Source organism: Dama dama, chromosome 14 (assembly GCF_033118175.1).
Source record: "Dama dama isolate Ldn47 chromosome 14, ASM3311817v1, whole genome shotgun sequence".
In the NCBI taxonomy this organism is placed as follows: Eukaryota; Metazoa; Chordata; class Mammalia; order Artiodactyla; family Cervidae; genus Dama; species Dama dama.
The window spans coordinates 552,617-696,795 of record NC_083694.1 but is presented as its reverse complement, the minus strand read 5'-3'; the positions used below and the strand labels follow the sequence as shown (position 1 = coordinate 696,795).

Genomic DNA, 144,179 nt, shown 5'->3' with positions numbered 1-144,179 from the left:
AGGGATGGGATGGAGAGGGAGGTGGGAGGGGGGATCGGGATGGGGAACACATGTAAATCCATGGCTGATTCATGTCAATGTATGGCAAAAACCACTACAATATTGTAAAGTAATTAGCCTCCATCTAATAAAAATAAATGGAAAAAAAAATAATTAAAGTTAAGTAGTTAACTGGAAAAAAAAAAAATTCTCCAAGCCAGTCTTCAGCAATACGTGAACCGAGAACTTCCAGATGTTCAAGCTGGTTTTAGAAAAGGCAGAGGAACCAGAGATCAAATTGCCAATATCCGCTGGATCATCAAAAAAGCAAGAGAGTTCCAGAAAAACATCTATTTCTGCTTTATTGACTACACCAAAGCCTTCGACTGTGTGGATCACAATAAACTGTGGATAATTCTGAAGGAGATGGGAATACCAGACCACCTGACCTGCCTCTTGAGAAACCTGTATGCAGGTCAGGAAGCAACAGTTAGAACTGGACATGGAACAGCAGACTGGTTCCAAATAGGAAAAGGAATACGTCAAGGCTGTATATTGTCACCCTGCTTATTTAACTTATATGCAGAGTACATCATGAGAAACCCTGGGCTGGATGAAGCACAAGCTGAAATCAAGATTGCTGGGAGAAATATCAATAACCTCAGATATGCAGATGACACCACCTTTATGGCAGAAAGTGAAGAAGAACTAAGGGCCTCTTGAGGAAAGTGAAAGAGGAGAGTGAAAAAGTTGGCTTAAAGCTCAACATTCAGAAAACTAAGATCATGGCATTTGGTCTCATCACTTCATGGCAAATAGATGGGGAAACAGTGGCTCACTTTATTTTTCTGGGCTCCAAAATCACTGCAGATGGTGATTGCAGCCATGAAATTAAAAGATGCTTACTCCTTGGAAGGAAAATTATGACCAACCTAGATAGCATATTAAAAAGCAGAGACATTACTTTGCCAACAAAGGTACATCTAGTTAAGGCTATGGTTTTTCCAGTAGTCATGTATGGATGTGAGAGTTGGACTATAAAGAAAGCTGAGCGCCAAAGAATTGATGCTTTTGAACTGTGGTGTTGGAGAAGACTCTTGATAGTCTCTTGGACTTCAAGGAGATCCAACCGGTCCATCCTAGAGGAGATCAGTCCTGGGTGTTCATTGGAAGAACTGATGTTGAAGCTGAAACTCCAATACTTTGGCCACCTCATGCGAAGAGTTGACTCATTGGAAAAGACCCTGATGCTGGGAGGGATTGGGGCAGGAGGAGAAGGGGACGACACAGGATGAGATGGCTGGATGGCATCACTGACTCGATGGACATGAGTATGAGTAAACTCCGGGAGTTTGTGATGGACAGGGAGGCCTGGCGTGCTGCAGTTCATGGGGTCGCAATGAGTCAGACATGACTGAGGGACTGAATTGAACTGAACTGAGCTGCTGCTCTGCCCCCACCCTCATGTTCCTGGCCTTCTTCTTCCTTTTTTCCTGGACCCCTGGACAAGAAGGCTATCCTTATGTAACCTAGACCTGCCCACTGTCCCTCCTCCACGTTTAATCAAAGTCTCTCAGGCTTGGGTCTCTGAAGTCCTACTCCGACTCCTAAGTGTTGTAACAAATAAATTCTTTGTTCAGATGGTCCACACCCCTTCCTGATTGCTAACAAGATGCAAATACATTCAAATCCCCTCCCCAGGTATGTTGCCCTAGGTAACAAAGTATACAGTTAATCCAGCCTTGAGGGGCGGGAGCAATAGGACAAGAATACCCAGTGCCTAAACCTGAAATAGGCAACAATCAGCCTCGCAAAGTTTAGAGTCCTTGCTATTTGTTGGAAGCACCCAAAGGGATTGATAAAAATTACAAATTCCTGAGCCAATTAGAATATCCTGAAATAGACTCTCTGTGGTGGCACCAATAGCTCTTTGGTGATCCAGATACACACAGAAGTTTGGGGGCTACTGGTTTAGGGGTATCAGTTCTATGGAAGCTGGAGTGAGAGATACTCCAAAGAGCCTCTGAGATACATAATTTAGAATCCTGTAACAATATTATTAGAGGTGGGAGTAGTAATGATTGCTAGCATTTACAACTGCTCTTCACATGCCAGGTGCTATTTCTAAGTGCTTTATATGTTATTTCCTTCCCACAGAAACCCTCTGTAAGTTAGCACTGTTATTGTCTCCATTTTATAGATTAGGAAACTGATGTCTAGAGAGGGCTTTCCTAAGGTTACATAGCTAGTAAGTAGCAAAGCTTAAATTTGATCTCAGGAAGCCTTACTCTAAAATTCTCCTCTGAGCATTTATGCCGTACGATCGCCCCATCCTAACTGTCCCTCTCTCCTTTTTCAGTGGGTGTGGGGTTGAAAGGGGAGAGGGAGTCTAGAGACTAACTGAGAGGAAAGTGGAGAGCCCACTGGGCCCCCTCCCCACCTGTCACCAGCCCCACCACGTTAACAAGGGGAGGACTATGAGGGGGTCCGGGGGTCCGAGAGGGTGAGGAGAAAGGCCTCCCCATCCAGCCTGAGCACTCTGCTAGTGACTTCCTGCTAGCCCGTCCATGTGTCTGAGGAGTGGCCAAGTCTGCTCCCTCTGTCTGCCTTGTCTTTCTCTGCATCGGCATCTGACAAGATCCTCCTGATCCTTCAAGGCTCTCTGGAAAAGCCTTCAGGAACCCTCCACCCTGACCAGGCTTATGATGACAGTCATTTCTGAGATGATAAACGTTCACCTCTTTCTCTAGGTGTGTATTCCTTAAAAGCAGGGACTCCACAGTCCTCTTCCTCACTGTAGTTCCCATCCTTGGCGCTTACGGACACAATAATGTTGAGCAGAAATGAATGAGGGACCTACGAAGTGCATACACCACTAAATCCCATGGATCTAGGAGGACTTTGCATCGTCCCTGATTGCAGGGAACGTGTGACCCCGGCAAGAGGAGCAGCTGGGCTCCTAAATGCTGCTGGCCAGCTACATCACTGTGAGTCACCACTGCCCGGGAGAAAGTCTTTCCTGGTAGAAAAAGATTTATAAAACCTCTGGAGATGTTTTCTGCAGTTCTGTTACCTCTTGTTTCCACGAAGAAGAGACATCTCGAATAGAAAGACCTGTGTGCCTGTGGTTTGCAGGTGGGAGGGAGCCCGAGAAGGGGATCGGGGGCGGCAGCACCAGGAGGGGAGGGCAGCAGGTGGCCCTGTGTGGAGGAGAGGGGAGCTGACGGCCCTGGGAAGAGAGGGGGCAGCCTCAGGGGCAGCCTGGGTGGAGGCCATGCCCCTAGGTACGGCCGGTCTGGGTGCCGGTCAGAGGCGGCTCTGCACAGTCTGGGTCTTGCAGCGGGGTGGAAGGAGCTTGCTTCCTATTGCCCCCTCTCCTCAGCCAGCCCGACTCAGAGTCCGGAAACCCTCAGGCCACACTGGCTCCCCCAGGCCTCACACAACTTTAGTTTGGGCCTTGCATACTAACTGGGTTCCAGGGCTTAATTGTGAGCCCGTCACGACCCCTTCTGTCCTCAGATAGGAATGTGCACAGACTGTCAGCAGAAACTGGGGCCGCACCAGTACAGAAGGCTGGAGCGGGGCTGGCGGGGATCTTGAGTGCTAAGCTTTGCCCTAATGGATGCGTGGCCATCCCCTAAAGGGTGAGAGGAAACAAGATCAGGAGACCCAGCCAGCACCACAGAGGTCAGGAAGGAGGCAGTGGCCTCCCGTGAATTTCCCTAGTGGAAAACCCAGGGTCAGAACCCAGGGTGGAGAGTTAATGCATCTCCCAGATATGGGCTACTTTCTCTCTCTTCTGATCGTAGATGTTTCCCAGATGACTTGTCCAGGCCTGGCCGGCAAAGCCTGGCCTCAGCAGAACCTGGATGGATGAAGTTAGGGCAGAGAGGTCAGCACTGCCAACAGTATTCAGTAGCCCCAAATCAGTCTTCTTTCCAGAGTGAGTCAGTCCAGGCTGCCTAGCAGACTACTTCCCCTGGTCCCCACTGCAGGGGCCCAGCACCGTCTGGGGTTCCAGGCCTGGACCTGGGCAAGAAGGACTAAAGGTGTCGAAGCCCTGAATTTGCGCATCAAGCCCCTGCCGGTTCATCTAACTTCAGACCTTAGTTCTGACAACAAGCTTTCTCCCTCATTTTTGAGGCCCAGTTCCTCACACCCTGAAGATCTTGGCCTCTCCGCCAGTCTTTTAGTAAAGACCTAGTCTGGTAAACCCCTGCCTCTGGGGACTGCCAGCTACCAAATCCTCCTGTTCTTGTCCAGGCACAGCAAATCTTCTCTAGGCACCCACGGTAGCCACTGTTATTCAACCGCATTACTCTCTCCTACTTTTTCTGCTGAGGTCAGACTTAAATCCCCCCTTGACTCAGAACGCCAGATGGGCACTACCAATTCATCAGATCTGGTATGGGAATTCCCATTCCCTCCTAATCTCAGAGAGATACTGACATTATTCTACCTAGTTTAGGAAGAGGAGAATTTGGGAAAGAAAGAGGATACAAGAATCTTCTCTGGTTCTTAATCCAAAGTGGGAAATATGCTCTAATGAGACTGAGCAAAAGTTCCAGAATGTCACAGGGACCACTAGCTTTATCCAATGTTCCCCTCATTAAAAAAGCAAAGTGCATGATCTCCATTTACCTCAGGGGAAGTCTTACCTTTCATTCAGCAATAAACTCTCATCTCACACCTCTTTTATGCTGTTTGTTGTCAAGTACATACAGAGATGTCTATGCATATGACACTGTCCTTGCCCAACTGGACTCAAAGTCCACTTCCTCAGTATTCCCTGAGTGTGTCTTTGGGAATCTTAAGCTCTGACTTGCAACGTAGATCTAAGGCATTGTTTTCCTAAACCTTGTGCTTCAGAATCACTTGCAAGTTTGTTAAAAATACAGATGCCTGAGCTCTACCTTATTCACACTAAGAATCTCCTGGATTAGGGCTGGAGATTCTGGTCCTACACCAGTATTTTAAAGGGTAGCCCACAGAGCACTGGCATTATGAGAACTTCTGATAAATACAAATTCTCCCTCTCTATCACAGACTCTGGAGATGGGGCCCAGCAATCTGTGTTTAACAGCCCTTCAGGTGATTCTGGTGAATACAAAAGTCTAAGAATCACTGCATTAGGTGGTTCTGAGATAGATTCAAGTTTGAGCACCATTGATCCAAGGGGACTTCCAGAATTCTGACTCAAGCTGCTATTCCTTTGGGCATATCTGGTGCAGCCCAATGGATAGGGAGGAAACACCGGAGGACCTTTTGTCTTTTCTAGGGACTGGCATGTTGCAAGGGAGAGGCTGGAGGAGACAACTTCTCCAGGCTATTGCTGTACCTGGCATTAGTTTCTACTAGCTGTTAGACCACTAGCCAGCCAAAGGCCCTTCTGAAAGGTTCTATTCAGAGTTGTTAAATGAGTAAACACCATCACTTTTTTCCTTTTCCCTGCACCTGGAGCTGTGACCAGAAGTGTTGGCAACTATACCTGTGGCCCCAGAAAAGGGTCAGAGCAAAAGAAGATGAATCCTTTCCTGTGGGGGAGCTGGGTTGCTGGGAAGGAGCTAGCCAGCGGGTTAGGAAGAGAGCATGTCTGCTGGAAAATTGGGGCAATTCCTTGGAGTGGGAAAACCAACCCTTAACTATATAGAACTTATAGGAATATTCCCAGCACAGTGCGTACATTTGAGAGGTGCCTGAATGCTGGGCTGTGCTACATGCTTAACAGACGGTCTCTAGGGGTCTCTCAACCTGAGGGGGACACACAGACAGGCCAACCCCCACAGACAATCCAACAGCAGCGTTAAAACCAAGGCTGGAACCTGCGCCGCAGCACAGTCAGAGGTCAGGGCACTGGGACGGAAGCTGCGGACCCTTCTAGCTGCAGACAGCGCAGAGGTTTAAATCCGTCCTGTCCTCCCCGGCCTGCATCACAGGGCCAACTCGGGGCTCTGTGAGGAGCCGGCCGCTGAATGGAGGGAATTACGCAGCCATGCATCCTCTCTCAGGGGTCCACACTCATAATCATTTCCACAGTGCAGTGTAAGTCCATAGTTCTGAGGTCAACTACAGTTAATTTTTTAACTTCCCATCCTTTGATTCACTCAGGGACCAGGAACAAATCCTCTGGTATTCTATAAAATGATACAGCTTTGACTTGTTGAATCTGAGCCCCAGAAGGGGTCAAATGCCCTTCCTCTCCACTCCCGAAATCTCTTCTTACTAGCAGTGGCATCAGGAAACTTCCATGCCCTTTCCCAGCCTCAATCTTTTTATCAGCAAAATAGGGACGACATTGTCAACCTCACAGTGCCCTTATATCATGCTACAGGCAATGAACAAATTCTAATTTCCTACTCACTTTCTTTGGGCTGAAGAAGCTGATACCCAAGCCCCAAAGTGGTAGAAGTGAGGCCTGAGTTTGGTTTCTCCATCTCTCCATCCAGGATTCCATTGCAATGAGTTGCACATACCCTCAAAAGGAATGTTGTAGTCCTAATCCCTGGTACGTGAGTGCGTGCATGCTCAGTCACTCAGTTGTGTCTGACTCTTTGCAATCCCATGAACTGTAGCCCACCAGGCTCCTCTGTCCATGGAATACTGGACAAGAATACCGGAGTGGATTGCCATTTCCTCCTCCAGGGACCTTCCCTACCCAAGGATCAAAACCACATCTCCTGCAGTTCCTGCATTGGCAGGTGGATTCTTTACCACTGAGCCTCAAGGAAGCTGAGAATACGACCTCAGGGTCTTTGCAGATGTAATCAAGTTAAGATGAAGTCATATTGGACTAGAGTTGGCCCTAAGTTCAATAATTTATATCTTTATAAAAGAAAGGAGACTGAAACTTGGATTCAGAGACACACACAAAAAAAGATAGTGTAAAAATGAAGGCAGAGATGGGAATGATGTAGCTATGAGCTAAGAAATGCCAAGAATGACTGGGAGCCACAGGAAGGTAGGATGAGGCAAGGAGAGACTCTTCCCTGGGGTCTTCACAGGGACTGCAGCCCTGCCAATACCTTGATCTCAGACATCTAGACCAGAAAACTGTGGAAGAATAAATTTCTACTGTTTTAAGCCAGCTAGTTTGTGGCAGTTTGTTCTGGCAACTTTAGGAAACTAATACCTGCGTCCTTCCCTCAGACCCAAAGCATGGCTGCTGACCTTCCCTTGGCTGGCCCAGTTCCTGTCAGCAGTCTCTGCTCTCCTGCTCATCTCCACCCTTATCTGATTTTCCATAGGAATCTTGCTGCATAGTTTACAGGGCATCAACAACATACAACTTTTCACTCAACTCTCATAGTCACCCTGAGAGATTTAAGGTTGTTGACTTAAGATATAGTCAAACCTAACAGTTGAGAGTTATGTGTTATTCAGTGGGAATTTTTAGAATCTCAAGCCTGGGAGACAGCCTTTCAAGTAACCCTGAGAGAACCTCTCTGAGGCAGTAGGAGTGGGGGAGGAGTCAGGTTATACGAAGTTTGCAACAAAGGGCAGGTACTCTGAACATCAGAAGATTATTGTTAATTATGGAAAACCAGATATCTCAAGTTAAGGAATTTAGAACTTTTCTATCCTGGGATGATGCAAGAGTCTGGCTCACTGAAATCATTCCTTCCATATACATTTCAGCTCTCTGGGGCCAGTATCCTGCTATTATTTTTCACATCCTTAGTTCCTTGCTCCCTATAGGGAGTGGGGGCAGCCTCGTGGCTGCCAGATAACAGGCATTGATCTTCCTGGGTGCCCTTGGGGCTCAGAAAATCACATATGGATGGCTAGAATTGCTGATGACTATGATATCCTTGTTTATGGCAGGAAATACTACATTTCTCAAGGTTTGGTGAATCCATTTTATAGATGTGGAAACTGAAGACTAGAGAGATTAAAAATGATTATATTATGATCTCTTGACAAATAAGTGGAAAAGCCAAGGATGAACCTCTATATTCTGATTCTTAAGCCAGGACTCTTTATTTGTTGTGAAATTTAACAATATACATAAAGATGCACAAAACACAAGTGTATAGCTCAAGGTCAGCAATATCCACATAACCATTAAGTAGGTCAAGGAATTGCCAGGTCCCAGAAATCCTCTGCCAATCACTCCTCCTTCCTTCCACCCAAGGTAGTCACTGCCCCTCTCCAGGCCAGTGCTCTCTGTTCCATTCTGACTTTTGCATCATTAAGAATCAACAGAAAACACAGGAAAAGACAGAAACCTGCCTAAGTCCTCTCAGCTTTTGCCCCAAGGCCCAGGAGTTCCCTGACACCAGGACAGTCTAAGGCTCTTCCCCATCCTAGTCTTTAGGAGAAAAGCAAAAACAAAACTCCCAACTGGCCTTGACATTTCAGAACCACAAAATCTGGGAGTGGTGGCCACTTTTTGAAAGCAGTCAAACCACAGACTTAACAGAGAGAGGGAGGGGGGAAGGCAGAGGACAGGCTCAAGAGCTGTGATCAAAGACAAGTTAAAGAAACAAAACATAATTAGCCTCCAATTAAAATAAATTAAGTAATTTTTTAAAAAAAGAAACAAAATAAAAATTACAAAGTCCCCCAGAACCCTCTAACTGGCACTGCTCTCTCCCCATCCCATCAGAGATGCCTCTGCTATACTTGCAGAGGTTAGCTAGATCCACTGGATTTCAACCTAATCTTATTTGGAGTCAGGGGTGAATCACATGGATTCTTGAACCTTTCCTGCCTGAGTTCATGACACCTCTCTTCTCCAGAAGTCTGTGCTCTGCTTCTTGGTATCATCGGGCAGGGCAGGATATGGGGAGAGTAAGAGAATTGGGGCTGATCAGAAAGCTCCAGCCAAGAATTTGTACTGTCCTTCCCTTTCCTGACTTCTGGAAATTCACTTTACGTTTCTGGGCTGCAGATCCAGTCTTCTGATGTGAGAGCACCGGTCAAGTCCCTTTGGGGAGTTAATGTTGATGCAGACATGAAATGCTCAAGCAGGTTCCCAAATGAGGAGGGACAAGCGGAGGGATTCTCTGTGTGGGGTGAGCCTCTGGGTCACCCGCACACCCCTTCCCCGAGCTGTGGAGGTCCATTGTAACTATTTCTGCAGAGGGACTGAAGGCAGGAACACCAGGGGCTCTGGAGGGACCCAGGGGCTCAGGGGAAGCCGCAGCGCAGACGGCTGTCAGCGACACTCAGTGCAGCCCCCTCCCTGCCATCAGGCTGCTGCTGCAGAGCTGAGGCCCTGGCGGAGGCAGGACAGCGTGAAGGGCTGGGAGCGCAGGGTGGCGGCTCCCTGCTCAGGGCTCCTGTCTCTTTCCTTGGCCCAGGGCAGGGCAGGCCCCTGAGCCCAAGCGGAAATTCACACTATTAGAGATTTTTTCCCCCCTAGGGAAAAGCCATGGCTTGAGTTCCTGAAATCTGTTTGAAAAAGACTGGCTCTGTGGTCTAAAATCGGAAGCCCTGGGTTTACTTAAAATCCTGTGATATATAGGGAGCTTGAGCCAGTCGCTTGAACTCTCTGAGCCTCAGTTTCTGCATCTCATAATGATAATATTTTAAATTTATTGAGCACTTAGTATGTGCTAGGTAATGACCTAAATGCTTAATATGCAGTCTCTCTGATATCTGCTCTGTCCACCTCACAGGGGAGGATCAAATAAAAAATATACTTCCTCAAAAAGTTAGACATAGAATTGTGTTTACCATATTGTTGCAGGAAGGGGGGCCCCCTTCCAGGGCCCGGAACTGGGCTCTTGTCTAACACTCGGAAATGAATTGTCCGAGGAGACACATGTGCTGACAAAGCAAGAGACTTTATTGGGAAAGGCACCCGGGTGGAGAGCAGGAGGGCAAGGGAACCCAGGAGGACTGCTCTGCCAGTGGCTCGCAGTCTCGGGATTTATGGTGATGGGATTAGTTTCCGGGTTGTCCTTAGCCAGTCATTCTGACTCAGAGTCCTTCCTGGTGGTATGCATCTTGTTCAGCCAAGATGGATGCCAGAGAGAAGGATTCTGGGAGAGAAGGATTCTGGGACAGGTGGTGTCTCCTTTGGACCTTTCCCGAACTCTTCTGGTTGGCGGTGGCTTATTAGTTCCATGTTCCTTACCAGGACCTCCTGTCATAAAACAACTCATGCAAATGGTTACTATGGTGCCTGGCCAGGGTGGGCAGTTTCAGTGTGCTTCCCTAACAACTCCCCCCTGAGAGACTTCATACTCAAGATACTTCTTGGGAATTGGGGTTGAGGTCTCTTTCTTCTGCAACTTCTTCCTGCTGTGCATGGGCATAGGCCTGCCTAGCAGAGCAGAAGTCTCTCTCTACCTAGTCTAAGTCAAGGTATTTTTTGCCTTGACTGAAACCAGCATTCACCCTTGTAATAGTAGAACTTTAGTTTGAAACTGTTGACTCCTCTCAGAGAGGAAATAGACAGGGGCCAAACAGGAGACCTAACAGGATGGTCATCACTGGTCCCCAGAAACAGGAGGCAACATTTGGGGTGATGGCTGCAGGGTCTGTGACTTTTTTTTTTTTTTTTTTTTTTTGATTGGTTGGTGGTGAAGCAAGAGAGCTGTGCTCCAGGAATCTTGTGTTTAGTCTGAAGTTACCATCTTCCACCTGGGTGGGCACTCCAGTTCTGTAGAAGAACTCAAAGACATTGTTATACATATTTCTTTGAGTAGGAACCAGGACCCTGTCTGGAGGCTGTACCACCATTTAATTGTTTCTCCTCTGTTTCTGTATCCTCTCCCTTCCCTGATTAGCAATTGTTTGAATCCACCATTTGGAACTCAGGAAAGGTCAAGGAGCTGAATGAAGCCCATATCCTACAGACAAGAAATGGAGAACACAGAACAGATCTGTACTCCAGAGCCCCACAGAGTCCTGCTCAGTTTTAATTTAGGGGATTGGGCAACTATGACTGTGATAACTTCCTGTGAAAATGGGGCATAGGACTGCCTCAGATTGGAGAATAGACACTGAATTGGAAGTGTTCCTGAGTTCCAAGACCTAGATCTGAGCCTTGTATGATTAGAATCTCAATCCCTTGGTCTGCCATTTTGTTGTAACAGACCCAATTAGAAGTAGCTGGAGGAGGGATAACTAGAATTTTAATAGACAAAATAAAACTCATTTCTTTTTAGAAGAATAGGCCTGAAACCCAGTCTGGACCTGGCACTTTGGGGAGACTTGTAGCCAGGTAGCCAGTTGCCTAGTTTTATAAAAAGTTAGGTTGCAGTTACTAGCTTCCAGCAGACACTCTTTTGAGAATGGTGGCATCTAAGCCTGCCATGACCCAGAAAACTCAAGTGTTTAGCAATACAATGTCTAATCTGAAATTACACCCATAGTATCACCTAGTTATTTCCCAGGATGTCTGAACCATAGCTACTCTATTTTGACTTTTAATTGTAAAATTTTCCTTAATAACCAAAGCAGATGTCACCATTAATGACATCAGTGTTTCTTTAGGTATGAGAAGATGCAAGAATTGGAACTCATAAAATCTTCTCCTGAAAAGATCTAACTATCTGAAGCCCTGTTCTGCCAGTTTTTCCCAGAGTACAGAGTGCCTCATTCCTGATTTTCACCCTGAACTCCTTTCAGGGGCATTGAAACTCAGCAGTTGCAGTGGCCATGATTTAATCTTTGTAGACGGAGATGGCAAGTGTCAGTTTTCAGTTGGCAGAGCCCCTTTTGGCTCATAAACTTGACCATGATTTTGAGGGGGGCATTTCATGACCATTTTATCCCCTGGTGCTGAGAGTGTCCATTCTGAGATTTGGCAAAGATTTTGCTGATAAGGCACTCAATGTGCTGTGATTGGACTAGGCCATAAAACAGTATCCAAAATTCTCTGGACCACCTGTCTTACTAGCCTCTTGGTCCAGGAAAAAATTCCCTCTTGTTGCTTCTTCCCATATGTAGAGTTACACTGTTACCATCATCAATCTCATATGGAACCATATATTATTCTATCAGAGGCCTCAACGCACATTTGGCAGTGTTCAGTTGAGTTCAGTTCAGTCTCTCAGTCGTGTCTGACCCATTGCGACCCCATGAATCACATCACGCCAGGCCTCCCTGTCAGTCACCAACTCCCGGAGTTTACTCATACTCATGTCCATCGAGTCGGTGATGCCATCCAGCCATCTCATCCTGTGTCGTCCCCTTCTCCTCCTGCCCCCAATCCCTCCAAGCACCAGGGCCTTTTCCAATGAATCAACTCTTCTCATGAGGTGGCCAAAGTATTGGAGTTTCAGCTTCAGCATCAGTTCTCCCAGTGAACACCCAGGACTGATCTCCTTCAGGATGGACCGGTTGGATCTCCTTGCAGTCCAAGGGACTATCAAGAGTCTTCTCCAACACCACAATTCAAAAGCATCAATGCTTCAGCGCTCAGCTTTCTTTATAGTCCAACTCTCACATCCATACATGACTACTGGAAAAACCATAGCCTTGACTAGATGGACCTTTGTTGGCAAAGTAATGTCTCTGCTTTTTATTATGCTGTCTAGGTTGGTCATAATTTTCCTTCCAAGGAGTAAGTGTCTTTTAATTTCATGGCTGCAATCACCATCTGCAGTGATTTTGGAGCCCAGAAAAATAAAGTGAGCCACTGTTTCCCCATCTATTTGCCATGAAGTGATGAGACCAAATGCCATGATCTTAGTTTTCTGAATGTTGAGCTTTAAGCCAACTTTTTCACTCTCCTCTTTCACTTTCATCAAGAGGCCCTTAGTTCTTCTTCACTTTCTGCCATAAGGGTGGGGTCATCTGCGTATCTGAGGTTATTGATATTTCTCCCAGCAATCTTGATTTCAGCTTGTGCTTCATCCAGCCCGGCGTTTCTCATGATGTACTCTGCATATAAGTTAAATAAGCAGGGTGACAATATACAGCCTTGACGTATTCCTTTTCCTATTTGGAACCAGTCTGTTGTTCCATGTCCAGTTCTAACTGTTGCTTCCTGACCTGCATACAGGTTTCTCAAGAGGCAGGTCAGGTGGTCTGGTGTTCCCATCTCTTTCAGAATTGTCCACAGTTTATTGTGATCCACACAGTCGAAGGCTTTGGCATAGTCAATAAAGCAGAAATAGATGTTTTTCTGGAACTCTCTTGCTTTTTCAATGATCCAGGGGTTGTTGGCAATTTGATCTCTGGTTCTTCTGCCTTTTCTAAAACCAGCTTGAACATCTGGAAGTTCATGGTTCACGTATTGCTAATGCCTGGGTTGGAGAATTTTAAGCATTATTTTACTAGCGTGTGCGGTAGTTTGAGCATTCTTTGGCATTTCCTTTCTTTGGGATTGGAATGAAAACTGACCTTTTCCATTCCTGCAGCCACTGCTGAGTTTTCCAAATTTGCTGGCATATTGAGTGCAGCACTTTCACAGCATCATCTTTCAGGAGTTGAAATAGCTCTACCGGAATTCCATCATCTCCACTAGCTTTATTCATAGTGATGTTTCCTAAAGCCCACTTGACTTCACATTCTAGGATGTCTGGCTCTAGGTGAGTGATCACACCATCGGGATTATCTGGGTTTTGAAGATCTTTTTTGTTCAGTTCTTCTGGGCATTCTTGCCACCTATTCTTAATATCTTCTGCTTCTGTTAGGTCCATACCATTTCTGTCCTTTATTGAGCCATCTTTGCATGAAATGTTCCCTTGGTATCTCTAATTACTTGAAGAGATCTCTTTCCCATTCTATTGTTTTCCTCTATTTCTTTGCATTGATGGCTGAGGAAGGCTTTCTTATCTCTCCTTGCTATTCTTTGGAACTCTGCATTCAAATGGGTATATCTTTCCTTTTCTCCTTTGCTTTTCGCTTCCCTTCTTTTCACAGCTGTTTGTAAGGCCTCCTCAGACAGCCATTTTGCTTTTTTGCATTTCTTTTTCTTGGGGATGGTCTTGATTCCTGTCTCCTGTAAAATGTCATGAACCTCTGTCCATATTTCACCAGGCACTCTGTCTATCAGATCTAGTCCCTTAAATCTATTTCTCACTTCCACTGTATAGTCATAAGGGATTTGATTTAGGTCATACCTGAATGGTGTAGTGGTTTTCTCCACTTTCTTCAATTTCAGTCTGAATTTGGCAATAAGGAGTTCATGATCTGAACCACAGTCAGCTCCCAGTCTTGTTTTTGCTGACTGTATAGAGCTTCTCCATCTTTGGCTGCAATGAATATAATCAATTTGATTTCAGTGTCGATCATCTGGTGATGTCCACGTGGTCGACCAACTGGTGATGTCCAGGTTGGAGACAGTCCCTTAAATTATGTCTTTTTCCAGTCCTGGTTGCACGTCCTGAGGCATCTGATTTTCATCCAAAGATACATTATTGAGATAAGCTTCAGAAACAAACTTAGGGTGTTCTTTAAGAATACAATTAAATTTTACATTAATATCACATAACAGCAAAGAACTATCCAAGAAATTAGTCTTACTAGATGCAGACCTCCATTAACAAACTGGGATTTAACACTTATTGAAACATCTTTTTCTCCCTAAAATTACCCTCATTTTCATCAAATATAACCAAATTAAGGCTAGCTTGTTTGCAAAATAGGTCTGTTCTCACTAATTTTGTTCTGATGATTTATATAACCATAATTGATCTCAGTCTTTTTATTTTGCATTTATAGAGTCTCAGACTGAACTTTTAAAATAAAACAGGGCTGGGAAACTCACACCTAAGGCTTATCACAGATTTTGTCTAACAAATCTAGGTGAATTCTTCCTTTTTTAAGGTCTGAAAAATTCCTTGAGATTTTTGTACCTGTTAGTGAGATAACCTTCCTAACTCATTTGATAAACTTACTGGAAACCTAAGAGTTTCAAATTTCTGGAGGAGTCAGATAGAGAGAAAATATAATTGCTTTGTTTATAACATGTAGTTTTACCAAACTATTGTCATAATTAGTTTGAGAGGAAGTTTTTCCCTACTCCCAGAAAACACAAGTTTCAAATCTGTACTTTTTCAGATAGAAACCATAAAAGTTATAAGCATATTATCTGGCTCATTCAATCCTTTGTTAACTTTTGTGAAGTCATCAGGTTTTTCATTAGAATATCAGGATATATCAGAATGTTAAGAGCTCCATATAATTTCTAAGATGTCTATATTAGTAATATTTACATTATAACATGAGAGGATTTATTACTCATTTGATAATATTTTTCATGTAATTTAACCAATCAAATAATACAGTTTAATATCTCTCTTTGGGATATTTCAGGGGCCCTTTGAAGCACCCCAAAGTTGGTTAGAGGTCAAAGGAACTTCAAAAGAATTCAATTTAGAAAGTTTTGTCAAAAAATCAATTAAAAGGATTTAGAACATTTGGTCAGATTTAGTCAATGTTGATGGGTGTATCATTTAGCTTGTTGATATGTCACGATGCACGATGTGCATATATGCTGAGGTCAAGGTCTAGTGAAAGTTGACTCTGCCATCTTGGACGTAACCAGTTTTGGCTCTAACCAGTTTTCCTATGGCTGTGTCATTCCTAACAAAATCCATTTATCTAACTAATTGTAATCCAGTTTTTAAAAAATCCTGATCATGCATAACTCTTTTTAGTATTTTTTCATAATTTCTTTTAGCGAAAGCACACTTCCTACTTTCCTTTAGCAACCAAGAACTAACTTAGCATTTTATAGATTGGTGAGCATAAACACCAGTGATAATTTCTTTTCTTTTTTTTTTTTTAACCAGTGATAATTTCTAAAACCCTTGTTTTCTTAAAATATTTTAGGATGGCACCAAACATTATTCATTTATAGTCCCAAATCTGCTTAGTTTTTCTGTAAAAGAAAATCAGTGTTTAGTAGTAAATGTTTCAAAATCTTATTTTATTTGGAAATGACCTAATTATTCAATAGATTTCCAATACTTAATTTAGCACAACCCTTAGAAATTCATGTTACCTCAATCTGGAGAGACTATTTTAGACAGATATTCCTAAAGCATAATTATTCATAATAGAGCTTATCTAAAAGCTCATATCTCATTTACATTTTTTTAGACGTTTCTTCACTCGAGGTAATGTCCTTGTTGATAAACTTGTAACAGATATGATAATAATTAACTTATATTAAACCTAGGTATAATGAAAATATTCTACTTAATGTTAATTACTCTAGGACATGTCTATATTAGATAGGTCAACAAACAAACATTAATATCAGGTATTTAATACTGAATATTTACCAGTTCACATGAACCTGGAATTTATTGTTTAATTTAGAATTATTTGATTTGTAAGTGCTTACCTTACTTCAAGCCGATTAAATAGAGCTCATTTACAAATTAACCTCAAAAATATTATCCAGAGACAAAGACATACCAAGACATATTTAGACAGACACAGTGCAAGGTCTAGCTTCATTTTCTAAGTTTAGTCATGAATTAGATATTATAATATAAAATTTACTAGTTTATAAAAACAAGTTGGAATAAATAAAAATTTTAAAGGCTTTTTTCCATTTTCCCTCAGTCTCAGGAGTTAGAGATGGTCTAGATAAGTGTTCCTGAGAGCCCTGGTCTCAAGGCACAGGGAAAGAAAATCAAGTTCTAAAAAAATGACGGCACGTCTGAAACAAATGGTGGCCAGACAAAGCAAAATGGCCGTCACGAATCACAACACAGAACACAGAGTTAAAACACACACCTACATACCTGGCAGTCCTCATCAGACACTCCTTTACATACAAGGTTACAGTCTCTCAGAAAACCTCCTATAGAGACACAGAACTTCAGATCCAAGTACTAACAGACTAAAGGAAAATATCTCAGATCTTCAAAGATTTCAAAGGGAGGAAAGGAAGCCAGGTGAAAGAAGAAGGGGGAGGAGGTGGGAGAGGGGGGCAAAAGGGGTGGCCTTACAGATGTCTCCTGTCACCTGCAGATTCCCAGGCATTACAGGACTTTACCCTGGGCCTCCAGAGAAGGGAGGACTGGAACTTGGCCCTACCAGAAACCAGACCAGAACAGAATCAGAATTCAAACTAGAAACTAGACCAGAACAGAACCAGAATTCAAGTTCTCTTCCAAGAGGAGATGATCAGTCTCCAGTCTTCAGCTCAGGCTGAGGCCCTTCAACCAGAGTCCTGCGTCCAGGACCAGGGGACTAGAAAAACAGGGAAGGATAGGAAGGGCTAAGGAGAGGAAAGAGAGAGGGAAGAAGAGAAGTCAATAAAGTCTCTTGTTCCTTACCGGTAGGGACACTCTGGCCAGTTGTTCATTTCAGGAGGAGATCAGGGACAAAAGGGTCCCAGTTGCAGCCACTGGGTCTGGTCCATTGGCAGGCAAGCTGGCCCTTGAGTACCCCAAGTGGTCATGATGTCAGTCTCAGCAAAGAAGAGTCCTGCCAGAGTCGCCATTTGTTGCAGAAAGGGGGCCCCCTTCCAGGGCCCGAAACTGGGCTCTTGTCTAACACCCAGAAATGAGTTGTCCGAGGAGACACATGTGCTGACAAAGCAAGAGACTTTGGGAAAGGCACCCAGGTGGAGCGCAGTAGGTAAGGGAACCCAGGAGGACTGCTCTGCCACGTGGCTCGCAGTCTCGGGGTTTATGGTGATGGGATTAGTTTCTGGGTTGTCTTTAGCCAATCATTCTGACTCAGAGTCCTTCCTGGTGGTACACGTCTTGTTCAGCCAAGATGGATGCCAGAGAGAAGGATCCTGGGAGGTGGGCAGACAGGTGGTGTCTCCTTTGGACCTTTCCCAAACTCTTCTGGTTGGCGGTGGCTTATTAGTTCCATGTTCCTTACCAGGACCTCCTGTCATAAAACAACTCATGGAAATGGTTATCTGGCCAGGGTGGGCAGTTTCAATCAGTGTGCTTCCCCTAAACAATATGATCCAGCTATCCACTGCTAGGTATATTCCCCAAAGAACTGAAAACAGGTACTCAAACAAATAATTGTTCACAAACATTCATAGCAACACTATCCACAATAGCCAAAAGGTTGTTACAACCCAAATGTTTATCAGTGGATGAATGGATAAACAAATTGTAGTATATACATACAAGGGATTATTATTCAGACATAAAAAGCAGTGGAGTCCTGATAGATGCTACAACTTTGGATGAAACTTGAAGACATTGTACTAAGTGAAAGAGGGCAAAGAATCACACATTGTATGATTTTTTTTATGTGAAAAATTTAGAATAGGCAAATCCATAGAGATAGAAACCAGATTTTTGGTTGCCAGGGACTGAGGGGGAAGAAAGAATAGGGAGTGATTGCTTAATGTGTGAAGGGTATTCTTCAGGAGTGACAAAAACCTTTTGAAATCAGAAAAATCTTTTGAAATTAGCTTCATAACGTTGCAAATGCACTAGATGACACTGCATTGCACATGTAAATGACTAATTGTATTTTTATTTCAATAAAATATGTACATATTTATGGAAGTCTGGCAGTGTGTGAAGCCTTTGGTGTTTATGACCACTGACTTACTTTCTCCTCTAAAATGAGAAGAGATGAGGGCAGCTTGCCTTAACTCTCCTCTAAAGCATATTGCAACCACACTCCACTACATATGGTTCAGTTCAGCCTCGCAGGTCAGTGTTGCTGCCAGACTGTGTGGGCATATGTCATCATGCATGCACTGATGTGCCCACAGGTGGTGGGGCTCTGCGGAAAACACAGTTCCTGCCTGGAGCACCCATCCCTCCTCAGTAAGCAAATATGTCCTAATTTATCCCTCTCAGGTGGAGAATTGTAAGCGAATCCAATGAGTTCCTATTTTCATTGAGCTCTTCACACATAGCAGTGCCCAATAAAGGCAAGAGAGACTCCAGAGGCAATAGCCAGAGGGAGACTGTGGGCAGCTGAAGGCAATGTGCAGGCGGGGTTTGCTTTTCGCTGATGAATAACACACCACACTCCTCTGAGGCCATCCCCAAACACGTAAACGGTGCTGCTTTCCTTCGGGAGGGCCCCTGTAGAGGCAGGGGCCAGCAGGGACCCTGAGCCTGTAGGGTTGGATGTGCACCGTGTTGAAGGCGTATGGCCAGATTGCTGCTGCTCCAGGAACTCTGGGTTGGTACCCAAGCCTTGTGTGCTGTTAGGGCTGGCCCTTAGGCCTGGGTTTATTACTCTGTGTGAAGATCCCAGGAGGGCTGGGTGGGTAGGACAGTATGTGTGAGGTGGCGAGAGAACACTCTTGGGTGCTGGGTGCTCAGCAGGAAGGCTGCTTTCTTAGCCTCCCAAACAGGAGGGCCTCCAGCTCTCCTCATCCATCCATGCCCGGGGATGCAGAGGTCCAGCGGGAGCCTGATCACCAACCTCTAGAGGAGCCGCCTGTCTGCCCTTGAGGCCATATCCCTAATGACCTCAGGTGAATGGAGCCAGGTGACCTCCCTGAATCCCAGAGCTTAAAGTGGAAGTGAGTTCATGCTGCTGGGCTCCTTTGCATTGGTTGGCGGGTTGGAAGGGCAGTTACTACATTAGCTGCCAGAGGTCCTGCCAGGAGCACTCAAGGCTCTCTCTACCTGGTGGCCTGTCTCACCTAACCGCTGGAAGCCAGAAGTCTTAGGTAACGGTTCCTGGCTGTTTCCTTGCATTTCCCCAGTCCTGAGATGTACTGGGCTTTAGGAGAAGCTGCTGGCAGCCCAGGACACAGACAGCAGTCTGCAGGAGGTTTTGCGGGAAGTCAGAGGGAGCCTGGACAGCCAGGCAAGCCATGTGCAGCGATCGCTCTCCCAGGGCACATGGACCTGCTCATACATAGGCATTCATGGGCATAAGAAGCAAGAGAGTGAATAATGCAGAAGGGAGGAGGTTTGTCATAAGTTGATCCTCTGTAGCTGGAGAGGCATCCAGCCAGCAAAGAAAGAAAGAATGGCAAAATCTGACTTTCCTTTACCTACAACCAGCTGGTGCTCTCTTCCTATCCCCCTGCTACATTAAATTAGGAGAGGGCCTCATGCAGCGGAGGATAGGACACTAATTAAAGCATCACTTTGTGCCTGAACCCCAGTCACTTTTTCCACTCACTTAAAATGCCTCCTGATGATATCCCTACACAGTTCAGAGCCTCCATGGGGCTCCCAGCCCTGGGTTGCAGACATAGGTCTCTAAGAACAACAGTACGACTAAGCAAGAACACGTCTTAGCTGCTAACCTTTCAAACCTTCCTTCCCTTCCAAGTAGCAGCACTTGTTCACATCATATCCCACCAGCTGCTGACACTAGCTCCTCTGCTCCAGCGAACCCACAGCAGCCAACTGCAGACCGAAGCCTGACTGACTCTGGGCCCCCTCCTGCTCCTTTCCCAACCTCTGCCTCCTCTCCTCTCTTCCTTGTCCTGTCTGGCTCTCCCCCCTCCTGCCGAGAGAAGATGTTACATCTGGCCCCTGGCAGCTCAGTGCACTTTCTCAAACCCTGACTGAACGAATACGCACGATGCCCTAGGCCCAAATGCAGAGTCAGAGGAGCTGTTCCTTCAGCAATGTCAGTACATACAAGGCCCCGAGTCAAAGAAAACTAGGCCAGAACACAGAAAAAGAAAGAAAAAGAGTCGAAGAGCCCCTTGACTTCTGCCCCCTTCAGGCGTAGTCCTCATGGAAGCCTGAAGAAGAAAGAGACGGGGAAGGAAGAAAAAGAGACGAAGAAGCTGGGTGTCCTGCAGCAGGTCAGGGGGCTTCCCACAGCTCTGGACCCTGTGCTAGAGACCTTAGGAACTGATCTTCTGGAGTTGGGGCTTTCTAGGAGAAGTTCCTTCTCCTTCTAGGAGAAGCCCTATAAACCATTTACTTGTGTTTAAATCTCAGTTCACTTCTTTGAGGCTCAATATGCTAAATATGTGTTAAATAGAGATAATTGTAGCTGTGTTCCAGAGTGCCGGGCTTCCCTGGTGACTCCGATGGTAAAGAATCTGCTGCAATGCAGGAGACCCGAGTTCAATCCCTGGGTTGGGAAGAATCCCTGGAGAAGGGACTGGCTGGCTACCCACTCCAGTACCCTTGCCTGGGAAATCCCATAGACAGAGGAGCCTGGTGGACTACAGTCCATGGGGTCACAGAGTTAGTCTCAAATGAGTGTGTAACACTTTCACTTTCTTTCCAGAGTTTTATAAAGTTTAAATGAAATGATGTGTGAGCGCTTAGCCTTAAAAATATTAATTCCCTCTGTTTCCTTTTTCTAGGTCTCCAGAAAGAAGGCAGATCCTTCTAATCCTGCACCCTACATCCCAGTTATACCCTCAAACCAGAACATGTTTGCTCCTGGAAGATGTTGTTTTATTGATTTATGAAATGAGATGTTGGAGGAGGGGAGGGGCAGGTCCAAGGGAATGTAGCAGGCCAGAGAGAAATGTCTCAAGGTGAGTGAACTTTTTGTGAGGCTGGCTGCTGGCAGGGAGTGAAGGAGAGAGCAAATTGTCTCATAAGGATGTGTTTCCTAAACTGGCTGGAAACTGAAGAAGCAAAAGAAGAGGGAAGCGAGTGAGTCTTTCTGCATCTTGATTGAAGATGAAAATGATTTCTATTCTTGTAAATTCCTTTAGAAGTGTGGCCTCATGAGGATTGGGGAAGGAATTCACTTCTTCACAAACCTTTACCAAGCTGTCTTTACCAAACAGGCCATTTGGCAGTTTCTCTAGTAAGAAAGCTGTGGAGGAAGCAGCATTGTCCCTCCTCAGGCTACGCAGCAGACTGCAGGGGGCTGAGCCGGTCAGTTCCTGCTTTGGGTGACCTCACGGCCAGCATACCTCCCCGAGATGCAAAGGGGCACCTCTGCACCCCCACCCCTACCATCACCAGCTGCTCCTCCAGTGACTGAGGTGCTCACCAGCCAAGGTGACCTAAAACTGTGCTATTCAACTTGGGATTCCTGGGATTCACGAGGCCCTGGAAGAGCAAGGCGTATCTGAAGCATCATTTTTACTAAAGGAGATTTTTTGCGGGGGGTGGTGATGTGATGTGCTCAGTCATGTATGACTCTTTGCAACTCTGTGAACTGTAACCCACCAACCTCCTCTGTCCACGAACTTTTCCAGACAAGAATACCAGAGCAGATTGCCATTTCCTACTCCAGGGGATCTTCCCAACCCAGGGATCATACCCACATCTCCCGAGTCTCCTGAACTATCAGGTGGATTCTTTACCACTGTGCCACCTGGGAAGGCAATTTTTTTTTTTTTTTGATGGGGGGGGTTGGGTAATTTCTACTGAAATAAACATGAATGTTTTATGGAACAAAATTCAGGTGATTTTTTAACATCAGATGTGAGATCAGTTTGAATGAGCTGCTTTGGATTATGTTCCATAATCACTGGAGAGTACACATTCATTCTCTCCTTTTCTGGGTACTTCATTTAAAAAAATGTTTGAAAAGCCCTTCTATTTGGAGCTAGATGTTAGGATGATCTCTATCTTAAAATTCATCATGATCATCCGCCTGCCTCTAGAAAGCACTCTCAAACCTGGTTACACACTAAAACCATCAATCAATTCACAAAAAGACGTCAGATCCCATCTGCAGAAATTCTGCCTCATTTGCCTAGAATGGGGCCTGGGGCTGGGTTTGTTCCACTCCCCGGTGGCTCCCACGTGCAGTAGGGGCTGAGAACCACTTTTCTGAAACTGAGTGCTGCATTGTCAGAATCCTAGATCCGTTGGGCCTTTGTTCTGTTTTTTCTTGTGTGTCTCTGTTTTCTTTCCAGGCTGTCATCAACTACAATCCTACTAAGATTATCTTCCCTCTGATCTTCCCATAGGTTAAGACATAGGTTCTCCTTGTTAACCAGTTCCTGGACAAACATCCAAGGGAAGGAAAGGAATGACATTTTCTAAGTATCTCCTATGTGCCAGGTGCTGTGCTAGACACTTAAAAATTTTTTAAAACTACCCCAAGAGCTAGGTGTTAACATTTCATGCTATAGATAAGGAATCTGAAGACCAAGGAAATTAAGTGGTATGCTCTAGATTCTGGGATTGAAAGTCATTCTTTCTGACTCAAAATCCCTGCCCTTTCCAAGACAATGACAATATATTGCCCTTCCTTTTTGTTTTTAAGGGATTTTTCTTAATTATTTTTTAAAATTGTTAAACTATTGCTTTATTACAGGAGCCATAGAGTGAACTAGAGTCCTAGATATCTCGCATGGTACTAGGGATCATTATTTCTGGTCTTTGCAGACCTAATAGCACTAGACCCAAGTCCAAAGACCTTTGGATGGACTCACGGGAGCTGTTTCCAGTTCTTGCTTTGAGAATTCAGCCTTGTCCATCTCCAGGTAGGAGTTAGCCACTCTTGACAGCCCAAAGGTATTCAGAGTGCTGCCACCAGTTAGGTGGTATTCCCTCCCCAGCCCAAACCTGATTCTTACACTCCTGTGTGGGACGGAGCTGAGGCATCTCCCTTTCTGGACTGCTCTGTACATGGCTCTTGAATCCTGACTTTTCCATGACCCCCTGGGTAAGATATTTCCCCTATCTATCCCCCAAAGACATTTGTACATGTCTGTGGAGGTTTCTACACTGATGTTATAGTCACCTCTGTTGTCCTTCCTTGGGGCAGTTCAATAATTTCAGCCCTAAAATTCCCACCTCTATCCTCGGCTAACTTCTCTCTGATTGGTTTAAGTTACCAAAGTATGTTTACTACCCTTTAGTAAAATCAGCTTCCTCACCACTCATTTATTCATAAGGTTTAGAAAAGGCCTAAGATGTGCCAGGCACTTGGCCAAGCATTGTGCTAAAGGAGGCACAACAACATTGCCTCCTTCCTCAGGGAGCTTGCAATCTACTAAAATATCAAAGGATGCCACCATTTATTGAAGGCCCACATGTGGCAGGCTCCCTACTAGGAGTCTATGTCCTGTCCGTCATTTAGTCCTCCCAACATCTCATGAGTTTAGGGTTATTGCCCCCACTTTACAGACGAGAGCTCCAAATCTCACTGATGCTTAAGCAATGCTCAAAGTCACAGAGACTTCGCTTTAATAAGTGGTAGAGCTGGAATCTGAACATATATCTGCATTCTCAACATGCTTTTTCCTTTACTCTGGAGATTCTATAGAGCATAGTGGTTAGAAACCCAGACTCTAGAGGTGGACAGGCTTAAGTTTAAAACCCCAGCTCTGCCACTTTTAATTGCCATATAATCTTGAAAATATTAATTCCTGTCTCAGAGGCTGTGATGAGAATTCAGAAATGGTAGGTGGCATTTTAGAGCTAGTATCCAGGCCTGGTCTCACCTACTGCCAGGTCACATCGTGGCGGACCCTAGCATGTGGGCACTGGCCTGTCCTACATCTGTTCTCTCCAATAGCCCCAAGCACAGTCCAAGAGGCGCCACCAGCTCATTTGCAGAGCAAAGACGGATGTCACATACTTAGTTACTGAAAGACCAAACCCTCTAGGCTTCAAATTTCACTCTGTCTCCTCTGCCTCCTTCCTCATTTAGGTGTCACTCTCTGAACCATCCTCCCTTTCCTGACTCAAATACACTCATACTTTCCAGAAGGTGATTTTCTGGAATCCATCATGTATGTCATCACCATGTGAATAAAGACAAGTGTGCAATAAATACATAGTAAAAACAAGAGGTGCTATCCATTAAATAATAAAGGTTGTTTTCTGTCTTATTTTTAAAGAACTTATTAGAAGGAAATTCCAAAGCCCTCAATGCATTTCCCAGAACTTGGAACTTGAGATCTGTTTCTTCTTGCATTTGAAAGAAAACTAGCCTCCCCACCCAGCTCCAACATCTTTGTCTCCTCTTTGGGAAAGAGGAGACTATCCATGGTGAGAACTTACAACAACCACTCAGTGCCAAGGGAATAAGGGAGAACATCTCCCTTGGAAACTCTGGGACACCATTTTTGGGTACCCATATAACAAGGACTTTCCATCAAAACCTCAGACTAGTAAACAATCCCTCTCTGGCATCAAGAGTTTTCAGAATGGGCAAGCAGCAGGGCCTGGCTGGTAATGCAGGACCATGATCATCTTTCTACCGACCTCTTTGTATCCAACTCAATAATTTTGTTTGGGTGGATTTTAGTCTTACCCTTCATTCCTTGGTTGTTTGGGATCAGAAGTGGTGTTATAAAAACAGTGACTTTGGGTCTTATGAAGGTTGAAGAGGAAGGGTTTGGCAGTCACAGGCACATATCTCTCTTTGCTGAGAGGAATTTGAATCAGAAGGCACTTCAGCCCTTCCAGACAGAATGGGTCCAAACATCAAAGGCAGTTAGTTTCGCCCAGTGGTTGTGGCTTAACCTGCACTTTTTCTGGGTGGGGAGGAAATAGGAATGACATGAGCCCCTGGAAAATATAACTGACCTGAAGGCCGAAGGGTTTTCCTGGCCTGGTTGGTGGTTATTCCACCAAACATTGGGTTCTGAGGACAGGCAAACTCCGTAGAGAGCCAAAAATACAGTTCATTTTATAACCCACCTACTAAATGCCAAGCATTATATGCCCAGCTGGGGACAGGGGTTACAGAAGCCAGTAATAGTCTCTCTCTTTAGCTTGTTTGCCATCTAGTGAAGGAGTCTTTTGGGCCTAGAAAAGAGAACAACAGTCTCAAAGGCCCCTTGCTGAATCATCTAACTTTGGAGAAAACAAAGCATAACTTTAGTTCCATCCTGATGCTCCAGGCCAGCTGCATCTATCTGAGACTTATCACCCCCTGTCCAAAAACCTACCACCCCTTACACCCGCCCAGAAGACTTATCACCCTCTGCCCAACTACAAGTGTCATCTCAACAAAAGAATACTCAAAATATCCCGCCTGATTGACGTTTCCCTTATTGCTTCCACAAACCTCCCTATAAGTATGAAGCCTCCCTGATCCCTTTCGGCGCTCAGCCTGGTCATTAGGCCGACTGTCGCCCCTCCTTGCCTGAATAAAGGTAACCTACTTCTGTTGAGGTCGTCTTTCCTTTTCTGCCTCGCCGGAACTGTACCTTACATCTAGTAACTGGGTAGTGGGTAGTGCTGCTGGCTTGACACCTCTCAGAAAGCACCAGTGTCCCACGTGAACTTCCTTTAGGTGCTGGTTCCTTTGGCAGTCTGCAGACATCAGGATCCCTTACTTGGTGTCCCATATTGAAACCAAGTTCTGAGGGCCGAGATCCAGAACCAGGCAGACTGAGAGGCAGTAGTCAAAATGGAGGCTAGAGTTCATTGACAAAGGAATTTGTGAACAGTGAATGGTTTGCTGAAACTCTCCTCTCGACCTGATCCTGCTCGTCCCCTCCCTCTTTCCTTTCTCCCCAGCCTACCTTGCAACAGAACAGATGACTAAAGACTTAGCGCAAACCCCACCTGGGGATACTGTGTTTTTTTTGGTAGATCTTAGTTGGAAAGAATCCCAATCAATGTTTGGCCCCTAGACTCTACTGACTTCCATTGTCAAGTATTATTAAGTGTGGGGATATAAAAGTCGTTCCTTTCTCAAGGCCCTGTTTTCTGGAGACTGTCCTGTCTTACCCTTTCATTACATACTCTTTCTCATGCTCTTAAGACAGATACCGTGGCTGATATGTCGGTCTCAGCAGATGTTGTTCTGCATGCAGAAGGAACTTCCTTATATTCAAAGCCTTGCTATTGCCTTGCTGAGCCCTGTTACTGAATTCCAGATACGTCCTCAACGAATATGCACTCAGTGTCTTCTCGGGGCGTTCTCTTTCACGAGCTCTCCCTGCGCTGTCTCTCATAATTCTGTGTGGTTGTGAGAATTAATTCAGTGCAACACTGCCACATTTAAGTATGCTAGAATTTAAAAAAGTTAACATCTGTTCCTAATGGGTAGATTTGCCCAGGCTATCTAGATCTAGCTACAAAGTGTCTCTTATGTCCTGTTGCCAAAACTAGTGTTTTCCATTGTAAAGTGATTGATTTCTGGATTCAAAAATGATGAGAAAGTTATCTGTGCATTATTTATAACCATCTTCACATTAAGGCCATTCTGCCTCACTCATGAAACCAGATTTTGCTCCTTATGTGCGCTCAGTTGCTCAGTCGTGTCCAACTCTTCGCCACCCCACAGACTGTAGTCTGCCAGGCCATCCATGGGATTTTCCCAGCAAGAATATTGGAGTAGGTTGCCATTTTCTTCTCCACGGTAGCTTCCCAACCCAGGGATCAAACTCTTTTGCAGCTCCTGCACTGGCAGGCAGGTTCTTTACCCCAGAGCCACCTCGGAATCCCTCGCTGCTTATATACCTGATTTATTTTCAGCAGGTAGTCTACCAAACCTTCTTTGTGTTTCCAGCTCTTAAGTGCATGCCAGACATAGAGTAGATGCTCACATGTGTTAAATTGAAATGAACTATGTCTGGAGTCAGGAAACGAAACCCAGTATCCCAGACCCCTCTCATCCTTACAATCCCCTGCCACAGATTCAAGCAGATTGGAGCACTGTAATTAGTTGGATTCCATATTAATTGAGTTCAACCCTGACAATAAGGTGGTCACCATCCACTCCACTGGTCCTCTTGCCTTGTGTTGTGAGAAAGTGTTAGGTCTTTGGAGTCATGTGGGTCAAGGTTCGAATCCTTGTTTTACAATTTAATCACTGTATACCTCCGATCCTATATTTTCAACACAAAGTATCTGCTGTGATTACTAATGAGATAACATCCGTAAACCATCTAGTTTATAGTAGGTAGTCAGCAAAGGCCCATTCATTATATTTAACCTTTTTAAAAACTTTGAAATTTCTGAGGAGATTGGGTCCCTAACAAGGACTTTTCATATTATGCCAACAGTTCAAAACCTACTGGAGCAACTGAAAGTTCCATTGTTTAAAATTCAAATTCTAAATTCTTCAAATTCAAATTTGAGGCTTTCTCAATTGGTATTTTTTAAAAAAAACAGGAGTGAGTGTTTTAAATTCAAACCCTTGTTTATTGTTGATGGAAGTGTAAAATGATATGACTACACTTTGAAAAACAATATGGAAGTTCCTTAAAAAAGATACAAACAGATTACCATACGATCCAACAACTCCATTTCTGACCATATAAGCAAAAAGTAATTAGAAATAGGCTCTCAAAGAGATATTTGTACACCAATGCTCATAACAGCATTATTTGCAATAGCTAATGTAAGCAACTCAAATGTAAATTGAAAGATAAATGGATAAGCAAAATATAGTATATACATACGATAGAGTATTATTCAGTCTTTAAAAGGAAGGAAATTCTGACACCCGCTACAACATGGATGAACTTTGAGGACATTATGCTAAGTAAGTAAGCCAGTCTCAAAAAGATAAATACTGTATGATTCCATTTGTGTGAGTCATGTAGAGCAGTCAAATTCACAGGGAGAGAAAGTAGTTCTTTCTACTTTGGTGGTTGCCAGGGGCTGGGGGAGGGTGAAACGGGGCATTTTTGTTTAGTGAATACAAATTTAAAGTTTTGAAAGATGACCAAGTTCTGAAGACTGGTTGTATAGCAATACTTAAACCTTCTGAACTGTGAAAATTGTTAAGATAGTAAATTTTATGTTATGTGTAATTTACCACAGTTTAAAAAAGAATTTAAAGGGGTGTTTCTTGGATGTTAGCAGGAGGCAATTAGTTTAAGAAAGAGCATTTCAGAAGCATGGGTTCATCTAAGCTACTGAGATTCTGGGTATCCAGATTCTTCTAGTGCTTGACCTTCCAGTTTATCCTGATATATCTAACTGTCTGCGTGCATCTGCACTGGAATGCCTAACAGGCATCTCTAACTTAGGCTCTGTCCCTCCCCATCTTTCTAAGGTCAGGAAATGGTGCTACCACCCACCCAGTTGCTCAAACTCAAAATCAAGGACTCATTCTTCACTTTCCCTAACCCCTTCTCTGGTCCATCTTCAAGACTTTTCAACTCCTTGTCTAAACATACATTGTTCCCTCTTTCACTGCACTGGCCCAATCTGCCATTATCTCTCAACAGAGGACAGCTAGAGCTCCTGCTTCCACACTTTTCTCCTTTTTACCACACAGCAGTCTCTCCCATGGACTTTTTAAAATGTAGGTCAGATCTTTTCACTTTCTCTTCTTAAAACAAGTTTTTAAAATACATTCAGAATAAAAGTTAAATCCATTCCATGGTCTAAAAGTCCTTTCATGGTCTAGTTCCTGCCTGCTTCGACGACCTCATCCTCCCCTTGCTCAGAGTCTCGACATCTGTAAAATGGGTATAACAGCAATCATCTCTACCGCAGACTGAGTGAGCATCAGCTGTGTGCTGGGCCAGGGACCTCACACAAACTACCTCAGAGAGACCTTACTACAACTCAACAAGGTAGTATTGTTAACCTGAGGGTCATCATGAGATTAGGTGGGTGTGCATAATGTTAGTGCCCAGTAAAGTGAAAGTGAAAGTCACTCAGTCGTATCTGACTCTTTGCAACCCCATGGACTATGCAGTCCATGGAATTCTCCAGGCCAGAATACTGGAGTGGGTAGCCTTTCCCTTCTCCGGGGGATCTTCCCAACCCAGGACTCAAAGCGGGGTCTCCTGCATTGCAGGTGGATTCTTTACCAATTGAGATATGAAGGAAGCCCTAGTGCACAGTAAGTTACTAACAAATATGAGAGTCCCTTTCTTCCCTTTGATTCCAGTGGGGAGAGAGAAATCCTACAGCCCTGACATGTCTACACTGGTCAGGGATGGAACTGGAGCCAGAGACAGCTATCCTGTGTCCTCTCCTTTGTCCGTTAGCCTAACCGCTTGCCCACAGAGGGCGCTGGAGCCCAGAAAGGTGAGCACTCGCCCTCCAGTGGGACCCTGGGTTGCTGAAAGAGTTAAGATGCCTCTTGGCAGATCCTGGCCCTCCCTATCCCTGCATCTGCCCTATGGGTTTAATGAGAAATCCAGGCCTTTGTAAGAGACTGTACAAATAACCTCCAGAGCGCCACTAACTCATTCAGCAGAAAGAGACCCCAAGCTGCCAATGCTTCAGGGAAGATAAGTGAGTGGAAAGAAGGTGGTTTTTATAGCAATTTTGAGCGGTTGAGTGTGAGCTCCGCCTCTGCAGCAGCACTGAAAAAGCCAGGATCTGGGCTCCTCAACCTCTCTCTTCACGACGTCTGATTAGGAATTTGGGGGCGGGCCCTGGCCTGGCACAGGCGCGCACACTCTCAGTAGACACACTCACTCCTCTCCTGCTCACACGCTCTCCAACCAAGGAGGCCAGACAGAGGGACGTGGTCACTCTCTCAAAGATTCAACTTCAAGGTAAGTCGGTCATTTTCCTTCAGATTTTGTCCCTGGTAGTTCCATTAAAGGAGCAAAGGAAAGAGGCTGGGGAGAGGGGACAGGGCCCAGGGCAGAAGGAGCAATTCCTCCTTCCCCATCTGGACCGTGTCCCAGGATGCTAGAGCAGCGAAAGGGGGTAGAAGGAGGGGGTTCCCACACACCACCTTTGTCCACTGTAAGACAATCCTTTCTGACTGTTGGGGAGCCTTCAGCTTTCAGGCATGAAAAAGTGAAGGGTCAGGTATGTGGGGAAGCCAGCTCTGCCCCACTACTACTCAGAAGGCCCCCCATCCTAGACCTGTGCCCTGCAGTCTCTTCAGAGGGGCTGAGGCACCTAAATGCTCTTACATGAGAGGAGAGGGAATTTTGTGTAGTGCATGTGTTTGTGTGTGTGTGTGCTTGTGTGTTGCTGGGGTGAAAGGGAAAAAACACACAGCAGTGTTGAGAGTTGACCAGGTCCAAGGAACTGTGAAATGGGGACCTAATTCAGGTTACAAAGCAGCTTTTGGTTTGACCTCCTGGGCTCTAATAGGAAGAAGATATGGTTCTCTAGAATGGAGAAATGAAAGAACAGCAGTAACTCCTGAGTAAGCTCCCCCCAACTCAGAAAGTACCAATCCTAGAAGCTTTCCACCTCACAAAACTTTGAGCACAGGAATGTCTCTAGCATTGGGGGTGGGGTGGAGAGGATTTAAGAGTATAAAGCCTGGAGCAACATTGCTAAGAGATGGGGGAGGGGTAAAGAGAGGCATAAAGTCCCCAACAACCCCTTTCAGCAGTCATAACACGAAAGAGAGTCAAGTGGGCAGCATGCACAGCCCTGGAAGGCTTGAAGAGGAGGGCTGCTCTTCTTGCCTGCCAAGGTGCCTAGTTTGGAAGGAGAAATGGAGACAGAGGCTCACTGTGCCAACCTCCAGACAGCCACCCTGGTCCTGCAGCAGTCCAGAGCTGAGCATGGAAAAATGTGCTACTGGCAGTCAGCCACTCTATCCGTTTTCTCCTGGGCAGCGCCAGGGCCCAGCCAGCATGCCCAGGCCGTGGGTGGCTGGGGAGGCTCCCCAGGATCACTGTGGGCTCTTTGTCCGAGGCTGCTGAAGATGAGTGAGGCACCTCGCCTCTGGAACCCGCGGGCTACTGGGATGAAGCAGGCCTGAGGGACTCGCTTGCAGAGGACAGACAGGTCTGAGGGAGATGGTGGCCAGAAAGGGACCAGACTGACTGTCACCCCCAGGGGCCTTCTCATCAGCTCATGGCTTCGACGTTGGCTTTTAGAGCCCTTGCTTTCTCTTGTCCCCAGCAAGGGCCAATGGCAACGTGAACAGTATATGTGACTATGCCCAGATCAAGAAAGGTTGTAAAGTTTCTCTACCCAAGGGGGACACTCACCCCTCTGGAAGGTGCCAATTGCTCACTGGTGCTGTGCGGTGCTCTGGCTGTGGGTATCCAGAGTAAGACATCCAGCCGGGCAGGCCGCCCTCCTCTTCCACGCCTTCAACTTCCCTCTCGGGGACATCAGACTCACACTTCTCTCTAAGCCTCGCCTGTTCTCATCTCACTAGCACACAAGGTCAAAAGCTGTGAGCTGCCAGGCAATGTGGGGCCCAGCTACGGAGACTGGTAACCCAGAGGTCATCACCGAGGGCTTTGGATGGGAGAGCAGGACGCCAGAATCCCATTCTAAAGTCATGTTCCCCTGGGCACACTCAAGAGTCTTCAATTCCTGTTTCATTGTTTGATGGTCCTCTTGACCCCTGCTGGCTCTGGCATAATGTCCATGGAGCATGAGAAGTATTAGCACTTTACTAGACACCATGGAAGACAGCCCAGGGTGCTAAGACTTCATGCTCTCAGTACCCCCTCTAGAACACAAGGTCCACAGTGGAGGCCACAGCCCCTCTGAAGGGAATCTGTAACTGCTGTATAATGGCCCTTGCCAGCCAAGTTGCAAGTATAGTCACGAACTGCCAACCAGAGAGTTTCCTCACTAGTAGACCGTTACAGGTTCTGGCACTGTTACAGATGCTGGTACCACAAGCCCCAGCCTTGTGATGGCTGCAGGGGAACACACCCTTCCCCAAAGACTCAAAACCAGAACTTCCCAAGTAGTTCAGATCTTCCCCTTTGAGACCTCAAGCCACTCCTGGGTGTTTCCCAGAGATATAGAAAGAGCCAGAGGGTTTTTTCCTTGGACTCTTGGCAAACATTATTCCCTGGGGAGTTCACACTGGCTGTAAAGTCAGGCACAAATAGAACCCACCACCACTCCCACTCCCATGGAAGTTGCTGTGGGCTTCCTAGCTTCCCTAACCGTACCTTCAGGTTGCTAGAGGCTCCTATGGGCCTGCTCTCTGAAAAAAAATAAAAAATGCAATACCTCCATTCAAGCCCCTTCTGATCTCAAAGGCTATGTTTCTGTGAGTCTGTGAGCAGAGGGAAATGCACCTAGCTCCCCCAGGGAGCCAAGGCTCATCTGGATCAGCTTGTAGAGGCAGCGCTGGGAGAGGCCCAGAGGAGGTGGCAGCAAGGACTCTGCTCAGAGCTGCTTTCTGCTGAAGGTCAGGTCTGCAGAGCTCAAAGCCCAAGACTCACCTCTTCTGCCTCTCTGACTCCCGGAGTCTCCTTCGCACCTGATTCCTCTATTTTCTCTCCCTTCTTGCAGAAACACAAAATGCAGTGGGCTTCCATCCTGCTGCTGGCTGGGCTCTGCTCCCTCTCCCGGGCCCAGTATGACGAAGACTCTCACTGGTGGTTTCAATTCCTCCGCAACCAGCAATCCACCTATGACGATCCCTACGACCCTTACCCCTATGAGCCTTACGAGCCTTACCCCTACGGGGGAGAGGAAGGTCCAGCTTATGCCTACGGCTCTCCACCCCCACCAGAGCCCCGAGACTGCCCCCAGGAGTGCGACTGTCCCCCCAACTTCCCCACAGCCATGTACTGCGACAACCGCAATCTCAAGTACCTGCCCTTTGTCCCCTCCCGCATGAAGTATGTCTACTTCCAGAACAACCAGATCTCTTCCATCCAGGAGGGTGTCTTCGACAATGCCACTGGGCTGCTCTGGATTGCTCTCCATGGCAACCAGATCACCAGTGATAAGGTGGGCAAGAAGGTTTTCTCCAAGCTGAGGCACCTGGAGAGGCTGTATCTGGACCACAACAACCTGACCCGGATACCCAGCCCACTGCCCCGATCCCTGAGAGAGCTCCATCTTGACCACAACCAGATCTCAAGGGTCCCCAACAACGCGCTGGAGGGGCTGGAGAACCTCACAGCCTTGTACCTTCATCACAATGAGATCCAGGAAGTGGGCAGTTCGATGAGAGGCCTCCGATCACTGATCTTGCTGGACCTGAGCTACAACCACCTGAGGAAGGTACCTGATGGACTGCCCTCAGCCCTTGAGCAGCTGTACCTGGAGCACAACAACGTCTTTTCAGTCCCCGACAGCTACTTCCGGGGCTCACCCAAGCTGCTGTATGTGCGGCTATCCCACAACAGCCTCACCAACAACGGCCTGGCCTCGAATACCTTCAATTCCAGCAGCCTCCTTGAGCTTGACCTCTCCTACAATCAGCTGCAGAAGATCCCCCCAGTCAGCACCAACCTGGAGAACCTCTACCTCCAAGGCAACAGGATCAATGGTGAGACGCTGGCAAAGGGGAGTGGGGAGTGCTGTCTGTTGCATTGGAAAGATCTGATCCCAAGCGCTGGGGGCAACACAGAAGAATTAGAAGTAGGAGAACCAAAGAATATTGATGAAGCAAGTTGAGAACCCTGCCACATCCCCGTACAAAATGGTCCAGAGTGGCATACTCTTAGACTACATGGCAGGGCTAGGAAAAGTCACTGGGGAGTGGGTTTGTATGGAAGAAGAATTCTCAGAAGAGGTAAGCCTAAATTTAGGTCCCGAAAGAGAAATGGGTATGGGCTGGAGGAACACAGGACTGAGCCATCCTTAGAGATGCCATCGCCACAAAAGGACCAGTCATTTACCAGGTCACTTTGAGGGGACAGCTAGGAGATTGCTGTGTCTAACAGGAAGGGTTCACGTGTCAAGCTATGAGAAATGAGTTTGGAGAGGTTTGGGAGGGGGTGGTTCATAGACAAGGGCATTTAAGATGAGGAGGAAAGTGGGCTGCTAAGAAACCACTGTATCTGTACTTTCTCACTGACTCCAGGGGGGACGAGCTCTCTGTCCCCACCCCTCATCAGCCTGGTCTTATGCTTGGATGCTTGTGTTTTAAACATGCAGCCGGTGGACGGGAGTTTGCAGCCCCGCCGAGCTGCGAGCAGCACTTGCTCTGGCTGGCTCTCCAGGAGCACGAGGAGCCCCTGGTGGCGGGGCAGAGGGTCCCTGGGTGACACGAGCTTGACCCCTACCAAACCCTGCAGTGGCGAGCAAGCACAAGGCCTCCTGTTTCCCAAACACTCCCCACAAGGCCCAACGGCCGGCCGGTCTGTCGGCGAGAACCAAAGTCTCCATTTCCGATTGGACTGTCTAGGTGCCTTTCAGTCCCTCTCTGGGTCTTGTGTTCAGAATGTGCTTACACTGCGCCAGAGCTTCTGATGTCTCAGCCCAGTTGGAAGGTGCTGAGCCAGCATTAACTTCTCCTCCTGCGCAGCAAAGTACCTCTCCCCCTGGGGGAGGAAGGACTCATTAATGGCCACTGGCAGAGGGCTTTGAAGTAGAGCCTGCTGAGAGCAAACAGCACCGTCGCAGCATCAAAGCACAGATAGGACTGAGGCCACAGCCTCTCCATGGATCTCTCTCTCCCTGTGCTCACAGAACAGATCACTCATTTGGCAAGATGTTAACAAGCCAGGCAGCCCCCCGAGTGAGAGACGCACCAGTCCCAGAGGTGGACCATGGGGTGGGCAAGCTGAAAAGGTGTCTGGTTCTCTACTTTGAAGTGCAAGACACCATCATACACACAGCAAACTGTTCTGTGTTTAAAGTCTCTCTTTCTTTGGGGAAGGTCTTCCTGTTCCCAATGCAGGGTTCTCTAATCTCTCACATGTTGCATGATGTAAAAGCTTTGACATTTACTTGTAGCTGTCTATCATCTCACCCAGAAGTCACCACTACTTACCTGCTACCCACTCTGAATCCAAGAGAAGTGTCACAACAGAAATGTCATATAGTATGCTGTGCTTTATCAAAGTATGACCTTGAAAATGTGGCAGCAAAGAGCATCTGTCACGGGAGAGAAGCCAATAGTTACTGCCTAACTGTACAACCAGTGAAGCCTGGGTTGGGAAAGACTCCATCACAGCATCTTGTCACTCTGCCTTCTTGCAGAACCACATATGTCGTTTAAATATAAGGTAGTTCACTTCTTCCAAAAGCTCTGCCAAAGATAAAAATCACATTAGTCAAGAGTCCTGAGGTCTTGCAAGAAAGTTTTTCCTAAGTCAAACCTAAAAATGTTCAGTATCTACCCCAAATCCCTTCTTGTGCAGTTTAAGCCAAAGCTCCTCTATCTGGTTGTCTCCCTCTTAGTCCTCGTTTTGGGGGTAAATAACACCAACACCTTATTTTTCTTAATTAGTGCATTAGTACATCAAAGGCTTTGGTTCTGGACCTGGCACACAACTGAAAAAGCACTTGCTTTTCAACACACAGTAACTATATTATAAACTTTCCCCCTCTTTGCCACTTTGACGTTGCCAGATACGGTTTTATTTTATCTTTTGCATTGCATAGATAGGGAAACTGAGACACAGAGAAGGAAAAGCAATCTCTTCAGGTCACCCAGATCATGTAGTAAAGCCTCTGCCTTTAACATCAAAGGACTGAGAGCCAGGCTTCTCTGGCTGAGAAAGGAAGGAGTACATCTCTGATTAAGACCACCAGCGGAAAGTGAGTTCCCCAAGCTCAGCCACTCACTCACCTAGGCAAACGTGAAGGAGGTCTCCCTGCAGGGGACCCAGAGAAGGGGTGGGTATGAAGGTAGGATTGAAGCAACCCTTTGAGAAGAGAGCTAAAAGGACAGGAGCTGAGTGCAGGGGAATTAAGGCTCTCTCCCTCCCTGCTTCTTTCTTCCACTAGCATCTCCCTCACTTTTTCCAGCCTGGCAACAGCAGGAAACACAGTTCAGAATGTTATTCAGTAGCTCTGGGATCCAGTGGAGCAGGGCCAGCACACCAGAAGGAATTTGGAAAAACTTATGTCAAAATTTAATCTGGGATGGAAAGTGCCCTCCAGCATCTCCAAGCAGAAGCCCCTGTCCTATGCATGAACTTAGAGAGGACTAACACGGGGGCTCACAGTGCTCAACGTGTGGATAAAATCTATATATGCTGAGTGCTGAGCAACTCCCAAATATGTCCCATATTTATACTTGCACCGTTGGGAGCCAGGACTTCAGCAGAAGTCTGAAAGCCCCAGGCTGCTGTAGAGAATCCATTGTGGAACCTCTAAGTGCAGTCCCCCAATACAGCTGGAAGTGATATTCAAGCCAGGCCACTTCGTTTTTCTCTCCAGCCCAACCCACTCTGCCTGTTCCATGCAGACACCATAGACCCAGACTTGAGTCAGCCTCGACTCACCCCCAACCTGTCCACTTGGACGTCACTTGATCTGTTCCCTGGGTCCAGAAAGGGAACATCCAAAAGCATTCCGGGTCTCCACCCGACCCTCCCCGAGTGCTCTCTAAACAAGGATATTTCCCATTCTTCTCATTATTCTTTGATTTTTCTGTCTTACATTTGTAGCACATGTTAATTGGCTGCAGACTTACCCCATGTCCTTTTGGTCAGTTCTTAACAGAGACTGAAAATAATCTCTAGTGCTAAGTTCAAAAACAATTTCTTCATCTATCTAAGCTCTCTATAGAGAGCTTACTTTTCATACTCATAACCACAATGCCTTTGACAGTCACCCCAGGAAGAGAATCAGGAAAGCCTTCCTCCCATTCCTCCTGCCCAGCTGCAGGCTGACACACAGCTCCTGACCACTGTGGCAAGCAGAGGAATGCCTCTGGTGGAAGCAAAAGCAAGCCAAGCTCTGAGTCTGCCTAAGTGTTACAGCCCTCCAGATGTAGCCTACCAAGTCCCAACAAATAACCTCACCCAAAGTCCCTTTTGACCTGAGCCATCTTTCTGATGCTCTCACATACCATATTGAAGGCAGCCTCTATGGGCGGCAGCAGCTTTTTGGTGGTAACTTTTGCTGTCCCTGCTGGAGTTTTGGGGCTTCCCTGCTGGTGCTAGTGGTAAAGAATCTGCCTGCTAATGCAGGAGACATAAAAGATGTGGGTTCAATCCCTGGGTTGGGAAGATCCCCTGGAGAAGGGTATGGCAACCCACTCCTGGAGAATCCCACGGACAGAGGAGCCTGGTGGGCTACAGACCATGGAGTTGCAAAGAGTCAGACGTGACTGAAGCAACTTAGCACGCACACAGGCTGGAGTTCTAGCTGAGCTCTTGTTTCAATCCTTCAAGTTTCTGACCCAGTAGGATAGAGACAGAGGTAGTTGATTTGTCTAAGAGAACAAGCAGAGGGAGAACTGGGTGAGCGGTAGCTGAAGGACTTGTGTTTAAACCAAACAGAACGATTGTATTTATTAGGATTACAGGACTTGGAGGGTTGGGGGAGAATCTTCAAACTTCTTTTGAGATTACAAAAATGGAGAGTAAACTAATCATATTAAATGCAGGAGGCAAGGAAATTATTTGACTTTTGAGCTCCATGGCAGCTCTGTTCATCTATCTCCTTAAACCTCAGGGCCTAGATCACTCCTTTGTCTGAACTCAGAATGTACATGGAACAATCCCCTCAAAGCTCTGCACTCAGAGGCACTTGTTTCTCAGTCCAAGTTTTCTCTCTTTAATTTCTTTCTACTTTTTCTATCTGCAAACTGTTAGGAAATATTCAAGATTTAAGTCTTTCCACGCACCCAGTCTTCCTTCTCAACGCAATTGGGAAATGCCCTCCCCTTCAAACGCTGTCAAGGGAGAACCTCAAAGCTGCTAGGGTTCGGCTTTGACTGCCTTCTGCTGCCACCTGCTGCCCACAGAGGGGAAAAGACCAATGAAGGCCTGCCAGGAAGGACCTTCCAGGGTTTTGGGGGGTGGGGGGCGTGGGTAGGAGGTGGAGCTATGCTGGCGGAGACCTCACTCTATCCCTGGCTCTGCTCCCCAACGGGTGCAAGTTTGACTCCGATCCTGGGAAGCGCCTGCCCCACCCAGCCAAGCTCCCCCCTCCCCTTAGAAGCTTCACAGACTCCGAGGGGCTTTCCTGAGGTCCCAGGCCCCTGATCTGGGTTTCTCCCCACCCCTGCCCTTCTTGTCCCCACAGAGTTCTCCATCAGCAGCTTCTGCACCGTGGTGGATGTCATGAACTTCTCCAAGCTGCAGGTGCTGCGCCTGGACGGCAACGAGATCAAGCGCAGCGCCATGCCCGCCGACGCGCCCCTCTGCCTGCGCCTGGCCAGCCTCATCGAGATCTGAGTGCCACCGGGCGCAGGGCTATGCCCCCATGCCTCTTTGCATTTGGCTTGATGGTTTGGTTTGGCTTTTGCTGGAAGGTCTGGGACAGACCGTGTGACAGAGGTCCATGGGCTCTCTCTCTAGTCTTCTTCCCTGTAGGCAGTTTTAGGCGGAGTCAGGGGACAGGCAGCCTTTTGCTGAGGGACACGAAATGCCCGTTTCCAAGACAGAAGTGGTTGGCAGAAGGTGTGAACCCTGAAGTCCCAGTCCCTGAAATCTCATTACCCTCAAGGTCTTCACAGTGATCCGGTGTCCTGAACCATTACCCGAGCAATAGAATAACTGTGCTTTTGAAGTAATATCTGACTCAGGGCAGCACCTGACTGCTCCCCCGCGTGCTGGGCTGGTCGTGCCGATACTCTGGGCTCCCACTTGCTGCTTCTCAGATATACCTCTTGCCCAACTGCTGCCTCCTCAGTCCACCTCATCCACTCAACCATGACCCACAGACATCTTAGGTAGAGGCAGGAGAAGCCAAGGCGTACGCACAACTGCCCAGTGACTGCTCAGAGAATGCACATTGGTGGCTGAGATTGGAAGGACACCAAGAATCACCAGAGGTCACCAGTGTGATGACAATATTCCTGGTTTGATATGGGAGGAGACAGCCAACCTCAGACTTACCTAAATGTGTGGGGCTATATTTTAGCAACTGGGCAGTTCTTTGAAGGTGGGTCAAACTTCAGAAAAGGAAAGCGACCTGATGCTGCTTATCATCAGCGTCCGTAATGGAGGCAAATACGCCTTGAACTGGCTGAACTGAGGACGCAGCCCCAGTAGTGTCGTTCTTGCCCAGCACTCTCTGCATTCCCTGCAGCTCCCTACTTGAGTTTTTATCTTCAAAGGCAGAGGTTCTCAAAGTATGAGAGGTAATTTGTCCTCTTATGCAAGCAGAAAGGTCGATAACCTGATTGGAGAGATAGACTCCAACCAGCCCTGGACTTGCCACCCTCATTACTGAAGCTGGCTGTTGCTTTACAGCTTGGCTGGAGAGCAATTAATCTTTCCCATTTCTGAAAGTAGTGCTGCCTGGGGACCTAAACCCTGTTTTGTCGGGTACCACTGGGATGGGGCCATCGGGGCAGCCATGGGCAGAGACCGCTTGAGGAGAGCTCCCTGCACAGATGCCGTTGCTTCCCTGATACCGTGTATGCTTTGAAGCAGTTCCCTGAAGAAAGAAGAGGGGATCCTTGAACTATGTTCTTGGCTCCAGAACCTCAAATCCACAAAAGCCAAACCAGCTCATTTCAACAAAGAAGCTCTGATGTGAGGGGCAAGGCTGCCCCTTGCCCCAGGGCTCTTCAGAAAGCATCTGCATGTGGACACCATCATGCCTCTATAAAGGATCCTTATTACAGGAAAAGCATGAGTGGTGGCTAACCCAACCAATAAAGTTATTTTACAATTGCACGTGCAAGAATGGAGTCATTTAAGGCAAACACAGAGAAAGGTTACTTTAAGGGGACCTACCGGCATCACATAGGCCTCAGACTGGAGGAGCCCACATTCTCGTCTATTCTGCTTGGGCAGATGTAGCTAAGGGTTTTTGTTTTTGTAGGTCACCTGTATAAAATCTCAACAGCAAACTTTGTGCTCTGCAAGTTCTTCTTTAAGTCTAACTTCAGTTCCACTAGCTTCACATTTTCTTCCGTTTGGTCCCCAAGAGATAAAGAAAAACTGTTTTGCTTTCCACCCCCAGTCATTCTAACATTTTTCTCCTTCAACCATTCTCCCTTGTCTACCCAGGAATTCTGGCACTGGTGGGTCTAGGGTGTTGTCTTAAGTGCCCCTGCCCTCTAGTGGCAACTATGTAGAACTGAGGGCAGTCAAGTACTGCAAAGCCCAGTTGTGCCTGAAAGAGTAAACTAAGCAGTCAGTAGCGTGGTTCCGTTCCTGAGTCAGGAAGATCATGGCAACCCACTCCAGTATTCATGCCTGGAGCATCCCATGGACAGAGGAGCCTGGCGGGCTACAGTCCAAAGGGTCACAAAGAATCGGACATGATTCACAGAGAACCTAGCACAGCACGGCACAACCCATCTGCTCTTTTGTTCAACCTCTCAATGCACATTACTTGAAAGCCTTTAAAAACATGGTGCTTAGCAACTGTTATATAAGTCAGGAGTGTGGGCTAGGCTTGTGCTTTTAGGACAAATCATCATTCTCTAATAGAGAAATAATCACAGCTGATACTTATTGAGCTGAATATACTATTTACTGAATATATTCACTAATGAATTCTGTGAAATTCTGTGCCAAGCTTGTTACACATGATACAACTTCATCTGAAGCCAGAGTGAGCTAATTTGATTATAATCCTCTGGAGCAAGAGTTAAGCAGGAATTTGAGAATGCAAAAAGATGCGTCACAACTTTAGCCATACACCTCTCTTCAAGCGCAGCAAGGTCGGCACATCTGCCTTGGTGCTCCATTTCAGGGAGATGTCACATGAAGGAGGTGGAGACACAGACACACAGAAGGGGGTCCAGCCAAGCTGCAAGGAGGAATCCCTTGCCTCTCAGTTTTACTTTTTAGCAGTTCTCATGAATATCCCAACCAAGACATCGGGGGAAGAATCCAGAGCCAGGCTCAGCCATGATGCAAGACTTCCCTGATTTCCAAATCCAGTGCTTCTCAAGTTGGTAGCAGGACTGGATTATCCATCAGGCTCAGTCAACTCTTTTCCTTTAAGCTACCACTTATTATGGGTTAGGTGTTAGCATTCTATGCCAGAGGTACTGTTATTTTCAATATTTTATAGGTGGAAAGGCAGGCACAAAGAGGCTGAAGTCACCCAGGAAGGAAGCATCAAGGCCAGGATCTGAGCCCAGGCCATCCCCAGCTGCCAGTCTTGCTATCCTGTCTCCACTGCTCTAGCGTGAACACCTCACAGTTACTGGTGTATGCAGAACTACTGGAGGATGGAGGAGACTTGAGGGCAGATGGGGTGTCATAAGTTGGGGGAGGCCATCTGACTTTATTTTTTGTGGACCTAAATTCACTCTGCTAGTATTCACAGTCTTTTAATGATTTTTCCAGTTGAAATTCACTCTTCATCAATAAATACTTACCACGAGCCCTTGGTCAGGCACTGGAGATCCTGTAGACAACAAAAGCAAGCCTTCCCTGCCACTGAGGATTTACAATCCAATGTGGTGACAAGCACTGAACTAAAGAAGCACCTGAAGACCACATAGTTACAAACGAGAAAGGGCTGTAAAGATGAGGACGGGTTTACATGAGGAGTATCTAGAGGCCTGGCCTAGACTGGAGGACGGGGGCAGATACTCAGACACGAAGGGAGATGAAGAGATGAGAGGAGAGTCCAGCACAGCTAACAGAATACACAGACTTCCTAATGCAGGGAGTTCCCTAGACACCGAAAGACAACAAAAATGACTGGGGGCACAGTGACAAGGAACAATGAGCCTAGAGCTGTAGGCAGGGGTAAAACCATCTACTGCCTTTATTCTATTTCAGACACAAGTAACAGACACTTTACTAACATTCCAAAGCCCCAGCTCAATCTCACATTTCTGTCTTCCAGAGACTAGTAGGTAGCATCTCATTTCACACCATCAGACCCTTTCCAGAAATCTTTAAAGGCAACAATCTATTCCCACTTTCTCCTATCTGGCCCAGATCAGTACATTGGACATGTAACAAATAGCCAAAGCATCAGAAGTTGGTGTAACCAGGGAGTCTTGACCTTTGTGGCAGTCTGCCAGAGCCTATGGACCTCTTCTCAAAATGTTTTTAAAGGTATAAAATAAAATCCATCGGATTCCAAAGAAAACCACTTACATTGAAATACAGTTATCAAAATATAAAATATATAAATATTTTAGATCACACACAGATGCTTGATTACTCATGTAATAAATAACAAGATCCAGCAACAGGTCCAACTACAGTCATTTCACAGTGCTGACGAGCACAAACAGCATTTCTAAGTATCTTCAGTAACTGTAACGTGATATGCAAATACACCTAATTTCAGTTGGTAACAAAGCTTCAGCTTGCTAATATTGCTATAACTTGGTACCTTCATAATTGAAATGCTAAACTTCAGTTAGCAGCATGAAAAACGAAGATTCAGTGTTTTATCATCCAGGTTCCAGGACCCTCTCTAAATTGAGCCATGGAAAGATGGGCAGAAAGGCAGATCACAGAGGGAAGGTAAGAAAAGAAGGTAAATCATTGTCTTGTCTTTCTAGCAGCACAGCTCAATCATTCAACAAATTTTTTCTTTATGCAAAACCCCGAGACAGATAATATTAATTGCTGGTGCATTTAGTATGCACCTTTACATTCATGAAAGAAAGAATGTAAAGGTCTCCAGGTACTTGCTGTGGAATTTGGTGAAGACAACACTAACTAACCTGTATGACATCCACATGTGAAGTAGAGAATTGTCTGTCTTTAAACTTCACACAGTGGCACTTGCTGTACTACTCTGCTTCTTTCAGTGAACATTGTGTCCAAGATTTATCCATATTAATTCTTGTAAATTCCAGTTCATTCATTAACCATGTTATGGAAATACTTAAATTTATTTCTCTATTCTCCTTTTGAGGGACATTTAGATTATTTTCAATACTGTAATGTTAGAAACAAATAATGCAGTAAACCTCCTTTTATCTGCCTCTTTGAGATTGCATTTCAGAGTCTCTCTAGAGTTTACATCAGGATTCCTTAATGGTATGCTACTGGCATTTGCGTCTGAATAATCTTTTGTTGAGAAGGGGTGGGGGGACAGAGTGGACTGCCTGTAGAATGTTTAGCAGCATCCCTGGCCACTATCCACTAGATGCCAGTAACATCTGTCTCCTTCTGAGTCCAAATCAAAAATATTTCCAGAGTCGCCAAATGTCCCCTGGTGGTGGCAGGGGGTGGGGGGCACCACCAGTTAAAAACTACTGGTCTATATGCCCAGGAGGGAACTGCTAAGTTGCGAAGTACGAACAAATTTTCCTCTACTTGATGCTGTCAAACCACTCTCCAAAGTGTTAGTCCCTCAGTCTTGTCCTACTCTTTGCAACCCTAAGGATTGTAGCCCATCAGGTTCTTCTGTCCATGGAATTCTTCAGGCAAGAATACCAAAGAATACTAGAGTGGTTAGCCAGTCCCTTCTCCAAGGAATCTTCCCGACCGACCTAGAGATCAAACCTGGGTCTCCCGTATTATGGGCAGATTTTTACCATCTAAGCCACCATGCGCACTCACACCAGTTGTACCTGAGTCCCCATTTTTTCACATCCCCATGATGCCAGTAGCTTCAGACTTTAGTAATTTGGACAGTCTGATGGATGAGACTTGGTACTGATATTTATTTTAATTTGCATGCCCATCTTTTATTGTCAAAGATGATCTATTCCTTACACTGATCTACTCCTTCTTAGAGGCTATGCTGAGGCTTTGTTGACAGTCCCCAAAAAGAAAAGGTGCTAAACCTGCTGGTCCAGCACTGAGAATCTGGAGCTGCAGTCTGTCTGCTGAGCATGCAGCAACAGAACTGGTCCTCCACGCAATCAAAGATTAGCTCCCTCCACCAAGAAGGCTGAGGGAGTCCACAAAGAGGATTCTGTGCTGTGGGGAAAGGTAAGCAACTTGCATCTTTTCTAGTCTACCTGGCCTGGGGAGCAAACAGAGATTAGAAGGTGTATACTAGCACCATTCTTCTTGCAGAGAGGGAAAGGAAATGGCCTCTTTTGCCGAGCACAGAGGAAGAACACCCCAGTGCCCACCTGAAGCCCACTCCAGAGCTGCTGTCGTAGCCACAGTGACTGTGATGGCACTCCACAGCACTTGTGTAAGCAGTGTTAGTGGGCAGGTACACGCGGGAAAGCATCAGGGACACAAAGTATAAGTGAAGGGCAGCATCAAACGTGAGCAGGAGAGGAGGCCTCTGTGAATACACTGGCATCTCCCCTAACTCAGGTCACAAAGCATCAGGCCATGGCTGGTGAACACTGGTGAAGGCAGCAGAGAGGCTGGTTTGTAAGACCCCATGCCCCACCAAGGGTGGAAAGAGAGAGGTTAGAGGCCAGCAGATGTGCTGGTTGGAGTGAGGCACAACCACGTATTGGCTACATTGTAACACCACCAGCTCACCCTCACTGTAAGACAGAAGAGGTGGGGTCCCACAGTTAGCACTCACATCACTTCACATGTCAGCTGAGCAACCTGGTTAGATTGTAAATTCTTTAAAGGTAGAGATTGTGTCATATACCCCATAACAGTTAGCACAAAGCTGGGTTCATGACTTAATAACAACTGTCAGAACATATTTTGGGGGGCCAAATGGAAATAGTGGCATAAAATGGATTTAATAGCCTGTTACACACACACACACACACAAAACCATTTTTCCCCCCAAAATATAAAGTACCTTCAATAGTATACTCTATTTCCCCCAAATATCTATAAACTAAGAAGACAGGTCTGATTCACCCATTTTACAGATAGGGTAGATGACAGCAAACACTTTATTGACTTGCCCCTAATGGCACAGACTCAACACTGAAACCCAGGTCTACCGGCTTCCCACTGAATCGCACCCCAGCGCTCTGTGCTGCGTCCTGGTGTACCTTGCATCCTCCCTGTCCCCAGCATTTGGCACTGCTGAGATGTCCCAGACATGATTGCTTTTGTTCTTAACAACACACCAACAAAGGTCACTTCTGACATCAACAGGGCACAGCAGGTGACGGGACATGGCAGGATGACCACCAGGGGTCTGTGAGCTGTGAATTGCCAGTCTTTGTGTTCACTGAAGAAAATCTATGGACCAGTGCGTAGCATTTGGAGGAGAGGCACAGACTGCAGAAGAGATGAGTTTCTGATAAGACAAGAAAGGACTTCGGTAGAAGAGGTTTAGGAAAAACAATCAAATCTTGGTGTTAATGTAAGTATATAGAGAGATCAGGTAGGGCACTTCAGAAGTCCATGAAAAAAGGAGAATGTTAAATTCTATAAAATGTGATTATTGTAAATCTTCAGATGCTGCTATTCTAAAGTTTTTGAGAGGGATGAATTTGAATAAAAGTTCTTGAGGAGAAAAATAATCCTATCTTGCCAATAGGTCTCTCCCTTTATAAAATTCATGAGCTAAAAGCAGGATCCATGCGAAGGCTGGGGACTATGAGAATGTGCTAAGTGTTAACCTGAATCTTAAATTGCTTTAATGATAGAAATTTTACATGTCTAGAATCTAGTTGTTACCTCTAGCCTACCTTTACCTCTACCTAAACCAAGAATGGAGGACTGAGAGTAAATGTGGGAAAGGAATACTCCTTCCTTCGTTATTAATACCTAAAATAATTTATTAGGCATTATGTCAGACATTTTGTCATAATAATGCTAGGAAGTAGGTGCTACCATCAGTAGCATTTTTCATTAGTAGAAGCTGAGGTTCAGCGAGGTTAAGAATCTGCTCAAGGTCACGCAGCCAGTAAAAGGCAGATCTGGAATCGTACCCTGTCTCCGTCTCTAGAGTCTTAATCTTGTTGCAACTGTACTAAATTCTTTCAATCTGTACGTGTGTGTATGTTTGTGTGCATTGAGGTGGGGAACAAGGTTATTAGACGATTCATCTTACCGAGCTCACAATGTATATCCTCAGAAATGCATACTCTACTAAGTCTAGGAGGCTGCTGCCAATAAGGTACTGTGTAATAAAACGGATGGTTAATTTGGTTTTAGAAGGTGGGTGAGACACAGGAGGGCGTGAGCACATACAGGTAAGAAGACAGGAGGGCCCTACTGACAAACGTGGGAAAACAAATGCTCAGCTCCAGAGGGGCTTTGGAAAGACGGCCGACGAGGTTCCCGAAACCCAGAACCTCCAGAGTGACTCAAAACACCCTGCACCAGCCTTGCCGTCGGTCAGGCTGTGGGGAGGTCTGAGAAATGAGGGAGAGACCTTCAGGCTGAAGAACCTGAGACTCAGGCTGCAGCGGCGGGAGGGAGGGGGCGGGCACAGCGGCCGGCCGCCGGCCCCGCCCGCGCCGCCCTCCTTCCCCAGCTCTGGTAACGCCTCTCCCAGGCCGCGGGCGCCGGGGAGGGTTTTGATTGGTTCGCTCTGCCCCCGGCTAGCCAATCAGCAGCTTGTTGCCGAGCTTCCCAGAGTGGGCGGAAGCTGCGGCGCTAGTCCCGTTGCCAAACTAGGAAAACCGGGTAGCGAGCGCGTTTAGCAGCGTGCCTAGGTCTTAGCCAACTCCTCGTAGGCACTGAGGGACGTGGTGAGTGGCCGCGGGCTCCTCCCTCGCCCCACATCCGGGAGGAAGGTAGGCAGACACCTGCCGGCCCTCACGCCCGCGCCTGGCCGCAGCTCGCCCTCGCTGGGGATGTGTGAGTCCGCGCAGCCCTCGCAGGTCGTCCGCGGCTGTCCCTGGCTGACAGGCGTCGCCGTTGTCCCCGGCGTGTTGAGAGTGAACTGCCTCGCTGGAAGGTGCAGAAAGCAGCCCGCCCCCCACGTTTGAGGCGGGCCACACCGAGAAGTGAGGACAGGCTGAGGTACATTACACTGTACCCCACGGTGACCAAGGGACCCCCTCGTTCCTTGTGCCTTTGTGGCCTCGGCGGCGCTAATGAGAGTGAGAAGAGCCTCGGGAAGCAGAATTATATCTCAGGTCCCCTAGCCATTTGAATTTGTCACCCCATCAATAAATTACTGCTAACAATAATGCTCAAACTGCCACAAAGTAAGGGTCTGAACCAGAGGGTATCAGAGGCCCAGACCTGGAGCTGTGTACTCGTCCTGGTGAAGGTGGAAGCGGATGCAGGTGGGACAGGGGGGCTACCCAAACAAAACTACTATTTTATCAATAGCAAAAACCACACTTCCAACCATAGCTCATTACAGATGGGAGAACGGGCAGAGGCAAATAACACCTTCATCAAATTACCTGTTTCACTCACTTCCCGTTGTGTAGCCTGTATGAATGCCTCCTGATCTGGTAATGGGAATGAAAATAATATTTAATAACATTTACTGTGTGCTTACAAACAGCCAGACATTCTTCTAAGTGCTTTAGCTATATTAATGCCCTCAACCACACTGATGGAACAATTTTTTATCCTCATTGTAAAGATGAGAAAACGGGCATTGAGAAATAACTTACTTATGGCCTCAGAGCTAGTACATGGCAAAGCTGAATTCAAATTGCATCTAACTAGTATGTTTCTTCCTAGGGACCTAGGGAGCCTATGTTCTTGGGGACATATACTGCCTTTTGAAGCAGTGTGTGCTCCCAGAAGCAGGACCTACAATTATTTGCTTTCTCAGTATTTAGATAGAATCACTGTATGGTCTCACTTTATAAAAATGAAACTAGATAAAATGGTGAATTTTGTTGTAGATTTTTACCAAAGAAAGAAAGGAAAAATCCTCCTATCCATATGCCTAGTCCTGGTCACCACTGAACCGATCTGGAGTATCCCTAAGTGCTATTGCTGCTGCTGCTGCTGCTAAGTCGCTTCAGTGATGTCCGACTCTGTGCGACCCCATAGATGGCAGCCCGCCAGGCTCCACTCCGCCGTCCCTGGGATTCTCCAGGCAAGAACACTGGAGTGGGTTGCCATTTCCTTCTCCAATGCGTGAGAGTGAAAAGTGAAAGTGAAGTCGCTCAGTCATGTCCGACTCTTAGCGACCTCATGGACTGCAGCCTACCAGGCTCCTCTGTCCATGGGATTTTCCAGGCAAGAGTACTGGAGTGGACTAAGTGCTAGTAGGTTGGTGCAAACATAATCACAGTTTTGGACTGTGAATTTTAAATCATTATAACTAGGATTAAGCATATCTTTATTAATCAAAATAGGAACCATTATAATCAACACATTTTTGCTAATGAGAAATATTTGTTTATTCCTGTAGCATAAAAATCCATGCTTTAGGATTTCATGATCTTTTGGAAAGCATTTTCTGCATCCTGCTAGTTGTAGAAGCATTTTCTTTGCAAAAAGTTGTTAAGATGCTTGAAGAAGTGGTAGTCAATTGGCAAGAGGTCAGGTGAATGTGGCAGATGAGGCAAACTCTGTAGCCCAATTTGTTCAACTTTTGAAGCACTGGTTGTGCAACATGTGGTTGGATGTTTTTCTGGAGAAAAATTGGGCCCTTCTGTTGACCAATGCTAGCTGCAGGCATTGCAGGTTTTGGTGCATCTCATTGATTTGTTAAGCATACTTCTCAGATGTAATGGTTTTGCTGGAATTCAGGCAGCCCTAGTGGATCAGACTGGCAGCAGACCCAGCAGACCACCAAACAGTGACCATGACGCTTTTTTGGTGCAAGTTTGGCTTTAGGAAGTGCTTTGGAGCTTCTTCTTGGTCCAGCAACTGAGTCAGTTGGTGCTGGTTGTCATATAAAATCCACTTTTTGTTGCACATCACCATCTGATCAAGAAATGTTTTGTTGTTGTTTCATAGAATAACAGATGACACTTCAAAAAAATGATTTTTTAAAATTTGTGGTCAGCTCATGAGGCATCCACTTATCAAGCTTTTTCACCTTTCCAATTTGCTTCAAATGCCGAATGACAGTAGAATGGTCAACACTGAGTTCTTTGGCAACTTCTCACGTAGTTATGAAAGGATCAGCTCTGATGATTCTGGGAACTGTTTGCTGTCAACTGCTGATGGCCTGCCACTATGCTTCTCATCTTCAAGGTTCTCGTCTCCTTTGCAAAACTTCTTGAACCACCACTACACTGTATATTCATTAGCAGTTCCTGGGCCAAATGCGTTGTTTATGTTGCAAGTTGTCTCCACTGCTTTATGACCCATTTTGAGCTTAAGAAAATTGCTCATATTTGCTTTTTGTCTAACTTCATTTCCCTAGTCTAAAATAAATATAAAATAAATAGCAAATAATGTCATTAGCAAAAAAGCATAAAGTGAGAAATGTGCATTAAAATGATGTATAACATAACCACATTTATTTAAGAATGTATTCCAGAGGAGGAGAAAAAGATGGCAGAGGAGTAGGTGGACATGGAGCACATCTCTCACCACAGATCCATCAGGAACACACCTTCAGACACAGACGTACATGCAGAACACCAGCTGAGAGCGGACAGGAGTACATGACCACTGGAAAAGAATATATAGAACCATGCAAAACTCCATAGGACAAAGGAACTAGGGGGGGATAAATGGGAGTGTTAGTAAAACTGGACCTGCCCTCGGTGGGTGGGGGAACTGAAACAGGGGTTCAATCTCCACATCAGGGCAATTGTCTGGGTCAGAAGAGAAACACTTAAGGCTGAGAGTGAAACATCTTATCTGTGGCAGCCTAAATGGAATGAGAATCAGACAGTCCTGGCCACAGCCATACATACACTGGACAGGAATGCTGGTCTCCTGAAAGGCCCAGCGGCTGGGAGCTGGAGTTTAGGGATTGTTGAGCAATCCCAGGGTGAGGGCTGCTGTTGGCTGTGGAGAGATGGATCGAGGGGATATGAGGGAGGAGACTGTGGTGGGAAATGCCTGTGGAGGAAAGTCAGGAAGCCATGGAAGCAAGGCAATACTGCTAAGTCATATGTAGGGGGTAGCCTCTCTCTCCCCACACACCAGCATTGGCAGCTGAACAATAGAGGCTGGCCCATCAGATGTCTGACACACTGATCTACAGAGCAGGACTCTACCCAGGTGCCCCTTTAGTGCCTGATGCGCCAAACTGCAGAGCAGGACCCCAGGCGGTTGCCCCTCTATGTGCCTGATGCACCAAACTACAGAGTAGGACCCTAGCCAGGGTGCCCCTTTAGTGCCTGATGCGCCAAACTACAGAGCAGGACCCCAGCCAGGGCGCCCCTTTAAGTGCCTGATGCGCCAAAACTACAGAGCAGGACCCCAGCCAGGGGGTCCTTTAGTGCCTGATGTGCCAAACTACAGGGTAGGACCCCAGCCAGGATGCCCCTTTAAGTGCCTGATGCGCCAAACTACAGGGTAGGACCCCAGCCAGGGGGCCCCTTTAGTGACTGATGCGCCAAACTGCAGAGCAGGACCCCAGCCAGGGCGCCCCTTTAAGTGCCTGATGCGCCAAAACTACAGAGCAGGACCCCAGCCAGGGGGTCCTTTAGTGCCTGATGTGCCAAACTACAGGGTAGGACCCCAGCCAGGGGGCCCCTTTAGTGACTGATGCACCAATCTACAGAGTAGGACCCCAGCCAGGGTGCCCCTTTAGTGCCTGATGTGCCAAACTACAGAGTAGGACCTCAGCCAGGGAGCCCCTTTAGTGACTGATGCGCCAAACTACAGAGCAGGACCCCAGCCAGGGCACCCCTTTAGTGACTGATGTGCCAATCTGCCAATCTACAGAGCAGGACCCCAGTCGGGGGCCCCTTCCATGTGCCTGATGCTGAACACTAGAGAGGTACCCCAGGCAAGGGAGACCTTTAAGTGCCTGAATGGGCAGAGCTACAGAGAAAGACTTGCCAAAGAGGCTTCTGATTGCTAGCTACCAGAGGCTTGAAAAATGACTCCGATAGGGCGGTAACTCCTGTGGTGGAGGCAGTCCGTGTCCCTGCATACTTGGCTCCACCAGGGTCCCCGCGACCCAAGCAGCTGAACCATCTACATGCTCACAGGGGCAGAGCTGCCACAAGCAAAGAAAGTCCTCTGTCTATGCACACTGTGTCACTTTGGTCTTGGTCAACTCTTTACGACCCTGTGGACTTTGGCCTGCCAGGCTTCTCTGTCAGTGGGCTTCTCCAGGCAAGAATACTGGAGTGTATTGTCCAATGCTGGTTGCCATACCCTCCTAGAGCGCTATATTTCCTGCTGTCCTAGCTGCCAACTCCCCTGGGTACCTGGTGCTGCCAGAACCCCTGGGACCCAAGCAGCTGCACCACCTCCACTCCTGGCCCTCACAGGGGCAAACCCAAGTCCTTCAGGGCAGCCTCAGGTGCTAAACCCCAGTGGATGACCCACATGTAAAGGTGGGAATAAAACCATGATTGAAACCCAGGGGTGGTGTGACTAAGGAAGAAGATCCAAAAGGCACCTTCCCACCAGTTGCACAAGTAGCAGATCAGCTAGGCAGACTCTGTGTCCATGGAATATATAAAAGGACATGAGTGTTCTCACAAAAGAAAACATACTAGCTCTGATAGCTGTGGACATTGGAGGCAAGAACACATAGAAGTAGGACCAGATTAGAATCTGAGCTGCCCCCACAGTAGGCCCAGAGACCAGGACAGTGTTGGAGGGCATCCTAGGGAGGTGAGGTGGACTGTGACTGCCAGCGAGGGAAAGGATCCTGACAGCAGTGACTCAAGAAAAGCATTTACTATTCATATATTTTGACTTGTTCTGCAGTTTCTTTACGATTTTTTTTTCTTTTTCTGTTTATTTCCTCTGTTGTAGTTGTTGATTTTATTAGCACTATGGAATCTAATTAAGGTTTTGAGTTTTTTTTAATTACACTTTTTTTCTTGTTGTTATAAACCTCTGCCTCTACATTGGCCTTTTGCAGTTGTATGGAGTTTTCCTTTTTTTTTTTCCCTTAATTTTTTCTCTTTCTACATTTTAATTTAAAAATTTTTAACCTATTATTTTTTCTACATTTATTCCTTTGTTTGCTTTTCCTACTGTTCTTTTCCCCTTGCAGTTAATCTTTAATGTATATAACTTTTCTTTATCTACCTCTATTTAACTTTGCATATCTGTTTTTTTCTTTACTTTCTTTCCTTTCCTCTCAACATATATGTTAGGTTTTTTTTTTCAATTGCTTTATTCCCCACTTGGCACCTTGCTTTAGGTTTTCCAGTTTGTGCTTTAGTTAGTTTTGTTCTTAACTGGTAGGTATCATTTTTGGTTTCTTTTGTTTGCTGGGTCAATCTCTTGTACTTTATTTTTGTTGGGCTGTTTTGATTTTGTTTATGGGTGTATATGTATATGTGTATATTCCATTATTTTAATTATTACTTGCCTGATTTTATTACTGCCATTTGTCTGGGGTTCACTTTGGTTTCTCATTTTTGGGTATTTGTTTTAATCTCACTTAATGTCATAACAAACCACTTATGGAATTTTCATTCCTGACCAGAGACCAAGCCCTGAGCACTGACTCCAAGACCCTAGACTACCAGAGAACTAACCATAGGGAGTATCAAATAGTGAGAACTTTCACAAAGGAAACTAGTTGAATACAAGACCTGACATCACCCAACCAAAAGTAGCACTGTGTGCAGGATTCCTCATCCAAAGAAGAAACACAACAAAAATACAAACCTGATCATCAGCAGACAGGATTATCACCTCACTCAGCCCTGCCCATCAGAGGGAAAACAAACAAACAAAAAAAACTCAGCACAAACCTCACCCTCTACAAAGTTTACACAAACCACTGGACCAACTTTAGGAGGGCAGAAACCAAAAGGAAGAAAGAATTCAACCTTTAAGCCTGGGAAAAGGAGACCTCAAACACAATAAGTTTAAAAAATGAAAAGGCAGAGAAATACAGCACAAATGATGGAACAAACTAGAAGCACAGAAGCCCAGATAAATGAGGAAATATGCAAACTACCTGAAAAAGAATTCAGATTAATGATAGTAAAAATGACCAAAACCCTTGAAAACAGAACAGAGAAAATGCAAGAATCAATTAACAAAGACCTAGAGGAATTAAAGAAGAAACATACACAGACAAACAATGCAATTACTGAAATTTAAAATACTCTAAAAGGAATCAATGACAGAATATCTGAAGTAGAAGAACAGATCAGTGAGCTGAAAGATAGAATGGTGGAAATAACTGCTGAGGAGCAGAATAAAGTAAAAAGAATGAAAGGAACTGAGCATGGTCTCAGAGACCTCTGGGACAATGTTAAACACACCAACATTTAAATTATAGGGATCCCAGAAGAAGAGAGAAAGAAAGGATATGAGAAAATTTTTGAAGAGAGTTGAAAATTTCCCCAACACGGAAAAAGAAATCATCAATCAAGTACAAGAGGCACAAAAAGTCGCATACAGGATAAACCCAAGGAGAAAAACACGTCAAGACGCATACTAATCAAACGGATAAGATTAAACACAAAGAATATTAAAAGCAGCAAGGGAAAAGCAACAAGTAACATACAAGGTAAACCCCATATGTTTAACAGCTGATCTTTCAGCAGAAACTCTGCACCCCAGAAGGGGATGACAGGATATATTTAAAGTACTGAAAGGGAAAAATTTACAACCTGCATTACTGAACCTGGCAAGGATCTCATTCAAAATTGATGGAGAAACAAAAGCTTTTCAGACAAGCAAAAGTTAGGAGGATTCAGTACCACCAAACCAGCTTTACAACAAATGTTAAAGGGACTTACATAGTCAGGAAATACAAGAGAAGAAAAAGATCTACAAAAACAAACCCCAAACAATTTTTTTTTTAATGGCAATAGGAACATATATATCAATAATTACTTTAAATGTAAATGGATTAAATGCTCCAACCAAAGGACACAGATTGACTGAGTGGATACAAAAATAAGACCCATATATATGCTGTCTACAAGAAACCCACTTCAGACCTAAAGACACAGATAGACTGAAAGTGAGAGGATGGAAAAATATATTCCATGCAAATGAGAAGCAAAAGAAAGCTGGAGTAGCAATCCTCATATCAGACAAACTAGACCTTAAAATAAAGAAGATTATAAGAGATAAGGAAGGACACTGCATAAAGACCAAGGGATCAATCCAAAAGGAAGACATAACAATTGTAAATATCTATGCACCCAACATAGGAGCACCCCAATACATAAGACAAACACTAACAGACATAAAGGAGAAATTGACAGTAACACAATAATAGTAGGAGACTTTAATACCACACTAACACCAATGACAGATCATCAACCCAGAAAATTAGTAAGGAAGCACGTCTTAAATGATACATTAGATGAGATGGATCTCATTGATATCTTCAGGACATTCCATCCAAATGCAGAAGAATCCACCTTCTTCTCAAGTGCACATGGAACATTCTCCAGGATAGACCACCTCTTGGGTAACAAATCAAATCTCAGTAAATTTAAGATAATTGCAATTATAGCAAGTATCTTTTCCAACTTCAACACTATGAGACTAGATATCAATTACAAGAAAAAAAAACTGTAAAAAATACAAGCACATGGAGATCAAACAATACATTTCTAGATAATGAACAGCTTACTGAAGAAATCAAAAGGGGAATCAAATAATTCCTAGAAACAAATGACAGTGAAAACACAACTCAAAACCTGTGGGGTACAGCAAAAGCAGTTCTAAGAGGGAAGTTTATAACAATACAATCCTACCTCAAGAAACAAGAAAAACATCGAATAGACAACCTAACTTTACACCTAAAACAACTGGGAAAAGAAGAAGAAGAACAACAACAATAAAAAACAAAATTAGAAGAAGGAAACAAATCATAAAGATCAGAACAGAAATAAGTGAAAAATAAATAAAAGAAACAATAGTAAAGATTAATAAAACTAAAATATGGTTCTTTGAGAAGATAAACAAAACTGACAAACCTTTAGCCAGATTCATCAAGAAAAAAAGAGAGAGAGAATAAAATCAACAAAATTAGAATTGAAAAAGGAGAGGTTACAACAGACAATGCAGAAATACAAAGGATTATAAGAGACTATTATGAACAACTATATGACAATAAAATGGATAATTGGAAGAAATGGACAGATTCTTAGAAAAGTTCAATCTTCCAAGACTGAACCAGGAAGAAATAGAAATTATGAACAACCCAATTACAAGCACTGAAATTGAAGCTGTGATCAAAAGTCTCCCAAAAAACAAAAACCCAGGACCAGATGGCTTCACAGGTGAATTCTATCAAACATTTGGAGTTGAGTTAATTCCTATCCTTCTAAAAGTCTTTCAAAAATTGCAGAGGAAGAAACACTTCCAAACTCACTCTATGAGGCCACCATCACCCTGATACCAAAACCAGACAAAGACAACTCAAAAAAAGAAAACTACAGGTCAATGTCACTGATGACCATAGGTGCAAAAATCCTCAACAAAATTTTAGCAAACAGAATTCAACAACACATTGAAAAGCTCATACACCATGATCAAGTTGGGTTTATTCCAGGGATGCAAGGATTCTTCACTATATGCAAATAAATCAATGTGATACACCATATTAACAAATTGAAAGATAAAAATCATATGATAATCCCAATAGATGCAGAAAAAGCCTTTGACAAAATTCAGCACTCATTTATGATTAAAGCTCTTCAAAAAATGGGCATAGAATGAATCTACCTCAACACAGTAAAGGCCATATATGATAAGCCCACAGCAAGCAAACATTATTCTCAATGGTAAAAACTGAAAGCATTCCCTCTAAGATTAGGAACAAGGCAAGGGTGTCCAATTTCACCACTACTATTCAACATAGCTTTGGAAGTCCTAGTTACAGTAATCAGAGAAGAAAAAGAAATAAAGGGATCCAGATCAGAAAAGAAGAAGTAAAGCTCTCACTGTTTGCAGATGACATGATACTGTACATAGAAAACCCTAAAGATATTATCAGAAAATTACTAGAGCTAATCAGTGAATTTAGCAAAGTCACAGGATACAAAATCAGTACACAGAAATCACTTGCATTCCCATATACTAACAATGACAAATCAAAAAGTGAAATTAAAGAATCAATCCCATTCACCATTGCAACAAAAAAAATTAAATATCTAGGAATAAACTTACCTAAGGAGAGAAAAGAACTGTACACAGAAAATTATAACACACTGATGAAAGAAATCAAAGATGACATAAACAGATGGAGAGATATTCCTGGGTAGGAAGAATCAATATTATGAAAATGACTATACTACCAAATGTAATCTACAGATTCAATGTGATCCTTATCAAATTACCAATGGCATTTTTCACAAAACTAGAACAAAAAATTTCACAGTTCATATGGAAACACAAAAGACCTGAATAGCCAAAGCAGTCTTTTTTTTATTGGGAACAAAAAGATAGGTGGCTCAAAGCAGTCTTGAGAAAGAAGAATGGAGCTGGAGGAATCAGCCTTCCTGACTTCAGATTATACTACAAAGCTACAGTCATCAAGGCAGTATGGTACTGGCACAGAACAGAAATATAGACCAAGAAAACAAGATAGAAAGCCCATAAATAAACCCATGCACCTATGGGTACCTTATTTTTGACAAGGCAGGCAAGAATATATAATGGGACAAAGACAGCCTCTTCAATAAGTGGTGCTGGGAAAAAACAGATGGCTACATGTAAAAGAATGAAATTAGAACACTTCCTAACACCATACACAAAGATAAAATCAGAATGGATTAAAGACATAAGTGTAAGACCAGAAACTATAAAACTCTCAGAGGAAAACATAGGCAGAACACTCGATGAAATAAATCAAAGCAAGATCCTCTATCATCCACCTGCTAGAGTAATGGAAATAAAAACAAAAGTAAACAAGTGGGACCTAATTAAATGCTTTTGCACAGCAAAGGAAACTATAAGCAAGGGGAAAAGACAACCCTCAGAATGGGGGAAAATAATAGCAAATGGAACAACTGACAAAGGATTAATTTCCAAAATATACAAGCAGCTCATACAACTCAATACCAGAAAAACAAACAGCCCAATCAAAAAGTGGGAAAACAACCTAAACAGACATTTCTCCAAAGACATACAGATGGTTAACAAACACATGAAAAAATGCTCAACATCGCTCATTATTAGAAAAATGCAAATCAAAACTGCAATGAGATATCACCTTACACTGGTCAGGATGGCCATTAACCAAAAGTCTACAAACAATAAATGCTGGAGAGGGTGTGGAGAACAAGGGAATGCTCTTGCACTGTTGGTGGCAATGTAAATTGATACAGCCACTATGGAAGATGATATGGAGATTCCTTAAAAAACCGGGTATAAAACCACCATAAGACCCAGCAATCCCACTACTGGGCATATACCCTGAGGAAACCAAAATTGAAAGAGACATATGTATCCCATTGTTCATTGCAGCGCTATTTACAATAGCCAGAACATGGAAGCAGCCTAGATGTCCATCAACAGATGACTGGATAAAAAAGCCGTGGTACATATACACAATGGAATATTATTCAGCCATAGAAAAGGAATGCATTTGCATTAGTTCTAATGAAGTGTAACAGATGGAGAGATATTTCATGTTCCTGGGTAGGAAGAATCAATATTATGAAAACAACTATACTACCAAATGCAATCCACAGATTCAATGTGATTCCTATCAAATTACCAATGGCATTTTTCACAGAACCAGAATAAAAAATTTCACACACTAGAGCCTGTTATAGAGAGTGAAGTAAGTCAGAAAGAGAAAGATAAATATCATATAATAACACATATATATATATATGGAATCTAGAAAGACAGTACCAAAGAATTTATTTGCAGGGCAGCAAAGGAGAAACATACATGGAGAACAGACTTACGGACATGGGGAGAGGGTGAGCTGTATGGAGAGAGTTACATGGAAACTTACGTTACCATATGTGAAATAGATAGCCAACAGGAATTTGCCGTGTGGCTCAGGAAACTCAAACAAGGGCTCTGTGTCAACTTAGAGGGGTGAGATGGGAGGGAGATGGGAGGGAGGTTCAAGAGGGAGGGAACATATGTATACCTGTGGCTGATTCATGTCGAGGTTTGACAGAAGACAACAAAATTCTGTAAAGCAGTTATCCTTCAGTTAAAAATTTAATTAATTAAAAAAATAAAATAGAAAAAAAAAAGAATGTACTCCAATATCAAATGGCAAATTTCAACTGTTGAAACCGCAATTATTTTTGCACCAACTTAACAGAGAAGGGGGTAATCCCCTTCACAGTTTTGTTGTGTGTTTCCAAAATGTATACCTCTTAGGGCTGATACGAATTTTGAAGTTGAGGAGTGGTGGGCAGGAGGGCAGAAAGGAGAGAGACCTGCTCCCAGTCGGTGTAGGGAAAGGCTATGTGCAGGGCCTGCTTGGGTCTGGAGGGCAATCTCTGTTTCCCTTCCCCTCCCCTATTCTCTGACCTCTGGTTCAGCCCTCCTAAACTCTCCTACCCCCACCCTCACCCATCCTGCACCTGGTCCCCAGGTTCCCAGCAGCTTGGGCACACCATCTGCCTATTCCGCCCCCCCCCCCCCCCCTTCCCCAGGGTTTTGGTTCCTTTTATTGAGACCTTTAAATAATTAAATGCCCTAAAGCCTTCCACATACTGATCCCAGCCCCTGACCTGGGGTGTTATTCAAAGACCAGGAGCTGGGCTGAAAGACTGCCAACCCCACCACCTCTATTCAGTTCCCTTTTTTTTCTCCTGCTCAGCTGCTGGGTGGCTAATGGGTCTTTCCTCATGCTCTGGCCGCTCCAGCTGCTAGGCCTTGTACGCAGAAACCAAACAGAAACAAAAAATCTGTAAGGGCGGTGCCACCTCAACCTGGGAAACGAATAGGAAGCGAGGGTAGACAGAGAGACAGAAAAGACCCGGGCAGCTCTTCCTGCTCCTCATCCCTGCAAAGGAGCTGGGGCCACCTCCTCTAACCCTGGGGAGCTGCTTGGCCAAAGCGGAGGTGAAGGGGTGTGTGAACGGGGAAGGGGGCTGGGGTCGTCAGTCACTATGGTGTCTGGGGGCTTGGGCAGCTTCCTCGTGTCAATCACCCTGATGAATCACTGAAAGTTTGCTCCAGACACAAAGCAGCTGCCCGACCACAGTCCCCACCCGCAGCCAACCAAACAAAAGGCCGGAGCCCAGTGGTGCGTGAAGGAGTGAATGGGCAAGGCCATCCGCGCAGCCTCCCACCAGACAGATGGCAGCAGTGGCCCCTCGCGGGCTGCAAGCCTCCTTTCATCCATCTGCCAGTCATAATGGAGAACAGCCTCCGTCCCTCCAGAGTGTATCAGCTCCTCAGAGCTAGCCCAAAGACAGACGGGGGGTGGGGGGCGGGGGGGAGAGAGGCTGCCAGGAAGCCGGAGGTGAGAGGGGAACGGACCCTGGATGTGTGGCTGGAAAAGAAAAGCGTTATTCACAGTGCTGGCGCTGCGGCCAGCCAGCCCGTCTGCGCTCCTTTGGGGTGCTCTACCCCACGCTCCTCCTCGGCTTCTGGCCAGCTCTGTGCAGGGCCGGGCCTTGGAAGCGAGACTTCGTTTTGGGGCAGCAGCGCTACACTGAGGCAGGTTGGAGCTTTGTGCTTGGAAGGCTTTCGTTCAGTAAAAATCCCTTGACTGGGCATTGTTTTGCCTCTTAAAAAATAGAGCTGAATGGAAAAATCCAAGACTTTGGGAACAGGTGGAGAATGGTGGGATCTGGGTACTCTGTCATTAAGTAATATAGTTTGAGTTGTTCTAAAGTGGGATCCTATCGAAATAACCCATGCATGCTTTCAAACATTAAGAGGCTAGGTGAAAAGGAGTGGACCAAGAATCAGGAGACCTGGCTTCCACGCTCAACTTATCATTTGCCTGCTATATAATTCTGGGCAAGTCATTGAGCTTGTCTAAGCCTCAGTTTCCTCTCCATAAATGGAGATAAAATTACCTGCCACCTGTATATCAAAAGTAAGCTGATATGCAATCCAATGTTCTATAAACAGCAGAGGCTGCACAAATAGGAGGCTTTGTTTTCTTCCTTCCTTCCCTCCTTTCCCTCTTTTTCTTTCTTTTTTTCCCCTGGTGTGTAGCATGTGGGATCTTAGTTCGCCAGCCAGGGATCTAATCTGTGCCCCCTGCAGTGGAAGCATAGAGTCTTAACCACTGGGCCACCAGAGAAGTCCCCCATGGAGGCTTTACTTTGAATTTCCCGACAACTATAACTCCCAGGAGGTGGAGTGCGCAAGGCACTTTAAACATTTTTCAAAGTGCTTCACATCTATTATTTTGTGAGGCAATTGAGACCAGAAAGTTCCAGGCAATGCAAAGATCTTTTTTTAAAGAGTAGGAGTGAAGGGTGCTCCTGTCCCCTAATCTCCTGAATTTCTGATTTTTGTCTCCTTTCTCCCTCCACCCTCCAACATCAATCCAGTCTGGTTTGGGAGGATTAATGGGAACTCTAGGTTAAGGTCCAGGTTAAGGGATCTTAATAAATTCAGAATAAAAGGCCATCATTACCTGTGTCTTAAAACAGTAAAAAGGTATATCATGCGCAAAGTTATGATTCTGAGGCCATGGTCTGCACTCTTCTGGGCTGAATGCCCCAGGTTGCTCTTTCTGCTCAAGAACTGAGCTGTAGTGCTGGAGTGAGGGGCTGGGGGATGGGGTGGGTAGAGTGGCTCAGAGTGCTCAGAGAACAGAGCTCACTGCTCTCCTCTTACCTGGCTCCTCCACCCACCCACCTCATTAGTGCTGGCCAAGGTGCCTGTGCTCAGAATTGCGTGGGGTTTCTTCTCTCTGTCATAAGATAACAAAGGCATTTCTCAAAACATCTCTCTCTCTCTCAACCCTTGCTCAATCTAATCTCACTCATTTCTAATCTTTTCCATTTGTCTAGCAACCATCTAAGCATTTATTTGTGTATAATATTTCATTCTATATAGTTTCATTAGTTTATATTTAATCCCATACTGGTGTTTTATGTAGTCACATTTATAATTATCCCATCAAGTCCTTTGGTCTGGCAACACCCTGTGGACAAAACCTCACTTCTGCCCACTCCTACACTGTATTTCTCACAAGGACCCATCTCTGGACATAAGAGACACATAAATGCCAGGAAACATAATTGTCTGCCTGCCAAACAGAAAACTGAAAACTCAACACCATAAAAATGTCCTTCAAAAAAAAAAAAAAAAAAATGTCCTTCAAGCTGCGTGTACAACTGGCCCTGTGCTGGAGCCTGGCTATAGACCCTGGATTCCAAAACCTACATTGACCCATTTTAATCCCTCACACTATAATCAAGTGCATTTATATCCTGTTCCACTCTCCTGGGTATCTTTGAATCTCATCCCAGGACACAATCAGTGTTCCATTTTTTTTTTTTCTCCCCCCTGGAAGGCTCCATGGGAAAAGTTTATTGGTGATTATGACAGGGAGATTATTTTCCTTTTGCAAAAACAAGAGAAGCCACAGAGACCTAAGCCTCCACCCTGAGCAGGTCCTAGTAAGAAAGGAAGTGGGTCACAATGAAGACAAGGAGTTCCTGCCTTTTAGTACAAGAGCTGGGAAGTCAGCAGCTGAGGATGAAGCAGTCCATGTGGCCGGTTGGTCTCTACTGGACTGGGATTTCTCCAGCTGGATCGAGGCAAAGGGAAAAGAGGGGAGAGAGGGAGAGAGAGAGAGGCAGAGCAAGAGGCATCACTGTGCAGTTGGGGGAACTTCACTGAAGGGCATAGTCTAGACTACTTGATCCTCTAGCCTTTACTGTGTTCAGGCTCACACCCAGGTACTGCATCAGACCCAGATGCTGTGGTGGCTATTGAGAAATATCAGAGGTGATCTCTAGGACCTTAAATTGAAACATGACACGTAAAAAAGAAATTTGAGGAAGACATACACAAACAAAAGACCAAATACATAAATAAAGGAGGGAATGGCAACTTCTTCCTATAAGAGTTCAGAGGGTTGTTATATAGTTAGTCAAGCCTAGGATAAACAGCAGGATTTCAGAGGACAGGCAATCTGAGTTTGGACATAAAATATATGTAAGGTTGAGATTCCAGACTTACCTTTTTTGACTATTTGCAATATGAACTGTGGCTTGGTGTAAAAGTTTCTGGAATCCAGAAGACCAGAGGGCTAAAGGTGACAAGGAAAATTAGAAGACAAGACACCCTATGTCCAGTTTTACCTTAGTTTTTCTTTCTTTTTGTCCCCTCTATTCAGCCAGTCCTGGATTTTATCCAATTCTACCACTTACTAGCAGTATGCCTGAAGGTAATTTGCTTCACCTTCCCTGAGTCTTAGTCTCTTCATCTATAATCTAACTTAAGTAATAATTTCAACCCATGGAGTTACTCTCAGAATTTAATGAGATTATATTATCTCATTATATCTCATTAGGCCTTTTGTTTGTGTATGTCTTCCTCAAATTTCTTTTTTACCTGTCATATTTCAATTTAAGGTCCTAGAGATCACCTTTGATGTTTCTCAATACCCACCACAGCATCTGGGTCTGATGCAGTATATATGAGATTATATGCACTAGTGCTATTCATTGTTGTGTTATTCTGTTGCTGCTGCTGCTGCTAAGTCACATCAGTCATGTCTGACTCTGTGTGACCCCATAGATGGCAGCCCACCAGGCTCCTCTGTCCATGGGATTCTCCAGGCGAGAATACTGGAGTGGGTTGCCATTGTCTTCTCCAGTTATTCTGTTAGCCCATTGCAAGCACAAAGGCAGAAAAGAGGGAGGCAACATTTCCATTCATTCACTTACAATATTTTTTGAGATTTTTTTTCTTTCTGATGTGAACCATTTTTAAAGTCTATGTTGAATTTTGCAATACTGCTTCTGTTTCAAGTTTTAGTTTTTGGCCACAAGGCATGTGGGATCTTAGCTTCCCAACTAGGAATCAAACCAACTCCCTATATTGGAAGGTGAAGTCTTAACCACTGGACCACCAAAGAAGTCTCCAGAATATTGTTGAGAACCTACTAGATGCCAGGCCCTATGCAAGCACTGGAGATACAACATAGCATCAAGATAGACAGCCCAAGCTCCCAAAGCCAACAGCCTTCCTGGGAGACATAGATGGAGTAATCATCCAGATGAGTGGACCACTTCAACTAAAATGGAAAAACTTGAACTGCAAATACTGCCCTACCTCCTGGGAAGAGTGGCTAGGGAGAAACCCAAGACAGCATTTGTCTCCACACTGACTGTCTGGGGTTGGGGAGGTTTGGTGAAAACGGACTGTATGGCCGCTTCAGCTCTTTGATAAGATAACAGAGGCTCTGTCAAGATGGCGCCTTCTACGCTGGCCTGTGCCTCCAACAGCAATGCACTCCAGTTAATGGCGGGTGACCCAGCTCCACCTGCCCTTGTCATGTGAGCACAAGTGTCAAGGGCAGCCAGGCCTTTGTCCTGTGGGCCCTGTGGCCCCACACTTTAGACCCCAGTCCCCTCCCCTGGGGAAAGGGGAATTGGGGTGGGAAACTTGGGGACATCTCCCCTGTGAAACGACCCCTCAGTTCTGACCCAGCTGAAGCTCCTGCCCAGCTCTGCTTCTCCCTCTCTGGGCTGAGCACTGCTCCCGCTCTCTCAGGAAGGCAGGTGGCAGGAGGCAAGCGCTGCCTGCGGTCAGTCTCCCCAGATACAGGCGGCCGGGCCCACCCCCACACTGGCTGCCATTGGTTCACAGGAAGCCAAACCAGACTCCATCTCGCCGCCCACAGCCACCAAGCCAGCAAACAAAGAACTACAGGAAACACCTGGAGGGCCTGGCAGCTGGCAGAAGACGCTCTGCCCAGGAGAAGAAAGGGTTTTCAGGATTAGTGAGGTCAGCGAGGAGCTGGGGAGGGGCGCAGCTGCTTAACCGTCCTTCTCTGGGTACCCGCAAGCTGCTGAGAACTAATGGCTGAGCTGCTCAAGAGCATGTCACTCCCCCCCCCCCCCCCCCCGCCCCCCCCCACACACACACACGAAAGGGATCAACTCTCTCCAGCACCAGCTTTCCTGGAACTAGGGCAAAAACACACAAAAAGAAAAGACTCCTCAGAGGGCTTGTGCCTCTGGCCCTCTCCTTCCTTCAATAGCCTCCTCAGTCTCAGCCAGAATGTTTAATCCCTTTCAGACCATGTAAATTTAAACCCATGGTCTAAGCGTGAAGACAAAATCCTTAAATGATGCATCAGCCAGTGGAATGTGAAAGCATTTTCCCGAAGATGTCTCCATTTATTTCCAAACTTATATAGATGTGTCCATACCTGCCGCGTGCTCATGCATGCTCTTGCATGCTCAATCTGTTGTGCTGACTTATGCTCAGCTGTGTCTGACTCTTTGAGACCCTCTGGACTGTAGCCTGCCAGGCTCCTCTAGTCCATGCGTTTTCCAAGCAAGAATACTAGAGTGGGGTTGCCATTTCCTCCTCCAGGGTATCGTCCCCACCCAGGGATAGAACTCAAGTCTCCTGCATCTCCTGCACTGGCAGGCAGATTCTTTACCACTGAACCACCTGGAGAGCACCCAAATCTGCCTACTTATTGCTTATTATTTCAAGTTATGGTTCCAGTTGTATGTGGAACAGACCTAACTGAAAAGATCAAATGAAGTCCTACCATCAGAGCTTGCTGGGTGTGTAGATCATATGTTGGGAACTGTATGTAGGCAGGGGGGGTCTCAGCTCACAGGGCTTCCTCACCTTCTCTTAGGAAACTCCCAAATTGGACAGATTCTTTTTCAGGTCCCAAGAAGGATTAGAAGAGAGCAGTGAGGAGAGGTGGCTGTCCCACAGCCACCTGCGGGCACACCACAGTTCACTCAGCCCAGATCCTTTCATTCAACTGCCAGTGTACTCAGGCAGTGTGCTTAGACTATCTCATGCCAAGTTGTGAACAGCACATGGACGCATAAAAAGAAATAAAACACAATGATTCCTCCTCCAGTAACAATTGGAGACCGGATGCAAGCTTGCAAAACCACCAGACATCAGCCAAAAGTGAAACACGAAGATGTGCTGACTCTTTGTTATGAAAGTATGAACAGTGATAAATGACACGTATGTATCATTAAGAGATTCTGAAGTAAGAAATGTGTTATAAAAGTGTACAAATATTGAAAAGCCCTGAGATAAGAATGTTTTTAAAGAGGAATAGTAGGATTATTCAGGGAAAGTATTTTAAAGAGGCAGCATATGAAGGAAGAAACTCTAGAGTGTCCCCTAGGCTTTAAACCTGTTTCCACTACCTCCTCCTCTAGGTATGGGTGCTTTCCTCCATCTGTGAACCTGAGGTAGCAGTATCTCACGGTGTGCTTGTGGACATTTCAAGAGACATTCCATGTGTAAGGCACCAGGCAGAATGTCTGGTAATGATGCTCAGCACATAGTCAATGCTCATATTCTAGAAAAAAGTGTGTCAAAGTCCCTTCTATGAGGAGTTTTGGGCCATAATTGTCAGAGTAGAGAAACTTGCAAATGTGGACAGGACCGCAAGGAAAGGTGAGCAGGTGAGAACTGACAAGATAAGGGGTCCTGGTGCAGATAGGCCATTGCACAAAGTGTTTGAGGTTGGAAAGACTGGACTAAGGGAATTCAGAATGACCAAAAAAGGCAGCAGGAAGGGAATGGCATGATAAGAAAAGTTTGCACTTATCCCAGGCTGCTGACCAGGCCAGGTAGTACAGCAGGTAGAAGGCTGTTGTGTTATTTCAGTTGTGACACGTTCAGAGCACAGACTTGGACTCTGTGCTGGCCTAATGGGAGGGGAGAAGCAGATTTTCCTGTTCAATATGGAAATGGAATGGTGAGAGGGTGACTGAGCATAAGTAACTCATTTCACAGATGAGAAAACCAAGATTCAGAAGGGGGAAGTGACCAGTCGAAGTTGTCAAAGATGTCTGTTACTAGATATTATCAGACCTGAGGCTAAAGCCCCGATTTTCCAGCTCCTAAACCTACAGTTATTTCTGCCACCCCACAGCTGTCCTCACCAGTAGACACTGGGAAGGATTTCTGCAGACAGGATCAGTGTTCAGAAATTGTGGAGTCTATTGTCTGTCCTGCCACCTCGGTCAGAATTCCTGTATGACAGCAGCCCAGCCTTTGTTTTCTTCAGGTGATTACCTTCCAGGTAAACCCATTTAGGGAGTTAATTGTTAACTGAGGCCCTCCCAAATTATGATTTAAAGTGTGTCCACCCCTCTCTAAGTGATATTTACATTTCAATGGCAGGTGCTTAAAGAAATATGAGTCTAAGAATTTTTTGTTTGTTTGTTTTAAAGAAAGAGCAATCATAGGTTGGTACTTTGAGCTGGGACCTCTCACTGAAAGACATTAAGTTTTTTCTTCTACTCCTGATCTATTAATAAATCCCTTTCATCTATTAGCCTCTGCTCTTGGCTGCTCTTGGGCTTCCTAGTAAAGCATTCGCCTGCAATGCAGTAGATCCGGGTTTAATCCCTGGGTTGGAAAGATCCCCTGGAGCTAGTCCATTGGGTCACAACGAGTTGGAGACAACTGAGTGACTAACACACATACTCCTTGGCTACTCTGACATTCATTCAACCAATATTCAATAACACCTACTAGGCATCAAATAGACAGTCCTCAGGTAAGGCCCTGGCCTACACTCTAGCTGTAAACTCAGGTTACAAGGACTAGGACAGTGGAAAAAAACGAGTATCCTGGGAACATAGGTCCCAGGTCTACATCTTGAGAGATAAGAGTTAACCAGATCAAGTGAGGGGTTAGGAGCGGGCAGAGCAGGCTTGAGAAGAGGCCTGGAGACCACAGTCCCAGGCACAGGTTAATGGTCACCAGTTGAGGGAAGGGAGGGCTGCTTCTAGTTGAATCCTTGGAAGGGGAAGAGGCCCCGATGTGCCCTTGTTTCTGTCAGGGGTGTTCTTTTCTGAAGACCATGGCCATTGTGGTAGTCCAGACTGGTGCCCTTAGGGCAGAGCCTCACTGTGGGGGGCGGAGGTCAGAACCCCCACATCCTAGAGGTATCATAGGTCACAAACTGGCAGCCTAGGCAGATGTAGTCTTCGTGATTAGAATTTAGGGAGATGTCAAACAGAAATCTACATTTCAGGTTTCTCTAGAAAAATGACAATAACTGGTATTACTGGTCTCCCAGGATAACTAGAGCTAATAAATGGGGTCCTTTTCAGACAAGAGTTGAGATAGCTCTGCAAGCTCACTGCATCCTCTGTCCAGCTATCCTCATCCATTGACTGTCTGGTCTTTCCCTCACCTCCCTGCTACCCACCAAACTTTAAAGGGTCCCTCCCTGCTGGTAAATCAAGTAGCTCTTGCTCCAGCCTGCCCAGTGATAACCTCCTGATGGGTGCTCTGAGCAACCCATCAGGCTTACTAGGCTAGGACTGAATTAAGACCCATCCTTGTTTATGGGAACGAGGGTGGGCAGTGGAATAGCCAGGGTTCTGGTGGGAACAAAATGACCTGGAGCTGATGGGAGGTCAGAGAACTGGGCTTCCCTCAGTGCCAGGGGATGGACTGGCTGCATGTGTGGGGTCCATTTGTTTGTGTAAGATCGCTATTATCCAGCGCTCTGGGAATCTTTTAGACTAAGCTCAAACATTTTCTTGCTAGCTCTGCAAACAAATGGTGCAGAAAGAAAGGCAGAACTCTGCAGAACTCATCACCCTTGCCCTTCTCAACTTCCCCATTTCTCTGTCTTCTGGGAAGGGAGAGCAGGTAGGTGTGATTCCATAAGTAGGCAGGATGGAGGTATGCAAAGTTGTTATTGGAAAATTTCTTTCTCCACTCACTTGGTGTGTGAATGAGCATATAGCCACTTTGGTATAAATCCACAGCAGAGCCAGAAGCCAACAGGTCAAAACTGTTTAGGGGCCAATGAGATCAGCTGTCTGGAAAGAACACTGTCCATTTCAGCAACAATGACAAAGGTCAGACATCAGTTCATTCATTCATTCATCAGGTACTTATAGAGACTGCTTGAATGGTGTTCTCTGTAGCTGCTCTTGGAGGCCCTCATAGGAACTATTACTTTTATAATGGTTTCCTTCCAGTTATCAGAATGTCAGAGTCCCTACTCATCTCAGGACCAATTCAGAGCCCTTGAAGAGATGAGGTCAATTTCTATTTAAAACTACAATTCTCATTCATTTAGTAATTAATAGACTAATGCAAAGCACTATTCGAGAATATGGATAGAATATGGATCTCATTTAATCCTCACAGCATTTTGAGATGGATTCTATTCCTAATTCTATTTTACAAATGGGCAAATGAAGGCCTGGTGAAGTAATCTGCCCCAGGTTTCACAGCCAGTAGGTAGGTGGTGGTGGTGTTCAGTTGCTAACTTGTGTCCGATTCTTTGTGATCCCATGGACTGTAGCATGACAGTGCTGTTCTTCACCATCTCCTGGAGCTTGCTCAAACTCATGCTATTGAGTCAGTGATGTCATCCAACCATCTCATCCCTTCTCCTCCTGCCCTCAATCTTTCCCAGCATTTGGGTCTTCCAATGAGTTGGCTCTTCACATCAGGTGGGCCAAAGTATTGGAGTTTCAGCTTCAGCATCAGCCTTCCAATTCAGGACTGATTTCCTTTAGGATGGACTGGTTTGATCTCCTTGAAGTCCAAGGAGATCTTTACAGTCCATCTCTTATATCCATACAAGATAACTGGAAAAACAATAGCTTTGACTGTATCACTTTGTTGGCAAAGTGATGTCTCTGCTTTCTAATACACTGTCTAGGTAGGTGGTGGAGCTGAGATTAGATTAGATTAGGTTTCTAGGCAGTCTGACACTAGCGTCTGAGCTCCTGACCTCTTGGCAGCACTGCCTCACTAGACCTGGGAATTGAGACCTTATCAGGCAGCAATCTGATCCAAACAAGGGAAGATTATTACTGATTCCACTTCCTAGCCCAAATGAACTTTCGGTTCAACTAACTGAAAATAATGATAAGAAATGTGCTAATTTGCTTTCCAGTGATTGCCAGGATAAAGAAGATGATTTAGAATCAAAAGCTGAAGAAAGGGACAGAGGTCATTCAATCCATCTCCTAATTTCTGAGATAGGAAAACTTAGGGACTTATCCAAACTCACACAGTTAGTTGGGAAGGAGAACCTGGACCACAACCCCGAGATTCTCCCTCCCAGCCCAGAACCCACTATCGCACCACTCTTTGCTGACCAGGTGCAGTACTCTCCTGGAAGCCAGGCTTTCCCACGATCCTTCCTGACCACAGGCTGGTAAAGGAGCAGACGTCAGCCTCACAGAAGTGGGTTTCTTTCCACCGGGGCTCATTTGCTGCAGCATCAAGGACTCTCCCACCCAAACCTTCTTATCAGGAGCCAGGATGGGCTGTTAATCTGCAGCTCCTAGAGCCCTGTCTACACTCTCTGGGGTGGTGCCTATCATCCAGAAACAGCTGACCGAGCACAGGTCTCCCAGGCTAGCACTGTTTACCAAGTAGAGAAGCTAGGAGCAGAATGGACCAACCAATGCTGGGGCCCTGAACACAAAAAATCCACTTTGCAACTCTTCAAGCAATTCCTGTTCATAGCCCCTGTTTCCTCACCTGGCTAAGGGGAGCTCTCCACTCTTATTGACAGTCGGATCTAAAGTAAAAAACACACTGCTTGAACACAGAACCCTCTTATGTAAATTGAGGGACTACTAGTCTATCTAGAACCAAGAGCAACCCCAATACCAACATGCCATTCTACGGTTTCCCTGGCTTGGAAACAGAAGTGGTTGATGGTATCCTCTTAACTTCCAGACAACCCTCCCTGAATTTCAGGACTTTGACTAAACAATGAAATATCCTTCATGAGAGGAGTCTGTTGGGAAACAAGAACATAGATGCTGATTTTGTACCCAACAAGAGAAGAACAAAAATTCAACCCTAACCTCATTTGTTAAGGACCTACCAAAAAAGTAGGTCCTTGACAAATGAGTGCCTAGGACATTTGTGTTAGAAGGTAGCCATGGAAATGGGGCCATTCCTTTTAAACAACTCCTCAACACAAATGGGTCTCTAACCAATTCTATTTGTGATACAGAAGAGCTAGCTTCCCTGACTGCCATCTCCTGGCTCACCTACCCTCCCAGTATATCACACATGACTTCCCAGGCCTACTTCCCATCAAGGACACCTAGGTCAAACTGCATGTTTGTTGATGAAGGTCACGGAGGTATGAAGTATGCGTATGGTGGGGGTATGCCACTGTTCATGAGTCGACATGTTTAAAATTAAGTTTAAGTACAGTTCACTTATGCTTCCCAGGTGGCAGTGGTCAAGAATCCACCTGCCAATGCAGGAGACGCAAGAGACTCAGGATCAGGAAGATCCACTGGAGTAGGAAACAGCAACCCACTCCAGTATCCTTGCCTAGAAAATTCCATGGACAGAGAAGCCTGGCAGGCTACAGTCCGTGAGGGTTGCAGAGAGTCACATGACTGAGTGACTAAGCATGCATGCATAGCCCACTTATGGCCAAAAAAAAGGTAGCCCAGGTCAAAAATTCACTTGTGACCTCAGTGTGAACTGCAGAGCTAGCAAGTGAAGTGGGCATGGAGAAGCCTGTGTCAAAACCTCACGGGTAGAACCCAAAAGTCAGGGCAAGGAAGGCTGCTCATATGTCCTTACACAGATCCCATCCATACAGTCAGAGAGTCATAAATGGGTAACAAACCTTTGCTCTTGGTGTTTGATGTCAGAAGTAGCCACATTTTAATTAACTGGTAACATTAACCTTCTGTCACATGTTCAGCACCAATGCCTGTATCCTGAGGCTCAATTGCTCTCACATAGTAAGAATAGTCAGTGTCATGTGGGAGCCCCAAAAGATCTCAAGGGAACAGGACAAGAATTTAAAATTCTGCCCCAAACTGGAAAGGGGTTCAGTGTCCTCTGTTCACCATCCCAGTCTGTGAACAGACTGTGTCTTAATCATTTTTAATATTTTTAGTACCTAGCACATATAATAAATGCTTGCTGAATGAACTAATGAGTATGGCTGAGCAAGGATGCATAAGATGAGCCCTGGCTAGGAAAGTTCAGACTAGATCATGGGCCCATCTAGCATTTTCACGTGGAAGTTAGAATATGCATTAAAGGAAGGAAGTAAGAAGCTATTTCCCAAGAAAGAGGAAATGCTTGGAAATGTCCCTACTACTCATGCCACAGGACTTCTGAATCCAGCTAAAGAGAAACACTATGAGACACAAAGGATTTGGATTTGAGGGAAATGCAAATTAACGATGTGGGAATTTAATCTTCTCTACACCACACGACTTCATCTGCTACATTTTTATTAAAGTAACCCAAAAAAGTGTACATGTGTCCATAAAGCTGTACATTCTTCTATATAACAACACTATTATACAATTAGTAACCTTTGTCTTTTCTGTCAGAATAGCTTACAAATGTATTTATATTTACTTAATAGGAGAGACAGGCCTGATCAACAGTCCAGCTCTGGGTGTTTATTGTTTTTAAAGTGAATGTCAAAAAGAAGAGAGAAAAGATTAAGTATGAAACCATGAGGATGCTTATAAAAAGGCAGGAACCTGTTTGCAGACAAGATGTAACAACAGTCTGCAGGGATTCACAGCTTTGTTTCAACCCATATGCCAGAAAACGAGCACTTGGGTCTACGGGCCTGAAGTCAACTTTAAAGCAATAAGGACTGGAAACAGGGCCTGGGAAGGTAGCTTGGGATTTGGAAAGTTCAAGAGGCAGAACTGGCAGGAATGGGTAGGGATAGTGTTTGGTAAATAGCACCTCTGAGTCAGAATTGAGTAGTTAAGAAATCCAGGACAGGGGACTGGCAGTGGAGAGAAAAACTCCTCATTGAGGGCAACAGCTGGAGAGCAGTCAGGTTCACCAGACGTCCCAGCTGTGGCCTTCTCAAGGTGACTAGGGTTTGGGAAACTCAAGGCCTTGAGGACCCCTCACCAATGTCACTGAGAAACTGAAGCAATGGGATTTCTTCCCTATGAAATTTTCCATTTTCCTCAGACCCAGAACAGTAAATATTGCACAAGTCTGTAGACAAACTTGGATTGTACGGAGAGAGATGGCAGCCTCTCCCACGGGTGCTCTGAGCACCAAGGAGAAAAAAACAATGCCCAAGGCTTGGCTGTTAGAGTCAGTTCTACAAGAATACCAAGTAGTAACTTGGGGCATTCTCTCATTCAGCCAAGAAACATCTGCAAGGCTAAGCATAAAGCCATAGTCCTGAGGACAGAGGGAGAGATAGTTTCCTAAGCCCACCAGGGCGCCAGGAGGTTGTGACAGCCAGTTCTCCTTCAGCTCCTCCTGGGACCCAGGAGGCCATATTGCACAGTGACTGAGAACTCTTATCCTAGAAAATAGGGTAGTTCCATGACCCAACCAGAAGGGGAGGGGGTGGGGTGCGATTGGTGGTGGGGGGGGATAGTTGGAGAGGAGTGTGTGCTTTTAAAAAGAAGGCAGTAATCAAGGACCTGAAGTTCCCTGTAGCTTTTGAGCTACCTCTCAAAGAGATAATGGTAGCATCATTAGGACTTCCATCTGGTTGCAAAAAGAAGAGTTTTGGCCAAAAAAACATCCCAGTGGATACTCTTTGGATTCTAAAATTCCATTACAAGTCACCCCCAAGTTAATCGCCACACAGAGCAGCACTACACCAAGGCAAGGGTCGGCAGAGAATAACCTTCTGTCCCGACTCCAGTAACCTCCAACCCTGCCTCGCTCCCCTGACCTCCAGAACAAAAGCTTTACATTCTTGGTGGGAAGCAACATCTACAGATCTCTGAGAATGGAATTAGAAACCAGTCACGATTTCAAGAAAAGCTATGCAGGACAGAAGGAATTAGGAAAGGCCTTTTCATTCTGTGCCTAGGATCTCATAAAAAATAAAAATAAAAGAGAAGATTAGGCAATATAGTATGACTTAAGTCCAGGCTTGCATGCTCTTGAGTAAGAGAGGGGCCCGAGGTGCAGGTGTCCTGGTTGGGAGAGTGAGAAGTTTGAACTCAGCCTCTTTTCTCTCCCAGGACAGATTCTGACCTCTCTTGTTCACAGCCACTAATCTTGTTTGCTCCCTCTCACACCTTCCTGGGTTGTTAGCCAAACTTCTCTCACCTCACTTTGGCCAGAACACCATTCCTCCCTCCCATAGGCAGACACTGGCTCCCAGACTCAAGCACACAATTCTCTCCAAAGGCACCTGCGGAGGCCACTTCCAAGCAGCGTCCATTAAGGATTTTTTTCTTTAAAAAATCTTTTGGTTTTTTCCTCCCCTTTTCTTAAAAAAAAAAAAAAAATATATATATATATATATAAATAGCTCTTCATTTAAAATACAGTTCCCCAGGTTGAGATGCAGTGGCCTGCTGCCACAGCAGAGCTGAGTACAGTAGAGTGCCAGGTGGGGCTGGCGAGGGATCTAACTGGAGACCGCCATGATGTAGTTCTTTGAAGGACTGCTCCTGCCCAGTATCATTTGGTTCTTGCAGGTGAGAAGCCCATAGGATGTGGCCACTGGAGCCTCCTGGTACAGGACGCAGATGGAGCCATCCTCCCCAATGCGGTAGGACACCTCGTAGGGGTCCACCCACAAGGTCAGCTCACTGGGCAGCAACTGGTGCAGCTGAGGCTGGCTGAGTCCAATCTGGCTAGCCACTTTACTGATGATGGGGTCCATCTTGTGGTTGATGCGGATGCAGCGGTAGCCAGAGCCCTTTGATGGTTTTTCAGGAAACCAATGGTGTTTGTAGTGCTCTGTGGAGACGGGACAAGGGGGAGATGCACTGGTTAGCGCAGCTGGGCCATGGATGCGACCACAAGGGGTGGGGGGTAAGGGGATGTGTGCTAAGTCACTTCAGTTGTGTTCATGCAACCCCATGGACTGTAGCCCACCAGGCTCTTCTGTCCATGGGATTCTCCAGGCAAGAATACTGGAGTGGGTTGCCATTCCCTTCTCCCGGGGATCTTCCTGACCCAGAGATAGAACCCACATCTCTGTCCCCTGCACTGGCAGGTACGCCGCCCGGGGGGACGGTGATGACAGGAGGAGAGGAAAGGGCCTAGTTATTTTAAGTAAGCAACATGGTTTCTCATGAGTTTTATGACCCTCCTGAAACCCTCCTGACATTGTAGCAAAAAAAAAAAAAAAAAAAAAAAATTATGGAATCTGGAAAGATCCCTCCTTCTAAGACATGGGTGTATGTGTATTGAGAGGGTGTCCCAGAGCTCTGGAGCAACCCTTTGTGGCCAGTATATTGCCTTTGGCACATTCCCGGTTTAAGGAGGAGGATATGCCTGGGGCTGACATGTCGGGGCAGGGCCTCTGGGAACCTCTGAGCCAAAATTTCAAGGCCAAGAAGGCTCTCCTCACTGTCGGACCCACAGCAAGACATCATGTCTCCCACCCAGTGCCTCGGTGGTTCCCTCTGCCTTGAAAAGTCAAATACCTGTCACAGTGGCTAAGGGAGGCAGAACTGGGATGGTTTAATGAAACATATGTTGTCCCTCAGAAGGCGGGACTGTGTGGACACGCTTAAAGATGGCTATTGCTGCCCAAGCCCGCCAGCCAACAACAGCTAGGAGACAGGTCTCTTCCGGCCAGCGGCTGCTTATCTCTTGCCCACCTCCTCATCTCACGCCGCACCGCCCCCAAGCCCAACACACGCCCGCGGAGCGCAGTTACTGCATACAAGGCTCTCTCGGTACCAGAAAGGGTGGCAGATGGCTAAGGGAGGCCGGAAGATAGAAAGGGGGCCCGGATTCCAACTGGCACCAAAGAGGTGCCAGCCACTGCCCCAGGCGCGGCCCGTGCGGCCGGAAGAGCCTCGGCTGGGAGCCCGAGTTGTTTGGAAGGTTCCACTGCGCCTTCTCGTTCCATAAGGACCCTCGGCTGGTCGGGCTGTCGCCTACAGGGTCTCGGGCCCAGTGAGGGAGAAAAGCCCGCACGCAGACCCACAGGCACCCCGCTTCCGCGGCACCCAGCGGCGACCCGGGGTCGCGACCCGGGGACCGCGACAGCGCAGAGCGCAGTACCCAGCCGGAACCACGGCGCACCCGGCCCCAAGACAGGGCCGAGGACCACGACCCGAGGGAGCGAACGGGCCGGGGCCGCTCGGCGGGGAGCCCGCCCTCGGTGGGGACTGAGCCCTAGGGCGCCGGGCCCTCCGCCCCGTGCTCACCCGTCAGCGCCGCCTGGAGAGCCCCGCGGAACACCTGCAGTCGCTGCTCGTTCACGCAGCCCCGAGTCCTCAGAAGGCTGGAGAGGAAGCCCACGGCGGCGGCGATCTCCGGGAGCATGTCTGCTCTCCTCTCGGCCCAGGGCGTCTGGCTCCTGTCGCGGGCCTGAGTGGTCTCCGACTGGACGGGCTGCCCAGTTAGCCTTCTCTCGCTCCGCCGCCGCTCGGCTCTGCCCGAACTCGCCCGGAGACGCGCTTTTCAGACCGCGGCGAGAGGCCGGGGGCCCGCCCGCGGAGGCCATTGGCTGCCGGCGCGGGGGGCGGGGCCTGGCGTCCACCTCCCCCCACCCCCCCCGCCCCCCTCCCGAACGCTCGCCCCCGCCCCACCCCCGCCGCCCCCTTCGTCCTGAGGTCATCGCCCGCTGACATCAGTGCTGGTAACTAGAGCTGCGCTTTTCAGGCCGCGGCGAGAGGCGGGGGTGCCGGCGGCGGAGGCCATTGGCCGGCGGCGCGGGGGGCGGAGTCTGTAGCAGCCCCGCCCTGCGCGTTCGCCCCGCCCCCGCGCGCTCGTCCCTGCCCCGCCCCCTTAGCCCTGAGCTCATCGCCCGTGACGTCAGTGCTGGTAACTCGAGCCGAGCTAGCCGGCGAGGGAAGCAGAGGAAAGGGAGACCGGGAGCGGCTGGGGACTCTGGGAAGGAAAGCAGCGCGTCAGGCTGGGCGTGGTCTGACCTCCCCTCTCCTCCCATCCTTCCACACAGCTTAAGGAACACCTCCGACAAGAAGCCTTCCTTGACGCCACCTCCCCCAGGCGGTCCCCTTTTCTGACTCCCACATCTTCAGCCGCACCCTGTCATAGCCACTCACCCGTTTTACCACTTTCCCACCAGTCAGAGTGGCTTCTTGACTCGCCGGAAACGGAGACTAAGCCTTCTGTTTACTTCTACGATAATGCCAAGTTCCCCAAGTTCTGCTCTTCCTCTCCAGAAATGCCTGTCCTCTCGCCTAGAACCGTGGCCTAGTCTCACCTATGCTGCTGGGTGGGGGTGGCGGCAGGGATGCAAGACTCACCGGGTCTTGTTCTTCCGCATGGGGACCATCCTCAGAACCTGGCGCCATGAGGATAAAGCCTAACCAAAATCCCAGGGTTCAGAATACATAGGTGCCCCTTACATATATATTAACATCGAGTCAAACCCCATGGCCTCTGTAAATCCTTATTTTCCTTGACTCTGGGGGCAGTCTCCTCTTTTCTTCCCTGACCCCAGATTCCTCTGCCTCCTTCCTCCCTGACTGCTCCCCTCCTGGCTGTTCTGGATCCCTTCCTGTTCCCCTTTCCTCATTATACCCATTCATTCCTCGGATCCCTTCCTGTTCCCCTTTCCTCATTATACCCATTCATTCCTCTTCCTTTTCTCTCCACTTTTTTTCCTCACAGAGATCCGATTCATGTTGTCCACTTTGATATTTACTTTGTTTTTACCACTGACTTTCCTATGTGCAAGTCTGTTCACATGTCCTTTCATCCCACTCCTATCTGCTCTGTCTCTTCTCTTGGATGTCCAGCCACTACATCAATGTCAGTCTAAAGTCCACTGATTTCTCCAAAGTCAGCCTCCTTCTTGACCTCCATTTCTATCAAATACCACCGGTCCCCCAGTCACTCTGCTCAGAAAACTCAGACTCACTTTTGGCTTGTTACTTTTTCATTAGATCCAGTCTCAAGACCTGTTGCTTCTTCATGTCTAGATGACTGCAGTAGACACTATCAAATCCAGTCCCCAAACCACACTTCTCACTGTTAGTAGATTTACTTTCCTAAAGTTCTGCACTCACGTGCTCTTCTTTTGCTCAGATCACTGAGATATCCTCCATTTGTCGACTGCAGTTAGTATGGACCCCTTTGTGTAATAGTTATGAATTTTCATAATTTGGCTGCATCTACCTTTTTAGGTTTCTGCCACTTTGTGCTCCCAGGCGACTCTCCATACTGTTCTCTAAGCTTCAGGGCAGTTCTGCATCCCAGAGCCCTCAACATTTGCCCATGATCCCTATCCCTACCCTGTAATATGGTCCCCATTCCATGTACGTATGAATGTGCCTGGCCTTGCTACACTGTGACTCATGTCATTATCTCTTGGATACCTTGCTGCCTCCTTGCCATCTTTCCCAATCCCTCACACTCCTGAAGGCACAGCTTAAGCTGGGTCCTCTACTTTGGAAACCTATGCTGGCCATTATCGCACTACAGAATTAAGATTATCCATACCATTCATTTGGCATTTATAATCTGTTGTTTGATAAGATTAGTGATCTTTTTAGAGGCTGACTTCTTGTTTGCTGACTACTGGAAAACAGGTTACTATGCTTATATGTTCTGTGTTTCCAGGACAGTTCAGGTTTCAAATATTCTGCTCCATTGCTTTATAGAGCCCATTAAAATGCCGTGGAATTCTAGTGTTTGGGCACTGAACACGTCTCTTAGATGAGCTCTTCACTGACTCCTCCCCAAAGCTGGATCAGACTGGGTTAGACTCCTACCTCTGCTCATTGAGGGGGAGACAATGTGTTTTTAGAAATAGGGCTGAAACTGGAAACAAGATAACCTAGAGAACATCAAACAAAAAGACCAGCTGTCAGCAAGACCAGGGAAACAGGTCAAGGTATAAACATGTGTGCAGAGTGATTTAGCACCAAAATCTGAAAATAACATCTTCCTGGGTATGCTGTTGACAGGGGTCTGGTGTTCTGGGCCTTGCTCTAGTCCATAATTGATGGGGGAAAAGTTTTGTGACAGATCATCACCTGCTTTTTGCCTTAGGAAATAGAATTCTGTCCTTATGTAGGTTTTTTGTATCACTCGCCAGGTAATACAGCTAGTTCTCAGTAGTGCCAGGACTAGCAGATCTGTTGACTTCAAATATCATGCCCTTTTCATTAGACCATGGAGCCCCTGTACTGCTACAGTGGCCCCTAGTCCCACCACATCCCACAGAGCTGTTATTCTAGATGATGATGCAATGAATTGGAGGGGAACATTCTTCATTTTGAAAAAGGAGCAAGGGCTTATTCCGCAGATTCTCCCATTACCCAGGGAGTGTCTTGGTCTCATTTAGTTCCTGAACTTTGTAGAGGGCATTGATAATAACCAGAAAGCACTTTATGTGCTTTCTCATCCTCTCTTCTTTCTACACACAAGACTAGGGAGAGGAAGTTTAATGTATCTAACATGCAAAGTTTCTAAGTCACTTTACAGAATTTGGATTCTCAATCAGTTTCTTTTAAAGGCAAATACATTATAATAATCCAAATTACTTTTGGAATTTTCTGCAACTTCCCTTAAACTGCTAGGACCAGGGTCCTGAGAAACTCTGAAGTGCAGATTTCACTTCTGTTGCCTGCTGCCTCCCATTTCTTGGCATAGCCAAGGTATAGTTCTAGCATCTGGATAAGAACTATGGGTCCCTCGCTCTCTCTTCTCCTCTTCCTGTTCCTCTTCCTCCTTACTCATCTCTTCCCCTCTCCTTAAATGCCTTGAGTTGAATTTTGAACATTAAATGTCCTAACACTCTGCTGAACTGTGACTCTACCTACTGCCATGTTGGGCAGGTAGTGTGGAGGTGGAGGTGATGCCAGTGTATGCCTCAACTGGACCAGAAATTTTTCTGTGCATGTGACCCGAACCCACTGTCTCCCTGGATGCCCATTTTACCCACTTGTGCAGCTTACCTATGTGGCCTCTCTAGAGTGACCCACAGCTTCTCAAACAGCCCTCCTCAGATCAAATCCCTACCCAGAACTGGGTTCCTCTCCTCAGTTCTCAGCCCTGGCTTTGTCTGTGGGGTCATCACGCATGCTCTGCTTTCCACTCCCCAAAGTGGCACAATCAGATCATTGTACGTGACCATCTCTCCCAGCATCCTGCTGACCCTGCAGGACCTTAGCTCAGTTTTCAAGACTACCTCCCAGTTTCCTGACCACATGTTGAAACCTGAGGTTAAGTAAAGTTGATTTGCAGGCTGAGGCTGGGCTGCGATCTTCTAGGAAGATTATATCAGCTCATTCTAACACTGTGCAGTGCATAGTTTTAGTAAGTCAGTGTGTGAGTGTTCGTGTGTATGTGTGTATATATGTGTGTACCAGTGTGGGTAGGTAGGCAGTATATATGAATGTACATACTTAAATGTGTATGATATTTGTGGATAGAAGGGGCTGTGGATATATGTTTGTAGATATTAGCATGTACATAGTATATATTGAAGGACATCATTTTGTGAAGTGTTTATGTTTTGGTGGAATGTATATTTTGGCAGGTGTGTCTGAGTGTGGCTGGTATAGATGTTAATTTGATCTTTCCTCTCTTCAGGCCTCATCGGTGATAACCTTGCTCTGCTGCCCAGAGCTGATAAGAAACATCACCCAGGGAAGACGAATGCCTCTTCTTCTAATCAGAGTGAAAATGTTGCTAAATATATTCATTATTCTTTGCAAACATCACTGGATAATGTTCAGGACGTGTTTTTGAGTTCCCTATCACTGTCTCACAAAGTTGTACCCTTCAAGATCAGCTCTAGGCCAGTCAGTCTGAGAGTTACTCTTAGAATCAGGAACAGAAATCAAGGACAAAAGGAAGATAACAGTGTTCCTATAACTTGTTAAAGAAGACTAAGAAATTGGAGATGTTAGTTATTTTTAAGTATCTATCTTTAATTCCTTTTCCTTACCCCAAAGTGAACTGAGAACATGGACAGAAACATGTAATGCAAACATGATTAGGGTTAAGTGGAAAACTACCCATCTGGACTGAAGGAAGGCTCGGTAAAATATAAATATGAAAAGGACTTTATAATCCCCTGGTCACAACAATTTTCAAGTCTGTAAGGATCATTTCTTACTGTTGAGGGTTGGAGAAGAGTCAGAAAGCTAAAAAGTAACCCATTTCTCCACTGGCTCTGAAGGAAGATGAAAAAAGAAGATGCCATTGCACAAAAAAAAACACCTAAATTTGGCAAGAGAACTTCTTTATAGGAAAGTGAGCAAGTAGGATCTGCTAAACAAGATATCTGCTTCAGGACTCAGATGCTCTGAGGTACACAAAATCTTCAGAGAGAAGGCTGAAGATAGCCACAGAGGGTGCTATGGTGCAGGCTGCTGGCGGAACCTGCAATGGATCACCCTCAGCAGTTTCCCACACAGTTTCCAAGTGATCAGTAGAAACAGCCATGGCAGATGCAGCCTGCCACCTGGGAGCCCATTGGACACCTAGTGGCCAAAATAACAGGCCTGCCTAAGCTTTAGTGGGCTTACCTACAGGCAAACTTGGGAGCTGGGGAGGGTAATGGTTCTCCATGGTACACAGTCTCTGGATTTCCTCTCTCTGCCAATTACTGTCCATATAGCTCAGAAGTCACATGTTGGAAGCCTGTGAAACAGACTCAATCACAATATACATTGTTTGGTCTGTATGGTGCTTAAGCATTTAAAATATTAGCTGTCAATTTTGAACTATTAGGTAGTGTTGTATCAAAATAAAACCCTAGAATTATAATTTCTCTTTAAAAATTAGCATATTTGTTTACACTGATTCCACATTCTTATTTACCAATGACTGGTACCTAAGACAGGGAATGCGTCCTTCAATTTGTCCAGTCCCCACCCACTCGTTATAGCATCTTTGCTGAGACCAAGTCGTGATTATCACTTACCATGGCTGGATGCTGGGGTTTATTATTATTATTATTACTTGATAGGAAAGTAGGATTTATTGGTGGGCATGAGTAAGGAGGGGCTAACACCGAGGATCTCGTGAGTACAGGGCCCGCCGTTTGTCCAGAGGCCACAACTAGGGATGTATTTGAGCCTATAGCCATCCAGGATGAGCAGCTTTTCTGCTACACTGTCTTCAAATTTATCCACATTAAACTTAAAGAAGCCCCACTCCTTGGAGATGTGGATCGTCTGGCAGCCAGGGAACTTGAACCTGGCCCTGCAGAGTTCAATCACCTGCTCCTTGTTCTGCAACTTGGTGTGGATGGACATTATGACTTGGCCAATGTGGACCCTGGCCACTGTGCCCTGGGGCTTTCCAAAGCCACTGCACATACCTGTCTGGAGCCTGTCAGCTCCAGCACAGGGCAACATCTTGTTGACGCAGGTGACAGGGAAGGGTTGGAGCCACACTCGGATATGGAAGCCACCTTTGCCATAGCTTTTCACCAGGTACTTGTTGGCACAAATGCAGGCAGCCTCCAGGGCTTTGGAGGAGAGCTGCTCATACTCATCTGACACCATGTGGCCACAGAGTGGGAACTCATCCACTTTTGCCTTCTTCCACTGTGGCTTGTTCATACAATGGCGGCGAGGAGAGGGGGGCAGCGGCCCATGGTGACACCAGGATTTGCAGTGGTGAGCCAAAGGAAAAGGCTGGGATTTATTATGATTTTTATATACTGAATCTTCATTTGCATTATCTACCTTGATCCTGGAAGTGTTAGAATTAGCATCTCCCGATACAGAGCAAATGTCAAACTATCAGCTCTAACCCTAACTTTCCTACTGAGCTGCCAACTGCTTTTATTTCTGTTGAGAACTGGACATTTTGAAATATTTTTTTCTGGTGTTTTAATCTCAGTCTGTAACAAGCCTGTAACAAGAACGTTAATGCTATTTTGAGAGAGAATGAAATCAGAAGTTGAGCATAAGGGAAAAAATTACCTTGCTCAGTTCAGTTCAGTCGCTCAATTGTGTCAGACTGAACAAGTCAAGATACATTTTTCCTTTATGCACAACTTCTGATTTCATTCTCTCTCAAAATAGCATTACTGTTCTTTGTCTAAACACCAGGCTGAGTTTGGCAGACATCTTTAACCCTACCCCTCCTGATCCGTTTCCAAGGCCTAGAGTTGGACCATAAAGAAGGCTGAACATCGAATAACTGATGATTTCAAGGTGTGGTGCTGGAGAAGATTCTTGAGAGTCCTTTGGACAGCAAGAAGATCAAACCAGTCAATCCTAAAGAAAAATCAACCCTGAATATTCACTGGAAGGACAGATGCTGAAGCTGAAGTTCCAATACTTTGGTCACCTGATGCAAACAGCTGACTCACTGGAAAATACCCTGATGCTGGGAAAGATTGAAGGTAAAAAGAGAAGAGGGTGGCAGAGGATGAGATGGTTAGATAGCATCACCGACTGAATGGACATGAATTTGAGCAAACTCTAGGAGACAGGGAAGGACAGGAAAGGACTGGTGTGCTGTAGTCAATGGGGTCACAAAGAGTTGGACATGACTTTGCGACTGACCAACACAACAACACAACTACATTTGCAACATCGTTCCTGCTTTTGCCTCTCACTGTGGGCAAAATTCTCCCTCCCCGGTCCTTCTGTTCCATCTAGACTATTGCCATAGCCTACTGGTTACCTTATGGCAGAAAGTGAAGAAGAACTAAAGAGCCTCTTGATGAAAGTGAAAGAGGAGAGTGAAGAAGTTGGCTTAAAGCTCAAAATTTAGAAAACTAAGATCATGGCATCCGGTCCCGTCACTTCATGGCAAATAGATGGGGAAACAGTAGAAACAGTGGCTGATTTTATTTTGGGGGGCTCCAAAATCACTGCAGATGGTGATTGCAGCCATGAAATTAAAAGACGCTTACTCCTTGGAAGGAAAGTTATGACCAACCTAGACAGCATATTAAAAAGTAGAAACATTACTTTGCCAACAAAGGTCCATCTAGTCAAGGCTATGGTTTTTCCAGTAGTCATGTATGGATGTGAGAGTTGGACTATAAAGAAAGCTGAAAAAAAAAAAAAAAGAAAGAAAGCTGAGCACCGAAGAATTGATGCTTTTGAACTGTGATGTTGGAGAAGACTCTTGAGAGTCCCTTGGACTGCAAGGAGATTCAATCAGTTCATCCTAAAGGAGATCAGTCCTGGGTGTTCATTGGAAGGACTGATGTTGAAGCTGAAACTACAGTACTTTGGTACCTGATGTGAAGAGCTGACTCATTGGAAAAGACCCTGATGCTGGGAAAGATTGAGGGCAGGAGGAGAAGGGGACGACAGAAGATGAGATGGTTGGATGGCATCACCGACTCACTGGACATGAGTTTGAGTAAACTCTGGGAGCTGGTGATGGACAGGGAGGCCTGGCGTGCTGCAGTTCATGGGGTTGCAAAGAGTCGGACACGACTGAGTGACTGAACTGAACTGACTGACTGTCCTGCCCTCCAGTCTCTCTTCTCTTCAATCCACACTGAAGATTTGCCAGAGTAGTTTTCTTTGAACAATACCCTAAACATGTCACTTTTCAGCTTTTAAAAGACTTCAAAGGCTTCCCATTGCCTACAGCATTAATCAAGTATCCCTTATCTGGCATTCAAATCCCTGCACCCTAGGACTTCTTAGTATAGCAACTCAGATCACTAGAGAGTTTGGTAAAAATTCAGATTAAGCAGCCTCTTTCTTCCTTGAGGTTCTGATTCTGTAGTTTGAGATGGGATGTAGGCCTATTTGTCATAAGAACCCAGGCCATTCTGATGCAATGGTCCATGAACCTCACTCAAAACAGCCTGTCTCAGAGTTGCTCTTAGGCACCGAGCCACCTGACACATCTGCCCAGACACTGTGATCTGCGTCAGCCCCTCTGTTGCTGCAGCACCGGGCTCATGACTGTTGGCTGAACTGGTGGGGATCAGGCCTATGCAAAAGGTGGTCTGTACCCCCAGACAGCATTCTGAAGGCAGTCCCCAGCCACCTCAGAGACACCTTGTTTATCCTTTCTTTATTTATATTATTTATTATTGCTGTTGTTTTGGCTGCATCACGCAGCATACAGGATCTTAGCTTCCCTGACCAGGGATCGAACCTGTGCCCCCTTCAGCGGACGGCCAGGGAAAGCTCCCTCAGAAGCCTAGTTTAGAAGAGCAAATAGCAGTCTCTTTAAACAGAAGGCCTCGTTCATCTTGATACTTGAGACACTTTCAGACAACTTGTCTTTGTTGACCAACCTGGATTCTAATTCTGAATCTGCCACCGACTAGCTATGACAAGGCAAATCTTTAATTTCTCTTATCCTTAATTGTTCTCATGTTTATAATGAGGACAATAAGTTCTTCCCAGAGTTACTGGGTGAAGTGAAGTGAAGTCACTCAGTTGTGTCCGACTCTTTGCGACCCTGTGGACTGTAGCCCACCAGGCTCCTCCGTCCATGGGATTCTCCAGGCAAGAATACTGGAGTGGATTGCCATTTCCTTCTCCAGAGGATCTTCCTGACCCAGGGGTCGAACCCAGGTCTCCCGCATTGCAAGCAGATGCTTTAACCTCTGAGCCACCAGGGAAGCCCCAAGTTATTGGGTAAATGAATAGTAATATATAGAAAGTGCTTAGTGTAATGCCTAAATATCATAGAAAAGTATGTATACTTATTTATGACATAAATATCATAAATCTACAGCCTGGTATTGCTAACAGTCATAGCAGGGTTTTCAGAAATCATCTACACAAAATTTTTAATTTTTTCAGATGAAGAAAAGGAGGCCATGAGATGGTAATAGATGTCCAATGTCACACAGCTATTTAGTGGCAGGATTAGGACTAGAACCTCTGTCTTGCACCTCTAGAAAGCTCTTCCCATTTTCCCACATCCCTTCTTGTGATACATGCTTCATTCATCCCCTCACTCATCTGTTCTCTTACTTACGGAATATTTATTGAGTAACCTTGGTGCCAGGCTCTGGAGGAACAGTGGTGGGTTTTGGAGTGGCAGCTATTGGAGGCTGAAGGCAGGATACAGTCAGGTGGAGTGGGAGGTGGAGCCCAAGGGGCAGAAAAATGCAGCTGTGCACACACATGGTGATGTTTCCTCAGGTAGAGGCAGAAATTTAAGATAGAGAGAAAGCCTGGGAGCCTTGCAGGGGCAAGACACGAGGTCAGTGAGAGAGAGTGACCAGGAGGGTCAAAGACGATGGTACAGCAGGACAAAATGACCTTCAGGGAAAGTGATGAGCGATGGTTGGAATAGGGAATGCAGAGCTGGAAGATGCCGCCTCACCAAGTGAGCCTGAAGGGGTGTGGCCTGTGACAGAGCAACAAGCTCCCCTCGAGAGGGTCCTGTTTCAGGTAAGGTCAGGAGTTACAGAAAACGCTTGGATGAGGTTGAGGTTACCAGGGACTTTGCTGGCCGCGAGGGTTCGGGAGGGAGGTCGGGGGAGTCACATTAGTGGAGAGCACTTACACAAGGTGTGGGAGTGAGTGTGTTTGCCCTTTGCACAGTGACCACTGTGGGAAGGAGTGAAGGTTCTGTCCTGCCTGTGCCTCAGGAGGCAACTGAACCTAGAGGCTCAGCCACAAAGACACGAGACCCAGGGGTCAGTCAGGGGACTGCAGGTGACCTCTGTGGCTTGGAAGATTGAGGCCTCCAGGTTCCTGGAACTGGGCTTTCAGGGCCTGCTTTGTGCGTCCCAAAGTCACTTTTCATGCCTTCACATCATCCTTTACCACACTGCCTCATACAGACTCTGTCTCCTTCTGCTGGGAGGGAGTAATGGAAAGTGTTATTAACTCATCAGATTTGTGACACAGGCTGACGGTATGAAGGGAATCTGCTCCCCCAAAGATAGCGATGCCCCTTGAGGGTCGCTTCTCAGCTGGTGTGCCCTGCTGACCCATGAGGGGAGTGCTCCAGTTCCCGATCTCCTTCACCAGCACAGGCCTGCAGCAGGGGCGGAGCGAAAGCAGGCAGAACCGCTGAGTGTGCGCGACAGAGAGTGAAAAAGTGACGGGGTGGGAGCTTGAGCAGGGGAGATGTGGACAGATGGTCAGACCAGGGTTTGGTTGGAAAGGTCCCCAAAGATGTTTTTTCGCTTCTGTAATTCCCTAGGTGCATCATAGGAGCAAAAGGATAGAAACTATCTGTTAAAAGTCTGGTATCCTGGAGGCCCCTCCCCCCAAGAATGTGACCTCCACACCTTCACCCTCAGGGCCTTCTCCAACAGTCCTAGAAGGTGTGACTGCAAGTGCCGGAAAATAAACAGCGGAACACATGGACTTGGGGACAGCAGCAGATCTGAAGCTGAATTTATTGCCTTTTTCCCAAACTGAGAGGACAGACACGTTGTAAATACTCCTCATCCTCACTCCCTGAAGCCCAGGACAAACCCCCTTCATCTCCAGACAGAAAACAAGAGAAGAGCTGCTGCAGATGTTGTGTTGGCAAAACCTTAATGGGCTGGACCTCCTGTGGCTGGGTGTCTGGGGTAGGCAGGAAGCTGGCATCACAGTTGTGATGGCCAGAAACCCCCCAGGTAGGGGGCTAATGTGTGGAGAAAGACAGACTCAAGAAATGGGGACATGAGGAAGAATCTAAAGAAGAGGTACTGTAGTGTCCAGCTCTGGCTTCAGGGCCCCAGGTGTTCCTCAGCCCAACCCCGGGGAGGCTGAGCGCTTCATCCGTGTGGCTCACGGAAGGGAGCCTGGTGGCCAGACTGGGAATCACCTCCCTGAGCTACACTCTGCGCATCTGTAACAAGAGAGTGTGGGCCAGGAGACCCAGCTTGTCGCTTCCATAATCTGTGTGAATCCCTAATATGGGAACATGGGATCTGAGGAATCTGAAGTTATTCTCAGTAGCATTTAGTGTCATCCTCAATTGAGCTTTGATGAGAGCCCATAATGACGAGAGTAATCAGGTCAGGATAATAGCTGGGAAAATAATAATCAACATCCTTTCCCATGTTTCCTTCTGCACTCAGCTCAAGGCTTCCTTCATGGCTCAGGAAACTCCCCTGAGGTCAGGGGTTGAGTCCCACTGAGTCAGAGTCAGGTGGAAATAGGTATTTTCAGCTACTTTTCAGCATTAGAGATGTGGTCCCATGGTGAAAGCTCCTTAGGAGAGTGGAGAGAAGGATATTAAGAGATATGTCGAATAGGGCTTCAAGAAGATTGAGCCCCCAAAGTTGAGCAGAATGAATTATGTTCTTAGTGGGGATGGGTAAGCTCCTAGAAAGAGAACAACTCCCTGGCCCTCAGATTTTGAATTCAAAGAAGAATTTAGGTTGTTCAGTCATATCCGACTCTTTGTGACCCTATGGACTGCAGCATGCCAAGCTTCACTGTCCTTCACTATCTCCCTGAGTTTGCTCAAACTCATGTCCACTGAGTCAATGATGCATTCAACCATCTCATTCTCTGCTCCCCACCTTCTCCTTCTGCCCTCAATCTTTTCCAGCATCAGGGTCTTTTCCAAGCATCCTTATTTAAAAATGCATGTAAGTTCAGGAAGACACCAGCCACCCTCTTCTAGCCAGATTCCAAGAGGAGGGAATCTGCCTAAGAACTTAAACAGACAGAAGCTTTGGACCCATCTCACTGAATTTGTAGAGAGCCACAGAAGTGTGGGTAGGGATTAGAAAGAGCTGAATTACCGTGCAAAAGAAAGCAGGAAGAATCTGTAAGGAAAGGGCCTGAAATCCAGCTTATATAGCAAAAACACTCATAGATCAACAACACAATTCCTAAACTTATTTGACTTAAGAAAAAGAGGGACTCAAAACTAGAGCCAACCTTGCTCCCAGAGGAATCTGGAATATTTTGAAGAGGGGCACTGGATTTGCTATAGGCCTTAGAATGAAGTTCTGAACCAATCTTAGCTAGCACCTAAGGAGCAGTGGACCTCAGCTGACAATTCACCCATTGGGAATATGGCCTTAGCTGTCACACTCAAGTGCCTGAACTTTAATGAGGACAACCGCCTCCAAAAGGAGGGTAACTGCCAGTCCACTGTGCAATCTACTTTTCAGCAACTCAGCACAGTTCTCCCTGGCAGGGAAGGGGTTCTGTGGGGATCACTGAGCCAGGAAGTGGAGAAAGAGGGCGAGGTGAGTACTGCAGAGATTCATCTTGTCTGACCCTCCCATGCCTCAGTTCCATTTATAGATGAGTAATAAATCAATCACTTGACCCCAGGATCTGAACACCTTTTCCCCTCCTTGTTTTAAAGTGATCAGAAGGAAGGGGGCTTGTTCCCCATCCTCAAGGATGGAAGGTGGAAGCTCTTCAGTCCACTTTGAAAGAAATGATTCCTGACCTCAAGAAACTCCAAGCTGGGGACAAGGAGGAGGCATGCATACAGAGGGCATACATGCAACACTGCCAGCAAACATAGTCTGAAGTTAATGAAGGGGGTTGGAATGGAGGCGGCGGTAGATAGTTGGTGTCCAGTTTGAAATAGCTTGCTGGCCCTGGAAGTTCTGAGCTAGATTTGTAGGTCTTATTATTAGGGGCAGAAGACAATCCAGTATTGTACAAGCATTCACATGACTGCTCACCCACTGGCTTTTGACAATTCTGGTTTCCTTCCCGGGTTTAACTGGAAAGGTCATCTCAAGCATGCTCACCACACTTGCTTACTAGTGGGGGCCCAAAACAGCCCATCACCACCATGGCACCACAGACGGCAGACACCAGGTGATTTTGTTTATAAAGCTTAAGCTTTTCCATAGGGCCAAAGAGCATCCCAGAGTGGCTGGGTGAGGCCCCAGAGAGGCAGGTTCTGGAAGCCAAGTCAGCATCTGGGCCTCTGTTGCTCCCTTCCTTAGAAGGGGCACCTGAATAGGCTCTTCCAGGGTACATTGTCATCCTACTTATTAAACTTATATGCAGAGTACATCATGAGAAACGCTGGGCTGGATGAAGCACAAACTGGAATCAAGATTGCCAGAAAAAAATATCAATAACCTCAGCTATGCAGATGACACCATCCATATGGCAGAAAGCAAAGAACTAAAGAGACTCTTGAGGAAAGTGAAAGAGGAGAGTGAAAAAGTTGGCTTGAGGCTCAACATTCAGAAAACTAAGATTATGGCATCTGGTCCCATCACTTCATGGCAAATAGATGGGGAGACAGTGGAAACAGTGAAAGACTTTTTTTTCTTGGGTTCCAAAATCACTGTGGATAGTGACCACAGCCATGGAATTAAAAGACGCTTTCTCCTTGAAAGAAAAGTTATGACCAACCCAGACAGCATATTAAAAAGCAGAGACATTACTTTGCCAACAAAGGCCATCTAGTCAAGGCTATAGTTTTTCCAGTAGTCATGTATGGATGTGAGAGTTGGACTATAAAGAAAGCTGAGCACCAAAGGATGGAACTGTGGTGTTGGCGAAGACTCTTGAGGGTCCCTTGGACTGCAAGGAGATCCAACCAGTCCATCCTAAAGGAGATCAGTCTGAATATTCATTGGAAGGACTGATGCTGAAGCTGAAACTCCAATACTTTGGCCACCTGATGAGAAGAACTGACTCCTTGGAAAAGACCCTGATGCTAGGAAAGATTGAAGGTAGGAGTAGGGGACGACAGAGGATGAAGCGGCTGGATGGCATCACCGACTCAATGGACATGAGTTTGAGCAAGCTCTGGGAGTTGGCGATGGACAGGGAGCCCTGGCGTGCTGCACGTCCATGGGGTTGCAAAGAGTCAGACACAACTGAGAGACTGAACTGAACTGAGGGTACAAAGTGACCACCATAATTTTGCACAGCACTTCACAGTTTTCAAAGCTGTCTTACAAGAACAAGTTGAATGCCTATTTGATGCTCACAACCACTCCATAAGGCAAGAACCTTCTATACTTCAGGGATAAGGAGAATGAGGCTGGCAGCAACTATGAGGCTTGTTTAAGGTTACCCAGCAGAGGCTAGGCTGTCCTTCCCACCAAGCCACACTGGCCTCTCCTCACAGCCTCTGGCTCGGACTTGAGGGCCCCAGAGCGTGAGGGGATCATTTGAGTGTGTCTGTCAAAGGCCAACTGTCATCTGCATTTCAGTCCTGCTCTGAACGTTTCAGGAGAAACACAACGAGGAGCATTCTGGAAGACAGTGTCTGGGAAGGCTGCCACCCCCAGGGCGCTACAGCTCTCTGGAGGAGGTGGAAACCCACCGCTTCTCTCCGAAATGGCTCGCCTTAGAGGGACCTGGGAGTCGTTTGGAAGATGAGAGCCTGGCCAGAGACCGGGGGCCGCTGTTGCCCGGCCTCCTGCCCTGCGGAAGCCTCAGGAGTCTGCGCCCTATAAGGGCTGCGCTTCCGGTGGCCGGGTAGTCACGCGCGGCGGCCACGTCAGCGCTGGTAAAAGCGATGACGCGGCGGGGGAAGGGGGGGTGCGGGGCGGGGCGGGGCGGGGGGAGGGGGAGGGGGAGGGGGAGGTCCGCGACTCGACTGGGAAAGCGTTGACGCGGGCGGGAGAGGGGCAGGGGGGAGGGGTGGGGAGGGCCGGTAAGATTAACTCGTGCCAGGGCGGCCAATTCTGAATTTTCTCTTTACTCTGTGTATGTAAATGTGGGTTCACCACGGGGATCGCGTGCGTGACCAGTTTCCCGTCCTTGTGAGCACGCAGGTATTTTTATTCTGCGCGATCTTATCTTGGCACGCCCAAGTGTGCTTGCAGTCTGTTTTGTCTCTAGTTGTCAAGCACGCGCGTTTCACCTTATAGCCATGGTGTGTATTTTCGCCTTGGAGACAGATGAGCAACTTTGCTGGGTAAGACAATCGCAGGTCTCCATTGTTTCCCTTGTTAAACAATCAAAAAGAGTCTTGGTACTTGTGCATCCAGAGACTCTCAGACCTCGAAAGCCTCACTGGAGGCGCTGCTGTAAAGGACTGGCTTTCCTTTTACTAAGCTGCCTCCTCTCGCTGTGCTGTGCTTAGCCCCTCAGCCCCCCTCACTCTTTGAGACCCCAAGGACTGTAGCCCACCAGGCTCCCCTGTCCATGGGATTCTCCAGGCAAGAGTACTGGAGTGGGTTGCCATGCCCTCTTCCATTCCATCTTCCAAACCCAGGGATCGAACCCAGGTCTCCTGCATTGCAGGTGGATTCTTTACCCTCTGAGCCACCAGCAACCCCCCGCCGCCGCCGCCACCCTAGCCAAATCAAATAAAAACAGGTCAGCCCTGAAGTTGAAGGGGAGGAAGCAGAAAAAAGGGAAGGTTTCAAGATGCCTAGTGCCAGTTGCTAAGTCACTTCAGTCATGTCCGAGTCTTTGTGACCCTATGAACTCACCAGGCTCCTCTGTCCATGGGATTTTCCAGGCAAGAATACTGGAGTGGGTTGCCATTTCCTTCTCCAGGTCAAAAAGGAAGAGAAATCACAAGAGAAGCTCAAGGTTCACATTTCAGCCAGGCTTCATGGAGCCTGCAGTGGAGGGGTGGGGAAGGTGTCAGGAGTGGGGGGACTGCTCATTTCTGAGTTCAGCTTGCCAGGGTGGAACCTGTTGGAGTGTCTCCCTCCCCTAGGCCTGCCTTGTCTCAACTGAAGTTGGGAGGGAGGGATGGGTGAGGGGAACAATGGGTGGTAAAGGGATTCTAAAATGAAGCGAGGGGGTTACACAACAGAGGGCGTGACAGAAATAGGACATGAAAGAGTCAGAAACCCAGCCAGAGGCTGGGGTGCTGGGTCACTTGGCTGCCCTACCGGAGGAGCTCAGGCACAGGGGAAAGTCCCCAGGGCCTCCCAGGCTGTCTGTCTGCACCCACCCACTCTTCCGCCCCTAAAGACTCACTTCCTCTCGCTAGCTCCCCTGGTAGAGAACTGTCTGGGTGAAACTTTACCCCATGCTAAGCTCTGGGCCCAGTCAGAGAGTGGGAGTCACAGGCATGGAGAGAGTGACCTTTCTTGTCAGGGGTCTGCCCAGGATGTGGCCACTTTGCCCTTTGCCGTGGCTGCAGATATCACCCTACTGCTGAGGCCTAGGTTGGTGGGGTGGGGGCAATGGTGGGGCAGTAAAAATGTTTTAAGCCTAGGAATTTAAGACTATGAAGAACAGTTCAGTTCAGTCGTTCAATCTGTCGACTCTTTGCGACCCCATGGACTGCAGCACATCAGGCTTCCCTGTCTATCACCAACTCCCGGAGCTTACTCAAACTCATGTCCATTGAGTCAGTGATGCCATGCAACCACTTCATTCCCTGTCGTCCCCTTCCTGCCTTCAGTTGTTCCCAGCATCAGGGTCTTTTCCAATGAGTCAGCTCTTCGCGTCAGGTGTCTAAAGTATTGGAGTTTCAGTTTCAGCATCAGTCCTTCCAATGAATATTCAGACTGATCTCCTTTAGGATGGACTGGTTGGATCTCCTTGCTGTCCAAGAGACTCTCAAGAGTCTTCTACAACACCACAGTTCAAAAGCATCAATTCTTTGGCACTAGGATTTCTTTATAGTCCAACTCTCACATCCATACTATTGGAAAAAACCAAAGCTTTGACTAGACAGACTTTTGTTGACAAAGTAATGTGTTTCCCCCTCAGTCAGTCTCTCCTATCAGGAGGGCAGACAGAACAAAAAACACAATCATAGAAAACTAACCAATCTGATCACATGGACCACAAACTTGTCTAATTCAATGGAACTATGAGCCATGCTGTGCAGGGCCACCCAAGACACATGGGTCATGGTGGAGAGTTCTGACAAAACATGGCCCACTGGAGAAGGGAATGGCAAACCACTTCAGTATTCTTGCCTTGAGAAGCGCATGAACAGTGTGAAGAATAGAGGCCTTCCTTTCTCAGGCACCAGCATTCTGGGGCTGAATGACGCCAAAGGTGTAGAGGAATAAAAACAATGGAGTAGCATTTGTATCTCACCTGGGCAGTAGTGCACAGTGGTTATGAGAGTGGCCTTTGGAATCCTGTGAGGTCTCAGGAAAGTTCTGAACCTCAAGCTCCTTGTCCGAAAAATAGAAACAAAAATATCTATCTTATTGATTCTTTTGAGTGTTAAAGATGATCGTGTTTCTAAAGCCCTTTGTGCATTAATGCCTCCCACAGTGTTTATGTATCTGGCACAAGGTAAGCAATAAATAGTAACTGTTATTACCAGTGGTAGGAGCATGATAGAAGTCCTCTCCAGGACCCCGCGTGGAAAGTCAGCCAGCAGCACCAGGTGTTCCAGGCTGCCTTTGTGGGTCCCCCGTCCCTCAGTTTTCTTCCCCCTCTGATACCTCATCACCTCCGCCACTTTCTCCTCTATCCTCATTCCAGCTGGGCCTCAAAGAGATGACAGTGAGTGCAGAAGCACAAAATACGTGTTTCCATCCTAGCTATTCCCTTTCTGGGGCCTCAAGCTCCTTGCCACTGAAATGGAGGAGAATCCTTTCTGGCTGGTGTCCATTTTTGTGAAAGTCAAGGGACTAAACAGTTTGTGAAAAGACTTTAAAAACTGTCTCCCTGAACCAACTCTCCACTTGGCGAATTCTTCCTGAGCCTCAGCTCCTATACCTAACCACCCCCCCACCACACACACACACACACACACACACACACACACACACACACACACTACGTTTCAGCTGTCATGGCTTTCCTTTGATCTAGTAGTGATGGAACCGGAAGGCAGTGGCACAGTAGACTTGGGAAAGCAGTCTGTGTCCTCTGGGAGCTTGTGGAGGAGAGGAGGGCAGAAAGAGGGGAGGAGGGGGGCCAAGTCCTGGCACTGCTCAGACCCAAGGATTCCTGCTGTTCCCATCACACGAAGCCCAAGATCAGCCCACTTCTTCAGGGTGACATTGTGCTGCTTGGTCTTCCTCTAGTTCCTGGGGCCGGGAGAGAGGTCTGCTGGCCTCTCACCCCTGCCGCTCCATTCTTCCCAGGAGGAGAGCACGTGTTCAAACAGGGAAGCCCCTTGACAGCAGGCTCTACTTCCCCATGCAACAGCGCTAATCCACCCCCGCTCCTCTGCCCCACACCCTCACCCAAGCAGCCCGTTTCCTCTCCTGCTGGTTCCTGGAAGCAAAGAACTGCCGTCTTTGGTAGTAAAATAGGAGACTAGTTTATTTTATCAGCAAGAGCAGAAAGTTCAGTCCCTTCCTCTGGGTGATGATGGGACAGCAGTCGCTCTGGGCACCAGGAGGTAGAAGGTCTGAGAATCTTTCCAGTGTAAGAAATCTGCCTGGCAGAGCGTCCCTGACCTGATTATTTTCAGTCCCTCATCTGACAAATATTTTCTATAATGACGGTGTTTGTATTCCAGAACTTTCACATATGTTGTGTCATTTAACCTCCATAGTGGTCCCACAGAATAGCCTGTAAAGATATTATCAGAGGGGCCCCCTGGGACCTCTGCTTCAGCAGGCTACTCAGAGTGAGGAGGGGCCCGTCCAGCATGGCCCTGGGCTATTCCACTGCAGAAGCTGCAAGGTGGCTCCATGGGGGCAGAGCTCAGGGTCCCACAAGGACAGGGGGACTTAATAACAGGCAGTGGGTTATTTGGGAGCAGGCAGTGTGAAGGGAAAGGGGCTAATCCTCTCCCCTCCTCAAATCCTCCCACTTAACCCCTGACCTCGCAGAGTGAAGGAACTACAGGACAGTATTGCTAGAACCAAGATCACAAAGCTGAGTACCCCTTCAGCCTGTAAACAAGAAACGTCAGGTGCCCCAGGAGTGGCAGTGCTGGCCTGAATGTCCAAAGAGCTGGCCGGGTCCAGGTCCACCCTGGGCGGACGGTGTGGCTGAGAGTCAGTCACACAACCTCTCTGGCCACCTGAGCAGGGGGACAGAGGCTGGTCATCCAGCATGGAGCCTGGACTCAAGAGCCCTGTGAACTTTTAGGCTCTGCCATCAATTTGCTGAGCTTCAGTCCCTTCCACTACACAGTGAGTGAGTGTGTTGAACCAATTGTTCCTAAGGTCCCTGTGAGCTTTGAGAGGCTGTGATGACCTTCTCTTCGCAAAATGACCTCAATTCCTTTCATCTTTTGTAATTTGCCTTTAGTTCATTGATCCAATTTACATCCTTAAAAAAAATTTTTTTTCAGTTTAACTCAACATTCTCCAAACAACTGTTGTATGCCAGACGTTGAGCTGGGTACTAGAAAATCAGTGCCAAGATAGCTGTTTTCAAGGTGCTTCCAGACTAGTGGGGTGAGACAGTTCAATTCAGTTCAGTTCGGTTGTTCAGTCATGTCCAACTCTTTGTGACCCCATGAGCTGCAGCATGCCAGGCCTCCCTGTTCAGCACCAACTCCCAGAGCCTACACAAACTCATGTCCATTGAGTTGGTGATGCCATCCAACCATCTTAAGCACACTAGAATGCGATTGGGGTTTCTGGAAGTTGCAGGAGTCAGGGAAAAGATCCCACCAGGCCAAAACGGGTGTCCCTGGGAAGAAACTCATCCCCCTCCAGGAGGAAGGGGAAGGAGGATTAACCTTGAGTACTGACCTCTTTTGGCCAAACTCTGTGCTAGATATCTTATAAATACTACTTCATTTCATCCTTATAACAATCTTTGGAATTAAGTAGTAAGCCCATTTTATACTTGAACAGTGACTTAGCACACATGCACATAATTGAACAGACAAAGATTTAGGGTACTTAAAGCCATACTGAAACTTAAATTCAAGTCAGCCTGACTTTAGAGGCCATGCCTTTTCTGCCCAACTGACAGAATGTGAAGGGTGTGAGTAGTTGAGACTGAACACTGCTCAGTAGGAGCCCTGCTGACCTTTGCTAAATCTTCCTTGTCCCTCCCTCTGGCCACCTCTTTCTTCCATGGGTTGGTTTCCATCCATGTTTAATGGCCCAGCTGCTCTGGTCTCCCTGTTTCCCTGCAGACTAGCCAGGGAGTTTCACTGCAGCTGAGCACCGTGCTCTGATCTGTCAATGTTTAAGGCAGCAAGAATCTTATCTCAGTTTCCTAAATTGTTTAGGTTACCCTGGCACAGGGAGCTGGGCGTTGGGGGAGGCAGCAGCTGGCAGATTCTTCAGTCACTTCTTTGCTATGCAGAAGGGAGAGAAATTATTGGAACATAAAATGTGAAAGGGCAGGAGGTGTGGAGGGTGGTATGGAGACACACCGTAGTGGGGCCAGAACACCCAACTGCATGTTTGTGTGGCTCTGACATTACCCTCCTCCACCCTGCTCCTCTCAGCCATTTCCAGCAGCGGTTGCACTGGGTCTTTTCACTGCCCATTCACAGTCTTCTTGGGAGACCCAAAACATGTTGGGGGAGAGGTGTGAGTGGATGAATTTCTATAGGGCTTAAACACACATTTCTTTTGAGCCCAATCTTATGACCCCCTGAACGTCTGAATCTGTTTATTTCCAGGGGAAAACACAGCAACATTTGTCCCTCTTATGAACTGTTGAAAACAGGGACATAGGCATGTTGCAAAGGTCACACTGACCATATTTCAGCAGAACCCTGCTGTTAGCCTGTGAGTCCTGGATCCTGCCACTAAAGTGCCCTGAGTGGGTAGGACAGGGTCCAGTCCTACCCCCTGGTGCCCATGGAATGCCTGGAGCAGATAGTCAAGGTCTATTTGGGGAGTAGAAAGTCATGATTCAAACACAGTAGCAGAGACCACTCAGATGTTATTTACAAGCCCAGTTTCCAAGCTGAGAGTGAGGGAGTGGATTTGCTGCCTTCTCCAGTTTCTCCTGCTCTCTGACTTCCTCACACCCTGTCACCAGTCCTTGCCTTTCTCTCTTTCTACTACTCAAGAGCACCCAGGAGTATCTGATGTGTCACTCCCAGCTGGGAGCCCAGAGAGTGTGTTTTCAGGACACAGAGAGGTGCTTGGGAGAGGGGCCAAGGGTTCACCACTATTGACAAAGGGTCAAGAGAGGTTCCTAGTCATGGGATTGGTGGGGCAAGGAGGCGCAGTGAGGTCTCACTGAGTGGATCGACATGGCCCTGCCCCATAGGGCCTCTGTCTGGTGGAAGTTAGAGAAGGCAGGATCCTTTCTTAGGAAGACTTCTGTGGAAAGCAGGTGGGAAACAACAGGGAAGGGTGATTTCATATTTACTTCACTCCCAATTCAGATGGGGAGAAAACCAGTTGAATAAGTCAAAAATAGCCAGCATACAAGTAAATGTTCACAAACATTGGACCCTTGATTCCTAGGTTGGGTTTTTGAAGGTTAAACCTCTAGAACTGGGAAATTCTGAATGACTTGGTGGTATCAGGACTGAAGGCATGTTAGAGATGGAACTGACTCTGCTGTGAAAATGTTATGCTACCTCATATACCTAGGATTTACACACTGATGAAATCCCTCTTCCTGATCTGTTCATTGATCTCTCAGCACACAAGTTTGGCCTTCCCACCAACACTTCATAGTCTTTATCCCTGAAATAGCCCTGATTCTGAAATGTATGTCACATGTATAATAATGTTCCCTATCTTGAAATGTTATGAAAATTAAATGAGATAATCTTTGTGGAATGCTTCGAACTGCATTTAGCATACAGTAAATATTATATTAATGTGAGCTATTATTCCTGGAAATAATAGTAAGGGGAAACAGGTCGGCAATTTAGTTCCAACATCAAGGCATGTTGCTGTGTAGTCCCCCATCCATAGTTAATCCCTGTATGATAGATCTTCACAGTAAAGGAAAGCTCCACTGTTCAGCCCCTTCTGCACCCTAGCATACACCAAGCCCTGAATATAACTGAATTCCATGTGCTTTTTTTTCATAAAGCCACAAACTCATGACTCAGTGGGCCTCTACTATAATGTAGGTACTGGCAGTTCAATTCAGTCGCTCAGTCATGTCTGACTCTTTGCGACCCCATGGACTGCAGCACACCAGGCCTCCCTGTCCATCACCAACTCCCAGAGTTTACTCAAACTCATGTCCATTGAGTCAGTGATGCCACCCAACCATCTCATTCTCTGTTGTGCCCTTCTCCTCCCACCCTCAATCTTTCCCAGCATCAGGGTCTTTTCCAATGGGTCACTTCTTCTCATCATGTGGCCAAAGTTTTGGAGTTTCAGCTTCAACATCCGTCCTTCCAATGAATATTCAGGACTGATTTCCTTTAGGGTGGACTGGTTGGATCTCCTTGCAGTCCAAGGACTCTCAAGAGTCTTCTCCAACACCACAGTTCAAAAGCATCATTTCTTCAGCGCTCAGCTTTCTTTATAGTCCAACTCTCACATCCATATATGACTACTGGAAAAACCATAGCCTTGACTAGGTGGACCTTTGTTGGCAAAGTAATGTCACTGCTTTTTAATATGCTATCTAGGTTGGTCATAGTTTTTCTTCCAAGAAGCAAGCGTCTTTTAGTTTCATGGCTGCAGTCACCATCCACAGTGATTTTGGAGCCCAAGAAAATAAAGTCTGTCACTGTTTCCATTGTTTCCCTGTCTGTTTACCATGAAGTGATGGGACTGGATGCCATGATCTTAGTTTTCTGAATGTTGAGTTTTAAGCCAACTTTTTCACTCTCCTCTTTCACTTTCATTAAGAGGCTTTTTTGTTCTTCTTCACTTTCTGCCATAAGGATGGTGTCATCTGCATATCTGAGGTTATTGGCATTTCTCCCAGCAATCTTGATTTCAGCTTGTGTTTCATCCAACCCAGCATTTTGCATGATGTGTTCTGCATATAAGTGACGTAGGTACTGGCAGATGAAGGTAAATTAGACAAAGTCTGTACTGTCAGCTGATGGCGCTAGTGGTAAAGAACCCACTTGTCAATGCAGAAGACATAATAGACATGGGTTCAATCCCTGGGTTGGGAAGATTCCTTGGAGGAGGGCATGGTAACCCACTCCAGTATTCTCGCCTGGAGAATCCCATGGACAGAGGAACCTGGCGGGCTAGAGTCAATAGGGTCACACATAGTCAGATACAATGGAAGCAACTTAACATGCACGTGCCTACTGTCAGCAAACTCACAGTCTATTTAGGGTGGAAGAAAGAAGGATGTCTGTGAAGGGTTCACTGACAATGCAGCAGCCAACCTGGCCATCGAATGCCCAGATGATGGAACTGCCCCCTGGTGCTCCTTAGAGCTCAGAGAAGGAAAAGGGGATCTGCTGGGTGAAAGGGGGCCTATAGAATGGATGGTAATTATAAGGCAAAAGAAAGGAAGTCCTGGGAGGGAAGAAAATGTACTACTCATTTTAAGCTACATCACAATGTATCCCTACTCTTTACAAAGTGGTCCAACACTTAGGTCAGCAGGTGAAAGGTGCATAGGTGACTCAGGTGGAATTCTCCAGGATTGCTCTGCCAGTGGCTTCTGGAAGTCCCTTGAGGGCAAGGGTAATCTTACAGTAAGAGGATTACTATCTCTCTGCCCTCGCCTCCCTCAGTAATGAGCTGTTAGCATGGAGGGCTTTGGATAAGGATTTACTCATAGGACAACCACTTATAAAGCACTCACTCTGTGTCAGGTGTTTATGCATTGGGAACACAGCAATGAATAAAACAGACAAAAAGTCCTTTCCTGGTGTGTACAAGGGGGTGGTGGAGGATCAGATAATATACAGGATAAGTAAGTGGACTATGTACACTCTGTGTTAGGTTACATTGTGGTAAGTACCAAGGAGGAAAATAAAGCAGGGGAGGGGGTGAAATTGGAGACCAGGTGGCTGGGTTGTGAGAAGGCCGCAATCCCCACCCCAAGGAGGTCACTATCTGATGGGTGGTTCTCATTTGCGTATAAAGAAGAAGCTCCTGGCTGGCAGAGAGTCTGATAGTAGGCCTGGAGCCAGGCCCAGAAATGTGATGTCATGGACCCACACTGAGGAGCGTTGCTTTTTTGGGAAAACAAGTCTAAGAAGGGTAGCGCTGATTTTTTCCTGAGAAAGTTACCTGTGGGAACCCCAAGAAAACGGAATAAAAGCAGCTTCAGCAGTGGCCCCTGCCTTCAAGTCCTAGGGTATCTTCACATGCCACTCCTTCCTGGAGCCTGTACTGTGCCCCCGTCTCTCTAGAGAATAGGAGGAACTTGGAGTTCCCAGCCAAGCCCTCTACTGGGCAGGGCAGAGCTGGGTTGGACTGGAAAAAGAGGAAAATCCAGTCTGAGGACAGAAGCATGGTTTGGGGTTCTGCTTCTTGAGTCAGCTCTGGCTGCCTAGAGCCAGCTAGGAGTGGCCCAGGCTCAGCCCAGACACTGCTGTCCCTGTATTTTATAGCAATCTAAGTTTTCATCTTTTCATTTCAATAAAGGACTTACTGAGCATGTACTTTGTGCCAGATATGGTTCTAGATGCTGGAGGTATAGCAGTGAGCAAAGCAGGCCTCTGCCTTCTTAGAACTTATATTCTACTAGGGGAACAGGTGGTGAACAAAATAATAAAAAATGTATTTCTATTAATGATAAAGGCCAATAATAAAGAGGGAAGTGGGACAGAAAGTGCAGTGAATATTGTTGAAAGCTTAGATGAAATAGCCAGTGGGAGTCTCCAGGAGAATGCGACTTTTGAAAATGAAGACTAAGTAAGCAAAGGAGGCATGAGGTTTTCTGGAGAAATAGAATTCCAGGCCAAGGAAATGGCAAGTGCAAAGGTACTGGGGCAAGGTGGTATGCAGCAGGTTTGAAATTATAACACACTGGCCATTGTGGCTGAAGCTGGGAAAGCAAGGGGGAAAGTGAGGAGCTAGAATCAAACATAGCGGCAACCTTGTTGTCTGCAGTGGGGAAGGGGGGTCAAAGGGGGATTGTGGCAGAAGAGTGATCTGATTTGATTTATATTTTTAAGGGATTGCCTCTGGCGGCTGTGTTGAAAATAGGTATGGGACAAGGAAGGAGTCAGAGAGACCAGACAGGAGGCCACTGGAACATGTCTGTGGGAAACGACTGCAGTTTGAATTGGGCTGTTAGCAGTCAAAAGGTAAAAAGTGGCTGGATATTTTAAAGGAGGATTTTGTAGGATTTGCTGATAGGCAAAATGTGGGTTTGAGAAAAATAGTATGTGCCTATGCCAAGAATACCAGACCATCCTACCTGCCTCTTGAGAAATCTGTACGCAGGTCAAGAAGCAACAGTTAGGCCCAGACATGGAACAACAGACTGGTTCCAAATTGGGAAAAGAGTACATCAAGGCTGTATATTGTCACGCTGCTTATTTAACTTATGTGCAGAGTACATCATGAGAAATGCCGGTCTGGACAAAGCACAAGCTGGAATCAAGATTGCTGGGAGAAATATCAATATTCTCAGATATGCAGATGATACCACCCTTCACACCACCCTTCACAGAAAGCAAAGAGGAACTGAAGAGCCTAAAATTTGGTTTCAAATTCAACATTCAAAAAAAATAAGATCATGCATCTGGTCCCATCACTTCATGCAAATAGATGGGGAAACAATGGAAACAGTGACAGACTTTACTTTCTTGGGCTCCAAAATCACTGCAGATGGTGACTGCAGCCATGAAATTAAAATACTCTTGCTTCTTGGAAGGAAAGCTATGACCAACCCAGACAGCATATTAAAAAGCAGAGACATTACTTTGCCAACAAAGGCTGTCTAGTCAAAGCTATGGTTTTTCCAGTAGTCATGTATGAATGTGAGATTTGGACCATAAAGAAAAGTTGAGCACTGAAGCACTGATGCTTTTGAACTATGGTGTTGGAGAACTCTTGAGAGTCCCTTGGACTGCAAGGAAATCCAACTAGTCAATTCCAAAGAAATCAGTCCTGAATATTCATTGGAGAGACTGATGCTGAAGCTGAAACTCCAGTACTTTGGCCACGTGATGCGACGAAGTGACTCACTGGAAAAGACCCTGATGCTGGGAAAGATTGAAGGCAAGAGGAGAAGGGGACGACAGAGGATGAGATGGTTGGATGGCATCAATGACTCAATGGACATGAATTTGAGCAAGCTCCAGGAGTTGGTGATGGACAGGGAGGACTGGAGTGCTGTAGTCCATGGGGTCGCAAAGAGTCGGACATGACTGAGCTATGGAACTGATGCCAGGAAATCGCTTGTACACACATCATTAAATTTTCACGTAAGTGGGGTTCCCAGGTGGCTCAGTGGTAAAGAATCCTCCTGCCAATCCAGGAGACATGGGTTTGGTCCTTGGTCCTGGAGGATCCCCTGGAGAAGGAAATGGCAACCCACTCCAGTGTTCTTGCCTGGAAAAGAGGAGTCTGGTGGCCACGGTGAATGGAGTCACAAAAGAGTCAGACATGACCTAACGACTAAATAACAAAAACAACAATCTTACAGATTAGGAAACTGACAGAGAGGCTAGGTGACTGGAAAAATCCTGTGACTAGCAAGTGGTGGAGCTGGTATTTCAATCCAACCTTCCGCCAAAAGCAAGCCCTGAGCCCTTAGCAGCTGTAAACATCCCGTCCATTCACTCAGTGGCTCTCCAGTGCACATTTACTCTGTTGCAGGCGCTGGCCGAGATGCTGAGGAGGCAGAAATGAGTAAGAGAGAGTTCTTGACCTTGAAGAGGTCGTATGGTTTGGAGGAAGAGACAGATATGAATACAAATACAACAGTGAGATAAGAGGGCAGAGTCCTAAACCCTCAGGAACTATGTCCCTGGGGACAGTGTGAGCTGGATTTGGAGACCAGGTAGAACTCTGCCAGGAAAACCTTTCCGGGCTGGGGGAGCCACATGTCAAGGAGAGAGGTATGAGGGGGTCTGCCGCATTCAGAAGACTGGACACATAGGGGTTTGGGAGAGGTTCAGGGAGCCCTGGGAAGCAGGACTGGGGCTGGAGCAGTTAGCTGGGCAGTCTGGCCTGCAGGGAAAAGGGGAAATCCTTGCAGTCTTCCAAAGGGAAGAGAGGTGCTTAGGTCTGTTTTCCAAAGATCTCTCTTCGCGTCACAGGTGGATGCCAGGGAGAAGACAAAGTTTTCCCTGTTTCAGGATGACATGGCTTAGAGAATCTGGTAAAATGGTGGGAACTGGCACCCGTTTCCAAGAAACAAACAGTACTTTCCCATGCGCGCATGTCTGTGTGTGTGTATCTATATACCCAGCACTTGACTGGAATTTCATACAGGGTCCTGACAGCATCCTGCCACGCTCCCTGAGCTGCTCTGCTACTTTCTTCCCTTCTCCTGGTGTGGCTCAGTCCCACAAAGCATCAGATTTCACTACCCATCAGGCAAGGTCAGTTTCTGACTTCTGTCTTATCACTATTTCCCTAGGACACTAAAGTGAGTATTCAAACTGCAGTACAAAGGATATGAGTTTGGCCAAAGGAGGGAATATGAAACTGTCTGATTCAAGCTGAGTGTGGACTGACTCCTAGTGGTGAAAAGTGGGACTTTGTTTGAAAATCTGACCCACATCCAGTGGTTCAAGAACCATCCTGATAGTGAATGTCTGAGAAAACTCTTGTCCCATCCACATTTGTGATCCTTCAAGTTAGATCAGTGTTTAGAGACAGAGACAGAGAAATACACATGTATGCACATGTATTTATGTATACATATATATATATATATATATATATATTCACATGTGTATGTAAGTATATATTATATATGTATATTTGTATATATGGAAAGAGATGAAGACAAACACAGGAAATGGGCAGAGACAGACAGAGATAGAAGATGGGGCAATCAAATATTTTCAACCATGATAATCCTCAAGGTCCCAGTTAGGGCAGACCTGCTAAAATTGGTTCACAGAATTCATGTTGATATGCAGTGGAGTCCAGCCCAATTCCCCTTCCATATTCCTAGCTCAGAAATTTGTATCAGCTTCTCTCCCTTATTGCCAGCTCTGGAGCAAAACAAAACAAAGCAAGAACAAAAACAAAAACAAAACCAGAATTATAGTGAAACAGGGAAAACTGAGACTCACAGGGATTCTCAGAGTGAAGGTAGGCGCTCAGTCAGTTCAGTTCAGTCGCTCACTCATGTCTGACTCTTTGTGATCACATGGACTGCAGCTTGCCGGGCCTCCCTGTCTGTCACCAGCTCCCAGAGCTTGCTCAAATTCATGTCCATCAAGTCGACGATGCCATCCAACCATCTCATCCTCTGTCGTCCCCTTCTTCTCTTGTCTTTTCCACCCATGGACTCTAGCAGCAATTCACTTATAAGATCTCCAGAGATAAACCCACACACCCACGGACACCTTATTTTTGACAAAAGAGGCAAGAATATATAATGGAGAAAAGACAATCTTTTTAAAAAGTGGTGCTGGGAAAACTGGTCAACCACTTGTAAAAGAATGAAACTAGAACACTTTCTAACACCATACACAAAAATCAACTCAAAATGGATTAAAGATCTAAATGTAAGACCGGAAACTATAAAACTCCTAGAGGAAAACATAGGCAAAACACTCTCTGACATAAATCACAGCAGGATCCTCTATGACCCACCTCCCAGAGTAATGGAAATAAAAGCAAAAATAAACAAATGGAACCTAATTTAATTTAAAAGCTTTTGCACAATGAAGGAAACTATAAGCAAGGTGAAAAGACAGCCTTCAGAATGGGAGAAAATAAGAGCAAATGAAGCAACTGACAAAGAATCAGTCTCAAAAATATACAAGCAGCTCATCCAGCTCAATTCCAGAAAAATAAATGACCCAATCAAAAAAATGGGTCAAAGAACTAAACAGACATTTCTCCAAAGAAGACATACAAATGGCTAACAAACACATGAAAAGATGTTCAACATCACTCATTATCAGAGAAATGCAAATCAAAACCACAATGAGGTACCATCTCACACCGGTCAGAATGGCTGCTATCCAAAAGTCTACAAGCAATAAATGCTGGAGAGGGTGTGGAGAAAAAGGAACCTTCTTACACTGTTGGTGGGAATGCAAACTAGTACAGCTGCTATGGAGAACAGTGTGGAGATTTCTTTAAAAACTGGAAATAAAACTCCCATACAACCTAGCAATCCCACTGCTGGGTGTACACACTGAAGAAACCAGGATTGAAAGAGACACGTGCACCCCAATGTTCATTACAGGACTGTTTACAATAGCCAGGACATGGAGGCAACCTAGATGTCCATCAGCAGATGGATAAGAAAGCTGTGGTACATATACACAATGGAATATTACTCAGCCATTAAAAAGAATGCATTTGAATCAGTTCTAATGAGGTGGATGAAACTGGAGCCTATTACACAGAGTGAAGTTAAGTCAGAAAGAAAAACACCAATACAGTATATTAATGCATATATATGGAATTTAAAAAGATGGTAATGATGACCCTATATACGAGACAGCGAAAGAGACACAGATGTAAAGAACAGACTCTTGGACTCTGTGGGAGAAGGCGAGGGTGGGATGATTTGAGAGAATAGCATTGAAACATGTATCTTATCATATGTGAAACAGTGGATCACCAGTCCAGGTTCGATGCATGAGACAGGGCGCTCAGGGCTGGTGCACTGGGATGACCCTGAGGGATGGGATGGGGAGAGAGGTGGGAGGGGGGGTTCAGATGGGGAACACATGTACACCCATGGCTGATTCGTGTCAGTGTTTGACAAAACCACTACAATATTGTAAAGTAATCAGCCTCCAATTAAAATAAATTAATTAAGAAAAAAAATCTTGTCATTAGTGTACTCCAGTTACACCATGGTTACATAGACAAGGTTTCTGAACTTGAAGCTTGTAAAACCTACACCATTATCATAATGGCAAAGCAGTTATTTATTAAGTTACCCCACATGCTGGACAAGGTGTTAAGCATACATTTCAAGTCTAATCCACTTCAGCAATTCTGCGTTGTTCTATGATTGTCTCCACCTAGCAGATGAAGAAGCTGAGGATTAAGTAACCCAGCAGGGACACACAGTCAGTAGAGCTGAAATTCCAACCCAGGTTGCTCCAGAGTCAACTTTCTTCAAGCTTCCAGAACATCCGGCTTCTCTGTCACTTGACCTGATGGATTGATGAGTCCTTCAGAATGGGCTGGCTCCGTTTGCTTGGGCTCTGCATTTCTGGGCATCGCCATGGGGGAACGGGTGGTTTCAGAAAATTCTCAACACTAGCCTTAATGACAAACCTACGCTGCCCGTAAATGAGCATACTGAGTGTCTGTTTGCCCATCCATCTCCTATATGTTTGGTTGGCATGAGCCGGGTCTCCATGTGTGAACCAACTTGAAAAAAACAAGTTCTAGACATGTTTTCAACAGGGTTCTGTCTCTGGGAGTTGGGGGCAGAGGCTACTTGAAAAACTAGTTGAGGCTTTGAATGTGGCATTAGAGCTTCTTACTGTGTGTCCTGGGGTTGGTTATTTCACTTCTCTGAACTTTATTTTCTGGTCTACGTCACAGAATAAAGCTAAATGAAATAACTGAGTGACCTAAAGCACTTTGCGGTCTTCCGTGGGTTATCACTGACAGTTGCATGTGTCTGCCTGGCACTGACCCTGGGTCCCTCTGGGGTGGGAGCTGCAGTGGGGCCTTGCTCCTGTCATCTGCCCAGATCATTTTTCTGCCTCCTCAGTGTGAGCGTCACTTCCTTCCAGTTTCCCTCCAGTGTGAGTATCACTTCCTTTTAGGTATTGGGAGGCAGGCCCAATACCTCTCCCCAAGTAGCAGCTTCCTACATGTCTTGTCACTCCATGGAAATAGTCCAGCACCCACCCTACTCTGCAAGATCCTTGTCAGTATCCCCAGCTTGGGGAGGACAGACCCACAGTGGCCCTTCAGTAAGTGTTTGAAAGGGGATAACCTGGACAGTCAGAAGACCAGAGAACCGCTGACTGGGCCATGGAAGGGACTCAGCCACTTGTCTGAGTTTAAATGCTTTGTGGTTTAGATTCATCTCTGCCTTACATGGCCGCAGGCCCCTTTGGAAACAGCTTGATTTATCCTTGGTGGAAAATGGTCCTGCAAGCTGTTCCTTCCTGTGGTTTTCTGAGGGGAAGGCAGCATCTCTCCCCTGGGCCAGGAGCTCCAGGGCAGGGGCTCTCCTCCCCCACCCACCCCCATGAGACCACCCAGCTAGGCAGGTCTCTCTCTGGGACTCAGCAGGAATAGAGGCCAGGTTGGCTGACTTGACTTGAGCAATGACTTGGCTCTGGGCAGGACAGTGATCTCACTGAGCTTTTTATTTTGTGTTTTGTTTTGCCTCCTTGTCCAAGAACCCAAGGGCTTTATTGCAACCTCTTGGTCCCTTTCCTCTGGCCAGAGAAGAAGGGAGACTTCTTCTATCCTGGGTGCACGGTCACCTGGAGAGCAGGAAGGAGGGGGTGGAGGGAAGTGGGTGGGGAGCTGCTACAGAGGTCAGGGGCTGGACTTCCTTCCAGGACTGTCTCTGTGCCTGGTCCATCCTCCTGCAGGGCCTACAGAATAACTCTTTTCTGGGCTGGACAAGGAGCTGGGTAGTTCTGGACTCCTCTGCAGCGTCAGCAGCAGCCTCTCTGAGTGCAGAAGTGTGCAGCCTGGGGCCTCGGACATGAGCTGACAGGAGAAGCTGCACCCACAGCTCAGGACAAAGCCTGGAGCCACACCGGGAATCCCCCAGACTGCCGGCCACGGGCTTCTCTGCACTCAGCCATTTCCAAACCCACGGCCAGAGGAAGTCAGAAGATGACTTGAAACAGGCTGGTGTCTCTAGCAGGCGGCCAGGCCTAGATTATTGCCTCCTTACCATAATTCCCTATAAACTCTCCTCCGGGCTCGGCATCTCCAGGATCACATGGGGGCATTTGTGTATCCTTCTAGTAACAGAGAGACAGTGCACATGTCTTGCTTTTCTTGGCCACATGGGCTTCAGTTCCCCCAGGAGCTCCTGAATTTCAGGCTGAAATCAGCCCTTATGACCGACTCTAGCTCACCAAGGAGCTTGCCTTTTTCAGGGTCACTGACCAGCAGTGAGGGCCTCTTCCCAGTCCTATATGGTCCTGGCTCTCTACTCTTCAATTCAGGGCAATATGCAAAAGAGTCCCAAACAAGTCCCAAGCTGGTCCCCTGCTATTAGAAGCATCTCTCTAGCCTCAGGCATCTTGATAGGTTGATTTGGCGGTAACTCCTAGAGTCAATGGCCCACAATTCCTGAAGCTCAATCTCATCATCTAGGAGAGGGCTTCCTTCATTGGACACTTTCTTTGCTGACTCTCCTGAATGGCCAAGATCCCTTAGCAACAGGTTCCATCACCAGGTGGTGGGTAGCCCCTACTTTCTTACATGATGATTACAGGACAAGGATTTAGAGCCAGAAGGGCCATTTCAGCCAGTTATTCTTTGTATTTCTTTTGGCAGTCTGTGTAACCTCTCAACCTCAGTTTCCAAATCTGTCAGTCCATGTAATAGTTCATATGACATGGGATTGTACGTGAACGAAAGGGGATGATGCCATGACTCCAAGGGGTATGAATAGTGGGCTGAGGACAAGTGAGGGTAAAGGATAAACATGGTATACACTGCTGGAGTGTAAATTTAGTTGCAGCATTTAGGGAAATATATTTTGAAGTATTGGGCTTCCCTGGTGGCTCAGCAGTAAAGAATTCACCTATAATGCGGGAGCTGCACAAGACCCTGGTTCAACTCCTGAGTCAAGAAGATCCCCTGGAGGAGGACATGGCAGCCCACTCCAGTATTCTTGCCTGGAGAATCCCGTGGACAGAGGAGCCTGGAGGGCTGCAGTCCATGGGGTCACAGAGAGTCCCTGAAGATTGAACTGACTTAGCACGCACAGACATGCATTTTTTTTCCTTTCTTTCTTTTCATTTATTTTTATTAGTTGGAGGCTAATTACTTTACAATATTGTAGTGGTTTTTGCCTTACATTGACATGAATTAGCCATGGATTTACATGTGTTCCCCATCCTGATCCCCCCTCTCACCTCCCTCGCCATCCCATCCCTCTGGTTCGTCCCAGTGCACCAGCCCTGAGCACTTGTCTCATGCATCCAACCTGGACTGGTGATCTGTTTCACACTTGATAATATACATATTTCGATACTGTTCTCTCAGATTATCCCACCCTCGCCTTCTCCCATAGAGTCCAAAAGTCTGTTCTTTACATCTGTGTCTCTTTTTCTGTTTTGCATATAGGGTTATCATTACCATCTTTCTAAATTCCATATATATGCATTAGTATACTGTATTGGTGTTTATCTTTCTGGCTTACTTCACTCTGTATTATGGGCTCCAGTTTCATCCATCTCATTAGAACTGATTCAAATGTATTCTTTTTAATGGCTGAGTAATATTCCATGGTGTATATGTACCATAGCTTCCTTATCCATTTGACAGACATGCATTTTGAAGTAAACTACAGTAAGTCCCCTATATATGAATGAGTTCCCTTCTGAGAGCATATTCTTAAGTTCAACTTGTTTGTAAGTCCAACAAAGTTAGCCTAGGTACCCAACTAACACAATTATCTATATACCACTGTACCATAAAAGGGTTATAATACTGTTCACACAAATAATGCATAAACAAACACAAAAAATAAAAAATAAATTTTAATCTTACAGTATGGTATCTTGAAAAGTACAGTAGTACAGTATAAGAGCTGGCATACTGAGGCTGGCGGTCAAGTGAACTGGCAAGAAGACTTACTGACTGGAGGAGGGAGGGGGGGTGAGGAAGGTCGAGCTGAAGGGTCTGCAGCGATAGGAGACTGAGAGCAAGCTGCAGCTTCACTCACACCTGGTGTTTCACATCTTTGAAAGTTCACAGCTTGAAGGTTCATATGTAGGGAACTTCATGTAAGCACTTTACAGATGTAAAATTTGAACAAATTTTAAAGAAAAAAGAGAAGACTGAAGGCAGTGTTTTTATTTATTGTCACCTGCCCTGGGTCACACTCTAAACGTGGGGGTCAGGGGTTGTCTGGTTAAGGGTTGCTCTCGCTGCCTTAGAGAGATTTGATAAGAGTCTGACACTGATTTGTGAGAGGACTTGGTCCCTGCCCAGCGAGCCCTCTTCATTGGTGCTGCCCCAGCTTCCCCACAGGCTTTTGCACATCTGAGATCTTTCCTTGAGTTAAGTCCCAGCTCTCTTGGGCTTCAGCACCCTCACTGGGGCAAGAATCAGATCCGGGGCTCCCGTGAGGGGCTGGGCAGGTGTTTTCTTACGAAATCGCTAGCAGTGTCAGAAAGGTGAGTGAGAAGACTCTCTTTTCATAGATTTCCCGCGGTGGGTGTGAAGGCAAGGCCCGCCCTCGCTGCTTACTCTGGCGGTTGGCGGCCCTGCCTCTTTGCCCCTCCCTCTGTTTTGCTGTTTGGAAGGTGGGAGCCACACTGAACCACCAGGACAAGGGTCCGCACTGAGAGCGGCAGAGTAGTGATCTGGGAGGAGACTGGGGCGCTGCGCCAGACCCGAACTTCTTCCTCAGGACGTTTATGTGAGAGGAAAATAAACGTGTGCCTTGCCAAAGCCTTTGTTCCTGTGGGTTTTCTGTTATCTTCATTTGCACCTCATCCTCATGAGATACCTAACTTAGTAAGTGATGGAGTGGGGAATTTGAACCTGAGTCAATGAGATCTTAAGCCCACACTATCCCACCACAATCTGATGTTTCTCGGGCCCTGCGTGTGCTCCAGCTGTACCCCCCATCGTCTCTTAGGTGGAACTGTAAGGGGGTGGGAATTGGAGGAGGGGAGCTTGTCTGATGCGACTTTTCACACTCATTCATTCCAAAGACAGCTCAGGGACATTTGACAGATACGGAGCCAACTTGGGGACCAAACCCAGGACCCTGAGAGGGTGGTGGAGATGACAGCTCCCCTAAGATCCAGGAAACTCCAGCTCTCTGCCACAAGACTTGCCACACAGCTACCCCTTGTGGCAGGTGAAAGCTGTACTCAGGTAGCCCTGGGTCCCTCCATCTCCTCTGACAGACTCTGGTCTACTGGGTTCCCTTTAATGAAACTTGGCTAAAGAAAACTGCTGAAAGGGTGAGGAGTGCTCCAGGCGCATTCTCTTGCCACAGGGGTTTTTGCAGGACATTTGTGAGCCCAGCAAAACGTCAGGTCGGCAAGCATGGCTCCCTTCCAGTCAGGAAGTACATTTTCTCTTACTTGATCTCATGAGGAGTGGTTATCAGCTTCAGGGCTAAGTAGGAGTTTGAGTTAAAACAGCTGTAATATCCCACTGCAAACTCTCAGGGCCTGCACATCACCGAGGAGAGTCTGAGCTAGGACTCACAACAGCTGGCTACATGTCTAAGAAAGTGCTATCCCCAAACAGACAGGACACATTTAACTGGCTGGTTGATATTGAGCGAGTCTCCTATCTTGTCTCTCTCCTGGTTTGTATAATAGGAATGATAATCACTATCTCTCGAGATTATTGCAACATTTAATGAGATACCAAATATGAAGAATCTATAAATACAACAGATTATGATTCTGCATGTGTGGCAGAAATGAAAATCTCTGTTATTAGGCACATTGTGCCCAACCAGACCTCTTTCCCAAGCATGGTGTTCGACAGGTGCTCAACAAATGCTCAACAGCTAACACATACTGAAGTTTGCTGCAGGGAGCCTTTCCCAAGTGTCTATCTCACAAAGTTTCTATGAGGATAAAATGAAATACACAAGGAAATTAATTTCATGTATGGCATACAGCACATATTCAGTAAACGTTAAAGATTGTTATCCAAGGGACTTCAGCATCAGGAACCTCTTAGTGTGTTAAGAAGGGGTAGAAATTTGGTGAGCTGGTCAGTGGATTGAATATTACCTATAAGGGAGTGAGGTGAACAGAGAGGAGAGACTGAGTTTTCTTGGTTTTCTCAGCTTCAGGGAGTGAGGGTCCTTATACAGCTTATGAAAAAATCCAGCCATTTTATATATTTACCAACAGAGGATGTCATTTCTATACAAATAAGTGCGTTATTTTCCTCTGCTAATCTGAATCAGGTTTCATCAAGGCAGCCCAGGTTGATCTGGAAGGCCAGTAATGTGGCAGAGTAGACTTAGGAAAGTGCCTTAAGATCTGTACAGATATTACAAAAAGTCAGGATGAGGAGAACCACTGAGCCAAGCTGATGGGAAGCTTCCTAGGAGGTGAAGTTTGAGTTGGCACTCCTGAACCCATGGAGGGAAAGGAGTGAGCGATTCCAGGGGGAATTCCTAGCTAGGTGACCAGATCTTGGATACAGCAATGGCAGTGAGAGTAGCCAAGGGCACCAAGGAGAGAAGCTGGACTGGGATTCCAGCCAAGGGGCCTTAAGAGAACAGTGGATACAGGGCAGAAGTCAGAAGGGACATGGTTTTTAAGGAACACTGACAGCACTTTCTCCAACTGGTTTGAGTGTCTGTTAGGTATGACTTAAGGATTCTCTCATGGCTCAAATGGTAAAGAATCTGCCTGCAATGCAGGGGACCCAGGTTTGATCCCTGGGTCAGGAAGATCCCCCGGAGAAGGGAGTGACTATCCACTCTGGTATTCATGCCTGGAGAATTAATTCCACGAACAGAGGAGCCTGGCGGGATATAGTCCATGGGGTTGCAAAGAGTTGGACATGACTGAGTGACTAACATTTTCACTTCACTTCACTTTTCACTATGTACAACTTTGTCTGCAGTGGCCTCACCCAACATAGCACCTTTCAAGCAAGCTATAATTCTGCAGGATTCCTTCCCTGTGCAGATTGCAGAAACAAGTGCAATATTTAGAGATGTTAACAGCAGTAAGGTTCCATTGGTTCCTTCCATTCTGAGTAGAGAAGGATAGGAATTTCCCACAGTTTCCCCTTGCCTCTGAACTAGTGGTTGTGTTCCAATCACAGTTGAATTAGGAGAGAGAAATTGCATAGTCATTTGAAAAGGGAAGTTTTGATATACTATTTTCAGGGAATTAACTACAGAGTGGGAATAAAAGGGATTGTTAAAAAATCTCCTCAGGCCGATGAGAGTGTACAAAGGAGCACACAGGGAAGGGGCTCCTCGAGGCTGGAGCTCAGCCCTTGCTGGGGAGGCTGTGGGTGTGGCCCGTGGATGGCGGAGAAATGCTCTGAGTTGTCTTTGGACAAAACTGGTCCACAGTCAAAGATCCAAGACTGATGGGTGAGAACTACAAATTGATAACCAATACTAGATATTAGTGAGTTCAACTGGGGGTTGGGGACTTCTCCATAAAACAGTTCTGGAGAATATCTTTTTATGAGATATCCCTGCCACCTGAGAAATGAATCCAAATGAAGAACCCAAAAGATGATAATAGCACAAAAGGCAAAGAATAATTAAATCAATAAAACTAATAAAGCTATGCAAGTTAAATTGTTTTGATTAATATGATATGAAACTCAAGAAAAATGAATTGAAAATAATCCTTACAATTATATATACTAAAGACTTCATAATTATGAATTCAGATTTTAGTATCACAAATTACCTTGACAAAAAGTGGATGGAGTGTGTGGATGGAGTGTGTTCAATTTTTCATCTGTCATAAGTGATGTCAGTAGCTATGGTTTTATTCTTGATGTTAATATATTTAAGAGATTTTAAAAATAAGAAGTGCCCTAAGTGAACTTATTCACAAAACAGAAACAAACTCACAGACTTAGAGAACAAACTTATGGTTGCCAAGGGCGAAGGAGGAGGGGAAAGGATCATTAGGGAGTTTGGGATTGACATGTACACACTGATTCATTTAAAATGGGTAACCAATAAGGTCCCACTGTATACACAGGGAAATCTACTCAATGTTATGTGGCAGCCTGAATGAAAAGGGAGATTGAGGGAGAATGGATACATGTATGTGTATGGCTGAGTCCCTTTGCTGTCCATCTGAAACTACTACAATATTGTTAATTGGCTATGTTGTTCAGTTGCTCAGTCATGTCCAACTCTTTTTGACCCCATGGATTGTAGCACACAAGGCTTACCTGTCCTTCACTGCTGGGGTCCTTTAATGGACCGGAACCTGGTGGTACAGAGTCGACGATAAGAAAGTAAAAGAGAGAAAGAGGCTGATATTCCCTGGTTTATGCAGAGGACCAATAAAGCCCTTGACACAGGACTTGCATCACTCATGAAGGCACCAGGTGCCCTCTCGAGGGGGTGAAGGCACAGGGGTGCCTTCTCGAGAGGGTCTTAGAAGCCCAGGCAGGAAAGTGAGCATGACGGGTCTCCACGCTCCAGAGAATCAGCCAGAAAGAGAGAGAGAGAGAAACAAAAAAAGACCCGGGGACCTAAGCTCTGATGGAGCAAAGGTGCTTTAATGATTTTTCTATGAGTATATATAGGCTGTGGTACAAGAAACTTCTTTCTGATAGAGATCAGAAAACCAAACGTACAGCAACAATTACCAAGGGAACAAGGGGTAATGTTAGTCACAAGGTCAGGAGACAATCCATATCTCAAGAAAGGGGAGCAAGACGAAGCAGTTTTATCCTAAAGAGAATATTTACTAAAGGAGACCCAAGCCTGCCTCACACAATGAACTCAGTCCCTGGGAGCAGCCTGCTGTTCTGCTTGAAGAGGGACAAAGGGCTCATGAGAGACAGCACATAGGAATCCTCCCATCAAACATTCCCTGACACTTCACCATCTTTCAGAGTTTTTCAAACATGGGTTCATTGAGTCAGTGATGCTATCTAACCATCTCATTCTCTGTGACCCCTTTCTCTTCCTGCCCTCAATCTTTCCCAGCATCAGGGATGTTTTCAATGAGCTGGCTGTTCGTATCAGGTGGTCAGAGTATTGGAACTTCAGCATCAGTCCTTCCAATGAATATGAGGGATTGATTTCCTTTGGGATTGACTGGTTTGACCTCCTTGCAATCCAAGGGACTCTCAAGAGTCTTTTCCAGGACCACAGTTCAAAAGCATTAATTCTTTGGCACTCAGCCTTCTATGTGGTACAACTCTCATATCCGTATATGACTACTAGAAAAACCATAGCTTTGACTATATGGACCTTTGTTGGCAAAATGATGTCTTTGCTTTTTAATATGCTGTCTAGGTTTGTCATATCTTTTCTTCCAAGGAGAGTCTTTTAACTTCATGGCAACAGTCACTGTCCATATGATTTGGGGCCCAAGAAAAGAAAATCTGCCACTGTTTCCATTTTTTCCCTATCTATTTGACATGAAGTGATGGGACCATATGCCATGATCTTAGTTTTCTGAATGTTGAGTTTTAAACCAGCTTTTTCACTCTCCTCTTTCACCTTCATCAAGAGGCTCTTTAGTTCCTCTTCACTTTCCGCCATTAGGGTGGTGTCATCTGCATATCTGAGGTTGTTGATAATTCTCCCAGCAATCATGATTCCAGCTTGTGCTTCATCCAGCCCAGTATTTTGCATGATGTACTCTGCATATACGTTAAATAAGCAGGGTGACAATATACAAGCTTGATGTACTGCCTTCCCAACTTTTAACCAGTCTGTTGTTCCACGTCCAGTTCCAACTGTTTCCTCTTGACCTGCATATAGATTTCTCAGGAGGCAGGTAAGGGGGTCAAGTATTCCCATCTCTTGAAAAGTTTTCCACCATTTGGTGTGATCCACAGAGTCAAAAGGCTTAGCAAAATCAATGAAGCAGAAGTATCCCATTGAGAATAACTAGAACAGATCAAAAGAATGAAATATCTGCTTGAGAGCATGGAAACACTAATAAAGTACTGAAGAATCATGGATCAAGATCTGGAAGAAAATTTATCTGCTGAAATTGAGCCTTGCATTTGGGCCCCTTTTGCCCAATCAAGAAAAGGCAGATGGCAGGTTAGGTATTGCTTTTGATAGCTTCATGGGGCTGGAGTTGAAGTCTAGAATCCACTAAGGGTGGGAACCTTCATAAAATTACTTCCCCCAACTCCAACCCCAACACATGCACACTCACACACGTGCGCGCGCACACACACACACACACACACTTTGAGTTGGAATTCAAAAGTGCTGTATCACAAGCATAAGTCATCTAGCTCTTACATATGGCAGCCCAGATCCAAGTCATCCGGGAGACCAAAAACATGTTAATTTCTGAAACTGGATTATATCAATAGTTATTCCAGACTCTCTTAGGCTTTCTTAGTTTGGAAGAAGCGAATAAGCCAGGGGCAGGAAAGGAGAACTGAAAAAAACTGCTCACAAACAGGCTGATCTTTCACTGAATACACTGCCTCAGCACTCTAGGCTAAGTATGGGGAATCAAGATAAAGAAAGATCCTGGGGGGAGAGCAAGATGGCAGAGGAGTAGGTGGACATGGAGCACATCTCTCTCCACGGATACATCTGGAATACACCTTTTTTTTTTTTTTTTTTTTTTTAATGAATACACTTTTAGACACAGACGTGCATGCATAACACCAGCTGAGAGTGGCCAGGAGTACCTGACCACTGGAAAAGAACATATAGAACCAGGCAAAATTCGCTAGGACGAAGGCACTAGGGAGAAAAACAGGAATATTAGTAGGACTGGACCTGCCCTTGGTGAGTGGGGGCACTGAAGCAGGGGTCCCATCCCCACAGCAGGGCAATTGTCAGAGTCAGAGTTGAAACATTTAAGGCTGAGAGTGAAATAGCTGATCTGTGACAGCATAAATGGACTGAGAATCAGACAGTTCTTGCCGCAGCCATACACACCCTGGACAGGAATGCTGGTTTCCTAGAAGGGGCAGTGGCTGGGAGCTGAAGTTTAGGGATTGTGGAGCAATCCCAGGGCGAGGGCTGCTGTTGACTGTGGAGAGATGGACTGAAGGGACATGAGGGAGGAGATTGTGATGGGAAACGCCTGTGGAGGAAGGCCAGGCAGCCATGGAAGCAAGGCGATACTGCTGAGTTACACATAGAGGGTGGAGCCATCACCATAGCCTCTCTCTCCCCACAGGCCAGCAACAGCAGCTGAACAATAGAGAGCCTGGCCCACCAAGTGCCTGACTCACTGAACTACAGAGTAGGACCCCAGCCAGGGTGCCCCTTTAAGTGCCTGATGCGCCAAACTACAGAGTAGGATCCCAGCCAGGAGTGCCCCTCTATGTGCCTGATGCGCCAAACTACAGAGTAGGACCCCAGCCAGGAGTGCCCCGCTATGTGCCTGATGCGCCAAACTACAGAGTAGGACCCCAGCCAGGAGTGCCCTGCTATGTGCCTGATGCACCCAACTATAGAGTAGGACCCCGCTCAGGAGTGCCCCGCTATGTGCCTGATGTGCCAAACAACAGAGAAGGACCCCAGGAAAAGGAGCTTGAATGGGTGGAGCTATGCAGAAAGACTGACCAAAGAGGCCTTCTAATTACCAGCTACAAGAGGCTCAAAAGAAGACTCTGAGAGGGCCATAACTCGTGCAGTGGAGGCAGTCTGCATCCCTGCACACTTGGCACCGCCAGGGTCCCTGCAAGCCAAGCAGCTGCACCACCTTCATCTCTCACTGGGGCAGAGCTGAAAAGGCAAAAAAAAAAAAAAAAAAAAAAAGTCTTGTGTCCATGCATGCAAGGTCGCTTCAGTCCTGTCCAACTCTTTGTGACCCAGTAGACTGTGGCCTGCCAGGCATCTCTGCCAGGGAGGGGGGGGGGGGTTCTCTAGGCAAGAATACTGGAGCATATTGGCCACTACTGGTTGCCATGTGCTCCTAGAGCACTATATTTCCTGCTGTCCTAACTGCCAACCCCTCTTAGTACCTGGTGCTGCCAGAACCCCTGCGACCCAAGCAGCTGCACCACCTCCACACCTGGCCCTCACAGGGGCAAACCCAAGTCCTCCAGGGCAGCCTCAGGAGCTAAAACCCAGTGGACAACCCACATGCAGAAGTGGAAATAAAGCCACAATTCAAACCCAGGGGCAGTGTGACTAAGGAAGAAGACCCAAAACCTTCTCACCAGCTGTACAAGCTGCAGATTAAATCCACAGGATCAACTAAGAAGACTCTGTGTCCATACAATATATAAAAGGCCATTGAGACCTCCCACAAAAGAAAACGCACTAGCTCTGATAGCTGTAGACATTGGAGGCAAGAACACACAGGAATAGGAGCAGATTAGAATCTGAGCTGCCCCCAGAGCAGGGCCAGAGATCAGCACAGTGTTGGAGGGCATCCTAGGCAGGTAAGGTGGACTGTGATTCCCAGCGCAGGAAAGCACTCTGACATCAGTGACTCAAGAAAAACATTTATTATTCTTATTTTTTGACTTGTTTTGTAGATTCTGTAGATTCTTCTTTCCCCCGCCCCCTCTGTTGTAGTTGTTGATTTTATTGTCACTAAGAAATCCAATTAAGCTTTTGAGCTTTTTTTTTTTTTTTCTTATTCCTCAGTCACATGTTATATTGTTGTCATAAACCTCTGCCTCTACTTTGGGCTTTTGCAGTTCTATGGGGTTTTCCTCTTCTTTTTCTTTTCTCTTTTTTTAATTTTAATTTTTAAACCTATTATTGTATTTTCTACATTTATTCCTTTGTTTGCTTTTCCTACTGTTCTTTTCCCTTTGCAGTTAATCTCTAATGTGTATAAATCTTCATCTACCTCTATTTAACTTTGCATATCCATTCTTTTTTCTTTTCTTTCTATCCTTTTCTCTCAACATATTTGTTAGTTTTATTTTCATTGCTTTATTCTCCAATTGGCACCTTGCTTTAATTCTGTTTTCCAGTTTGTGCTTTAATTTGTTTTGTTCTGGTAGATATAATTTTTGGTTTCCTTTGTTCACCGAGTCAATCTATTGTACTTAATTTTTGTTGGACTGTTTTGATTTTGCTTATGGGTGTATATGTATATGTGTATATTCAGTCACACTTTCTATTGTTATGATAAACTTCTGCCTCTATATTGGGCTTTTGCAGTTCCTTTCTCCCCCTTTTTTCTTTCTTCTTCCATCTGTCTCTCCTTTCTCTTTTTTATAATTTTTAGTTTTTTTTAAACCTATTATAGTTTTTCTATAATTATTCCTTCTTTTGCCTTTCCTACTGTTCTTTTCCCCTTGCAGTTAATCTTTAATGTATATAAACCTTCATCTACCTCTATTTAACTTTGCATATCTATTCTTTCTTTTCTTTCTCTCCTTTCCTTTCAATATATTTGTTAGTTTTGTTTTCATTGCTTTATTCCCCACTTGGCACCTTGCTTTAATTTTGTTTTCCAGTTTGTGCTTAAGTTAGTTTCGTTCTTAACTGGTAAATATAATTTTTTATTTCCTTTGTTCGCTGGGTCAATCTACTGTATTTTTGTTGGACTGTTTTCACTTTGTGCATGGGTACATATGTATATATGTATATTCCATTATTTTACTTATTATGTGCCTGAGTTTGTAATTGCCATTTGTCTGGGGTTCATTTTTAGTTTCTCATTTTTGAATGTTCATTTTACTCTCCCTTAATGCCAAGCAAACCACTTATGGAATCTTCGTTCCTGACCAAAGATCAAGCCCTGAGCCTTTGGAGTGGCAGCACTGACTCCAGGACCCTAGACTACCAGAGAACTAACCCTAGCGAGTATCAAATAGTGAAAACTCACACATAGGAAACCACTTTAATACAAGACCTGGCATCACCCAACCACCAGTAGCACCCTGTGCAGGATACCTCATCTAAGCAACAAACAAAACAAAAATACAAACCTAATCATCAGCAGACAGGAGTACCACCTCACTCAGCCTTGTTCACCAGAGGAAAAACAAACAAACAAAAACTCAGCACAAATCTTACCCTATACAAAACTCACACAAACCACTGGACCAACCTTAGGAGGGCAGAAACCAAAAAGAAGAAAGAACTGAAATACAAAGGATCATAAGAGACTACTACCAGCAGCTCTATGCCAATAAAATGGACAACTTGGATGAAATGGACAAATTCTTAGAAAAGTATAACTTTCCAAAACTGAACCATGAAGAAATAGAAGATCTTAACAGACCCATCACAAGCAAGGAAATCGAAACTGTCATCCAAAATCTTCCAGCAAACAAAAGCCCAGGACCAGATGGCTTCACAGCCGAATTCTACCAAAAATTTAGAGAAGAGCTAACACCTATCTTACTCAAACTCTTCCAGAAAATTGCAGAAGAAGGTAAGCTTCCAAACTCATTCTATGAGGCCACCATCACCCTAATTCCAAAACCAGACAAAGATGCCACAAAAAAAGAAAACTACAGGCCAATATCACTGATGAACATAGATGCAAAAATCCTTAACAAAATTCTAGCAAACAGAATCCAACAACATATTAAAAAAATCATACACCATGACCAAGTGGGCTTTATCCCAGGAATGCAAGGATTCTTTAATATCCGCAAATCAATCAATGTAATACACCACATTAACAAATTGAAAGATAAAAACCATATGATTATCTCAATAGATGCAGAGAAAGCCTTTGACAAAATTCAACACTCATTTATGATTAAAACTCTCCAAAAAGCAGGAATAGAAGGAACATACCTCAACATAATAAAAGCTATATATGACAAACCCACAGCAAGCATCACCCTCAATGGTGAAAAATTGAAGGCATTTCCCCTGAAATCAGGAACAAGACAAGGGTGCCCACTCTCACCACTACTATTCAACATAGTGTTGGAAGTGCTGGCCACAGCAATCAGAGCAGAAAAAGAAGTAAAAGGAATCCAGATAGGAAAAGAAGAGGTAAAACTCTCACTGTTTGCAGATGACATGATCCTCTACATAGAAAACCCTAAAGATTCTACCAGAAAATTACTAGAGCTAATCAATGAATATAGTAAAGTTGCAGGATATAAAATTAACACACAGAAATCCCTTGCATTCCTATATACTAACAATGAAAAAACAGAAAGAGAAATTAAGGAAACAATACCATTCACCATTGCAACAAAAAGAATAAAATACTTAGGAGTATATCTACCTAAAGAAACAAAGGACCTATACATAGAAAACTATAAAACACTGATGAAAGAAATCAAAGAGGACACAAACAGATGGAGAAACATACCGTGTTCATGGATTGGAAGAATTAATATTGTCAAAATGGCTATTCTACCCAAAGCAGTCTATAGATTCAATGCAATCCCTATCAAGCTACCAACGGTATTTTTCACAGAACTAGACCAAAGAATTTCACAATTTGTATGGAAATACAAAAAACCTCGAATAGCCAAAGTAATCTTGAGAAAGAAGAATGGAACTGGAGGAATCAACCTGCCTGACTTCAGACTCTACTACAAAGCCACAGTCATCAAGACAGTATGGTACTGGCACAAAGACAGAAATATAGATCAATGGAACAGAATAGAAAGCCCAGAGATAAATCCACGAACCTATGGACACCTTATCTTTGACAAAGGAGGCAAGGATATACAATGGAAAAAAGACAACCTCTTTAACAAGTGGTGCTGGGAAAACTGGTCAACCACTTGTAAAAGAATGAAACTAGAACACTTTCTAACACCATACACAAAAATAAACTCAAAATGGATTAAAGATCTAAATGTAAGACCAGAAACTATAAAACTCCTAGAGGAGAACATAGGCAAAACACTCTCCGACATAAATCACAGCAAGATCCTCTATGACCCACCTCCCAGAATATTGGAAATAAAAGCAAAACTAAACAAATGGGACCTAATGAAACTTAAAAGCTTTTGCACTACAAAGGAAACTATAAGTAAGGTGAAAAGACAGCCCTCAGATTGGGAGAAAATAATAGCAAATGAAGAAACAGACAAAGGATTAATCTCAAAAATATACAAGCAACTCCTGCAGCTCAATTCCAGAAAAATAAATGACCCAATCAAAAAATGGGCCAAAGAACTAAACAGACATTTCTCCAAAGAAGACATACAGATGGCTAACAAACACATGAAAAGATGCTCAACATCACTCATTATTAGAGAAATGCAAATCAAAACCACAATGAGGTACCATTACACGCCAGTCAGGATGGCTGCTATCCAAAAGTCTACAAGCAATAAATGCTGGAGAGGGTGTGGAGAAAAGGGAACCCTCTTACACTGTTGGTGGGAATGCAAACTAGTACAGCCGCTATGGAAAACAGTGTGGAGATTTCTTAAAAAACTGGACATAGAACTGCCATATGACCCAGCAATCCCACTTCTGGGCATACACACTGAGGAAACCAGATCTGAAAGAGACACGTGCACCCCAATGTTCATCGCAGCACTGTTTATAATAGCCAGGACATGGAAGCAACCTAGATGCCCATCAGCAGATGAATGGATAAGGAAGCTGTGGTACATATACACCATGGAATATTACTCAGCCGTTAAAAAGAATTCATTCGAACCAGTCCTAATGAGATGGATGAAGCTGGAGCCCATTATACAGAGTGAAGTAAGCCAGAAAGATAAAGAACATTATAGCATACTGACACATGTATATGGAATTTAGAAAGGTGATAACGATAACCCTATATGCAGAACAGAAAAAGAGACACAGAAATACAGAACAGACTTTTGAACTCTCTGGGAGAATGTGAGGGTGGGATATTTCAAAAGAACAGCATGTATACTAACTATGGTGAAACAGATCACCAGCCCAGGTGGGATGCACGAGACAAGTGCTCCGGCCTGGTGCACTGGGAAGACCCAGAGGAATCGGGTGGAGAGGGAGGTGGGAGGGGGGATCGGGATTGGGAATACATGTAAATCCATGGCTGATTCATAGCAATGTATGACAAAACCCACTGGAAAAAAAAAAAAAAAAAAAAAAAAAAAAAAAAAAAAAACAAAAAGAAGAAAGAATTCAATCTTCTTCAAGGAAATAATTCAACTTTCCTTGAAGCCTGGGAAAAGAAGACCTCAAACACAGTAAATTAAAAAGAAAAAGAAAAGGCAGAGAAATCCTGCACAAGTGAAAGAACAAACTTGAAATACAGAAGTACAAATAAATGAAGAGGAAATAGGAAAATTACCTGAAAAAGAATTCAGAATAATGATAGTAAAGATGATCAAAACCTTTAAAAATAAAATGGAGAAAATGCAAGAATCAATTAACAAAGACCTAGAAGAATTAAAGAATGAGCATACAGAGATAAACAACACAATTACTGAAATTAAAACTCTAGAAGGAATCAGTAGCAAAATATCTGAAGCAGAAGAACAAATCAGTGAGGTGGAAGATAAAATGGCGGAAATAACTTCTGAAGAATAAAGTAAAAAGAATGAAAAGAGCTCAGGACAGTCTCAGAGGCCTCTGGGGCCATATTAAAGGCACCAACAGTCAAATTATAGGGGTCCCAGAAGAAGAAGAGAGAAAGAAAGGGTATGAGAAATTTTTGAAGAGATTATAGCTGAAAATTTCCCCAACATGGAAAGGGAAATAGGCAATCAAGTCCAAGAGGTACAAAGAGTCTCATACAGGATAAACCCAAGGAGAAACACACCAAGACACATACTAATCAAACTAACAAAGACTAAACACAAAGAAAGAATATTAAAAGAGGCAATGGAGAAGCAACAGGTAACATACAAGGGAAACCCCATACACTTAACAGCTGGTCTTTCAGCAGAAATTCTGCATGCTAGAAGGGAATGGCAGAATATATTTAAAGTACTGAAAGGAAAAAATCTACAACTAAGATTACTGTACCCAGCAAGGATCTCATTCAAAATTGATGGAGAAATAAAAAGCTTTTCAGACAAGCAAAAGTTAAGAGAACTCAGTACCACCAAACCAGCTTTAAAACAAATGTTAAAGGGACTTATATAGTCAAGAAATACAAGAGAAGGAAAAAATCTACAAAACCAACCCCAAACAATTAGAAAATGGAAATAGGAACATATATATCAATAATTGCTTTAAATGTAAATAGATTAAATGCTCCAACCAAAAGACACAGACTGGCTGAATGGATACAAAAGCAAGAAAAAATACAAGAAACCAATTTCAGACCTCAAAACACATATAGACTGAAAGTGAGAGGATGGAAAAATATATTCCTTGCAAATGGGAAGCAAAAGAAAGCTGGAGTGGCAATCCTCATATCAGACAAAATAGACCTTAAGATAAGGAAGATTACAAGAGATAAGGAAGGACACTTCAAAATGATTGAAGGATCAATCCAAGAGGAAGACTTAACAATTGTAAATAACCATGCACCCAACATAGGAGCACCTCAATACATAAGACAAACAGTAATAGACATAAAAGGAGAAATTGACAGTAACACAATATTAGTAGGAGACTTTAACACCCCACTCACACCAATGGACAGATCATCAAAACAGAAAATTAATAAGGAAACAGAAGTCTTAAAGGATACATTAAATGAGATGGATCTCATAGATATATTCAGGACATTCCATCCGAATGCAGAAGAATCCACTTTTTTCTCAAGTGCACATGGAACATTCTCCAGGATAGACCACCTCTTGGGTCACAAACCAAATCTTAGTAAATTTAAGATAATTGAAATTGTATCAAGCATCTTCTATGACCACAACGCCATGAGACTAGATATCAGTTACAAGAAGAAAAAAAAAAAAACTGTAAGAACACAAACACATGGAGATTAAACAATATGTTTCTAAATAGCCAACAGGTTACTAAAGAAATCAAAAGAGAAGTCAAAAATTTCTAGAAACAAATGACAATGAAAACACGACAACTCAAAACCTATGGGATGCAACAAAAGCAGTTCTAAGAGGGAAGTGTATATCAATATAATCCTACCTCAAGAAACAAGAAAAACATTGAATAGACAACCTAAATTTACACTTAAAACAACTGGAAAAAGAAGAACAAAAAGCCCCAAAATTAGTAGAAGGAAAGAAATCATAAAGATCTGAGTAGAAATAAATGAAAAAGAAATGAAAGAAACAATAGTAAAGATTAATAAAACTAAAAGCTGGTTCTTTGAAATGATAAACAAAATTGATAAATCCTTATCTAGACTCATCAAGAAAATAGAAAGAAGAATCAAATCAGCAAAATTAGGAATGAAAAAGAAGAGGTTACAACAGACAATGCAGAAATACAAAGGATTATAAGAGACTATTATGAACAACCATATGGCAATAAAATGGATAACCTGGAAGAAATGGACAGATTCTTAGAAAAGTTCAATCTTCCAAGACTGAACCAGGAAGAAATAGAAATTATGAGCAACCCAATTACAAGCACTGAAACTGAAGCTGTGATCCAAAAATCTCTCAAAAAAACAAAACCCCAGGACCAGGTGGCTTCACAGGAGAATTCTGTCAAACATTTAGAGAACAGCTAATGCCTATCCTTCTAAAATTCTTTCAAAAAATCTCAGAGGAAGGAACACTTCCAAATTCATTCTATGAGGCCACCATCACTCATACCAAAACCAGACAAAGACAACACAAAAAAGGAAAACTACAGGCCAATATCACTGATGAACATAGATGCAAAAATCCTCAACAAAATTTTAGCAAACAGAATTCAGCAACATAATGAAAAGCTCATACACCACGACCAAGTTGGGTTTATTCCAGGGATGCAAGGATTCTTCACTATATGTAAATCAATCAATGTGATACACCAAATTAACAAATTGAAAGATAAAAACCATATGATCATCTCAATAGATAGAGAAAAAGCCTTTAGCAAAATTCAGCACCCATTTATGATTAAAACTCTTCAGAAAATGGGCATAGAAGTAACCTACCTCAACATTGTAAAGGCCATATAGGATAAGCCCACAGTAAACATTTTTCTCAATGGTGAAAAACTGAAAGCATTCCCTCTAAGATCAGGAACAAGACAAGGGTGTCCACTTCCGCCACTATTATTCAACATAGTTCTGGAAGTCCTGGCTACAGCAATCAGAGAAGAAAAAGAAATAAAAGGGATCCATATCAGAAAAGAAGAAGCAAAGCTCTCACTCTGCAGATGACACGATACTGTACATAGAAAACCCTAAAGACAGTATCAGAAAATTACTAGAGCTAATCAGTGAATTTAGCAAAGTTGCAGGATAAAATGGAGAAGGCAATAGCACCCTACTCCAGTACTCTTGCCTGGAAAATCCCAGGGACAGAGGAGCATGGTAGGCAGCAGTCCATGGGGTCGCTAAGAGTCGGACATGACTGAGCTACTTCACTTTCACGTTTCACTTTCATGCATTGGATAAGGAAATGGCAACCCACTCCAGTGTTCTTGCCTGGAGAATCCCAGGGATGGGGGAGCCTGGTGGGCTGCTGCTATGGGATCGCACAGAGTCGGACACGACTGAAGCGACTTAGCAGCAGCAGCAGGATACAAAATTAGGACACAGAAATCACTTGCATTTCTATATACTAACAATGAAAAATCAGAAAGAGAATTAAGGAATTAATCCCATTCACCATTGCAACAAGAAGAATTAAATATCTAGAAATAAACTTACCTAAGGAGATGAAAGAACTGTACACAGAAAATTATAAGACACTAATGAAAGAAATAAAAGATGACATAAACAGATGGAGAGATATTCCACGTTCCTAGGTAGGAAGAATCAATATTGTGAAATGACTATACTACCAAATGCAATCTACAGATTCAATGTGATCCCTATCAAATTGCCATTGGCATTTTTCACAGAACTAGAACAAAAGCTTTCACAGTTCACATGGAAACACAGCAGACCCCAAATAGCCAATGCAGTCTTGAGAAAGAAGAATGGAGCTGGAGGAATCAACCTTCCTGACTTCAGATTACACTACAAAGCTACAGTCATCAAGACAGTATGGTACTGGCACAGAAACAGAAATATAGACCAATGGAACAAGATAGAAAGCCCATAAATAAACCCATGCACCTATGGGTACCTTATTTTTGACAAAGGAGGCAAGAATATACAATGAGGCAAAGACAGCTCTTCAATAAATGGTGCTGGGAAAACTGGACAGTTACCTGTAAAAGAATGAAATTAGAATACTTCCTAACACCATACACAAAGGTAAACTCAAAATTTATTAAAGAGATAAATGTAAGACCAGAAACCATAAAACTCTCAGATGAACACATAGGCAGAACACTCGATGACATAAATCAAAGCAAGATCCTCTATGACGCACCTCCTAGAGTAAGTGAAATAAAAACAAAAGTAAACAAGTGGGACCTGATTAAACTTAAAAGCTTTTGCACAGCAAAGGAAACTATAAGCAGGGTGAAAAGACAACCCTTAGAATGGGAGAAAATAATAGCAAATGAAACAACTGACAAAGGATTAATTTCCAAAATATACAAGCAGCTCACACAATGCAATATCAGAAAAACAAACAACCCAATCAAAAAGTGGAAAAACAACCTAAACAGACATTTCTCCAAAGAAGACATACAGATGGTTAACAAACACATGAAAAGATGCTCAACATCGCTCATTATTAAAGAAAAATGCAAATCAAAACTGCAATATCACCTCACACTGGCCAGAATGGCCATCATCCAAAAGTGTACTAACAATAAATGCTGGAGAGGGTGTGGAGAAAAGGGAATACTCTTGCACTGTTGTTCAGATGTAAATTGATACAGCCACTATGGAAGATGGTATGGAGATTCCTTTAAAAAACTAGGAATAAAACCACCATATCACCTAGCAATCCCACTCCTAGGCATATACCATGAGGAAACCAAAACTGAAAAATACACATGTTCATTGTTCATTGCAGCACTATTTACAATAGCCAGAACATGGAAGCAACCTAGATATTCATTGACAGATGACTGGATAAAGAAGCTGTGGCACATATATACAATGGAATATTACTCAGCCATAAAAGAAATGCATTTGAGTCAGTTCTAATGAGGTGGATGAACCTAGAGCATAAAGTCAGAGAAAAACAAATATGGTATATTAATGCATATATAGGGAATCTAGACAGATGATACTGATGAACCTATTTGCAGGGCAGCATTGGAGATGCAGACATAGAGAAAAGACTTGTGGACATGCTTGGAAGGAAGGAAAGGGTGGGATGTATGGAGAGAGTAGCACGGAAACCTATATAGTGCCATATGTAAAATAGACAGCCAGGGGGAATTTGCCATATGACTCTTACTTATGATAACAGAATCTTGTGTGGATGAAAGGTTAATGTTAATATATGTAAAGCACTTAGAACAGAGCTTACTATGCCAGCATTCCTCTGTGTGTTTCACATACATTATCTACATTCACACAATAGTCCTGGAGATAAGAAAAATCATCATTCCCATTTTATGAAGGAGAGAGTTGAATTATTTGGCTAAAAAGTTGCAGAGTTGGGATTTCAACCTAGGCATGAAATTCCAAGTTTCCTGTTGTTAACTAGACTTTGTTGCCTCTATAGTACAAAAATACATGCACAATATTCCATATGCTATGGCAAGCTGATACAAAATTTAAAAAAAACCTCCTGGTTCCTTTCTAGATGGTCCCAGGTATGTGCTTTATGGGTTAATCCCTTCCTTCCTTCTTTTGACTTGGGGAAGTAATTAATCGTCCTTCTATATCACTCAGGCAACACCTCCAGTCCCTATCAGCGAACTTCACCCCCAGGTACCACTGGTTAGGGTCAGTAACAACCTGAGGGTTCTGACTCCCCCTCCTTGGAGTGCTCCATGGCCTTGGGGGAGTCTCAGCCAGCTTTCCATGCTCTGAGTTCCCACGCACCCTCCTATTGCCACTCATCACTGCTCCCCCCACTCATCCTCTCTTTGCTCACATGGGGGCTGGAGTGGGTGTTGAGAGAACCTGTCTGTGCAAAAGGAACTCCGAGGGTCTAGACCATGGCCACAGACATGCTCCAGTCCAAACTCACTCTGCCAAGTCTCTGGCATAAAACGTTGGCCTGTACAATACACACAATCATAGTCTCGAGGCTAAACGAGCCCTCAGAGACCAAACTGTCATTTTCAGATTGGGATCTCTAAGCCAAGGCTAAAGAGATTAGGCAGCTTCAGGGATCCTTGTTTCCTGATGTTCTGGCCAAATTAACACAGTGCTGTCTTTGGTGGGAGCCATCACTGCTAGACCACCTCCGACCTGGGAGGAGAAGCCCTACCCACAGAGTCCTTCCACAGGCTGTGAGGATGCCAGAAACAAGCTGCCATTTCTTAGAGAAAATTCTTATTCTTAGAACCTTGGGCTTCCTTAGTAGCCCAGACAGTAAAGAATCTGCCTGCAATGCAGGAGACCCAGGTTCGATCCCTGGGTCAAGAAGATCCCCTGAAGAAGGGAACAGCAACCCACTCCAGTATTCTTGCCTAGAGAATCCCATGGACAGAGGAGCCTGGAGGGCTATGGTTCATGGGGTTGCAAAGAGTTGGACACGACTGAGTGACTAACACTTTCACTTTCTGTCAGTAATATTAATAAACAGGTGGTCTGCAAGTAAAAGTGAAAGGTGCTTGGTCGTGTTCTACTCCTTGCGACCCCATGGGGATAATAGTAAATGCAAACCTCTTTAAGACAAGACTAAAGAGACATAAACTCAGCCTGCACCTGGGGCCTCCTCTCTGCTACCTTATGTATTTGTGTTTTAATTAACATTCTGAAGTATTCCAAGCTGTGTTTTAAAAGTCCTGCCTCTGCCTTCAGCTGACAAAGGGCCATGTTTAACACACTCTGGCATGACATAGGTTCTGCCTCCAGGCAGAAGGTACCAGTCCACAGCAGGCCTTTCTGATTGCTATTTCTTTTCTTTGCCCCAACTGGCCAGGCTCTGCTCCAAACTGGTCTGCTACTTCAGTAACTGCCTCCAGTACAGAGAGGGGGCTGCTTGCTTCTTACCCGAGGATGTGGACCCCAGCCCGTGCACCCACCTCATCCGTGCCTTTCCTGGCATGGACAGTCACCAACTTAGCTCCATAGAGTGGAATGAGGAGACACTCTACAAAGAATTCCATGGCTTGCAGAAGATGCGAGCTGCAGTGGAGGGAGTGGGGATGGGAGGTAGAGAAAGCAGGTGCCTCCTCTCAAAGCCAGAAACCTTCCCTAGCACTGCAATCTAGCTACAGACCTGCTATGTGGATTTAGGCAAATCTCATCACCTGTCTGAGCTTCTTGTTCTTATATGGAAGAGGTGCATGTAGATAAGGACTTCTTAAGGGCCCTTCCAGTTTAGGTCTAAGTGGAATCTGGATTGTGAAACTTTTCCTCTGCTGGGAATGAGTGCCCTATTTCTCCTAAAATCTATCCTTCAGCTCAAGTGTTATTACTACCTTAATAAAGCCTCTCTGAAGATCTGCCCTGATCTCTTGCTTTCTGAGTTCCTTGAGTGTACAGCTCCCCAGCCAGAGGAAAAGTCCTTAAATGCTGAGATATGTCTTTTCTTTCCCAATCTAGAGCTTCCCTGGTACTGATTCTGAGCAGAGATTTAGATATCCCCAACCTCATGCCATCAGCCCTGCAAGTCTCCTTGTTAGTGATATGAGTCCCAGGACCCTGGCTGGATCAATCCTGGCACTTCTCTTGTCTTTCCCAGGAATCCCAAGCTGAAGACACTGCTGGCCTTTGGGGGCTGGAGCTTTGGCACTCAGAAGTGAGTTGTTGTGGGCACCTACATGGCAGGGTCCCTGGTGGGGAACTGGGGAACTGTCTAGAGAGACCCCCATCAGGGAATCAGCCATGTTGAGGTGTGGCCAGGATGAGGGGGAATGAGAGGGAAGAGTGGACTCTGAGAGCTGAGCTTCCTTCTGAGTTCTTGCTACCTCATTGGGAGGCAGTGGAGTGGGCTTAGCTCCAGGCCATTATATATTGTCTTGCTTTAAATGCAGCCCAGAGATTCTGACCTCTTCTCAGGCCTCAGCCTTTTCCTCCATGAAATGGGTAGAGGGAGAGTCTCAACTAATCCCAGACAACATATAATATCTATACTTTCTGAGCTCTGAAACAGGATATCTGGGGGTTTTTGTTCCCTTTCTGGGTGTAAAAGACAGTCTGTGAGATCAAGCTGGGATAGCAGAATATTGACATTTCCAAGATATTTTTGACTATTTATGGAGATAGTGGAATGGTATATTTGGAATCAGACTTTTCCTAGAAAATCATGAATGCATGGTCCCCTAAATTCTAAGCCAGTCTTTCTAATATTTTTTGGATCATGAACCCTTTTAAAAACCTGATGAACTTTATGACTCCCCTTCCCAAAGCACTAGTTATATAGATTTTTCATTGAAATTCAGAGTTCTTAGCCTGGAGTTCCCGGGCACACAAACCCCACTTAAAAACTGATGCTATTAGATAAATCAAATTAATAAATTAAAAAAATAGAAATAGTCTTTAAAAACTCAAGACCTCCAAGAAGTCCAGGGACTTCTTGAGGAAGTAGGATGTGGTGGGGGTAGTTCCTGGGGCACCTTAGGACTTTTAGAGAGCTCTGAATTAGTCATAGTAATACCAATAGCCACGAAGCACTCTACAAATGTGAGTTAGAAGAAAAGTTTGTTGGCAAGGAACCCTGCCAAGGAACTGGAACAGCAGGCTCTCAAGATTACCCAGATCCTCACTAAACTGCTGGGCTTCTCTTCCTCTTCATCTTAGAAACTCATTCCATTCCTTTTTCCCAACCTCCATGCTAGGTTGACACCCAGCTCTGATTCAGAGTAGGACAAGTCTCTGGGCAGGGATGTGGCAGCAGGCTTCTGGAGGAAATTCTGGGAAGCAGAGCTCCTAGTGAGTCCATGTGCCCCTGTTGATATCAATGTTTGGAGGCAGAGCACACTTCTACATTGGCCCTTTCCCTTCGCCGGGCCTTAACCCACCCAGCAAGGACCCAGTAGCTTCTGAAGCATGCCTCCAGCACTGTCCTGGCCTAGATAGCCAAGTGCCAATATCCTGAGAGGTTTCTCTCATGCCTCTGAAGGAGCATGACGCACTGTCCCATATAAGACAGACCCACACTGCCCTTCATCATCCCACAGGTTCACGGACTTGGTTCAGTTCAGTTCAGTTCAGCTGTTCAGTCATGTCTGACTCTGTGACCCCATGGACTGCAGCATGCCAGGCCTCCCTGTCTATCACCAACTCCCAGAGTTTACTCAGACTCATGTCTATTGAGTCAGTGATGCCATCCAACCTTCTCATCCTCTGCCGTCCCCTTCTCCTCCCACCTTCAATCGTTCCCAACATCAGGGTCTATTCAAATGAGTCAGTTGTTCGCATCAGGTAGCCAAAGTATTGGAATTTCAGCTTCAGCATCAGTCCTTGCAATGAATATTCGGGACAGACATGGTAGCTACAGTCAACAACTGACAGACCTTTGTCGACTCAGCCATCAGGTTTCTGCACAAATATGATTTCGATGGCCTTGACCTTGACTGGGAGTACCCAGGAAGCTGAGGGAGCCCCCTCTCAGATAAGCAGCCCTTCACAGCCCTGGTGCAGGTATGATTGGGTGAGGTAGGAGAGATCTAGTCAGTCAGGGGGACACATAGGTACTGCTCTGTCCCAGGCTCGGCTGCTTCATTTATCTATGAAGTATCGACCTGTGGTCAGTTTTCAGCTCCTGAGTGGGAAAATTTGCTTGGGGCTCACTGCGCTACATGGTCCCTGCCTGTGTGTTCACTCTGAGCTGCTCTTGCAGGACCTGGTCTGTGCCTTTCAGCAGGAAGCCCAGACCTCAAGGAAAGCATGCCTCCTGCTGAGCTCAGTGATTCCAGCAGGACGACACTGCAAAGAAGCTGGACATGAGGTGGACAAAATTGCTCTGAGTCTCAGGCAGATGGCAAGGACTCTGTGTTCTCTGCAGGGGAGAGAGACCAAGGGCAAGCTAAGCCTCCCTCAGTTAGAGCGGGGACTCCCTGTAACACCAGCAGACCCAGAGAGGATTAGCTTACCTTATCTGCTATTTCACCCCTCTGGAGTCCCTCTCTTTGGAGCCTTGGACTTTCCCTTAAGAATTCAGTCTTGAAAAAAAAGAAGGAAGTCTTTAGCATCTCTAGGAGAATGAGTTGTCTAGCTCCTTCCCACCCTAGGCCTATAGAATCAGAACTTGTACCTTAATGAGATTCTCAGGTAATTTATTTGTACAACTAAAGTTTGAGAAATGTTGAACTAGATTTCCCTTCAAAACAGCACAAGGCATCCTGAGTGGACTCTGTCCTGAGGGTGCTGAGGGGACAGAGTGGGGAGCAGGCTAAAGACGTGCGCGGCCAAGAAAGAGAACGGCCTGGATAATGGGGTGACGGGAGTGCCGCCTGTGTCGTGTCTCCCAGAGCCAGAGCCAGCCGCCCCCACTACCCAGCGTGTGGCTGGTCTTTCCCCAGGCCACACACTGTGCGGGGAAGGAGGGAGCAAGCAAGGGGGGAGAGCTCCATCCTGCTCACCAGCCCCTCACCCGCTCTTCCCTTGCTTCATGCAGGAACCTGGATTCCCACAGACTGAGGGCCCATGACCTCCATGGCTCTTGGGAGAAGGCTCCAGGGCACGACAGCTCTCTCCGTAAGAGGCGGGGAGAGTGCGGGGTCATGGACAGACTCAAGGTGTTAAGTGATAGAAGACCCCTTGCACAGGCCTTTCCAGTGGCCCCTTTTCAGTCTTAAGAAACCTCATGGAAGGCAAAAGCAAGACAGTAAGCAAAGCGTGGAGAAGACAGGATTTGTCTGTTTCTTGCTTGTTGGTTTACTTTATTTTCCTTTTGCATGTCACTGCTGAGGAGAAACTTCCACAGGGCTGGGGAAACAAGACTCTTGGAGGGACACAAACAAAACCTTGTGTGCACCAGGACATAGGATAAAGGAGCAGTAACCCCAAAAGAGACTGAGCCAGACTTGCCTGCAAGTGTTTTGGAGTCTCTAGTGGAGGTCAGGGACACAGACAGCAGCAGTCTTGGGAGGCATGGTGAACTGGCAAAGGTCCTTTTGGAAAAGGTCGCCATGACGCCTACCTTACTTTGGCCTTAGGCCGAACTACAGCAAGGGAACATAACCTCACTCACCAGCAGAAAATAGGATTAAAGATTTACTGAGCATGGCCTACCAGAGCAAGACCCAGTTTTCCCCACAGCTAGCCACTTCCATCAGGAAGCTTGCACAAGCCTCTTATCCTCATCCATCAGAGGGGAGACAAAATGAAAACCAAAATCACAGAAAACTAACCAAAATGATCACATGGATCATAGCTTTGTATAACTTTATGAAACCATGAGCCATGCCGTGTAGGTCACCCAAGACAGATGAGTCAGGGTGGAGAGTTCTGACAAGTTGTGGTCTACAGGAGAAGGGAATGGCAAACCACTTCAGAATTCTTGCCTTGAGAGCCCCATGAACCGTATAAAAAGGCAAAAAGATATGACACTAAAAGATGAACTGCCCTGGTCAGTACGTGTCAAATATACTACTGGAGGGGAGCAGAGAAATAGCTCCAGAAGCAATGAAGAGGCTGAACCAAAGAGGAAATGACTCCCGGTTGTGGATATGTCCAGTGGTGAAAGCAAAGTCAAATGCTGTAAATACCAATATTGCATACAAACCTGGAATATTAGGTCCATGAATCAAGGTAAATTGGATGTGGTCAAGCAGGAACAAGAGTGAACATCAATATTTTAGGAATCAGTGAACTAAAATGAATGGGAATGGGCAAATTTAATTCAGATAATGAATATATCTACTACTGTAGGCAAGAATCCCTTAGAAGAAATGGAGTAGCGCTCATGGTCAACAGAAGAGTCAGAAATACAGTACTTGGGTGCAATCTCAAAAATGACAGAATGATCACAGTTCATTTTCAAGGCAAACCATTCAATATCACAGTCGGTTCAGTTCAGTTCAGTCACTCGGTCATGTCTGACTCTTTGTGACCCCATGGACTGCAGCACGCTATGCATCCCTGTCCATCACCAACTCCCGGAGCTTACTCAAACTCATGTCCATCGAGTTGGTGATGCCATCCAATCATCTCATCCTCAGTTGTCCCCTTCTCCTCCTGCCTTCAATCTTTCCCAGCAGCAGGGTCTTTTCAAATGAGTCAGTTCTTCGCTTCAGGTGGCCAGATTATTGGACCGTCAGCATCAGTTCTTCCAATGAATATTCAGGACTGATTTCCTTATGGATTGACTGGTTTGATCTCCTTACAGTCCAAGGGACTCTCAAGAGTCTTCTCCAATACCACAGTTCAAAAGTTCAATTCTTCAATGCTCAACTTTCTTTATAGTCCAACTCTCACATCCATACATGACTACAGGAAAAACCATAGCTTTGATTAGACAGACCTTCACTGGCAAAGTAACATCTCTGCTTTTTAATATGCTGTCTAGGTTGGTCATTAACTTTTCTTCCAAGGAGCAAGTGACTTTTAATTTCATGGCTGTAGTCACCATCTGCAGTGATTTAGGAGCCCCCCCCCCCCAAAAAAAAAAAAGTCTGTCACTGTTTCCATTGTTTCCCTATCTATTTGCCATGAAGTGGTGGGACTGGATGCCATGATCTTAGTTTTTGAATGTTGAGCCTTAAGCCAACTTTTTCACTCTCCTCTTTCACTTTCATCACGAGGTTCTTTAGTTCTCCTTCGCTTTCTGCCATAAGGGTGGTGTCATCTGCATATCTGAGGTTATTGATCTTTCTCCTGGCAATCTTGATTCCAGCTTGTGCTTCATCCAGCCTGACATTTCACATGATGTACTCTGCATATAAGTTAAATAAGCAGGGTGACAACATACAGCCTTGGCTTACTCCTTTCCCAATTTGGAACAGTCTGTTGTTTCATATCCAGTTCTAACTATTGCTTCTTGACTTTCATACAGATTTCTCAAGAGGCAGGTCAGATGATCTGGTATTTCCATCTCTTTAAGAGTTTTCCACACTTTGTTGTGATCCACACAGTCAAAGGCTTTGGCATAGTCAATAAAGCAGAAGTAGATGTTTTTCTGGAACTCTCTTGCTTTTTTGATGATACAATGGATGTTAGCAATTTGCTCTCTGGTTCCTCTGCCTTTTCTAAATCCAGGTTGAATATCTGGAATTGAACATCTGTAATTCAACCCTATACCCCAACACTAATCCCAAAGAAGCTGAAGTTGAACAGTTCTATGAAGACCTACAAGGCCTTCTAGAACCAACACCCAAAAAAGATGTCCTTTTCATAACAGGGGACGGAATGCAAAAATAGGAAGTCAAGAGATACCCAGAGTAACAGTCAAGTTTGGCCTTGGAGTACATAATGAAGCAAGATAAAGGCTAACAGAGTTTTGCCAAGAGAACATACTGGTCATAGCAAACACCCTCTTCCAACAACACAAGCAACAACTCTACACATGGACATCACCAGATGGTCAATACCAAAATTAGATGGTTATATTCTTTGCAGCCAAAGGTAGAGAAGCTCTATGCAGTCAGCAAAAACAAGACTTGAAGCTGACTGTGATTCAGATCACCAGCTCCTTATTGCAAAATTCAGAGTCAAGTTGAAGAAAGTAGGGAAAACCACTAAGCCATTCAGGTATGACCTCAATCAAATCTCTTATGCTTATACAGTGGAAGTGACAAATAGAGTCAAGGGGTTAGATCTGACAGATTGCCTGAAGAACTGTTGACAGAGGTTCTTAACACTGTACAGGAGGCAGTGACCAAAACCATCCCCAAGAAAAAGAAATGCAAAAAGGAAAATGGTTGTCTAAGGAGACCTTACAAATAGCTAAGAAAATGAGAGAAGCTAAAGGCAAAGGATAAAAGGGAAGATGCACATCTGAATGCAGAGTTCCAAATAATAGCAAGGAGAGATAAGAAGGCTTTAAGTGAACAGTGCAAAGAAATAGAGGAAAACAATAGAACGGTAAAGGCTAGAGAGCTCTTCAAGAAAAATTAGAGATACTAAAGGAATATTTCATGCAAAGAAGGGCACAATAAAGGATAGAAACAGTATGAACCTAACAGAAGTGGAAGGTATTAAGAAGAGGTGGCAAGAATACTCAGAGGAACTATACAAAAAAGGTTTTAATGACTGGGATAACCACAATGGTATCATTACTCACCTAGATTCAGACATCCTGGAGTGTGAAGTCAAGTGGACCTTAGGAAGCATTACTACATACAAAGCTAGTGGAGGTGATGGAGTTCCAGCTAAGCTATTTCAAATCTTAAAAGATGATGCTGTTAAACTGCTGCATTCAGTATGCCATTGGAAATTTGGAAAACTCAGCAGTGGTCAGAGGACTGAAAAAGGTGAGTTTTCATTCCAACCACAAAGAAGGGTAATGCCAAAGAATGTTCAAACTACCACACAATTGCACTCATTTCACATGCTAGCAAAGTGATGCTCAAAATCCTTCAAGCTAAGCTTCAACAGTTTGTGAACAAAGAACTTTCAGATATACATGCTGGGTTTAGAAAAGGCAGAGGAATCAGAAATCAAATTGCCAACATTCATTGGATCATAGAGAAAGCAAGGGAATTCCAGAAAAATATCTACTTCTGCTTGATTGCTAAGGCTTTTGACTGTGTGGATCACACCAAACTATGGAAAATTCTTAAAGAAATGGGAATACCAGACCACCTTACCTGCCTCTTGAGAAATATATATGCAGGTCAAGAAGAAACTGTTAGAACCAGACATGGAACAATGGACTGTTTCAAAACTTGGAAAGGAGTATCAGGGCTGTTTGTTGTCACCCTCCTTATTTAACTTATATGTAGAGTACATCATGTGAAATGCTGGGCTGGATGAAGCTTAAGATGGAATAAAGATTGTCAGGAGAAATATCAATAACCTCTGATATGCAAATGTTACCACTCATACCGCAGAAAATGAAGAGGAACTAAGGAGCTTCTTGATGAAGGTGAAAGAGGAGAGTGAAAAAGCAGGCTTAAAACTCAACATTCAAAAAATAAGGTCATGGCATCCAGTCCCATCACTTCACAGCAAATAGATGGGGAAACAATGGAAACAGTAACAGACTTTATTTTTTTGGACTCCAAAATCACTGCAGACATGAAATTAAAAGATGCTTGCTCCTTGGAAGGAAAGCTATGACAAATCTAGACTGAGTATTAAAAAGCAGGACATCACTTCACCAACAAAGGTTCGTATAGCCAAAGCTATGATTTTTATAGTAGTTATGTACAGATGTGAGTTGGACCATAAAAACAGCTGAGTGCCAAAGAATTGATGCTTTCTAACTGTGGTGCTGAAAAAGACACTTGAGAGTCCCTTCTACTGCAAGGAGATTAAACCAGTCAATCCTAAAGGAAATCAGCCCTGAACATTCACTGGAAGGACTGATGCTGAAGCTGAAACTCCAACACTTTGACAACCTGATGCAAAGAGCTGACTCATTGGAAAAGACCCTGATGCTGGGAAAGATTGAAGGCAGGAGGAGAAGGGGATGATAGAAGATGAGATGGTTGGATGGCATCACCAATTCAATGGACATGAGATTGAGCTAACCTCCAGAAATAGTAAAGAACAGGGAAGTCTGTTGTGCTGCAGCTCATTGGGGTGTAAAGAGTCGGACGTGACTGAGCAACTGAGCATGAACAATATTGTGATAGTTTCAGGCGACCAGTACAGGGATTCAGCCGTAACATACACATGTATCCATCCATTCTCCCCCAAACCTCCCTTCCTATCCAGGGCTGCATAACAGTGAGCAGGGTACCATGTGTTATACGGTAAGTCCTTGTTGGTTATCCATTTTAAACATAACAGTGCGTACATGTTCATCCCAAACTCCCTAACCAGCCTTTCCCTCAGCAGCCATGCCTCATTTTCTAAGTGAGTCTCTTTCTGTTTTGTAAGTAGGTTTGTTTGTATCATTTCTTTTTAGATTCTACATATAAGGGATGTCATATGATATTTCCTCTTCTCTGTCTGACTTACTACACTCAATATAAGCTTTCTATGTCCATCCATGTGGCTGCCAATGGCATTATTTCATTCTTTTTTAATGGCTGAGTAGTATTACACATACACACACATACACATACCATATCTTCTTTATCCATTCATCTGTTGATAGACATTTATATTGCTTCCACATCTTGGCTGTTGTAAACAGTGCTGCAATTAACATTGGGATGCATGTATCTTTTCAAATCATGTTTTTCTCTGGATATATGCCCAGGGGTGGGATTGCAAGGTCATATGGTATCTCTCTGGAGAAGTGAATAGCTACCCCCTCCAGTATTCTTGCCTGGAGAATTTCATAGACTGGTAGGCTACAATCCTTGGGGCTTCAAAGAGTTGAACATAACACCTTATCTAATGGTAGCTCTATTTTTAGTTATTCAAGGACCACCATATTGTTCTCTATAGTATCTGTACCAATTTACATTCCCACCAACAGTGTAGGAGGGTTCCATTCTCTCCACATCCTCTCCAGAACTTTTTGTGGATTTTTTTGAAGATAACCATTCTGGCTTATGTGAGGTGATATCTCATTGTATTTTTTATTTTCATTTCTCTAATAATTAGTGATGTTGAACATCTTTTCATATGCCTATTGACCATCTGTATTTTTTTTTTCTTTTTTTTTTTGAGGAATACCGCTCTTTATTAGTCTAGCTTTTTTTTTTTTTTCTGTACAAGTAATTTATTAGAGGTTGTTATGACTTTAGAGAATTTCAGAAAGTGAGAAGACTAAGATGTATCAAATCTATGTAGTTTACCCAAGGTCACAAAGCTACAAAGTAATAGAGCTGGTTTCTTGCTTTTCAGCCAGTTGTCCTACTATTGTTTTCAATGTCATAAAAACTTAAAATATTTCCAAGAAAATTTAAGTTTGTATTTTTTTTTTCTTAAGAAATATCTATTTAGGTCTTCTACACATTTGTTGAGTGGATTGTTTTCTTTGATGCTGTCCTTCTAAGCTGTTTGTAAATTTTGGAGACTAATCCCTTACCAGTCAAATCATTTGCAAATGTTTTCTCCCAATCAGTGGGTTGTCTTTTCATTTTGTTTATTGTTTCCTTTGCTGTGCAAGAAAAACTTTTGAGTTTAAGTAGGTCCCATTTGTTTATTTTTCTTTTTATTTCCATTGTCCTAGGAGATGGATACATATCCCTGGTGGCTCAGATTGTAAAGCATCTGCAGTTTGGACACTGGACACAGATGATTTTGCTGGTTTCTTCTGTAACCAGAGCTGGTATCCCCTCATCAAGACATTGCGGTTGGACTTGAGTGAGTAAGGGGCTAGGGACCAGAGGCAAAATTCTGGGTAAAGTATGAACCGCCCCCCCCCCCCCCACCTCCCTGAACCTCAGGTACTGGCTTCTTCTGAGGAAATAACTGCCCCAGTACTGTGATTTCCCAAATTCTTCCCCCAGTAGCTGAGGAAGCTGTTGAAACCATTCTCTTTTCACACTTTCTTCTTCCTCCTTATGATTGTACCAGTGCTGGCCAAGGGTGTTGGTGACCAGCGCTTCCCTGCAGAGGGCCCTCGGTCTCTCTTCTCAAGGACGAAGCCTGGATGCCTGGCTCTCAGGTTGCCACAGTACTGGATGGGAAATAACCAGTCCACTTCCCGGCAGACGCCTTTGAGATGCATCCTTGACAACTGGAAGCTGTTCGATCCTCTAGCTCTGAGGAAGAGTCTTTTAAAATTCTTTTGTGCCACTGCGTGGCCACGGTATCCACTGGGGGACAAGGAACACTGGCCCGAGGATGGGACTTTAAATTACAATACCATCCTGCAATTAGAATTATTCTGCAAAAGACAAGGGAAATGGACAGAGATCCCCTATGTCCAAATTTTCTTCAGACTGAGAGATATGAAGGAACTCTGTCTTAAGTATGGGATTGTTGTACACCCTAAAAGGGAGCCCACTAGGCAAATGGTGTTAGGCACAGGCAACCAAGAGAAGGAACCCCCCTGTGAAGGCTCACCTCCCACAGCTCCCAAGTTGCCTGGTGCTTCTTCCTTGTATCCAAGCGTGCCCCCATATCCGGGAGCACCCCCTCCACAAAAGCCAGCTCGAGTATGTCCCTTAGTTGAAACTGGAGGAGAATTCGGACCAACCCGCATCTATAAACTCTTCTCCCTCTTAGAACTAAGACAGATCAAACAAGACCTGGGAAGCTATACAGACAACCCAGGCAAATACATAGATATGTTCCAACATATTTCTTTGGCCTTTGACTTGACATGGAAGGACATCATGGTCATATTTAGTCAAACTTTATCTGACCCTGAACATACTAGGGTCTTAAAGGAAGCCTGGAGGTATGCAACAGGGCTTCACATGTCAAGCGATAGATACCCAGTAGGGGAAACTGCAGTCCTCTCCTCCGATCCTAACTGGAATTATAATGACCCTGAGCACATCTGGGAAAGAGATCATTTTCTAATCTGTATAAAGGCAGGACTGAAAGCAGCCCAGCAAAAAGTAATCAGCTATGCCTGGTCTCAGCAATAACTCAGAAGCAAAAAAAAATAAAAAATAAAAAAGGGTGAAGCCTGCGCTGAGCCTTCAGTGTGGCCCCCACTGGCCCTCACCGTTGCTTGGTTGGGTTTGCATATGATGGCCATTGACTGCTTGTGAGTGGCTGTTCTCTGCCTGGGGTGTCTGACTTTCCTTGCCCCTAGGGTGTGGTGTGTTGAGCTGCTGCCTGACTGTGGTCTTCTGACTATGCTGCCTGTGTGTTAGCCTATGGGTTTGAGATCTTTTGGAGGGGTCGTGTTTGCATCATTGCTGTTTCCCCAGGTCTTCCACATATGCCTTTAGACCCCCCAGAGCCTGATGTTCCTGCACTACGTCAGCCCTCTGAACCTGAGCACGGTTCCAGCCTTGGACAAGATGCTTCATGCCAGGGCAAAGCTGATGGGCTTCACCCCAACCTTCTGGACTGGTCCAGTTACTACAGTTGTATAGGGGTGGTTGTTCCAGCAAAGCAACCCGAGGAGCCTGTGTTCAGCTCCTCTTGCAAACTCTGCACCTGGAGTTGAGTCTCCAAGGCCCCTTCAGCCCCAGCGCCTGGGTAAGGGCCCAGGGCCGTTCCACAGCCCACCTCCCTAGCGCCCCCTGGCGGCTACGGTCGGGCTTCTTGCGTCTTTCCTCATCCAAGCGTTCTGTTCTCAGCCTTGGGCAGCCTCTGTCAGCAGTCCCGTTCTGCTCTTCCTGGGCTGCCTTAGTTTACTTGAAAAATAAATCTTTGGTTTGAACCTCACTGTCCTCAGATGGGACAATTTACAGAGGCTATCTGAGCACTCTGTTAGTTCAAAACTTACCCTGAGGAAGGCAGAGAACCAAGGGTGGGAGGTGACAAAAGGTATGCCTAGGTCAGAGCCCGGTGAGAAGGTGGTCCATTCAGGGTATGTCAGGTTCTGCTCTAGGTCTCTCCTTGAAGACTCCACTCTCCAGTGGGCAGCTTCCAGGGTACAGATGACTGCATGTGGGGCATGGCCCTGGATCTGACCTGTTACTCGCTGGCTCAGAAGCCTTTGGAGAGGGAACTTTTCCTGGTAACCTCCACTCAAGTGTTATTCCCAAGATGCACACTAGATGGCAGCAGAAAAGAGCTTTTCCCTGCCTTAAAAGCTCTGCTCACGGAGAAGACAATGGCAACCCACTACAGTACTGAGCCGGACACAACTGAAGGGACTTAGCCGCAGCAGCAGCCAGTCCTCTTGCCTGGAAAATCCCATGGACGGAGGAGCCTGGTAGGCAGCAGCCCATGGGGTCGCTAAGAGTCGGACACGACTGAGCGACTTCACTTTCACTTTTCACTTTCATGCATTGGAGAAGGAAATGGCAACCCACTCCAGTGTTCTTGCCTAGAGAATCCCAGGGACAGGGGAGCCTCGTGGGCTGCCGTCTATGGGATCGCACAGAGTTGGACACGACGGAAGTGACTTAGCAGCACAGTCACTCTGCTTTAGAATGAGAACCCAGGCCCCCTGCTACTAAGCTCTTTTGCCAGATGTGTGCACTCAGTCATGTCTGACTCTTTGTACCCTTTGGATTGTAGCCCTCCAGGCTTCTTGTTTATAGGATTTTTCAGGCAAGAATACTGGAGTGGGTTGTCATTTCCTCCCTCAGGGGATCTTCCCAACTCAGGGATCAAAATCTTGTCTCCTGAGCCTCCTGCTTTGCAGGGAGATTTTTTACTGCTGAGCCACTGGGGAAGTCCTAGTTGCCAGATGAGTCTGGGTCAATTATTACCCTCGTTGTACAGATATTTAAACTGAAGACTTATTGTAACCCAGTTCTGAGACCTGAACAAAGGCTTAAGTCGACCATATGGGACAGAAGGGCCTGCGAGCACAGTGTGCTGGGCAAGTGTGCGTGCTTAGTTGCTCCACGCAGTTCAGTTCAGTCGCTCAGTCGTGTCTGACTCTTTGCGGCCCCATGGACTGCAGCACGCCAGCCCTCCCTGTCCAACATCAACTCCCAGAGCTTGCTTAAACTCATGTCCATCGAGTTGGTGATGCCATCCAACCGTCTCATCCTCTGTCTCCCCCTTCTCCTCCTGCCTTCAGTCTTTCCCAGCATCAGGTTCTTTTCCAGTGAATTAGTTCTTTGCATCAGGGGGCCAAAGTATTGGAGTTTCAGCTTCAGCATCAGCCCTTTCAATGAATATTCAGGACTGATTTCCTTTATGATTGACTGGTTGGATCTCCTTGCAGTCCCAAGAAACTCTCAAGAGTCTTCTCCAACTCCACAGTTCAAAAGCATCAATTCTTTGGTGCTCAGCTTTCTTTATAGTCCAACTCTCACATCCATACATGACTACTGGAAAAACCATAGCTTGACTAGATTGATACTGTTGGCAAGGTAATGTCTCTGCTTTTTAATATGCTGTTTAGGTTGGTCATTAACTTTTCTTCTGAGGAGCAAGTGTCTTAATTTCATGGCTGCAGTCACCATCTGCAGTGATTTTGGAGCCCCCAAAATAAAGTCTGTCATTGTTTCCATTGTTTTCTCATCTATTTGCCAAGAAGTGATGGGAACAGATGTATGATCTTAGTTTTCTGAATGTTTAGTTTTAAGCCACCATTTTCACTCTTCTCTTTCACTTTCATCAAGAGGCTCTTTAATTCTTCTTCACTTTCTGCCATAAAGGTGGTGTCATCAGCATATCTGAGGTTATTGATATTTCTCCCGGCAATCTTGATTCCAGCTTGTGCTTCATCCAGCCCAGCGTTTCTCATGATGTACTCTGCATATAAGTTAAATAAACAGGGTGACAATATGCAGCCTTGGTGCACTCGTTTCCCAATTTGGAACCATTCTGTTTTTCCATGTCTGGTTCTAGCTATTGTTTCTTGACCTGCATACAGGTTTCTCAGGAGGCAGGTCAGGTG

At 45.4% G+C, this 144,179-nt stretch overlaps 3 protein-coding genes and 1 pseudogene across 3 annotated transcripts; 2 read left to right on the top strand and 2 right to left on the bottom strand.

Moving 5' to 3' along the window:
• Positions 1-29,758: 29,758 nt before the first annotated feature.
• FMOD (fibromodulin) lies at positions 29,759-40,078 on the top strand. The gene is made up of 3 exons (XM_061159835.1): positions 29,759-30,151; positions 32,832-33,819; positions 38,478-40,078. The coding sequence occupies exons 2-3, from the start codon at positions 32,841-32,843 to the stop codon at positions 38,627-38,629; spliced, it is 1,131 nt and encodes a 376-aa protein (XP_061015818.1). The 5' UTR covers positions 29,759-30,151; positions 32,832-32,840; the 3' UTR covers positions 38,630-40,078.
• A 31,479-nt stretch (positions 40,079-71,557) lies between these two features.
• BTG2 (BTG anti-proliferation factor 2) lies at positions 71,558-75,705 on the bottom strand. Its single transcript, XM_061159834.1, has 2 exons — positions 75,454-75,705; positions 71,558-74,029 (listed from the first exon to the last, which is right to left on the bottom strand). Exons 1-2 carry the CDS (start codon positions 75,569-75,571, stop codon positions 73,695-73,697), a joined length of 453 nt encoding a protein of 150 aa, XP_061015817.1. The 5' UTR covers positions 75,572-75,705; the 3' UTR covers positions 71,558-73,694.
• Positions 75,706-81,235: 5,530 nt separating this feature from the next.
• LOC133069525 (large ribosomal subunit protein uL16-like) lies at positions 81,236-81,795 on the bottom strand (annotated as a pseudogene).
• A 6,350-nt stretch (positions 81,796-88,145) lies between these two features.
• LOC133069524 (chitotriosidase-1-like) lies at positions 88,146-141,821 on the top strand. The gene is given in 9 exon segments (XM_061161161.1): positions 88,146-88,209; positions 90,348-90,537; positions 129,666-129,866; positions 130,431-130,489; positions 132,168-132,331; positions 132,531-132,664; positions 133,308-133,403; positions 139,923-140,056; positions 141,580-141,821. Coding segments are annotated over 9 exon segments (1,284 nt in total).
• Positions 141,822-144,179: the final 2,358 nt, after the last annotated feature.

What these genes read in the sequence shown, in the direction of transcription:
- FMOD (XM_061159835.1), top strand. Translation starts at nt 32,841, where the DNA reads ATGCAGTGGGCTTCCATCCTGCTGCTGGCTGGGCTCTGCTCCCTCTCC. An exon ending in CCAAGGCAACAGGATCAATG is followed by an intron (nt 33,820 to 38,477) that starts GTGAGACGCTGG and finishes TTGTCCCCACAG; the next exon opens with AGTTCTCCATCAGCAGCTTC.
- BTG2 (XM_061159834.1), bottom strand. Translation starts at nt 75,571, where the DNA reads ATGCTCCCGGAGATCGCCGCCGCCGTGGGCTTCCTCTCCAGCCTTCTG. An exon ending in TCTCCAGGCGGCGCTGACGG is followed by an intron (nt 74,030 to 75,453) that starts GTGAGCACGGGG and finishes CCGTCTCCACAG; the next exon opens with AGCACTACAAACACCATTGG.